The following is a 107,669-nucleotide window of genomic DNA, read 5'->3' on the forward strand; positions in this document are numbered from 1 at the left end:
GTCCCCAGTCTCTCTCCATTTTTCCTGTCAGCTCCTTCAGGCACCGGGAGGTCACAGTGAGGTCACCCCAGAGCCTTCTCCAGGCTGAACAATCCCAATTCTCTCAGCCTTTCCTCACAGCAGAGCTGCTCCATCCCTCTGATCACCTGGTGCCTCCTCTGGGCTCTCTCCAGCAGCTCCAGCTCCTGCTGCTGTTGGAATCCCCAGGGCTGGGGCAGCTCTGCAGGTGAGGTCTCACCTGAGCACAGGGGCACAATCCCCCCTTTCCTGCTGCCCACACTGGGGGATCAGCCCAGCGTAGGAGGGGTTTCAGGGACAGGGCATGTCCAGCCCCTCACCCATCAACACCCCAAGTCCTTCCCAGGGCCTCTCCCCCTGTGCTCATCCCGAGCCGGGATCGATCCCAGGGTTTGTTCCGACCCAAACGCAGCACTAGCACTTGGTCCCGTGAAACACCACGAGGTTCTCACTCCTGGAGCTTCTCCATCTCCGGACAGCCCCGGGCCGTGAACCAAAGCAAAAACCGCACGAAATGAACGAACTCCGGGGCCGCGCGGTGACGTCACTCTCGCACGCCCCGCCCCGATTGGTGACGTCACAACGGCGTGCGCGCGCGCCCCCGCCGGGCCTGCGCGGTGCGTGAGGCGGGGGAGGCGGCGCGCGCAGCCTCGGCAGCGCCTCGGAGGAGCCGCCGCGAGCCCCGGGGGAGAACCGGGAAGGGCCGGGAAGAACCGGGGCCCATCGAGCCGAGCGGAGCCGGCCGGATCGCGGGGTTATGAGGGCGGGCTCCGCCGCCTCCCCGTGAGGAGCCGCGGGCGCGGGGAGCGCGCGAGGCCGCCCCGCCACAGGAAGCCATTTTGTGGGCCCCCTCCTCCTCCTCGCTCTCGTCCTCTTCCTCCTCCTCCTCCTCGTCCTCCGCCGTCGCCGCCGCCCTCGGGAGCGGCCGGGCCCGGTGAAGGAGGCGGCGAGGAGGGGCGGCGGCGGCCGCCGCGCCCTCCCCCATGGCGAAGAAAACCTACGACCTGCTCTTCAAGCTGCTGCTCATCGGGGACTCGGGGGTCGGCAAGACCTGCGTCCTCTTCCGCTTCTCCGACGATGCCTTCAACACCACCTTCATCTCCACCATTGGTCAGTGCTTTTCCGCCCAGGGGGGTTCTGCGGACCCCCCGGTTCCCACCGCCGTACCCGCCAGCTCCGTCCCTGTGTCACCCCCGGGGATCCCCAGTGTTCACCCCAGCCCCGTTATTGTGTCACACCCGCCAGGGATCCCCTGTGTTATCTCCGACCCCCCAGGGACCCCCTGTGTCACCCATCAGCAATCCCCTATGACCTCCCCCCCCCCACCTTTCCCCACAGGGACCCCCAGCCCCATTTGTGTGTCACCCCCGAGCCCCGCTCCTATATCCCCCCTAGGGACACCCTCCAGGACCTTTCTTTATCACCCGCCAGCCCCATTCCTGTGTCACCCCCTTCTGTCCCCTGTCCCTGGTCGTGGATCCCCGGCAGAGCCGCCCCGGTGCCGCCCGACGCCGCCTCGCCCCCGCTGCAGGGCAGGGTGGGTTCGGTTCGGTTCCTCCCTCTCTCCGCTCTGGGTGACCCTGAGCGACCCTCGCTGGCAGCTCGCCCCCCACGCCCGGTGCCAGCCGCCAGAGCCCACCTGGCCCCTTCCATCAGCGTTAATCCCTGTCCCCGCGGGCAGCGGGGCGGTGGGACGCCCATCCCCACGTTCGCGCCGCTATTGATGTGGATCAGAAGCGGTCGCGCTCGTGGGTGGGGTCTGTTTTCTCGCCCAACAAAGCTGTCCTTCCCCCCCTTCGCCGTGCTCCTGGTAAAGCTGAGTTCGGCCCTTCCTCACAGAGCAGCTCCTGACCGAGGTAGAGCCGCTCTGACATCATGAAAGAGGGATGTGTCTTTGCTTTTTGTCATGGGACAGGCCTGGTACCCAAAATCCTTCCATCCCAGGTGTATCACAGGGTTTTGTATGCCTTCTCCTGAACGTCTTGTTTTGCAGATGAAAAATTCGGGTCAGCAGCTTCTCACCTTTTTGGTGACTGGCTCTGGAAATCAAGGGTAATTCCTGTCTCGGCTTTCTCGCAGCACCCACTGGTGTAATATGTTCAGAAACCCAAATCTGGATAAAAAAGAAAATGATTTTGAGGGCTTTGAACTGGATCTGACTTTTGTGTTAGCTGTAAATCCCTTAAATCGCTGGTCATGGAGCTGTTCACTGAGGGAATGTGTAGTGTCAGTGTAGCTCTTAGTGCTGGGTGTGAATTCACCCCTGCGCACTTCCTCATCTGTGTTGAAACATCACCTAGAAATTTCACCTCGGACTATAACACGTAAAAATAACTCTCTTGAGCAAAGCTTGGGAAATTTAAAGTTAAAAAATATATATTTGTGACAACTAAGTGTTGAGAAAGTTTGTGCCTAAAACCTCTTAGGGCCTCAACTCGGTGTTTTGCTGAATTTTGGGGGGGCTGTGTGACAGTTGTTGTCCCTTCCCGTGGCATACCCTGGCTCTGGGAGGCCAGATGGGTTTGCTGCTGTGGCCAGGGTGTATTTTGGCACTGCTTGGCAGATCCTTGCTGGGATCACATGACATTCCTTGCCTTTGGAGTTCGTTGGGAAGGTTTATTTCAATTCCCAAAGTTAAAAATAGTCAACGTCATAGTTAAGAAGTCAGCAGGCTCACAGTGGCTCCTGCTGCAGACAACCCGTGCTTTTAATAATTGGTGATTTAGTAATTAGTATTAGTTGTTGGTCTAACTCTGCAGTTTTAGGGCCTTCAAGAGGAATATCACCAAGCTGAGTAGGAAGTGTGCACATGTAGGTTTTGGAAGTGTTTCCCACCAGTCAGACCAGTGTCTCTTTGTTTCTGGAGTGCCTAAACTGGAAGGCAGAGGTGTTTTACTCCCTGAATTCTGACCTGAATGTCTGGTGATGGTAGCTGTGTACACCCTTTGGTTACTATTTGGTGTGTCAGGTTGTGTCTTCACAGTGGAATTTGGCAGATAGTGGGGTACAAATCTATTGTCTGTGTGCTGTTTAACTGCCCAAAGATGCCTCAAATGTGTTGTTTCCATAGTCCTTCCATAAGTTGGTGTGGAAACATGAAGGAAGTGCCCTGTGCAGACAATATCACTTGAAAGGGAGACAGACTCTCCATTAGCAGCTTGGGAAAACCAGCCCATCCATGAGGGAAGAATCCAAACACCTGAGTTATCCAGCTCCACTCAGTTATTATTCCCAAGCAATGCAGCAGTCTGGCTGAAAATGGGATTTCAAATTGCCACTGGTGACAGCAGCTCTCACACTTCCCCAGGTTGGCCCTGCAGCAGCAGTGGCAATCCAGGAGCCTGGAAGGGGGCTTTCCATGGGGAGGTCTCTGCTGTGGGAAATCCCAGCGCAGCCACCCTGCAGCTCTGGGTGGTTTTGCAGAATTTCGGGGAAAAGCTCTGCTGGAGTCTTTGACCTGTAGCAACAAGGAAATGTGGTTTCCAAAGCCCTTGTGTACACAGTGGGTGACGGGAGGTGACTGGATCCTTGGCTGAGGCTCTGCTGTGTTTGAGTAACCCCAGCAGCTCTGATCCCTGGCTCTGGGTTTGCTCAGAGCTCCACCAGCACCCTGGGATACATGTAAAATGTGCTGGAGTGTGTGGTAGGGGCTGGTTCATAGAATCCTGGAATGGTTTGGGTCGGAAAGGACTTTAAAACCAATCCAGTGCCACCCCTGCCACGGCAGGGACACCTCCCACTGTCCCAGGCTGCTCCAACCCCAATGTCCAGCCTGGCCTTGGGCACTGCCAGGGATGCAGGGGCAGCCACAGCTGCTCTGGGAATTCCACCCTGTGGAATTCCAGGGCCTGCCCACCCTGCCAGGGAACAATTCCTAATTCCCAGTATCCCATCCAGCCCTGCCCTGTGGCAATGGGAACCATTCCCTGTGTCCTGTTCCTCCATGCCTTGTCCCCAGTCCCTCTCCAGCTCTCCTGTAGGTTCTCTTTAGGCACTGGAAGGCTCAATCTTGAGAAGGATCTCAAGGAATGTTGGAACTGGCCTCTGTCTAAGGAGGTGCCTGGGGAAAAGCTTTTAATTCTCTAAAACCAGAAGCCTGTTTGTGTGGGTAAGGGAAGACACACTGATAGAGCATTTCGGCTTCATCTCAGTAACTTCTGTTCGCTTCACATTTCACCTTTGCACATGGACTGATCCTGGTCTGTGATGGCTGCTGGGATATAACTTACTGTCCTGTAGTTCAACATACTCTCACTTTGAGTCACTTCAATCTAATATTTCCTGCTAAAGCAGCAGTTAAGCTTCTGGATGTGCTGAGGTGCCAGCGTGAGTGATTTCATTGCCCCATCTCAGGCACTATAAATATTCCAGATGGCATTTCTGCAAGAAATCCCAGAGTCATTGTAACCTCCCTGGAGAGGGCAGGGGCTGGGCCTCCAGCACTGCCCTGCTGTCTGCAGCTACAAAAGGAACAAATCTTGGAAGGCTTACTCCATCACAAACCTTTTTAAGTTTAAACTGTTCTTCAGCGATTTTCCGGTGCAAAAGTCATTTTTGTGGTATTTGGTTTTGAGGACTGTGGTGGCTTCTCAGTTGTGCTCTAGGGATGTTCCTGGCTGGGTCAGTGGGTGGGTGCAGCTGCCCCTCTGGCACTGGTGGTGCTCTTCCTCATTTTAGGTGCTCCTCCTCATTTTAGTGGTGTCCCTGCTGCCACTCCTGCTACCAGCAGGTTGATTTTATTTTGCATGTTAAAAATGTTAGGATAAGTCACTTCCAGGCAGCGTATCCTTGAGATCTTAATTTTTAATATCTTTTTATTGGCTTTCAGTGTGTTGATGGTTTGAAGTGTGCTGTGGATAAAGGATCCATAGTGCACACTTTGTGGAGCTCCTCAGGGTCCGGCCTTGGCACCTGGGAACAGGTAGGGAGGGAGGCTCTTCTGGCCAGGATGGCTGCTGGAAAATTGGAATGCCAGGACTGAGCCTAAGCATGTAATCACTGTTGTCTGACTAAGTCCAATGTAAATGAAAATGAGTCACAAAAAATGTTTTCCCATGAAATCTTGAGTAACAGCTCCGGAGAACAAAGGGTGTGTGAGTATTGGGAGATTCCCTCCCAGTGCTCCTGATGGAGGTAAAACTTCCCTGGATCTTAATCACTCCTGAAGGTGCAGTTGTACTTTGTATTCCTGGGCTTTACTCACCTGGCTGCGAGTCTGCAAATCCAGAGATAAAAATCCAGTGATTTTTGAGGTTTGTTTTATTTTGAACACAACCAAAGCTGTTCTAGGAGCATGCAAAACTGTTATTTTAAATGTGAAAGTATAGGAAAATGCTTGGATAAAATTATTAATTTTTAATTAATTTTTTTGCCTTTATTAGAAGTGGGTTTGGATTGGAGCCACTTGCTTTGAAATTGCTTCGTATTGGCACATTGGAGCAGTGAAGTTTTTAAGAAGTAGTCCTAAAGTAACAAATCCAAGTTTGCTTGTGTATCCTGGGAGGATTTGTTCACTCAGGCCTGTGATGTATTAATGTCAGAGGGAAGGAAGGTAGATTCTCTCCAGGTAGAGAACGAGGCAAAACTTGTCGGATTTTAGGAAACCAATGACGGTTTGAATGTTGAAGATGCTGTTGCTGTGCAGGAGTTGCAGTGAAGTTTGAAGAACAAGTAATTTCAGGATTCAAATAAAAAAGGGGTGACTACAGCAGTTGGAAGTACTGGCTTAGCTGTTCCCTGGAAGTGTTCCAGGCCAGGTTGGGCAGGACTTGGAGCAGCGTGGTCGAGTGGAAGATCTCTCTGCCCATGGCAGGGGGTGAAATGGGTTGAGCTTTTAGGGGATAAGCTTTTCCAACCCAAACCATTCCATTATTATATCCCTTTTTTGTATCCTACCTGCTGCCTACAGGAGCAGCAGCAGCTGTGACTTGTGTTCATGCTGTGCCCAGGCTGTGGGCTCAGTCTGCTTCTGATTCCTGGTGTGGGACAGGTGAATTAGACAAGGAAAAATCCCAGTAACCCCTGGCCCAGCAAAGCCCCCCTGCTCCCAACTCCTGCTCAGTCGTTTCCATGACCTGAACCCATCAGGCAGCAGGAGAGGCCAAAGTCATTTCCACTTGGAGGTGGCTGTGCTACAGAGCTGAGTGCCAGGGGAATTTTGGAGGGGAAAAGATGGGTGGGTTCAGAATGAAAGTAGAAAATGGAAGTGGAGCCGTCAGTAGCTGTGCTCTGGATGCAGGCTGCAGATCAGGAATCCCCTCAGCTCTTGGCTGCTGGAGGCTGGACAAGTATTGTTTGACCTGGAGGGGAGTTGTCCTCTCTTCTGCCTGCTGGGACATGCAGAAAGGAGGGTTACAGAACGAGCTGCACTTGTGTGATACTGTACTAGAAGGCTGGTTTGGTTTTGGTTTCGTTTAGTAGGGCTTTTTGGGGGTTTTGTGTGTGAGTGGGGGTTTTTTCCTCATCTAGGGCAGTGAATAATGAGCAGCAGTTTTGCACACGCCTCACAGAGCTGATGAGAAACTGGGGATGGCTGTGGTGAAGAGCTGAGGAACTGAGCTGGCTGGAAACTTCTTTGTGTAATGTGGCTGTTTTTTCAGCTGAGCTGGATCAGTTCCCTGATGGGGCTCTTTACATTACCCTCCAAATCTCTGCTGGTGGAGTGATAGGGCAGCAGGGGACATGGAAACAGCAGAGTAGGTGGTGTTTGTACTCAGAATTCCAGGATCATTGAGGCTGGAAAAGCCCTCCAAGCCCATCCGGTCCCAGCTGTGCCTGATCCCCTCCTTGTCCCCAGCCCAGAGCACTCAGTGCCACATCCAGGAATTCCTTGCACACCTCCAGGGGTGGGCACTGCAAAGCTCCCTGGGCAGCCCCTGCCAAGGCCTGAGCACCCTTTCCATGGAGAAATTCCTGCTGCTGTCCAAGCTGAGCCTGCCCTGGCCCAGCCTGAGGCCATTTCCCCTTGTCCTGTCCCTGTTCCCTGGAGCAGAGCCCGACCCCCCCGGCTGTCCCCTCCTGTCAGGGAGTTGTGCAGAGCCACAAGATCCCCCCTGAGCCTCCTTTTCTCCATGCTCAGTCCCTTTCCCAGCTCCCTCAGCCTCTCCTGGGGCTCCAGCCCCTTCCCCAGCTCCGTTCCCTTCCCTGGACACGCTCCAGCCCCTCCAGGGCTCTCCTGTCAGGAGGGGCCCAGAGCTGCCCCCAGCACTGGAGGTGTCCCAGCAGTGCCAGCACAGGGGACAGGCACTGCCCTGGCCCTGAGAGGTTCCCCATAAGAGTTCTTCTGGTTGCAGTTCCACATTAACAAACATCTTGGCAGCAATTCCAGTGCCTGGCCTTCCCTCCTCCCTTCTCCCAGTATGAATCAAACCCCAAACTGGGCCTGCTCCTCTCCTGGTGCTGTTGCTGTCGGTGCCTCGGGCAAAGCAGTGGAGGACACGAACGCTGAACGCTGCTTTGCTGCTTCCTTGGGCACAGTCCTGTGCTGGCAGCCCTGCTGCTCCTCTGTCCTTGCACTGACACGCTGTGGATCTGCACCTGAAACTCGAGCAGCCACTCCCCAAATGTGCTGAGCCCCATCAGGAGCTGTGCAGGACCAGGGGAAGGAGAGTGCCCAGGTTGGCTGCTCCAGTTACGCCAGCGCTGTTTCCAGGAGGGGACTGAACTGTCACTTGAGCAGTGACAGAGATGAAGAGTTAGGAAGTCTCTGATATTTTCTAGGGTCAGGTGTGTTCAGATTTGGAGCACAGGCCTGTAGCTCCGTGTGACAGGCTGTACAAGTTTTGGGCTGCGTGTGAATTTTCAGAGGCCAAACAAAATGTCTGTTGGTGTAGGGAGAAACTTGTTCATGAGCTCCTAAACAGGAACACAGCCTTTGTTTTAAGTAGCCAATGATTAGTTTTTAGTGCCTTGTTGAGTGATAAACAAAACTGGGAGGTGCTGAGAAGTGATTTCCTCTTGTCTCCTTGGTTTATGTCTTTGGAAAGAAAATCTGTTACGCTGTTGCTGAAGATTTTCTTCCCTGGCAGGGTGGGCAGGCCCTGGAATTCCACAGGGTGGAATTCCCAGAGCAGCTGTGGCTGCCCCTGCATCCCTGGCAGTTGGGACTTGGATCCCAAGGACAGGTTGGACTTGGAGCAGCCTGGGACAGTGGAAGGTGACCCTGCACATAGCAGGATGTGAAATGGGATGAGCTTTAAGATCCCTTCCCACCCAAACCATCCTGTGACTCAGAAATTCTTTGTCCTGAGAAAACACTTGATCTTTCCCACTCTTCAAGTCAATACTGGTATTTAATTAAGAGATCGATTGAGAGCCTATTGATGAAAACCTCATGGGGGATAGGAAGAATCAACCTTAACTCGAAGGTTTTTAGGCAGATGTTGCTGCCTGCAGTCCAGCAGTGCTGCCTGTGAGAGGTTTTGCCTTGGCACGCCCCACTCCCTGTCCCTGCTCCTGCAGCCTGGAGCAGGGCGTGGGCTCTCCCTCCCCTCCCCGGGTACCCACAGCTTGCTCGCTGCTCCTCCCTGCAGCATGGAAAGCCAGCGTGTCCCTGCTTGTTAGTGAGCTGGAGAACCTCCAGAAGGATGGTACCTGGGAGAGGGCTGCTGTGCCAGGAAAATCCACCCCAGAAATGCCCAGACAGGACATGGGAGCAGAGCAGCCTGCGTGGATTCTCCAGCAGCAGCAGCCCGTGCCTGTTTTGCTCCGTGAATTTTTGAGAAGGATTTCAGCCTTGTTCTGTGTAACTGTTACGAGGGGGTAAGGTACTTCAGAAAAGCTTTGTGAAAAACCACCTTGTAAGTTCCTGGTGCTGAGGGAATTCCCTGTCTGGCCCTGGAGAACAGGGAAGAGACCAGAGCTGCTCTTGCAAATTGTCTTGAACGTCTGGTGTTTGTGTGTGGGTTTTCCTTTCTGCGTGGGTTTTGCTACAAGTCTTGTGTGGGTTTAACTAAAGTCTCTGCATGTTTTGGTTCTGTTCTGTAGCTAAAACAACTCCAGGCTTTCTCTCCCACTGGGATTATGACTGTTCTCTCTAACCTGGAGAAGCACTCACTTGTGTCTTGCATTCCCAAAATCTGACTTAATGCTCCTGGAGAGACGCCTGCTTGCTTGAGGTATGGAATTTCTACAGTGATACCCATACCTGTACAGCTTTTTCCTCAAGGATGCTTCTCATCCTGGTGTGCTCTCTCCCATGTTTGGATCCACTGAAACTGTTGTTAGACTAGGAGGAATGCTGGAAATGGTCTCTTCCCAAAACCATGGCTCTGGTGTGGTGTACTGTTGTGGGTACTGAAGGGCCTGGGATCAGCATCACGCTTGGGGAGGCTGTCTTGGCCCAGATCTGAGCTTCAGAACCTTTAAAAGCCATGGTTCCAAAGGTGGGTGGTGCTCTGCTAAGTTCAGGTGTCATCTCAGCATGTCCAGGTGTGTGGCTGGCCTGGGCTGGGTCAGGGTATGGCACCAGCACTGAATTTATGGAAGGTTCAGGAAAGCTGGGCTTTGTCATGGCTCATGTGCACCTTAAAGAGCAAAAGCAAACTCCTGCCTCTGTTTCCTGACAACATTCCCTGAATGGGTTGTTTGTGTTCCCAGATAAGTTACTCTGCCCCTGAGATGGCTGTGTCTCGAGTGGGTCTCACCAGCATTGTAATGTCCTACTGTAAAGGTGGTTTTACATTTCCCTTCAGGTGCTCAGTTACTGACTTTGGGCACCTGGACATAGGAACTCACCCCTTGGTGACGTGTTTATGTGCCAGCTGTCATCTCCTGCCCTTCTCACCACTGCCTGGTACCTGTCCTTCCTCACCACCAAATCTGCCAGGTGACTTCCCTGAGGGCACTGCTTTGAGTGCACTTTAATCACTGCAGATCTGTAATAAATGTCTGAACTGAGCTCGTTGCAATGCTGCTAGCAGTACCTGGAAGTTTCCAGTTCCTCAGGTAGCAACATTGATTTCACACCTTCCAAGGCTTGCTGCAGGCTGTGTCTCATCCATCCTCTCCTCTTCCTTCTCCAAGTGGGATTGTGAAAGTGGTTAGCTTTTTTCTTCTGCCTTTTCTTACAGTCAGGATTGAATGCCTGAGAGATGGATTACTTGTTTGTTTATTAAATCTTATCTAAAGTACTTTTTAGTACTTTAGTACTTTTTAGTATTCTAATAATAATTTTATTATTTATAAATTTTAATAATTTTTAGTATTATATCTTTTAGTATTATATTAGTATCTTTAGTATCTTTTTAGTGCTTCTAGTTATTAAGCTGAAAGTGAGAAAACGGAGGTGAATTTAGTTTTAATTAAGAGCTAACATTTATATTATTTATACTTTTGACTCAATAACCAAACACTTGTGACCCACACTGTAGGATATTTTATCCAATCTAAAAACTACTACTTAAAATTATGGAGAAGAAGGAACAAGAAGGAAGAAAGAGACAACACTCAAGAATATTTTGTCCCACACCTATGACTGTCTTTTAAAACCCTAAATTTAAAACTCTTTGCCATGTGAAATTACATACTTTTAACTACACAGCAGTGATTTTAACTTTATTACTCAAATTTGGAAGCTTTCTTTAAGGCCTCAAGTCAAAAGCAGTGTTCTCCTGGGGGTCAGTGTCAGAAAGTGGAGAACTCCCCAGCCCTGGGATGTGTCCCAGTGTGTTTGAGACACTGGACCAGTGTCTCTGTCTGGTTCTTGACCCAGCCAGAGAGCAGGAGATGGAGCTGCCTGGCTTTGGGTCCTGGAATGACAGAATGGGTTGGGTTGGAAGGAACATTGAAGCTCATCTTATTCCACCCCCTGGCATGGGCAGGGACACCTTCCACTATCCCAGGCTGATGTTTCAGGCCCCAGCCACAGAGAGCAAGATGAGGATTTACAGGACAAGAGCTGAGGTGCAGCAGAGCTCTGCTAGCAGCTGCAGCAGCAGCCCCACGAGCCCCAGGGTGACAAACCACAGCGCTGACAGTCACCTCTGTGTCACCTCTGGCAGCTGCTGCACTTGCTCAGAGCAGGACACCTCACCCCACCTCTGCCACCTCCTTGATCTGCTTCTCACCCACCTGCAGCCTTAGAAGCTCTTTCAAAGCTGGTGGCCGCTATCAGATGCCCTGAGGATCATAAGGAGAGCTCATCCAGCAGGAATCTCCCCTGACTGCAGGGCTTTTGGTGGGATCCAGAGCAGCTCTGACACACTGGGAAATGGGATCCTCACTTCAGGGGCTGTCCTGGCACCCAAGAGCAAGACTGAGGCAGCCTGTGGAGCACACTTCGTGTTGTCACCTCAGTTTGGGTTGTCTGGGGTCTCCCATTGCCCCGAGGAGCAGTGCCAGCACCTCTCTGCATTTCTGTTCAAGTCACACACCACCTGCAGCACAACTTTTCCCCAATATCCCGATCAGGTTTTCCCTGTTATGATGAGTGTTGACCTCCTTTTGTTCTCAGCAGCAGGTTCAGGCAGAACCCAGGGCCTGAAGGGGCTCCAGGAGAGCTGGAGAGGGACTGGGGACAAGGCATGGAGGGACAGGACACAGGGAATGGCTCCCACTGCCACAGGGCAGGGCTGGATGGGATACTGGGAATTAGGAATTGTTCCCTGGCAGGGTGGGCAGGCCCTGGAATTCCACAGGGTGGAATTCCCAGAGCGGCTGTGGCTGCCCCTGCATCCCTGGCAGTGCCCAAGGCCAGGCTGGACATTGGGGCTGGAGCAGCCTGGGACAGTGGGAGGTGTCCCTGCCATGGCAGGGCTGGCACTGGGTGGGATTTAAGGTCCCTTCCCACCCACACCGTTCCGGGGTTCTTTGAATCTTCTTGCAGAGTACAGCAAACTCAAAAATCCAAACAAGTCCCACAGCCCCCGGTGCTGCCTCAGGAGGTGCCGGTGTTTTGGATAGCAAGAAATGATTCTGGGTGTGTCGTGTGACATTCTTCCACTTGTTTCCACATTTTCAAAGGCACATTATTCCTGTTTCTCAGGCTTTTTCTGCGAGTTCAGTTAGACTGCTGTAGTATCAATAACGGCTAAAAAAGTTGATAAAACTTCATCATAAATGTGATGCTTCAGGGCAATGTCATAACAATGGGCCTTTATTTTAAGGTTCTTTCCCTGCTGATGAACTTGAGAGCTCTGCCACTCATCTTCTCTCTTGCTGGAGAGCTTAGAGCTTGGGTGGAAACGTCTGGTGTTCCAATATTTGACCTCCTCCAAGACCTGGGAGCTGGAGGATCTCTTATGGTCACACCGTGTCATGAGGCAGATTTGCACTTTATACCTTCCTTTCTCCACTTCCATTCCGGCATGTAAAGGCATTAAAATCTTTTGGCCTTGAGAAAATTACTGCAGGATCTTTGGTGACTGCTGCTTGTCAGGAGAGCATCCTGTATCTAAAGGGGATTTTTTAATTTTTTTTTTTTGCTATAAATCTCCAAAGATACGTAAGATTCGTGACTCTTCATCTTTGAAAGTCTACTGTAGAGTCCTGGAATATGAAATACATGCACAAATAGAGAGCTTTGCACACAGGAGGACTCACCTCCAGCTTGGAAATTGCTAAGATCTGCAACATTCATCCCAAAAACCTTGCTATAAATAAAGGCTGGGGTTACCTCTGCTGGGAGGTGGAGGGAGGGGGAGGCTGCAGCAGGGCACGGGGTGTAGGAATTGCCTTACACACTCCTAGAACTTGGTGTAAACCAAAGATCAGAACCTGCTGCCATGCTTTTTATTGATGCTGAGGGGTTAATAAATGAAAGGGGTTTTTTTTCTGATTTTTCTGATGTGTGAGCTGCTGTTCAGTAACTGGGAACACCCCCAGTGATGTGGCAGCTGCTCATTAACACCTTGTTGGGTTATTAACACCTTGTTGGGTTATTAACACCTTGTTGGGTGTATTGATTACTGGAGCCTCCAAGGGAGCATCCTGCAGGAGCACTGCACGCCGCGCTGTCCTGGGGTCAGGTGTGTCCTTGGTCAGCCATTCCCTGCTGGAAATGTCACCCTGCAAGGCTCACAGCCTGGCCCCAGCCCTTTGTGAGCAGCAGTGATGTGAGAGGTCACATGTGGGGTGGCAGTGCTTGGTGCCAGCAGTGACAGAACTCTCTGCTCTGGGCAGCTTGGCTTGGGATTCTCTCAGAAATAATGGGATTGTTTTGTGTTTGGAAGAACACAAACGGGTTTTCCAGCAGTAAATTGTCACGTGTGTCCTTTTAGAGCAAGCTGGTCCAGGGAAAAGTGTCCCTGCCCATGGAACAAGGTTGAGCTGTAAGATCCTTCCAACCCCAAACAGTTCTGGGATTCAGTGATTCCGTGAGTGGCTGAATCCTTTAATGACCTCCCCAACACAGCACCTCCTCTTTGGTAAAGCTGATGCTTTTCTGAATGAATTCACTTCCCTTCGTTTATGTATTATCTGTCTTGTCCATCTGCTGAGTATAAATTAGCCAGGAAAAGTGTTAACTTGAATTTTATTTTTATGTAATTTGAGTACAAAATTACCGTTGCAGCAAGTAGTGACAAATTCAGTGTCTCATAAATAGTAGTCTGTGTGAAAGCAGATTCGTGTACTGTATTTATTTTCTAGCTAGCAAATATAGCTTAAGTAGGGTGAGACATGCATGAAAACTGATTTAATTAGCTGTAATTGAACTTGAACATATTTAATTCATGGCCTTGGTGGTTTAGAGTAGAATTCCAATTGCAGACTGGGCTGTCTGGAGTCCAGACTTTTCCCTGCTGAGATTTTGGGTGGTGGGCTGGGCTCCTGACAATGGGATTCATGAGGACATGCAGCTGCTTCACGTGATGCCCTCCCTAAAAATAGGGGCTGGTAAAGGTGCCTGGACCAGAGTTAATTGAGTATACTGGAAAATGAAAGATGTAATGGCAGGGAATTAAATCAGCCCTCAAAGCTGGAATTAACTGACACTGAGCAGAGGTTACTGCTGCATGGGAACAGCTCTGATGGAAGTTCTGTTTCTTGCTAGAGCTTCATTTCCTTTTTTCCCCCCTTAGTACCTTTTGAATAAAAACCTTATTGTCTGTCTTGTCTCTTGGTATGCATAAAACATCACTAAAACAGTTCCTTTGTTCATTTTCTTTTGTTTTGTTTGTGGGAGCCTTGTATAAGGTTTAGCTGCTGGAATAACAAAATGATCAAATTTCTTTTTTCTGGAAGAAATAACTGCTTGTGTTGAAGCTGTGGTCTCGGGGACCTTAGTGACGGTGTAGGTGGTGTCAGCAGGAACCTGGAGCCTTCTTTCTGCCCAGAGATTGTTTTTTACCCTGAGATTTGAGCTGTACTTTCATGTGACTTCTGAAACTCCTTCCCTGGGGGGAGTGTGGGTAGGTCAGACCTCCCTGGACAAAAGTTGTGCAGATGTTTGTGAGCTGAGGGCAGCTGGGGAGGAGAGGATGAGGAGGTTCCATGAGGGGTTGTGGCCTCAGAAATGGCCTCAGTCCCTGTGTGTGACCAATTAGTGCCCCACAGTGATTGTGCACACAGGTATTTCCAAGGGGGGTGCCAGGGGATGGTGCCAGGATGAGCAGTGGCCATGAACTGGAGCACAAGGAGTTCCTCCTCCACGTGGGGAAGGAAAAACTTCTGTCCATGGAGGGTGACAGAGCCTGGAGCAGCTGCCCAGGGAGGATGTGGAGTCTCCTTCTCTGGAGATGTTCCAAACCCACCTGCTCCAGGTGACCCTGGTTGGACTGGAGGATCTCCAGAGGTCTCTGACAGTTCTGGAATTCTCTCTGAACCTCTCCTGTCTGGGATCCCAGTGTTTGTGTGCATGGCTGGGATGCCAGGTACGCTCACTGCTCCCAAAGCTTCAGCATCTGTGCCTTGAACACATCAGCTGAGGTTAAACACCTTGGATTGTGAGCTGGTGGAAGGGGCTGTTCCTTCCTGGCCAGCTCACAGTGCTTGGGGAGTGCTCCATTTTAGGGGAAATGCTCCATGTTATGGGGAATGCTCCATGTTATGGGGAATGCTCCATGTTATGGGGAATGCTCCATGTTATGGGAATGCTCCATGTTATGGGAATGCTCCATGCTATGGGAATGCTCCATGTTATGGGAATTGCTCCATGTTATGGGAATGCTCCATGTTATGGGAATGCTCCATGCTATGGGAATGCTCCATGTTATGGGAATGCTCCATGCTATGGGAATGCTCCATGTTATGGGAATTGCTCCATGTTATGGGAATTGCTCCATGCTATGGGATTGTTCCATGTTATGGGAATTGCTCCATGTTATGGGAATTGCTCCATGCTATGGGAATGCTCCATGCTATGGGAATGCTCCGTGCTAGGGGCACTGCTCCTCAGCCCCCTCCTCAGTTACCTGCTGAGCTTTGCCCAGGCAGGCTCTGATACTGTGAGCGCTGGCTCGGGAATCAAAGCCCCAGATGAAAACTGTGCCACGAAGCCTCGGCCCATGGCTGAGGCTCTGCTCCTGGCACTGCCTGGCACAGGTGCCTGCTGTGGGACGTGGCTGTGGGTGCTGCTCAGCGTTCCCTGCGGAGTTCTGGCATAGCTGCAGCAGCCAGGGCTCACCCAGGTCCCCTTGGGACCACATTGACTCTTGGTGCTCTAACCCAGCTGAAATCACCACGAGTGTGTTTGTCAGTCCCCCAAATTAGCATTGTCAGGGAGGTTCGGAGTGCCCATCCCTGGAGGTGTCCCAGGAATCCCTGGATGTGGCACTGAGTGCTCTGGGCTGGGGACAAACTGCAGGTTGGGCACAGCTTGGACTGGATGATCCTGGAGTGCTTTTCCAAGCCAAATGATTGTGTGATCACTGAGTTTCTCATTGTCCCTTCCTGTGAACCTGGAGGAGGAGGTGGTGCCTCTCAAGGTAGAAACAGTTTGGTTTGAGCTGTTTGGGATTTAACTTCAGTCCCTTGAGTCCCCTTTCCCTCCAGCCCCCCAGTCAGCCACCTCTAACTAACACACCCTAGATCCTCCTTTGGAGGAGCTGTCACCTTCACTTGACAGACATTTATTTACAAAGATTAGTACAAAATTCATGACTGGCAGTTTGTGTCCAGGTCAGTATTTAAAAACCTACAGCAGATGGAATGAAGGACCTGAAGTTGTGGGTGATGTGGAGCTCTTGGGAAGGCCTTGTGTGTCATCCCGGAATGAGGAAGAGACATTTGGAAATCCCTCCCAGGCAGGTCCATGGGATGGGCCCTCAGCTCCCCGTCTGCTGCCTGGTAACAGGGCCTTTCCCACCTCCTGATTATTTGGATTTTAACTCCAGGTGTGGCTTTGAGCAGCACTTCCCATTGTAATCCATCTGTCAGCCATGAACAGTGCTGCTTGAGGAGCAGCAGCTCCTGGGAATCCCTGAGGTGTGGATACTCTGCTTCCTTGCAGCCCTGTGGCTCCCCAGGCCTAAATGTGTGGATAGAATCTGTATTTTTTAGAAGAAAAAAGTCGCGTTCAGCTGATGAAAGGATTTACACCTGCAAATACCCAGTGTGTAATAGCAAGGTAATGGACTTCTCCCTGTTGGAGGGAGTAAGGTGGAACAAAGGAGGTGTCAAGGATTGTTCCTGGAAGTGATTAATATTTTAATTTAGGTGATGAGCAGTGCAGAAGTGGAAGGTCCCCAGTGCCATGGAGGTGCTGTGTGGAGAACAAGCATCTCCCACCACCTCTGTCTCCCTGGTCACTTCAAATTTTTAATTTTTTTTTTTTTTAATATTGCTACCAAGTGCTCTTGAAAGAATTCTTGGCAGCAGTATTGACTTTTGCAGTGCCTTAGCTCAGGTGTTTCTAATGCAAATCTCAAAAACAATCACGGAGAAGGTTTCAAGTGAGACAGTTTGGGTACTCTACATTTGCTGTGCGTCCCTGAAAGGCTCAGTGGCAGAGATCTCACCTGCTCACAGCCCTTTGCTGCTTTGCTGGAATTCCAGTGAAGGAATTCCCAGTTAGGGAGGTGTCCTTCACTCCTGGAGTTGTGAATCCTGCTGTCCATCTCTGTATTGGTTGATGCTGTAAAGGCAATCTGAGCCAGATTTGGGAAGCTCCTGTGGCAGGAGGCTCCCCAAATTCTTCCAGCACTGGAGATGTGGATGAATTTCAGCAAGGGGTTCCCAGACCCCAGGTCAGACTGGATAACAGCAAGCCTGGGATTTGGGGTGAATAGAAGCCAGGGTACTGGATAATTAGTTTTTTTGTCTTCTTTTTCTTTTTTAGTTAGAGTTGGGATTAAAAGTATAAGAGACAAAATGTTGTGTTCGGACACAGTTGTTTATTAATTTTTACTTATAGTACAGTGAGTGCTGCAGTACTTCCAGTTAACAAGTTAAAAATGAAGAAATGGCCATGTATCTCACTTGTTACAAGGTCTTTTAAAGCTAAATAGTCCAATTAAGAGCTAACACTTAGGTTATTTTTACCTTTGTCCTAATGACTAAACACCTGTGACCCACAGTGTGATGTTTTTTATTCAATTAAAAAATACTTCCTGAACTCAAGAAGAGGAAGAACAAGAAGGGAGAATAACCAACGCTCTAAAACCTCTACCTTGTCCTGTACCTGTTACTACATTCTAAAACCCTAAATTCCAAACCTTTCACCATGTGGTTTTACACACTTTATTTAAACTACACACCAGTGGTTCTAGTTCTAGCACTCAATTTTGGAAGCCTTCTGCAAGGCCTCAAGTTAAAAGCAGTGTTCTTTTGGTGATCAATGCCTGACAGCACAGAAAATTCAAAACTCCCAGGCTTTAGGGTTCCAGCACTGGATTTGTCACCAAAAATGAATATTCATGGAGTCCCTGATGGGCTGGGCAGGGCTGGTTTGCATCAGTGAGATCCTGTGCCCTGCTGGGGGTGTGTGACAGCGACTGAGGCTCCCAGATGAATCCAGGAGGGGAATGTAGGTCACCCCGAGGAGCTGCTGTCTCACAGGACTGTCATCTGCTTCGTTAAGAGCAGATTAATTGGGAGGAGACGATCTGGCACCAGTGCTGCTGCTGCTCCTGTCCCATGTCTGTGTCCTGCCTTAACATCACCAGCTTGGGAGTTTCTCGGGATTGCTGGGGGACTGGGGAAACTGGGCCTGGAAGGGCAGTTTCATAAAGTGCTGGGGAATGGGAAATTCGGGATAGAGCCAGGGGGTCACTAAGAGGGGCTGCTAGGGCTTGAGCAGCCTCTTGGAAAGGAAGTACACTTGGGTTTAAGAATCTCTCATTTAACAAATTTTGTGTTAAAAGCTGACGAGCTTCGCTTGGATTTTGGGAATCTACTGCATTCCTAAAAATAGATGCTGGAATTAAGTAAGTTTTTTGTGTTTTTTGGTTTTTTTTTTGAGATACACTCATGCAAGCAAATGTCACTGGATAAGAGTCTTTAACTTATCTTTACAGAGTGGGATCGAGTCATAATTCCTGTTCTTGTTAGCTGCTCTACAAAATACCAATTTTCAGGATTCTGCACGTCCTGTAGATCCCCAGCAGGTGGATCCAGCTATTCCCATGGGAGTTTCTCTGCTCTTGCTATGGATGTTCCCCAGAAAAGCAGTTTTGTGTAGCTGTTGTGTAATGGTGTGGATGGGTGGAGGCTGCTGACCTTGGGATAAAGCAGGGAATGTTTACCCCAGGTGATAGTTCAGGGGGAAAAGCAAAGGGTGCAAGGAACGGTTTGGTGAGAGGGTGATGAGAGAGCTTTTGGGGAAGGAGAGGCCTTTGGGTGATGGACTGAGGATGGGAGGGTTGGCACCAGGGACTGTATATATGGAAAAAAAACTTAACACTGATCATGTCAGCAGTTGTGGCTGGTGGAATTAAAGTCATTGAATCACTTGACTCTGTTCCCATGGTCCTGCCAAGCCCAGCTCGATCCAAACCAGGCTCCCAAGCCAGGCAGGACCTTCACCTCTGGGGGCATTTTTTCCTACCCAGTTGTGGAGTTTTCTTAGACCTCTGGCATGGTTGGCCTTGGTGTTCTTAGAGGTCTTTTCCAGCATGGACAATTCCACGATTCTGTTGTGTAAATGAGCTCAGTGAGCTCACATTTCCCAAGGTTTCAGCGGAGGTGTGTGTTCCTTTATTTCATGAGAAGTGTGTGCTAACTTTATTCAGATGAACTTCAGCTGCTCTGTCAGTGCTGAGCTGTCACGACTTGAAACCTTGCAGAGCAGGACGAGTGAGTTCCTGCTGTAGCTCTGGTTTGCACACTGCACTGGGAAAAACTTCCTGCAGGGGAGGTGAAACACCTGAATTCATTGAATTTCTGCTTTGCTAGCACATTAATCTGTGGTTTACTCATACCTTGAGTTCTTTGTTAGGCTCCAGGTCGTGGGATGTCAGAAATGATGGAACTGAAGGAGTGGAAGGGGAGAGCAAAGCCAGCCAGGAGGCCATTCCAGTGTCACTGTGATGGTCTCTGGGTTGCTGCTGGGGCTGCTCCTGCCTCTCCCCACGGCTGTGGGAGCCCAGGGTCTCTGAGATTCCTGCCCTGCCTCTGCTCATTTCCCCTTTTCTCCCTGTGGAGAAAGCTGAGCTCTGCTTCTGCTCGAGGCACTGGGCTCTGTGTCCCAACAAGTCAGGCAGGTTCTCCCCATCCTGAGTCACTGCAGCTGGGGAGGCTGGGAGGGAACTCCCCTGTCAGTGTGGACTCCTGGAGTCCTGGCTCTGAGCAGTGTGGGAGTAAACCTGTGGTAAAGAGGGCTGGAATGTGCAGCGTGGCCCAGCAGATCCACTGAGTGAGTGGTGGGGCCCTGCATTATTTATAACCTGTTTATAAAGCTCTTTGTGTGGGCTTGTCTCAGACCAGCCAGCAGCACTTGCCTCGTCTGATCCAGGTGTTCAGGGCTTGGAGATTCCTGTTGGGTGCTCTGCTCTCCGTGGCTGGCTGGGTTATGCAGGCACACAGTGCCAGGACACTGGGAATGCCTTCCTGTGGGCATTGGGAAGGAATCCCAGTATTCCCCTTGGCCAGGCCTTAGCACAGGTTTTCCAGAGAAGCTCTGGCTGCCCCTGGATGCCTGGAGTGGCAAGCCCAGCTTGGATGGGGCTTTTGATGCCTGGAAATAGAACACAAACTTTTCCACGTGGGACAGTGGAGTGTGTCCCTGCCCATGGCACACAGTGGGACAAGATGAGACTCGGTGTCCCTTCCACCAAAACCGCTCTGGGATTTGGTGAATGCTGTTTTTCCTCCAAGAATCCATGGCCTCATGTCAGTGTAGGAGGGATCCATGCAGGGGTGGGTGCTCTCCCAGGGATGTGTGCTGGGATCTGGGTACACACACACACCAGCAGGTGAGCTGCGTGTGCAGGGCTCTCCCCTGAAGGAGGAGGAGCAGCTGCTGGATTTACTGAGTTACTCTGCTGTTTACTCAGGGGATTAAGTGTATTTGAGCTCCCAGAGCAGGTTGTGTGCAGCCTGTGGAGTTGGGGCATCCTCCTGCAAAGGCACAAGCAGAATCCATGCTGCCTGCTGGGTTTAAACCAGGAGCATCTTGTCAGACCCAGGCTTCTTGTTTTGGTTTTTTTTTTTTTTTGTTGCAGATCAGGCTGCCTTTCCCTCTTCCCACTGTCTTTCCCAGGTACCTGACCATGCTACACATGATCAGGGGTGAACTAAAGGAAGAGTTCAAATGCAGTGCAGTCCCCCACTCCTGATGAGTTAAAGTTTTCTAAGGAACAGTAGCCATGGCCTGAAGTGTCAATTCCTAGCTGTATCTGGAAGTTGCTGGTACAGTTTAAAAGAAGCCAGGTGGTCCCAAGCTTTCAGCTTTCCTCTTTGCTGTCTCTCTGATAAATTCATTGTCAGGGTGTGAGTTTTGACTTTGCCTAGTGACCCCTCATGCTGTTTTATTGAAGCTTTCTCCTGAGAAAGAACTCCCAAAGCACTGATGGTCAGAGATCCTCCTGTTGGAGAAGTTGTTGGGATTGGGGGAAGAGGACACTGTGGATTACACTGTGGGTTCCAGCTCCCTTTGGAACCCTGTTCTGGCAGTTCCTCCCCTCTGCACTTGGGTGCTGTGCCAGCCGCCAGAGGTGGCAAAGCCTGATTGCAAGAGGAATTGCCGTGGGTCCCAAGGCTTGTCCCAGCCAGCCTAAAGCTTCCCACTCCCTCTCCTGTGAGCTGAGTTTGGCTCCCTGATAAAACTCAGGCTTTCATTCAGGCCTTTCTTTGGCCAAGGATGAGGCTGGGAGTGGCTCCAGTTTCTCTTTCCTGAATACCCATCTCAGAGAGCTGTGATTCTTACAAATGTTGATGGAGGCCTGTTCCTTTCTTATCTCCCATGGGTGAGGGAAAGGAGACACCCCAAGGAGCTGAGAGGGGCTGCAGGAATTGAAGCTGAGCAGCATAATCATAGAATGGATCATGGATTGGTTTGGGTTGGAAGCTCTGAGCTGAGCTTAGAGCTCAGCTCCATGCCGTGGGCAGGGTCATCTTCCACTATCCTAGGCTGCTCCAAGCCCTGTCCAGCCTGGCCTGGAACACCTCCCTACACCTACCCAACTCAAGCAGGTGCTTTAGCAGCCACAGGAAGGTATAAACCTTGTCTTAATTGCCTCACTTTTTGGAAATTCCTGCACTGAGTGAAGAAAGTGCCTGTGCAGGCAGGAGGAAACTGTTGCTGTCTTCACTGAATGAACAACGCTCCCATTGATCAAGTGTGAAGGAACGAGGCCTCAGCAGTCCCAGGAGCACGGGCTGTGCCATACCTGGAGTCAGTGTGGAGCTGGGATCCTCCAGGTGTGCTTAGAGCTTACAGAAGGCCCAGGATACAGCCCCAAAGTGCCTTTATTTAAATAACAAACACGCAATAAGAGAGAACTGGCAACAGCAGCAATAATTGAGCCCGGGAGCTTTTAAAAGAGAACTGACAACAGCAGCAATAATTAAGCCTGGGAGCTTTTAAAATTGCCAAATTAACCTGGGGGTGGAAAGCTTTGTCTGGTCTTTCTAAAGACAGCAATTTCATCCTGAGGTCTCCTGAGAGAGATGCATGAACCTTAGCGCAGAGTTCCAGAACCCCTGGGTTTAGGAAAGACCCCCAAGAGCTTGGAATCCAAGCTGTGCCCCATACCCACCTTGTCTCCAGCCCACATCCAGGCCTTCCCTGGACACCTCCAGGGATGGGGACTCCAGCATGGGCAGGTCCTTCCAAGGCCTGGCCACCCTTTCCATGGAGAAATTCCTGCTGCTGTCCTGCAAGCCCTCCCAGTAACAAATTTCCCAGATACGTGAGGTGCAGAACTCCAAACTTTCAGGACAATGCAGCTCTTGCACAGCAGCTTTAATGCTTCAGTGTCATTTACAGCAGGCAGCCGTTAGCCTAGGTTATCAGTTAAGATAATAATTAATTATTTCGTAAGAAAGCTTCAGCAGTAAATCCACTTTCTCTTTCCCAGCACAAGCGCATCAGTCAAGAGCTGAGAGTTCTACTTTTAATTAAGCTCTTAATGATCTCAGTTCCTACTTAAGTCTTTCAAAACATTTCTTCTGTGAGGGAATCAGAGCTGCACGGTGTGGATGAACCATCCCAAGTCATGCTCAACATCTTTAGTGCCAGCACTGCTTTCCAGAGGTTTTCTAGAAACTATTTCCTGGGAAATCCTTTTCCCGGAGCTATTCCCTCCATCCTTCACCCTTCAGCACAGAACAAGGTGTCAGTGTTAGTTTTTCCAGGTGTTGTCCCCAGCACTGGGACTTTGCTAGGATGATTTCACTTGGTGTGAGAGGTTTTGGAAGTACAGGCTCAGACAGGAGAGTTTATTTTGGAGGGGCAGTAGCAAATCCCAGGCCAGGGTCTCTTTGTGCCTGGGACACTGGCACTGGTGGATTCCAGCTCTGCGGATACCTGTGGAAGAACACATGGGTTACACAAACATACACACCTTGTAGGAAAAACCTTGACTCCTCACCTTATTAAAAAGTAAAACCCAAACAAAAACTGAATTTTCTGGTGGTAGAGTGGCTTCATGTATAGCTGACAAATTTACAGACAAGATAATCCAATAATAATCTCCGTGCCCATCCCTGGCAGTGCCCAAGGCCAGGTTGGATGGGACTTGGAGCAGCCTGGGATAGTGGAAGGTGCCCTTGCCCAATGCAGGGGGTGGCACTGGATGGGATTTACAGTTCCAAACCATTCCATGATTTCACAGTCTGGTGAGGTTCCTGGGGAAGGTGCTGTGGCTCTGGCTGAGAACTTCACCTCCCTCAGGGTGACCCAGCACTGGGAGGGGCACAGCTGGGCACTGCCACCCAGACACCTCCTGATGGGAATGTGCCCTGAGTTCTGCACGGGAACTCGGGTATTGAGCTGTTCTTGGAGCACACACTGACAATCCTGGCTCCTGCCAGAGCCTGGGGCACAAAACTGGGCAGCTTGAACACACAAGATTTGAACTAAAGTTGGCGAGGCTGGAAGAGGGGGCTCAGACCATCCCCAGCACTGCCCAGGCCATCACTGTCCCCTGTCCCCAAGTGCCACATCCAGAGGGCTTTGAAATCCCTCCAGGGATGGGGAACCCACCCCTGCCCTGGGCAGCTGTGCCCCTGGAGAGCCCTTTCCATGAAGGAATTATTCCCAATATCCAGCCTGAGGCCATTTCCCCTTGTCCTGTCCCTGTTCCCTGGAGCAGAGCCCGACCCCCCCTGGCTGTCCCCTCCTGTCAGGGAGTTGTGCAGAGCCACAAGGTCCCCCCTGAGCCTCCTTTTCCCCAGGCTCAGCCCCTTTCCCAGCTCCCTCAGCCTCTCCTGGGGCTCCAGCCCCTTCCCCAGCTCCATTCCCATATGGTGCTGCTGCAGCATGTGCACAGCAATTATTAATGAATTACAGACAAAATGCAGTTGTTTCTCTGCTGCTCTTGGCCTGTGTTGGGTGAGATGTGCTGAGCTGGGTGCTATAGGATGTGTCTGTGGGATGGGATGGGATGGGATGGGATGGGATGGGATGGGATGGGATGGGATGGGATGGGATGGGATGGGATGGGATGGGATGGGATGGGATGTCCCTGCAGGGTGGGATGTCCCTGCAGGATGGGATGGGATGTCCCTGCAGGGTGGGATGTCCCTGCAGGATGCCTGTCAAGCTCCAGCTCCGGGCCGTGCCCTCCTCCTGCCCTACATTCCGCTTCCTCCCGCCCAGCGTCCTCCCCGTGCTCAATGGGGGCTTTGTTTGGAAGGAATGCAAACAAAATTCGGGCTGTGTGAAAAGGGCCAGCTCATCATTTGTAGCTCTGCAATGGACTGGAAAATAATTTTTCTCCTTTTCTCCCTCCCTCCTACCGGTGGCCTTGGGTCTGTCATTTGTCAAGAACAGTCACTGTGTGATTTAGTGGCAGAGGAGATTTAGTGGCTCCTTGGCAGAGGCCTGAGAAGGTGTCAAGTGATATGGAAATGATTATGGGCTTAAAGCTGTTCTGCTGATGCAGCTCCTGGCTCTTCATTAACATCTTATATCTGAGAGGGCTGGAAACACAAATGCCTTGAGCCAACAGTTGTGTATCCACCAGGACATGCAAGGTTTAACCCTGCACAGGTACAGGTGGGGTTGTGGGCAGTGTGGGCAGTGGCTGCACGGGCCTGACTGCAGTGTCCAGTGTGAGCTGGCAGCCCCTGAGCTGCTCCTGGGCTGTGTTTGCCATGGCTGGGCAGAGCAGAATCTGTGTTTGTGTGAGGGCAGTGTTTGCACTGACCATGGCATCCACTGCTGCTGCTCTTTAGAGCCTTGGTACCTCCAGGCCAGCAACCCAGAAACTCCATAAATGTTTCTGTCCTTTCTAAAGCTGAGTTCAGGTTTGTCACACCTGAGCCTGTGGAATCATTGAATTCCAGACTGGGTTGGGTTGGGAGGGACCTCAGAGCCAGCTCTGCCACGGCAGGGACACCTCCCACTGTCCCAGGCTGCTCCAGCCCCAATGTCCAGCCTGGCCTTGGGCACTGCCAGGGATGCAGGGGCAGCCACGGCTGCTCTGGGAATTCCACCCTGTGGAATTCCAGGGCCTGCCCACCCTGCCAGGGAACAATTCCTAATTCCCAGTACCCCATCCAGCCCTGCCCTGTGGCAGTGGGAGCCATTCCCTGTGTCCTGTTCCTCCATGCCTTGTCCCCAGTCCCTCTCCAGCTCTCCTGGAGCCCCTTCAGGCCCTGCCAGGGGCTCGGAGCTCTCCCTGGATCCTTCTCCTCTCCAGGTGAGCACCCCCAGCTCTCCCAGCCTGGCTCCAGAGCAGAGGGGCTCCAGCCCTGCAGCAGCTCCGGGGCCTCCTCTGGGCTCTCTCCAGCAGCTCCTGCTGCTGCTGCTGTTGGAATCCCCAGGGCTGGGGCAGCTCTGCAGGTGAGGTCTCACCTGAGCACAGGGGCACAATCCCCCCTTTCCTGCTGCCCACACTGGGGGATCAGCCCAGGGCATGGCAGATTTGAGGCTCTCATCCTCCAGCACCCCCAGGCTGCTCCAAGGAACAGGTGGGAGGCTGGGGATGGGGAGGAAATGCAGAAGTGAGCTGGGACCTGTGAGGATCTCCCGTTGTGAGCTGTGCTGAAGGACAGTGAACATTTCCCTATCTTAATTGCAGCATCTGGAATTTATAAGATTTTTGTAAGCCTGACCATGTCCTTCCAGGTTTTCCCATGAATTCCAGCTTGTCCTGTTGGAGGTGATAAATATCTTATCGACACTTAATGAGGGAGTAATTTCATGCTCATCTTTAATTCATGAGCTCTTTCATTATCCTCCTGTGATGACGAGATGTCTGTTCTTCAGCCAGTCAGGTTTTATACCCCTTACCCTCTTCAGCTCTTTCCTGAACTGAATTTTCCTGGTAACCTCCCCATAGCTTTTTTCTGGGAAGCCTTTTGTGTTTCTGCTGTTTATTGTCACTGCACCCACACAGGAGTCTCCTTTTCCCAGGCTCTTGGAACTCCTTTGGAAGTATTTCCAGGGAAATCCATTGCTATTTATAACAACCTGTCTATTCTGAAGGCTGAACTGGTATTATACTGGGATGGGAGCTGAGTATAACATGGGATTAGAGATTTATTTTATCCTCAAATACTGGAGCTGGCTAAATCCCACACGGTGCAGAGAAGAGTTAATTTCCTTAGCTGGGTTAATAATTTACTTTATCTTAACACATAAAAAGTGGCTCTCAAGCATTCTGCTGCAGCTGGGCACAGCCCAGAAGTAACTGTCACCACATAAAACATTTCATTTCTCATGTTTGGTGTTCATTTGTTTGGTTGTGTTGCTGGGGACACCACATGGCAGCAAACAACTCCCTGAAATGCTGAAAAAAATATAGAGTTGGGTGGTTTGGGGCACTTTTGGCAATCAGTGATTCAGCAGGTTTATATTTCCAGTCACGTTGGTGTGATAGTTCATACATTGATTTATAAATGTTACCTCATGTGAGGGATGCAGCAGTGCTGGGGCTGTCTGGAGAACACAAGAGCACTGACCTGTGCTGGGTGTTGGCTGAAAGGAGTTCAAAGAACAGCTCCCATGAAAACTTCTTATATAACATTGCATTTCATAAATTCTGTTTCATCTTCCTTGGTATAAAGTGACCTTGTAGATTTGGGAGGGAAATTTGGGAAATTGCAGCTTCTGCCTTTTTGGAAGTCTAAATATAAACAGGTTTTTGGAAAGCATGAGGGATGATCAGTTGTGTTCTGTGATTGGAATTGAAAGTTGGAATGGTGGCATCTAATTAATGTCAGAGGAGTTTGGGGGGATGGTTTGGAGAGTTCCTGCTGCTCTGCTGTAGCCTCTGCTGTAATTCTTGCAGGCAGCTTTGGGAAGAAAAGGTTAAATCCTGGGGCAGCTCTGGGCCCCTCCTGTCCCTCCAACACCTCAATGTCCTCCTTACACAAACAGTGTCACTGGAAACTCTCTAACCCTACAACCTCTGGGGTTGTGGCCTCCGAAAGACACTGCAGAACGTGCAGTTAACTCTTCATTTATGATTTTCAAATTAATTCTCAGTTAATTCTCAATATACAGCTAATTCCCACCTTATTGCCTTACTGCTGGTATTGAAAGTAAAATCCTTTTTAGGGTCTGTGTTTGGCTGAGTTCTCAGAGTCTTGGTGACACTTGTGCCAAGGTTTTGGCTGTCCCATACCCCAGGCTGAAGCAGGGATGGGTCTGGACAAGGACACCAAGCTCTGATAATTCACTTTTTCTTGCTGGTTAAAGCTTGGAGTGACCTAAACCCTGTGCATCCCTGTGGAATCTCAGAGTGTCTGTTAACCCTGTGTGTGCTGGGAGAGGTGGGGCAGGGCAGCTCCCTGGGACAGCTCCCCAGGGAATGAGGCTGCCAGAGCTCCAGCAGCCTTTGGACAGCACTCTCAGGCACAGGGGGGATTGTTGGGGTGTCCTGGGCAGGGCCAGGAGCTGGATCAGTGATCCCTGTGGGTCCTTCCTGCTCAGGGTGTTCAGTGCAGAGCCCTGAGGCCATGCTGGTGTTCCAGCTCCTTTCCCATTTCAGTGTCCCTCGACATCCCTGGTTTACCTGGCACTTCAGAGAGAGAAGAAAACAGCTGCTGTTCTGTCTCAGCTCTTTAGAGTTTGTTTTTTTTTAAAATAAAAAAACACTAATTAATTATTTATGTTTGTCTATTTTAGGGATAGACTTCAAGATTAAAACTGTTGAATTGCAAGGAAAGAAGATCAAGCTACAGATCTGGTGAGTAACACACAGCTTCCTTCAGCAGCAAGTGTTCCTGGGGAGAGTTTGCTCCTGCTGAATTCCCTTCAGGGATGCAGCTTTGGAGCTGTGTGCTGTGTTTCCACAGTAGCAACACTCCATGTGTGTGTCTGGAGCAGGAGCAGTGTTTGTAACCACTGGGTTACAAACTGGCTGCTCCCTGGGCCAGGCTGCTGGCAAACCTCCTCCTGTGGGGGAGAGCACCCTCACAGGCTGTGATTTAGTGGGAAGTGGTTTGAAACTGGAATTCTGAAATTAGGAGTTGCCTGCAGTCTGTGACTATAAATTGACTGGTAGCCTTGCTTTGTGTCAGCAAGAAAATGCAATCCAGGGCTGCACTTGGGCTGGAATTTTCCATGTTCAGCTGGCTGGAGCACAGCTGCTCTGTGGGAATGTCTGACAAGAGGCAAAGCCTCAGCTCCTTCTTGTGAGCTTCTGTGTGCTTTTAACCAGAGCCTTTCCACCAGCTCAGGTCAGCAGAGCCTGTGGCTTTTCCTGGCCCTTGGGCTCCCTGCTCACATCTCCAGAGCTCTGAGCTGGGATTTGTCCCTTTTGTCCCACTCACAACAATCCCATGGTTTATAACTTTGGTGTCTGTAGATGCAGGAGGGTGGGTTCCAGCTTGGAGGGGCACTGGTCTTTCCAGTCATACCAGGAGAATTATGAGGGATTATCCTTCCTGACCAGGGCATCTGGAATCCTCTTGTCACCAGCACCCTGAGGAAGTGTTAGAACTGGCAGAGAGCAGGTTTGGATGGGGTATTGGGCAGGAATTGTTCCCTGGCAGGGTGGGGAGATCCAGCTGTGGCTGCCCCTGGATCCTGGCAGTGCCCAAGGCCAGGCTGGATGAGGCTTGGAGCAGCCTGGGTCAGTGGAAGGTGTCCCTGCCATGGTACTGGATGAGCTTTAAGGTCATTTCCCAAACCATTCCAGTATTTTATGATTAAAATTAAAATGAAAATCATCATGAAATGTAAAAAAACCCAGAAAAGGTGGAAAAATGAGGATATTTAATGCATGTATAAAGAGCAGGATGTAATGAAGCTGTACAGGGTTTAGTGCCTTAGGGAAGTGGAGTTGAGTGAGCTGAGATTTATACAGTGGCAACTTTTAAATGTCACAAAATTGGGAAGCTGTGGCCTGAGTCTACTGCTTGTTTCTACCAGGTTCAGATTGCATATTTGAAATGAAACTTGGAAAGCAGAAAATGAAGCTCCTACAGAAAAAAAAAAATCTAATAAGTTTCCAACCTTTTCTGTAGCAGAAGTTTTGCCCAGCAGTGGCTCAGTGTCTTGTGGAGGTGTTTTGTGCATCTCCATTTCCCCACTGCTTCCTGCCTTTGAACTCACTCCTCACTTGTAGGAGCTGTGCAACATTCCCAGAACAATCCAAGGCAGCAGCTGAGCGAGCAGTGGATGGATTTAGGGGAACATTTCCTGTGTAAACCTGAGGCTGCTCTGGGAGCTTTCCCTGCTCCAATCTGCAGTTTTTCTTATTAAAGCTCATGAGATTGCCATGGAGCACTTCTGGAGCTCTGGATGGCCCTGTCCTTGAGGTGTGCCAGCCACACCACAGCACACAGCAGCACAGCTCCTTTCCTTTCCTCTTCCTGAATATGGAGAAAAGGCCCTCGTGACAGTCTCACAGCCATGCCCTGACCTCTGAAATGTATATTTAGGACTGGAGCAGAAGCACAAAGGTCAGGCTGAATTAAACCTGCCTGGGGTGAGAAGCAACTCGATACTCAGCAGCTATTAGAGTTGGGGTGCTGCCCTGCAAGGAGCAGGCTGGGTTAGAGCCTTCTCCTGCTGCTCCAAGTGTCAGTGTGCCTGCCAGGAGCAGGATGGGACACAGCCCTGGACTGGCCTTCCAAAGGAAGGAGCTGATCCTGGGCACATCCATCAGGAGAACCACTGTGTGTCACATTCTGGGTGCAGTCACATCCAGGAACTCAGGATCTCCTCGGCTGGGTTATTGTCCAACCTCTCTTTGGAACTGGACAAATTCTTGGGAAGAGAATCCCAAGAATTCTCTCCTTTGGGAGAATTGCTGCTGGGACAGTCCTTAATGATGGGCCTGGTGCAGCATCTGGCAGAAAGGAATTGAAACACATTTGGGAGTGGAAACACAAAGGGGGGGACCTGAATGTCTGGAAGAATATTAACACTGTCATTGTGCAGAAAAAGAATGAAGGACCAGAGTGAGAGATCCAGGAAAAGATGGAGCTGGCTTTGGGAAAACACTGAAGCACTTCAAAGGGACAGGGCAGTAGAGCTAAAAATTCAGTGTGATATCACACATTCAGGAACTCAGGTAGAGCTGCACTGAAATGGAAACCAAGAGGCTTTGGCATTTCCCAGAACTCTTTAACATAATGCAGCATTGAGAAATGGAATGGGATTTTCCTGGTGGTGTGGGCAGTCCCACAGGACACAGGTTTGATCAGCACTTCCTCAGCTGGAAAGAGGAGGGTTCTCCAGGGTGTCAGAGCACATCTTGAAAATCCTGGATATCCTGAACAAGTGGGGAGGGTCTCACAGATCATGCTGCCTCTTTCCAACACCAGAACATCAGTTCTGCCCTTAGGCCTGAAAGTGGCACGTGGGAAACAGCAGGAAGTGAAGTTTTTCTGGGAAACTCCTCATGGGATGTAGTGGCAGCTGCAGGTGTCCATGGATGGGTTCACAAGGGATTTCACAAGAGCTCGGTCAGGTTTGGACTCTTCAATCTACAAAGGGGATCCCTGGTTCCAGAATTCCTCAACCACAGGGAAATGGATGCTGGAAAACCTCTGAGGTGCTTGTCAAAAAGGAGAACTGGGTTTGTGATCCAGGCAAAGCACAGGCTCAAAGGAATGTAACTGTCAACTAAAAATCTATTTTTTTCTTTTTTTTTCCTACTTAGCTGCTCCTCCAGCTCTCCTATCTTTAATGACATTTGTATGTCAGCCTGTTTTCCTACATTGTAAATTTTAGGAACAGCTTTATGTTTTTAGTGTGCAGCTCCTAGCTGTGTGGAGGACTATAAAATAACATTTTTCTCTCATTGCATCTCTGCTGGCAACACACTTCTCCTGACTGAGAAGTGTCCTCAGGATCTTGGTTAATTCAGCAATGAGCTCATGTCAGAAATAATCCCCTGGAGTGTCCTGGGATGACTGTGCAGGTGCAGCAGTGTGCTGTGGCCATCCTGGGCCATTCCAGGTGTGGAAATTCCCTGTGATGTGCAGGTTCTGGTGTGTAGTGAGCAGCCAGAGCTGCACACAGCTCCACTCCCCTGCAGCCTCATTAGTTTCTGCAATTACCCCAAGGATGTCTGCAAGTTAATTCTGTTTGCTGAGGGATTTTGAGACTCGAGGTGGAGGATGTTCCTCTGGCATGGTGGTTTGATGAAACAATTGGATAATTCTCTCATTACGGATTTTTTTTTTTTTCCTGGATGAGTATTATTCAGAAAATCTGAAATGTTCCAGTCATGACGTACCTGAGAGAGCACAGAATCCCAGAATCACTGAGGTTGGAAAATCCCTCCCAGCCCATCCAGTCCCAGCTGTGGCTGATCCCCTCCTTGTCCCCAGCCCAGAGCACTCAGTGCCACATGCAGGAATTCCTGGGACACCACCAGGGGTGGGCACTGCAAAGCTCCCTGGGCAGCCCCTGCCAAGGCCTGAGCACCCTTTCCATGGATCCAGCCTGTCCAGATGCCTCTGCAGAGCCATGCTGCCCTCCAGCACATCCTCACAAGCCGTGGGCTGACTGAGGATACCCTGAATGCCCAGAGCATCCCTGAAGGTGTTGGACAGGACCGAGCCAGCCCTGAGCCCACTGGAAGTGCCTCCATGCCTAGGTTTATCCCAGCCAGGAGTCCATGGGCTGGACAGGGACACTTTTCCCCTGGGGAAGTCCTCAGCTGCAGCTCCTGGTGTTCCCCAGTCTCTGCAGTACCACGTTGTTCTACAAATGTAACAACAGAAATAAAATTATTGGGATTATTTTGCTAGGAATTGCTTGGTTTAATATGTTGAAGACCTTCATTTTGAGCTGTGTGGGCTGGGAGGATGCTCACAAATCATCACATCTAATCTCTCCTTGCTGCAGCCATGTAAATATTTCATCAATAAATCATAATACATTTTAGTCTCTGCCAGGTCAGCTGGAAAGCTGTCCCAGAAATTCCTTTCTCTCCAGGTTAAACCTCTAATGTGATACAGCTTATGCATATTTTAATGTTGGCATGAGAATAATTCAAATAGATTTTTCACTTTCGTTGAGCATCTCCTTTCCCCAGTCCCACAGGACAACCTTCATTGTCTTCACAAAGCTGAACATCCAAGCTCCCTCCCTCTCCTCCTGTGTTTCATTTTCCGTGCCTGTTCCAATAATCCTTGCCCACATTCGTGTGAGCTGGGGTGTAATGGGTTAGTTCTACTATTTAATTAGTGGTTTGCTTTTATTTTTCTTTTTTTTTGTTTTTACCTAGAGTTAGGATTAAAACATGAAGGAGACGAATTTCTTGTTCTGACTTGGTTGTTTATTAAATTTTATTTTAGTACAGAGAGTTCTGCAGCACTTGTAGCTACTAGCTAAAGGGAGCAAAATGGAGGTGAATTTAGTTAGTTACAAAGTCTTTTAAAGCTAAACAGTCCAATAAAGAACTAATATTATTTATACTTTTGACCCAATAACCTAACTCCTGTGACCTGTAGTGCAGCACTAACCCTGCAACCAGAAATTGCTACCTGAAAGCATGAAGAAGAGGCAAGAAGAAAGAGGAAAGAGGAAACACCCAAGAACCTGCATTACTATATTCTAAAACCTCAAATTCCAAACCCTTCACCATGTGAAATCGCACATTTCTATTTAACTACACACCAGTGATTTTAACTCCATCATTCAAATTTAGAAGCCTTCTCCTCAGGTCAAAAGCAGTGTTCTCCTGGGGGTCAGTGTCAGAAAGCTCAGAAATCCCAGGTTTCAGGGTTCCAGCACTGGGAAGGTGAATTCCCAGCTTGCCCAGGTTTGTGCCCACACCCAGAGCTTTTGGAGCTGCTGCCATATCCCAGAGGTTTGAACAAAAGGCATGGGGAGGCAGGGCAGCAAACAGGAGCTGTCTCCTGCCGTTTGCCCAGGGTGGATCCAGCACTCCTGGGCAGAGCCATAACTCATTTCCTCTGTTTGCCTCAGCCACCTCTAATCTCCCATCCATTAGGAGTTATCTCTGAATAATGAATGGAGAATCCATTAACCAGGGGAAAGGGCAGCTATAGTATTTATTAAAAAAAAAAAAGGAAAACACTCCAGGTTCTTTGCTTCTATGCTTCTTCCCTCCCTAGCTTTCTTCTCTTCCATTAGCTGAGCTCCAGTTGCCAGAAAAAGCAGTGGAGGAGTTAACCAGGCAAGTTCAGCTGTAGGATGTGACAAGCAGTGAGTAGCAGCTCTGTGCTGCCAACACCAAGTTGTGTAAAACCACTCAGAATTGTTCCTGTGACAGCTGCTGGCCGTGGCAGGAGGGAGGAATCCCAGATCCCAAATGTCTGCTGGGGTTGGGAAGGCTTTTCCAGCACTGTCCTGCTTGGTAGGAGCCATTGTGGGGGAGTAACCTGGGGGAAGGTGCTGGCAAGTGGGTTCAGAACGTGGGGAGAGAGAAAATAATGAGATGTGAGTGGAGATCTGTGGAGATATTTTGCAGGAGTTTGTCCTGAGTGAAGGAAAGGATCCCTCTCTCTCTGGGATATTCTAGGGAAACAATCAATTAAAGGATAGAACTCCCACAAATCACATCATAGAATCCCAGAACGGTTTGGGTTGGGAAGGGACCTTAAATCCCACCCAGAGCCAGCCCTGCCATGGCAGGGACACCTCCCACTGTCCCAGGCTGCTCCAGCCCCAATGTCCAGCCTGGCCTTGGGCACTGCCAGGGATGCAGGGGCAGCCACAGCTGCTCTGGGAATTCCACCCTGTGGAATTCCAGGGCCTGCCCACCCTGCCAGGGAAGAGTTAACAGCTGGAATAAGGGGACAGACTGTGGCTCTTGTCTGGAAGATAAGCCAGAAAAGGTGAAGTTATAAAGTTTAAATCCAGTTGAGGAATGAGTTATAATTCCAGCTGCTCTTGGCCAGCTGGAGAAATGTCACTGGAAAAAAGTCCTGTGAATTTCAGTGCAGCCAAATGCCAAGTCCTGGAGTTCAGTGTGGGATGTCAGAGCAGTCTGCTCAGTGAGGCCAGGGAGTGGGATGAGTAACCCAGGAGTGCCTGGAAATATCCCAGTGTGGGGCTGCTGAGGCTGCAGCTGGAGTGCCCTGGGTTTTCTGAGCCATGGGCAACTGGGAGGAATCCATGGGCAGTGGGAGCTGAGGCTGTATCTGAGCCCTTTGGGCAGTCAGTGCAGGCTGGGGAAGGTTTCCAGCAGCACATCAGACATTTTCAGGAATTGTGTGGGGATCCCTGGGTGGTTTGTAGAGCTGGGAATGGAGTCGGGTGCATCCCAAGGCAGTCCAGCAGTCCAGGCCTGTCAGGTCCCCTTGGTGAGGGTGATGGGGTTTGGGACCTGCCTGCTTCCTCCTCTGCTCCTTGCCTTCATCCTGCTGTGTGTGCTGGATTGTGAGCCAGGAGCTGTGTGTCAGGGAGACACCAGGCCTTTCTGGGGGGGGTTGTGGAGAGTGGAACCTTGATTTAGACCAGGTTAAATTTGGAGACAACTTTGGTTCCATCTTGTCATAGAATCACTGAATCCCAGAAAGGTTTGGGTTGGAAGGGACCTTCAATCCCACCCAGAGCCACCCCTGCCACGGCAGGGACACCTCCCACTGTCCCAGGCTGCTCCAGCCCCAATGTCCAGCCTGGCCTTGGGCACTGCCAGGGATGCAGGGGCAGCCACAGCTGCTCTGGGAATTCCACCCTGTGGAATTCCAGGGCCTGCCCACCCTGCCAGGGAACAATTCCTAATTCCCAGTATCCCATCCAGCCCTGCCCTGTGGCAGTGGGAGCCATTCCCTGTGTCCTGTCCCTCCATGCCTTGTCCCCAGTCCCTCTCCAGCTCTCCTGGAGCCCCTTCAGGCCCTGCCAGGGGCTCGGAGCTCTCCCTGAATCCTTCTCCTCTCCAGGTGAGCACCCCCAGCTCTCCCAGCCTGGCTCCAGAGCTCCCAGAGCAGCTCCATGGTCTCCAATACCTCAATGTCCTCCTTACACAAACAGTGTCACTGAAAACTCTCTAACACAACAACCTCTGGGGTTGTGGCATCTGAAAGACACTGCAGAATGTGCATTTAATTCTTCATTTATGATTTTCAAATTAATTCTCAGTTAATTCACAATATACAGCTAATTCCCACCTTACTGCCATGCAGGTTTGTTTAAGCACATCTCACCTATCCCACCAAGGATCCCAGAAGGAGATGGGAGCATCCAGGCTGTCATTGAAGTTTTGTGATCAGTTCTCAGCATATTGCTTATAGACAGCAGCATTGATCAGAGCCCTGGAGGGGCTGGAGCGTGTCCAGGGAAGGGAACGGAGCTGGGGAAGGGGCTGGAGCCCCAGGAGAGGCTGAGGGAGCTGGGAAAGGGGCTGAGCCTGGGGAAAAGGAGGCTCAGGGGGGACCTTGTGGCTCTGCACAACTCCCTGACAGGAGGGGACAGCCAGGGGGGATTTGGGATCTGCTCCAGGGAACAGGGACAGGACAAGGGGAAATGGCCTCAGGCTGGGCCAGGAGGATTTAGATTGGATATAGGGAACAGTTCCTTCCTGGAAATGTTGTCCAGCTCTGGACATCTGATTGATGTCCCATAGACTTTAGATAAGAAATGTCAGGCATACACATTTACAGGATTAAGTTAAAGCTTTATAAGACCGATCTGAGAACAGAATCCCTCTTAGTATTTAGTGTGACATCCAGAGAACATGGAGTTACTGTCTGTGTGGCTGCTGGCACGGGAAGGGCCATCCATGGTAGTGGTTCCAGGCTCCTGGAGAAGCCAGGAGGGGTCAGGGAGCACAGGCAGGTCCTGCTGGGAGCTATGAGTGACGGGGCTGTGGTGTCTCCCCAGGGACACGGCGGGGCAGGAGCGCTTCCACACCATCACCACCTCCTACTACCGAGGGGCCATGGGCATCATGCTGGTGTACGACATCACCAACGCCAAGAGCTTCGAGAACATCAGCAAGTGGCTCAGGAACATCGACGAGGTGAGTGACACATCCAACCCCAGAGCGTCCCCAGAGCTCAGCTGTGCCAGGTGACACATCCCAAACCTGATCCAGAGCTCAGCTGTGCCAGGTAACACATCCCAAACCTGACCCAGAGCATCCCCAGAGCTCAGCTGTGCCAGGTGACACATCCCAAACCTGACCCAGAGCTCAGCTGTGCCAGGTAACGCATCCCAGACCTGACCCAGAGCATCCCCAGAGCTCAGCTGTGCCAGGTGACACATCCCAAACCTGACCCAGAGCTCAGCTGTGCCAGGTAACACATCCCAGACCTGACCCAGAGCATCCCCGGAGCTCAGCTGTGCCAGGTGACACATCCCAAACCTGATCCAGAGCTCAGCTGTGCCAGGTAACACATCCCAGACCTGACCCAGAGCATCCCTGGAGCTCAGCTGTGCCAGGTAACACATCCCAGACCTGACCCAGAGCATCCCTGGAGCTCAGCTGTGCCAGGTAACACATCCCAGACCTGACCCAGAGCTCAGCTGTGCCAGGTGACACATCCCAAACCTGACCCAGAGCATCCCCAGAGCTCAGCTGTGCCAGGTAACACATCCCAAACCTGACCCAGAGCTCAGCTGTGCCAGGTAACACATCCCAAACCTGATCCAGAGCTCAGCTGTGCCAGGTGACACATCCCAAACCTGACCCAGAGCTCAGCTGTGCCAGGTAACACATCCCAAACCTGATCCAGAGCTCAGCTGTGCCAGGTAACACATCCCAGACCTGACCCAGAGCTCAGCTGTGCCAGGTGACACATCCCAAACCTGACCCAGAGCATCCCCAGAGCTCAGCTGTGCCAGGTAACACATCCCAAACCTGACCCAGAGCTCAGCTGTGCCAGGTAACACATCCCAAACCTGATCCAGAGCTCAGCTGTGCCAGGTGACACATCCCAAACCTGACCCAGAGCTCAGCTGTGCCAGGTAACACATCCCAAACCTGATCCAGAGCTCAGCTGTGCCAGGTAACACATCCCAAACCTGATCCAGAGCATCCCCAGAGCTCAGCTGTGCCAGGTGACACATCCCAAACCTGACCCAGAGCTCAGCTGTGCCAGGTAACACATCCCAAACCTGACCCAGAGCATCCCTGGAGCTCAGCTGTGCCAGGTGACACATCCCAAACCTGACCCAGAGCTCAGCTGTGCCAGGTAACACATCCCAAACCTGACCCAGAGTTCAGCTGTGCCAGGTAACACATCCCAGACCTGACCCAGAGCATCCCTGGAGCTCAGCTGTGCCAGGTAACACATCCCAAACCTGATCCAGAGCATCCCCAGAGCTCAGCTGTGCCAGGTAACACATCCCAGACCTGACCCAGAGTTCAGCTGTGCCAGGTGACACGTCCCAAACCTGATCCAGAACATCCCCAGAGCTCAGCTGTGCCAGGTGACACGTCCCAAACACAAAGGATCCCCAGAACTCAGCTCTCCCTGGAGAGAGCTGCCAGGAGGGCTGGGATATGAAAGAGGAGCCTGTGAAATACCCACTGTGTACCTTGTGCCACTGCTGGAGGAGGATGGGAAGTGAGGAGCACACTGGGGACTGAGAAGGGCAGGTTTGGGGACAGCTCACACCACACAGTGAGGGCACAGGGAGCTGCAGAGTAGCTACACTGTGTGTTACTGCTCACAGCAGCTGTTTCCTCAGTGTGAGCATGGAAATCCTCAAAGGTCATTACACATCACCACCTCCACTCCCCAGCAGTCATGTCATGAAATATTTGGCGGTTTCTCGTGGCTGGTGCAGGTAGCATGGCTGCTGCTGCTGGGAGTGTTTGGGTAGCTGATCCTTCCCTTGGCAGAGGACAGCCAGGACAGGGAGGCTGGAAAATTTCAGGCAAGGTCAAGTGAAGCAGAAGAAAGTGATGTGGAAGCATTAAGTGCCTGGATCCCCACGAGTTCATCCTCCAGGAGTTTTGAGATGGCAGGAGAGCAGCACAACTGGTAGTTCTTGGTTTTGTTACGCTGTTGCCAACTGGAATAAATTTTTGGATTTTCCTAGAAAGTGCAGAGAAACTACAGAAACACTAGAGCTGAGCACAGGTGAGGGCTGTCAGGCACTGCTCAGTGGAGTCCTGAGGCTGGAGAAAGCAGCACAGCACGAATGGGATGTTGGGATTTGAATTTCCCAGCATGAGGAGTGGGACACGCTGGTGTTTGTGGAGAAGTTCCCTGTGTGGTGAGAACAGGACAGGGGATAAGGCAGCACAGGAAAAGACTCAGCACTGAGTTGGACTAAACTTGGAACTGAGGCCTTTGGATTCTGCAGCTGCTTTGTTAAAAAACTGAGGCGTCCCCAGGTGAGTGATGGATGTCATTGGTACCATCAGGGCTTTTGGTGCCCTCATGTTCTCAGTCTGGGCCACACAAACTGATTTCAGGTGCACTGTGGAGGCTGCTCAGGGGCTGTGGCTGTAAAAGGGACATTTGACACCTTAGGGAGCTGTTGTTATTGTGGGAGAAGTTCAGAAGTGGAGTGTCTTTGTAGAAATCACAGTCACTGAGGTTAGAAAATCCTTTGGAGCTCTTGGAGTCCAACAATCCCCAGCACTGCCAAGGCCACCACTGTCCCATGTCCCCAGGTGCCACATCCACAGGGCTTTGAAATCCCTCCAGGGATGGGAACTGCCCCCCTGTTGGGCAGCCTGTGGGGAATTAATTTTTCCCAGATCCTTTCCTGCCTGTCAGCATTCCAGCCCCTCTGGAATGGTCCATGGGGTTGATGTGACCCCAGTGCAGGACCCAGCTCTTGGCCTTTGTTGGTTCTCACCCAGTGGCCCCAGTCCACGGATCCATCCTCTCCCAGCACATCCCAGTCCACGGATCCATCCTGTCCCAGCACATCCCAGTCATGGATCCATCCTGCCCCAGCACATGCCAGTCATGGATCCATTCTGTCCCAGCACATGCCAGTCCACAGATCCATCCTGCCCCAGCACATCCCAGTCATGGATCCATCCTGTCCCAGCACATCCCAGTCATGGATCCATCCTGTCCCAGCACATCCCAGTCCACGGATCCATCCTGTCCCAGCACATGCCAGTCCCTGGATCCATCCTGTCCCAGCACATCCCAGTCATGGATCCATCCTGCCCCAGCACATCCCAGTCATGGATCCATCCTGCCCCAGCACATGCCAGTCCACGGATCCATCCTGTCCCAGCACATCCCAGTCCCTGGATCCATCCTGTCCCAGCACATCCCAGTCATGGATCCATCCTCTCCCAGCACATCCCAGTCCACGGATCCATCCTGTCCCAGCACATCCCAGTCCCTGGATCCATCCTGTCCCAGCACATCCCAGTCATGGATCCATCCTCTCCCAGCACATCCCAGTCCCTGGGGCTGCCCAGGAGCTCACCCAGGGTGGTGCCCTCGATGCCCAGAGCATCCCTGAAGGTGTTGGACAGGACTGAGCCAGCCCTGAGCCCACTGGTGCCTGTTCCCAGCTGGGTGTGCCTCCATCCCCAGCTCTCCCAGGTTTATCCCAGCAGGGTGCACCTATCCAAGCCAGGATCAGCCAGATCCTCCAGGAGAGTGCCGTGCCAAAGGTTTCATCAAAGCCCAGGCAGATGCATCCACAGCCTTTCCCTCACCCATTAAGGTCACGCTGTCATAGAAGCAGATCAGGTTGGTCCAGCAGGACCTGTCACAAACCTGTCACAGACTGGCTGGGCCTGACCTCCTGCTTGTCCTGTGTGATCACACCCCAGGTGATCTGCTCCAGCACCTTCTCCAGCTCTGAGGTCAGGCTGACAGGCCTGCAGTTCCTGGATCCTCCTTCAGTACTTCTTGGAGCCTGGCATCACACTGGCCAAGCTCCAGTGAGACAAGACCTTCCCAGTCAGCAGGGCTGATGAGAAATGATCCATATTGCCCCTCCGGAGAGGCCTGTGCTGCAGGGAATGGGCTGGATCTGGGATTCCTCATCCCTGGCCAGGCTGACACTGTGCAGGAAACTCTGACCCCTCCCCTCCCTGCTCCACCCTCTGGTTTCTGTTTCCCTTCTCTCCCTCATTTCTTTATTTTCCTCCCCATTTTTCTCCCCAGTCCCTCTTTGTCTCCTGGCTCATCTCTCACATTGTCAATGGCAAACTTAGGAGGAGAAAACCATTAACCAGTGTTAGGAAGTCATTAGGAGGCTGGGGTTAATTAACAGCTTGTTGCTGTGCCACTGCAGTGCATGGAGCTCCGTTGTGGGCAGCTGTAAATGTCCCCAGATTGCAGCTGTAGATGGTGGCCTGGCCACAAAGAAGTGAAGCAGATATTTTAGGTGTGCTGGGGGAGATGTGTGACCCTGTTCCTGTGTCCCTGTGTCCTTCCAGCACGCCAACGAGGATGTGGAGAGGATGCTGTTAGGAAACAAGTGTGACATGGAAGATAAAAGAGTTGTCCCTAAAGCAAAAGGTGAACAGGTGAGTATCAAACAAAAACTTCTTTATCCAAATCAGCAAATCACTGCCAAGGCTTCTGCCTGCTCCAGGGGGTTGGGATGGCCCAGTGGGATGTGCCAGGGAATGAATGCAGGAGCTGATGGGTGGGAATCTTGGGAATGTTTTCTCAGAAACTGCTGTGAACGGGATAAGTTCAGCTGCAGTTTCTGCTTCTTTTGATAACTCAAAATTCCCAGACATCCCTGACATTCCTCAATGTGTGACAGTGTGTGGTGCCTATCCTCTTAGGCCCAGACTCAGACTTGGGATCATTTAGTAGATTCTAATTGTTCTGGATTGTGAAGTTCTGAATTTTCTGAGCCACCTCACATGGCTGGTGCTGCTGGTACTGAGGGAGTCACAGAATCCCAGTATCCCTGAGGCTGGAGAAGCCCTCCCAGCCCATCCAGTCCCAGCTGTGCCTGATCCCCTCCTTGTCCCCAGCCCAGAGCACTCAGTGCCACATGCAGGAATTCCTGGGACACCTCCAGGGATGGGCACTGCAAAGCTCCCTGGGCAGCCCCTGCCAAGGCCTGAGCACCCTTTCCATGGAGAAATTCCTGCTGCTGTCCAAGCTGAGCCTGCCCTGGCCCAGCCTGAGGCCATTTCCCCTTGTCCTGTCCCTGTTCCCTGGAGCAGAGCCCGACCCCCCCTGGCTGTCCCCTCCTGTCAGGGAGTTGTGCAGAGCCACAAGGTCCCCCCTGAGCCTCCTTTTCCCCAGGCTCAGCCCCTTTCCCAGCTCCCTCAGCCTCTCCTGGGGCTCCAGCCCCTTCCCCAGCTCCGTTCCCTTCCCTGGACACGCTCCAGCCCCTCCAGGGCTCTCCTGTCAGGAGGGGCCCAGAGCTGCCCCCAGCACTGGAGGTGTCCCAGCAGTGCCAGCACAGGGGACAGGCACTGCCCTGGCCCTGCTGCCACCCCAGAGCTGGCACAGCCCAGGGGTCACTGGCCTCTTGCCCACCTGGGCACACCTGGGCTTGAGTCCAGCCAGTATTCCCTGCTTTATACGTGCTGCTGATCCCAAAGTGGTGGTGGCACCACTGCAATATCCCCAGGATCTCTAATCTCACTCTCTCTGTTTGCTGCAGATTGCCAGGGAGCACGGTATTAGGTTTTTTGAAACTAGTGCAAAAGCAAATATAAACATTGAGAAGGCATTCCTCACATTAGCAGAAGACATTCTTCGAAAGGTAGGTGCTCCCAGCATTCCTTTGGAACAAACATCCTGAAATCTCACCTCTCACTGTTGTGATGTTCTCCTGAGTTGTTGCAGTGTCTGACTTCGCTGTGCTAAGGCAAAGGAGTCCCTGAAGGAGCAGGGCTGAACTTGTGAAGCTTGTTTGGTGTTTTGTTGTTGTAGGGGGCCTGCCTGCTGGGAGTAACATCCCTCAGAGCCAAGGAACTGAAATCCTTGTTTGTTTGTCTCTTATACTCATGGCTCTTGTGCCTGTGCTGGAGTTAAACCATTCCCATTGGCATGGGGAGAATCCTCCTTTCCTGCCACCATCTCTCGATGCACTGGCAGCTCCTGAGGGGCTTTGGGAAGAGTTCAGGTGTGGAGGTGGGGCAGGAACCAGCCCTACCCCTCCCAGCACTGTCAGAGCCACCACTGTCCCATGTCCCCAAGTGCCACATCCAGAGGGCTTTGAAATGCCTCCAGGGATGGGCATCTGTGCCAGAGCTGGACATTTCCAGGAAGGAATTGTTCCCTATATCCAATCTAAACCCTCCTGGCCCAGCCTGAGGCCATTTCCCCTTGTCCTGTCCCTGTTCCCTGGAGCAGAGCCCGACCCCCCCTGGCTGTCCCCTCCTGTCAGGGAGTTGTGCAGAGCCACAAGGTCCCCCCTGAGCCTCCTTTTCCCCAGGCTCAGCCCCTTTCCCAGCTCCCTCAGCCTCTCCTGGGGCTCCAGCCCCTTCCCCAGCTCCGTTCCCTTCCCTGGACACGCTCCAGCCCCTCCAGGGCTCTCCTGTCAGGAGGGGCCCAGAGCTGCCCCCAGCACTGGAGGTGTCCCAGCAGTGCCAGCACAGGGGACAGGCACTGCCCTGGCTCTGCTGCCATCCCCCCTGGGTTGTCTCCATGACCTGTGGCAGATCCCTGTGTACCCAGAGCTGCTGTGCTGCTCTGTCTGTGGCCATGGCCTGTGTCCTGAGTAAAAAATACATCAGCAGGTGCCACTGAGGTTCCAGGACTGAGCTGGGCTGGATCTCTGCGTGGCTCTGGGGCTGTTCCTGTGGGATGTACTCCCAAGGCCAAGGGCTCAGTGTGCACAGATAGCCCTGTGCTGGATCATTCCTGCCTGGGAGCAGGTCATGGAAACTCCTTGGAGCTCCAGATACATGGGCTGTGTTCCTGTTCCTGTTCCTGCCCCAAGGAGCCCATCCCGAGCCTGTCTCATCCCTTCCATCCCGTGTGAATGCTGTGGGTAGTGTCACCCAGTTGTCACTGCAGTCCTCAGTCATTTCTTAATCAGTTTTTGACAAGCTTTGTGTGATAAACAGGGTTAAACCCCCTGGCCTTTGGTGAACAAGAGGTCAGGCTACAAACCATACCAACCTCTGGGCCTTAAATTTTCTTTTTTGGCCTCTGTCATTACCCCAGGGGTTCTTTTGCAAGGCTGTAACAGAGAGCTAAAAAAGGAATGTAGAGACTGAAGTGTGGTGAGGGTTTAGGTTCCTTTCCAAGCAGCTGGAAGTAGATGTTGGTGTTGGATCACACCCACTGGAGTGGGGTTTTGGCTTTAGTGTCACCAACTTCTGTCCTGTGTGTTCTCTTCCTGGGGAGCAGGGAGCAGAGGCTGGGAGCCAAGCCCAGCTTATCCATAAAAACTGGGTTTTGGAGGTCATGAGTTCACATAATGAGTTCAGCTTGTGTTGTTTGTAGGCTGGGATTTCCTTACTCCACCAAACCCAGCGCTGGCTCTGTGTGCAGCGCCTAAAATAATTCCAGTTGACTGTGGGGTGGTCCCAGTTCAAGCTTGGGGTTTTTTCCCAGCTTTCCAGTTGTTCATTTAAACCAAACCAAACAACAGCAACAAAAGAACCCCTTAAATTGGTTTTGCACATTGGTGCTGCAGTGGGGGGAGGATTCCCTGTGTTTCTGAGGAGCTCTTTGTGCAGTTGATTCCCAGTTTCAGTGGTGGTGTCAGTCCTTGCTGTGTCCCCAGCTCTGGGCGTTCTCCTGGGGATTTCCAGATCCATCTAACTGTGTTCACTTGTTTCCTTGCAGACCCCTGTAAAAGAGCCCAACAGTGAAAATGTAGATATCAGCAGTGGTGGTGGGGTGACGGGCTGGAAGAGCAAGTGCTGCTGAACCTTCTCCTGTCTCACCAATCGCCATCCACCCCTTTTTTTCTCGCTGCAAAACAAACCACTCTGCTCGTTTTTTAACCTGAAACCAATGTTTTTGTTCCTCATTTTAACGAGCTCCTGCCTCCCCTTGGTTTTCTGGCTAGGACAGCTTTGCCTACTCCAGTTTTCTCAACACATGTATAGGAAATTCATCTCTGTGACTTCATTTCCATGTCCCTGCTCAACTCACCACTACGTTTGGGTTGTATTATAGTCCCGTCCCTCCTGCCATTAAACCCCAGAGCAATCATACTCAACTCTCTTCTGCAAATTGTACAAGAATAAAGGTTAGAATTAACAATTGATTTTGTACAACAGTGGAATTTTCTGTCATGGATCATGTGCTTGAGTCGCCATATTTCTCTAGAAGCATCAGGCAAGAGCCAGGAAAAACTCATTTCGCCTTGAGTCCGTGAGTGGGGTTTCTTTGTCCTGTGCCTTATGTGGAAAAAGGAACTTTTATTTTCACTTTCTTTTCTCTTTTCTGGTGGAAGCATGTGCAGGAGACATCCCATCCCCCCGTGCCATTGAGTCCTGACCTCTGTAGTGGTTGCTTTTCTGTAACGTTGGTGTCATGCATCGAGGACAAAGGGTGGTGCAAAACAAAAGCAAACTCCCTGTAACCTGCTGTGTCTCCTCTTGGCAATTCCCGTTCCCAACTCTTCCTGCTGCCATTTTTTTTTTCTCACTTTGCTGCTCTTTCCTTTTTTTTTTCCTCTTTTTCTTCTTTTTTTCTTTCTTTTTTTTTTTTTTTTTGCCTGCATGCTGCTTTGATTTGCATTTCTCCATGGTGTGATGTGTTAATGGAAAGGATGGCAACGCGGTGTGTTTGCCAAAAAATTTAATACAAAGCACTGATTTAGCTTCCGAGGTAAAAAATGTTGAGATTCCTACTAACCCCCCTAGGCCTGTCCGTCACTAGTGATCCCCTCCTCCCTCCCTTTCCCATATGGAAGAGTTATTTGCATGCACTAGTTTCTATGGAGGGTGATGTGGTTGTCTTCTTTCTGTGTATGAATATAACCTGGATCCCCAAACTGACAGTTCAGCACTTCATTAACACAGAGCTCATTAAGAGAGCTCCCAGCTCCTGTCCCCGCCCGCCGCCCCCGGGGCTGCGGGGCTGAGCGAAACCGGATGGAAAGGGAAGGAAAGGAAACAAAAAAAAACCAACCAGGAGGCAGTTTAATTTATTACCTCCCTGGAAACCTTCCACTTTTGCAATGTCCACAGCCAGATCCCGGCGGGCAATGCCAGCCCGGGATAGATGGGTGGATGGATGGATGGATGGATGGATGATGGATGGATGGATGGATGGATGGATCATGGATGGATGATGGATGATGGATGATGGATGGATGGATGGATGGATGGATGATGGATGATGGATGGATGGATGATGGATGATGGATGATGGATGGATGGATGGATGGATGGATGGATGGATGGATGATGGATGGATGGATGGATGATGGATGGATGGATGATGGATGGATGATGGATGATGGATGGATGGATGATGGATGGATGATGGATGGATGGATGATGGATGGATGGATGGATGATGGATGGATGATGGATGGATGATGGATGGATGGATGGATGGATGGATGATGGATGATGGATGATGGATGGATGATGGATGGATGATGGATGGATGGATGGATGGATGGATGGATGGATGGATGGATGGATGATGGATGGATGATGGATGGATGATGGATGATGGATGATGGATGATGGATGGATGGATGGATGATGGATGGATGGATGGATGATGGATGGATGGATGGATGATGGATGGATGATGGATGATGGATGATGGATGGATGGATGATGGATGGATGATGGATGGATGGATGATGGATGGATGGATGGATGATGGATGGATGATGGATGGATGATGGATGGATGATGGATGGATGGATGGATGATGGATGGATGGATGGATGGATGGATGATGGATGATGGATGGATGGATGGATGGATGGATGGATGGATGATGGATGGATGTATGGATGATGGATGGATGATGGATGGATGGATGATGGATGATGGATGGATGATGGATGGATGGATGGATGGATGGATGGATGGATGGATGGATGATGGATGGATGGATGGATGATGGATGGATGGATGATGGATGGATGGATGGATGGATGGATGGATGGATGGATGATGGATGGATGGATGATGGATGATGGATGGATGGATGGATGGATGGATGATGGATGGATGGATGATGGATGGATGGATGGATGGATGATGGATGGATGGATGGATGGATGGATGGATGGATGATGGATGATGGATGGATGGGGATGGATGGATGGATGATGGATGGATGATGGATGGATGGATGGATGATGGATGGATGATGGATGGATGATGGATGGATGGATGATGGATGGATGGATGGATGATGGATGGATGGATGGATGGATGGATGATGGATGGATGATGGATGGATGGATGGATGATGGATGGATGATGGATGGATGATGGATGGATGGATGATGGATGGATGGATGGATGATGGATGGATGGATGGATGATGGATGGATGGATGGATGGATGGATGGATGATGGATGGATGGATGGATGGATGGATGGATGGATGGATGGATGATGGATGGATGATGGATGGATGGATGGATGGATGGATGATGGATGGATGGATGGATGGATGATGGATGGATGGATGGATGATGGATGGATGGATGGATGGAGCCATTGCTCCATCCCCGGTTCCAGCGCTCGCTGCCGCTCCTGCCGCTCTTCCCGGCCCTGTCCTGCCGCTGTCCCCGCCCTGCTGGCCCTGTCCCAGCCCCGGCGGTGAATCCCAGCCTGTGCCCCGCTCCAGCCCCGGGCTTGGCTCTGGCTCCGGCTCCGCTCCGCCCTCGCCGCGGTCGCTAACGCTGAGTGAATTTTAATGAAATGACGGTGTTTGTTTTAACATGGAACTCCTGCTCCGGAGCGGCTCCTTCCCGTTCGGGGACTCCCCGCGGTGTCTCCCTGTCCTTCTGTATTTGGCATTTTTGTCCCCTGTGTGTGTTAACCCTTCCCAGGCGAGTGGCTGGTGGGGTCGAGCTCAGCGTTCTACAGAGTCCGGCTGCTTTTGGCTAAAATCTGCACTTTCTAACGTGATCAAAAAGGGAAAAAAATGGCGAAATCTACATCAAGGGTGGTTTTTTTTTTGTTTTTTTTTTTTTTCTTGTTTGTTTGTTTTGGTTTTTTGTGTTTGTGGTTTTTTTTAATAACCTTGTTTTAAACGTGAGCTTTTTATTTTCTTGCAGGGGCTCGGCTCCCTGGGCGTGCCCCCTTTGTAGACGCCGTGCCCGTTTGCAGGCACAGGTAGAGCCCAGGCCACTCGCTGGTGCCACTCGCTGGTGCCACTCGCTGGTGCCACTCGCTGGTGCCACTCGTGCCCCTCGTCCCTCCCCGGTCAATAAAACTGAGCTGTTTCTCTCGGGTTTATTCCTGTTCCTGTCCAAACTCGAGCTGCACCCGCGGGCTCAGGCGGGGCAGGGAGGAAGGAGCAGCACGAGTCGGTGCCGGTGCTGAAACAGATAAAACCCCCCCTAAAAATAATAATGATAATTAATAATAATAATAATAACGATCATGTCGGAGGAGTTTGCAGTAACTTGATGTCTGCTGGTCTCTCAACTCCCTGCTTGTGGAACCTGTGCTTGGTCCCCCAGCCCAGCCCTGTGGAGTAGAGAAGGGCACTGGGAGGTGTCACAGCCCCTCCGTGCCCCGCGGGGGGAGCTCAGCGCTGCCCTTTTGCCACCAAAAACAAACCCAAACAAAACAAAAAAAGTGTTAAACGATGAAATTGGTCCTGCTAAGCCGAACCTGAGCTTGGCTCTGTGCCACGGCCGTGTCACTCGCCGGGGTCACTTCGTGCCCTCGGACTCGGACGGTGGAATAAAACAGCATCAAGGTCTTGGATTAATTCCCATGCCGACAATTTTTTACTTAATCTTTTAATATTTTTGCTACTCCACTCTGGCTTTTTATTTAAAACACATTCTTTTGTACCACTTACTGTATCAAATTGTATAAAAGATCACTGTCCCATTCTTGGTCGTACCAAGAGCGAATAAAAGCTTTTATAAACTTGCAGTGGTGACTTCCTGGGCCCCTTGAATTCCCTCTGGCTCCTGTAGGAGTGAGCCCAGCCCTGGAGGAGGTGGGATGAGTCCCCCCAAACCTTCAGGTCACCAGGATTGGTTTTTTGGGGGTGGAGCTGCTCCTGCCTTTTCCAAAGCTTTTTCCGAGGGCAAGATGGTGGGAAGAGCAGCGGAGGCTCCGAGGCTGCCCCATCCCCACGTGGAGCCCCTGTGGGCTCAGGTGGGATTTCAGGGCTGGTTTGGGGGTGCGAGATCTCCTTTGGGGGAGAGGGCCTTTGCCAGCGTTTTTTGGGAAGCAGCTGCTCCATGTTCTGCACCCCCAGGCCCTGCCTGGGGTGGGAAGCAGGGGAGGCTGTTCCAGCTGTCCCCACTGCTGTGCCTGCGTCCTTCCCCAGCCGTCCTGGCCAGTCCCCTCTGCCCCTCGGGTGTTCCCGGCTCTCCCGCAGCCTCTGGAGGGCGGGGACGTCCCCTCCAAGAAACCCAGTGAGGGACCGGTCACAGCAGAGGACACGTGGCTGCTGCTGCCCTCCCACTGCCACGGTGTCCCTGTTCCCTGAGTGTCCCTGATCCCACAGTGTCCCCACTGCCACGGTGTCCCTGTTCCCAGTGTCCCTGTTCCCATGGCACCAGTATTTGGGAGAGGCTGGTTTTTATGGTTTTTTCTGGGGTTTTTGTGCTCCTGGGAATGTGTTATGGCCGCAGTGCTTGGCAGTCCCTGGGAGGGAGCGATCCCAAATCCTCCTCATCCCGGGAGCTCCCGGTGTGGGAACCCCGCACTGCCATCCATGGGTGGGGGATTTTGGGGGGAACTCTCGGGGTCTCAGGGAGGGGGAGCCTGGCAGGGACCTTCCCCACATGGACACCATCCAGCAGCTCCCAGTGTCCTGCTGGTCCGTGCCACCCCTGGCAGCGAGGCTTGGGTTTTCTCCATCCTCCTGCTGCTGCTGCATCCCCCTTGCTGTCCCCATCCCGGCTCTTTTCCCATCCCAGCTCCGTCCCCAACCCACCTCCATCTCCATCTCCATCTCCATCCCAGCTCTATCCTATCTTATCCCTTCTCTGTTCCGTACGTGCTCCTTCCTTGTCCCTTCTCCTTTTCTACAGCTGTTTCCTCCCTTTTCCTGCTCCTTTTCCATCCCTGCTCCTTCCCTTCTCCTGCTCCATCCCTTTCCCTGTTCTACCTCTGCTCCATCCAATCCCCGCTCCGCCCTGCCCAGCAGCCTCCGCTTCTGCTTGTGGGGGACAGTGACGGGTGACGCGGGTGACAGCACGCGGTGACACGTCCCCAGGGCCGGGCACTGGCACTGCTGGCACTTGCTGCTTCCTCCACTCCTTCATCCTCCTCAGCCCAGTCTCCAGCGGGCCAGCGGCGGGGGATGCAGCACCGGGGAGGGGGGTCCGGACGAGACGCTGCAGAGCTGGGCCGGGGCTTCTCCACCGCGGGCTCTGAATGACCGAGGGGTGCGGGGACCCACCGGGACCCCAGCTCGGGGTGGCCGGGAGTCCCCAGGGTGCGGAGTCCCCGCTCGGGGTGAAGGTGATGTCCCTGCCGAGGGTCCCCCCCGGCTGTGGTGTCCCTGACCCCCTCTCCCGGCGCCGGTGCCATTTGTGCTCCGTGTCTGTGCGGCAGCGCCGGGCCGGGGGGTCCCGGCCGGGACATCGGGGTGTGGGGCGGCATCGGGGTCCCCCCCGTCCCCCACTGCTCCCTTGTGCCCCCGCTGCCCTCGCCTGGAAGCCCCCGGCAGCTCCCGGCTCTTCCAGCAGCGGGACGGGATGTGGGGAGGGTCCCCGGAGCGCCCCCGGCCCGTTCCCCCGGCGGCCGGAGAGAGCCGAGCCCCCGGAACCCCGGAGCGAGCCTGCCCTGAGCGACCCCGATCCCGAGGGCGCGGCCGGAGCCGCCCCCGCCCGGGGCAGCCCCGGAGCGGCCCCGCCGGGGAATGTCCGGTCCCGGGGGGGCGATGCCCGGTCCGGGGGGGGAATGCCCGGTCCCGGGGGGGCGATGCCCGGTCCGGGGGGGGAATGCCCGGTCCCGGGGGGGCGATGCCCGGTCCCGGGGGGGCGATGCCCGGACCCGGGGGGGATGCCCGGTCCCGGGGGGGAGTCCCGCACGGGGGTCCCCGCCCGCCGCCGCCTCCCCCGCCCCCGCCGGGGGGGGTTCCGCCTGCCGGGGCGGGCGGGCAGGAGGGGCCGGGGGCGGGCGGGGGGCGGCTCCTCCTGCCCCGCTCCCGCCGCCCCCCGGCCCCGGCCCCGGCCCGGCGGCGGCGGCGATGGAGCCCGGCCCGGGGCCGGCCTGAGCCGCGATGCGATGGAGAAGCTGGCGGCGGGGCTGGCCCGGCTCCGCTGGAGCCCCGCGGCGCTGCCCCTCGACGCCATCGTCAGCCAGTGCCGCCTGCCCACCCTCGTCTGCCTTGGGCAGGGTGAGCCCGGCGGGGGAGGACACGAGCGGGGGGTGAAGACTGGAGGGACGAGAAGGAGAAGGAGGAGGAGGAGGAGGAGGAGGAGGAGGGAGGGAGGTTGGAGTTATGGGGAGGAGGAGGAGGGTGGGAGGAAGGCCGGAGGGACCAGGGGAGGGAGGGAGGATGGAGGGACAGAGAGTGAGGCTGGAGTGATGAGGAGGAGGGAGAAAGGATGGAGTGATGAGGAGGAGGGAGGGGTGGAAGGCGGAGGGATGGGGAGGGAGGGAGGAAGGCTGGAGAGTGAGGACGAGGAAGGAGGGAGGTTGGAGCGCTGTGGGAAAGGGAGAGACGAAGGACGAAGGGATCAGAAAGAGGGAGGGAGGAAGTCTGGGGGGACGAAGAGGAGAGAGGGAGATTGGAGTGATGAGGAGCAGAAAGCGGTGGAGGGATGGGGAAGTGAGGAAGGCTTGAGAGTGAGGAGGAGGAAGAGGGGAAGGCTTGGAGGGAGGGATGGAGAGTGAAGGGATGAGGAGGAAGATGGAGAGGTGAGGGGAAGGAATGGTGACTGGAGAAGCGAGGAGGAGGAGGGAGAGAGAGAGGAAGGCTGGAGGGGTGAATAGGCTGGAAGAGGCTGAAGGGATGAGGGGAAGGAAGGAGTCTGGAGTGCTGAGGAGGAGGAGGGAGGGAAGGAGGCTGGGGCAGGTGAGACCAAGCTGCTGTCCCGACTCCAGGGCTGCTCTGGCCGGACCCTTCAGGGTGGGGGGTCTGGGGAGGGGGTGCCGGGGTTGCCCCTCAGGGGGGTCCCTGAGCTCCCGCCCTGTGGGGATGCGAGGGGGGAAGTTCTGGGGCGCAGGCTGCTCCCACTGCCCCCAGCACTTCTCCCCACTGTCACCCAGGGCCCATCCCGGCTGCAGGGGGGTGCCGGGGGGGGTCGGGGGGAGTCTAGGGGGGAGTCTCGGGGTGCCGCGGTTCTGGAGCGCTCCCGGGGGGAGCCTGCGCCGGCCCCGACTCAATAAACTTGTTGTTTGCGGCGGCTGCAGCTTTTCAGGGGGGACAAAGAAATTGTTTCCTGGGCAACTGGCGGCTCTTGGCAGCGGCACCTGCTCATCCCTCGCTCCGTCCGTCCGTCCGCCCAGCGGCGCCGGGGGGGCGGGGGGTGGCGGTGGTGACAGCCCTGTCCCCCCGCAGGTGAGCGCGTGGAGGGGGTGACAGCCCAGGACGTGCTCCTGGTCCACTCGTGCCGCCAGTGGACGACGGTGACAGCCCACAGCCTGGAGGAGGGACACTACGTCATCGGGCCCAAAATCGACATCCCGCTCCAGTACCCAGGTGGGGGGCTGGGCACAACGGGGACAACGGGGACAATGGGAATGGTGTCCCCGGGCCAGCAGAGCCGGGACCTGCCCAGTAAGGTCCAGTCTGGGGGGAAAAATGCTCTGGTTTGGGGGCTGCCCCCACCCCTGGAAGAGCTGCAGGGGCTGCAGAGGGAGCTGGAAAGGATGGGGATAGGGATGGGATGGGATGGGATGGGATGGGATGGGATGGGATGGGATGGGATGGGATGGGATGGGATGGGATGGGATAATGGGATGGGATAATGGGATGGGATAATGGGATGCAGACAAGGACAGGGATGAGGATGGGATAGAGCTGAGAATGGGAGAGAGATGAGGATGGGATGGGAAAAAGGAACAGGGATTATCAAGGAGAGTGATGAGGATGGGATGTGCTGGGGAGGAGCTGGGGCTGGGATGAGGATGAGGATGGTTGGGGCCGGCAGCGCAGACGAAGGTGCTGAGCTGCCTCTGCCGGCAGCCGCCAGAGCCTTAATGACCCCTCTAAGTGCTCCATGGCAGTAATGAGTCCTGCTAATAAATAAATAATGGGAAAGGGAGCGGGGGAGGGGTTAATCACCCGTCCCACGGGGATGCAGCGGGGCTGGGCAGTGTGTTAACAGCGTTCGGGGGCTCGGCCGTGCCCGGCGGTGCCTCGGCATGCGGGGCTGAGCCGGCTCCAGCCTCGGCTGCCCCCAGGGCCAAGCGAGCAGCTCTGCTGCCCCAGCTCTGCTGTCCCAGCTCTGCTGTCCCAGCTCTGCCGCCCGGGATTAATATTCCCCTCAGGTCCGGCCCCGGCTGCCGATGCCGGAGGAGGCGGCTTCGCTGCGGCTGCAGCTCCCCCGTTCCCATTCCTGCCTTTCCCCGTTCCCATTCCTGCCTTTCCCCGTTCCCATTCCTGCCTTTCCCCTCTCCTGTCCCTGCCTTTCCCCATCCCTGCATTTCCCCGCTTCCTGCCCGGTGTCTCTCCCACCCGAGCTGTGGGGTCACCGTGCCCTGGCAGGGCTAGGACGAGATTCTGGGGGATAATGGGCACCCCTTGCAATTTGGGCTGCTCTGGGCATGTTCTTCCATTCACATTACAGCTTTTGGGGGGTCCTGGCAGCTCTGGGGGTGCCGAGCGGCCTTGCTGAGACACCACCGTGTATCCTGTGCCTTGTCCCACCCAGAAACCCCCCAGTGCTGCTGTGGGGGGTGCCGGCCCGGGGATGCTCTCTGGGGTCCCCTTGCAGCACCTGGACACTGACAAAGCCCACAGGGGTGTCCCCAGAGATGCGGTGGGGACCCCAGGCTGCCTCAGGGGTGGCTGCCCCCGGGAAGGCGTCCCCATCAGGATTCTCTCACCTCGGTGGGCTCGGGGGTCCCCGCAGGGAAGTTCAAGCTGCTGGACCAGGACCGGGACCTCCGTGAGCCCGTGCAGTATTTCAACAGCGTGGAGGAGGTGGCCAGCATCTTCCCAGACCGCATCTTCGTCATGGAGGCCATCACCTTCAGCGTGAAGGTCCTGGGAGCAGCAGGGGACGGGTCTGGGGGACACTGCTGGGACAGCAGGGAGTGCTGGTGGGATGGCAGGGGACACCGAGGACAGGGGTGGGGCAGGAGGGGAATATTGGGGGAATACTCGGGAGTAGGGGTGAGGAAACAGAGACTTGGGGGGTGGTGGGACAGCAGGAGAGGACGGTGGGACAGCAAAGGTTGACGGTGGGACAGCAGGGCTGAGTGAGGGGATACTGGGGGGATTGGCAGGACACCACTGCAGGATGCTGGGAATGAAGGGGGGAATGTGGGAAAGCACGGGGTGGTGCTGGGACAGCAGGAGAGGACAGTGGGACAGCAGGGAGTGGTGGTGGAGCATCAGGGCAGGTGATGGGATGTCAGGGACAGTGGTGGGATGTCAGGAACGGTGATGGGATGTCAGGGATGGTGATGGGATGTCGGGGACGGTGGTGGGATGTCAGGGGATGATGATGGGATGTCAGGGATGGTGATGGGATGTCAGGAACGGTGATGGGATGTCAGGGATGGCGATGGGATGTCGGGGATGATGGTGGGATGTCAGGGATGGTGATGGGATGTCAGGGACGGTGGTGGGATGTCAGGGGATGATGATGGGATGTCAGGGATGGTGGTGGGATGTCAGGGACGGTGGTGGGATGTCAGGGATAGTGCTGGGATGTCAGGGATGGTGATGGGATGTCGGGGATGATGGTGGGATGTCAGGAACGGTGATGGGATATCAGGGATGGTGATGGGATGTCGGGGATGATGGTGGGATGTCAGGAACGGTGATGGGATGTCAGGGATGGTGGTGGGATGTCAGGGACGGTGGTGGGATGTCAGGGATGGTGATGGGATGTCGGGGATGATGGTGGGATGTCAGGAATGGTGATGGGATGTCAGGGATGGTGGTGGGATGTCAGGGACGGTGGTGGGATGTCAGGGGATGATGATGGGATGTCAGGGATGGTGATGGGATGTCAGGGATGGTGGTGGGATGTCAGGGATAGTGCTGGGGTGCCGGGTGCCTGGGGCAGGGCAGCGGGTGCCACGCTGGGGCTGTCACGGGCAGGTTGTGTCGGGGGAGTTCAGCGAGGACAGCGAGGTTTACAACTTCACGCTGAACGCGGGGGACGAGCTGACGCTGATGGGGCAAGCGGAGATCCTGTGCGCCAAGACGGTGAAGGAGAAGTCGCGCTTCAACACCCTCCTGCGCAAGCTGGGCAAGGCGGCTCCGGCGGCGGGGGCGAGGCAGGTGAAGGGCAAGATGCCGTGCCTGATCTGCATGAACCACCGCACCAACGAGAGCCTGAGCCTGCCCTTCCAGTGCAAGGGCCGCTTCAGCACTCGCAGCCCGCTGGAGCTGCGGCTGCAGGAGGGCGAGCACACCATCCGCAGCATCATCGAGAAGGTTCGGCTGCCCGTGAACGTGGCCGTGCCCAGCCGGCCCGCCCGCAACCCCTACGACCTGCACGCCATCCGCGAGGGCCACTGCTACAAGCTGGTCAGCATCATCTCCAAGACGGTGGTGCTGTGCTGCATCCTGCGCCGGGAGGAGCTGGTGCCTTTCCATTTCCTGCTGCTCACCGACATGCCGCGCTTCCAGCTGCCCGAGGGGCTGCTGGCCGGGGACCCGCAGCTGGAGAAGCTGCTGCGGGACAGCGCCGCGTATTGCCACGACCGCTTCAACCCCGACGAGTACTCGCGGGCCGTGCGCGAAGCCAAGCCGGACTTGCTGGAGGAATGCGCGAGCCCGCGGCGCTTGCGGCTCTGCCTGCCCGCCTGCGGCCGCGACGAGCTCAGCCGGCCCCTGCGGCGCCTCTCGCTCTGTGCCTGCGGCTCCGGGGGTCCCCGGGAGCCCCCCGCCCGCTGCCAGGCACCGCGGGGTCTCGGCGGGGGCACCCCCCGCCCGCCGCTGCCCGACTTCCCCGACCCCGACCGAGAGTACGTGACGCCCGACTGGGCCGAGCCCGAGTTCAGGACTCAGGAGCCGCTGGAGATTCCCTACGAGGAGCTGTGGAGCAATCCCAGCCCGGAGAGCTGCTGCGAGCTGGGCAGCAGCGGCGGCCGGCCGGACCTCGTCTCCTTCGGGGCTGTCACCCCGCTGGGCTCCCCGCACCGCCCCGGGGACGAGCCCCGAGGGGACACCCCGCCCCCGGTGCCACCCAAATCGGAGGCGGTAAGAGCCCGGTCCTGGCCCCAGGGATGGGGAAAGGCGTGGCTGGGATCCTGTCAGCCGCTCCGGCAGCCCCACGGCAGGACAGCCCTGTGCCCTGGCCTTGGGGTCCCTCCCCGGCTCTGCTTGGTCACCCGAGTCTTCAGACCGCAGCTCCCCAGGGCTGCCCATCACCAGATGCTCAGAGAAATCCTGAGGTACCCCCGGTTCTCCAGGGCTCTCTGCACCATCGAGTACCCGAAGCTCTTGGGCTGCCCAGAACCGTGGGGTACCCAGATCCTCTGGGCTTCCCTACACAACGGGGTATCCAACATTTCAGGCTCCCCTTCACCACGGGGTACCCCGATATTTCGGTCTTCTCTCACCATGGCGTAGGACAACCCCAAATCTCCCCACCTGCACGGGCTCGGCAGGACCGGCTGTCCCCGAGCCCCCATCACCCCTCCAGCCGCGGGGATCCCCAGCTCTCCCCGGGGCTCTGACAGCGCTTCCCCCGTTCCAGGTGAAGGAGGAGTGCCGGCTGCTGAACGCGCCCCCGGTGCCGCCCCGGGGCGGCCGCCCCCCGGCTCCCTGCAGCCCCCCGGCCCCTCTGCGCTGCCCGAAGCCGGCACCGGCGCCCTCGCCCAGCCCCAGCCTCTCCTACTACTCCTCGGGGCTCCACGACGGGTGAGTGGCTCCGGGGACACGGGGGTGGATGGGTGGGGGGGGTTATCTGGAGCCCGGGCACGGGGACACCGCGCCCGGGGGCGATGGTGACGCTGCTCTCGCCCCGGCAGGTCGGCCCCGCGGAGCGGCAGCGGCTCGCCCTCGCCCGACGCCTACTCGCTGTACTGCTACCCCTGCACCTGGGCCGACTGCAAGGCTGCCGAGCCCCCCGGGCGGGCGCTGCCCCCCGCCCAGCCCGCGCCCGGCTCCTGGTCCGACCCCTGGGCGTTCTCCGAGCCGGGCGCCGGGGCGGGCAGCGGCTGCTCCACGCCGCTTCTGGGGGCCGACCCCACCTTGAAACCCTTCCGCAGCTGCCCCCGCCTCAAACCCCCGCACCCCCAAAAGCGCTTTGCCCCTTTCGGGGCGCTCAACCCCTTCGCCGGCTCGGCCGAGTGGCCCGAGAGTCCCGAGTGGTCCAAAGCGCCTTCGGCCCCCGCCGCCCCTTCCTCCTCCTCCTCACCGGAGCCGTTCGCCCCCTCCGAGGAGCCGGCGGCTCCCCCTCGCCCCCCCAAGGGCTTGGACGGGGATGGCATCGTCTTCAGGGGGGCGGCCCCGCTGTCCCCCGCGGTCCTGCGCGGGGCCGAGGGCGTCACCCGGCTCTACCTGGCCCAGGGGGTCATCGAGGTGCCGCCTGCAGCACGGGGCGATGGGGGAGCCCCTCCGGCCTCGGGGCGGCCCGGAGGGGACAGCTCGGCCTGGCTGCCCCCCGCTGACCTGTCGGCCCTGTCGCTGGAGGAGGTGTCCAAGTGCCTGCGCTTCATCGGCCTCTCCGAGGACGTCGTGAGCTTCTTCGCCCGCGAGCGCATCGACGGCAGCATCTTCGTGCAGCTCAGCGAGGAGATCCTGGCCGACGATTTCCGCCTCACCAAGCTCCAGGTGAAGAAGATCATGCAGTTCATCAAGGGCTGGCGCCCCAAGATCTAGTGCCACGCCACCGGGGTCCCCAAGTCACCAGGATCACGGCTCTGGGTGGCCCCGCTCCCGTCCCTCTCTGATGCTGCAGGTTCTCCCTCATTGCCCAGCCCTCCCCTCCTTCCCCGTTTTAACACTGGACAGTAATTTTGGCCCCAACGGGCTGGAAAACACTGGATTTTGCGTCGACTGGTTTAACTTAATCCTTGTGGATTAGCGTAATAAACGTACGGGAGAGTAATGAGCCCCCAGAGAAGGCCCTTGATCAGGGAGGAGGGGAAGGGGGGAGGTTGGATGCTCCGAGGGGATCTCTGCCCTCCACCTCTCGAAGGGAAGGGATTCACGTCCCCCTCCAGGACTAGACGCTGCTGTCAGAGCTGGTCCTGAAGGATCCCCAGGCACATCTCTGCGTGCAGCAACACCCCAGGCCCTGCTCCCAGAGCAGGGGCAGGTCCTGGGAATGCTGAACTCCCTGGGAGGGCTGAAGGCTGGTTACCAGCCCTGTGCTTCCCCCAGCACTCAGCAGAGGCAGATGAGATGATGTCTTGGCCCAAGTTCGGTCTGGGAGTTTTGAAAGACAGGGAGAGGTGACAGCAGAGTTCAGCTCCTGGCCCAAGGCCTGCCAGGGAGCAGGAAAACGGCTGGAGGCTGGAAAGGAAGCCGGGGGTGGGGCGGGGGAAGCCAGTGACAGGTGCCCAGAGATTTAAAGCCTTTTAGTTTAACTTGATCTCTCCCCACGGGGAGCCCTTCTGGCCTTTGGCTCCTCCATCTGCAATTACAGGCGGGTCCATCTGCCAGGATCACCCTGCAGCAGAGGGAGCTGCAGGCTCCTCCCAGCCCCCGAGTGACGGCAGAGGTGACAGCGCTCTGTCCCGCACTGCTGCCATCCTGCCCCTCCATGGGCCCCAGCACATCATGGGCAGGACCCCAGGGCACTGACACAACCACTCAATCCCTACTTGAGCCGCTCCCTCAGGGAGATGGGAGGAGAAGCAGGAGCCCAAACCCAGGAGATGGGGCTTTATTTTGGTGAATGTTCACGGAAAGGCAAGGCCTCGGTTCCAGCCACAAGCTGGATGCTACTGGCCAGACTGGGAGCTCTGGAGGCCACAGCATGGAGGTGAAGGCAGCAGGAATTCCCTCCCTCAGCACGGAACCACCAGGCCCAGGCTGGCACAGGACGGATGTGCCCAACACGCAGTGGCTGATAAGGCACTTGAAATGACTACAAGCCATGAGGCAACCTGCTGCCCCTCTCCTTTCCTTCCTTTCTTCTTCCCTTCCTCCCCCGGGAGCTTTGGAGATTAACCTATGGAGAATGGGGTGTTGTGGGGAGCCGGGGCCCGGCTGGAGGAGCTGTTGGGGTGTCACCAGGCCACCTCACTGGTGGAACTTCTTGCTGGGGCTGTTGGCGTGGTCCAGCAGGAGCTGGCAGGGTGTGAACTGGCTGCCATACACGGCCTCGTACTTGCGCAGTTTGTCCACGAGCTGCCGGGCGCCGTAGGAGTCTGCAAACCTGAAAGGACCTGTGGGGACAGGGACACGGTGGTGACAGGGACATGGCAGGGACACAGACACAGCAGCACCAAGGTGCCTGGAAGGGTCCCAGCATCCAGACACAATGGCTTTGTCCCATTCATCCTTCTCCACAGGAGACCCTCCCCCAGTCTCTCAGGGTAATGCAAGACTCTGCCTGAGCTGGGTCTGCCCGAGTGCTGGGGACAAGCTGGGACATGGATAATCATGGAATCGTGAATGGTTTCAGTGGGAAGGGACCTCAAAGCCCACCCAGTCTCACCCCTGCCATGGGCCGGGACACCTCCCACTATCCCAGACTGCTCCAAGCCCCAATGTCCAACCTGGCCCTGGACACTTCCAGGGATCCAGAGGCAACCACAGCTTCTCTGGGGAACCTGTGCCACCCTGCCAGGGAACAATTCCTTCCCAATATCCTGTCTAACCGTGGGAAGCCATTCCCCATTGTCCTGTCCCTCCAGGCCTTTGTAAGGAGTCCCTTGGGGCTGCTCCTTCAGTCTGAACTTGGCTCAAAGAGGGAAAGCACCAGGTACGTGGCAGAAGCATCACCTTGGGTCCCATAGCCCTTGGTGAACTCCAGCAGCAGTGGCAAGAGACAGCACCAGAATCACAGAATTATTTAGGGTGGAAAAGCCCTTTGAGACTCTTGAGTCCAAACATCCCCCAGCAGTGCCAAGACTACTGCTAACCCATGTGCCCAGCGCGCACAGGGCTTTTAAATCCTCCAGGCACGGGGAGTCCAGCACTGCTCTGCACAGCTGTGCCACAGCTGGACAGCCCTTTCCACACAGGAATTATTCCCAATATCCAACACCCTCTCCCTGACTGGGAATCCATTTCCTGAGGCTGCAGCTCCAACCTGGCCTTCCCTCCTGCCTCGCCACACGGCTGCAGCCCATGGGGAGCCCTGGAGGCCAAAGCTCAGCTCAGAGCACTCACCTCCCAGGCAGGGTGGGAAGCCCAGGCCGAAGACAGCCCCGATGTCCCCCTCCAGGGGGTTGCTGAGGATCCCCTCCTGCAGGCACATGGCTGCCTCGTTGACAAACCTCGTCACCAGGCGCATCTGGATGTCCTCGTCCGAGCAGCTGCGGGACACAGGCTGTGAGGGCTGGGCAGGGACAGCACAGCTGGGACACAGAGCCAGGCCAGGGGTGGGAACGGCCTCCCTGGGAGTGTCCCAATGCCCATCAGAATCAGGGCTAAGCTCTGTGACCTGTCCTGAGGCAGGCATTCAGAACCAGGGAATGGCTGAGTTTGGAAGGGACCGCTGGGGCTCCTCTGGTCCAGCCTCCGTGCCCAAGCAGGGTTTCCTGGAGCATGGTACTCAGGATTGTGTCCAGATGGATTCGGAACAAAAGGAAGGGCTTGATCAGCCTCTGTGTTCAGCAATGTCATGGAATCCCAGAGTGGTTTGGGCTGGAAGGGACCTCAAAGCTCATCCAGTACCACCTCCTGCCATGGCAGGGACACCTCCCACTGTCCCAGGTGCTCCAACCCCAGTGTTCAGCCTGGCCTTGGGCACTGCCAGGGATGCAGGGGCAGCCACAGCTGCTCTGGGAATTCCACCCTGTGGAATTCCAGGGCCTGCCCACCCTGCCAGGGAACAATTCCTAATTCCCAGTATCCCATCCAGCCCTGCCCTGTGGCAGTGGAAGCCATTCCCTGTGTCCTGTTCCTCCATGCCTTGTCCTCAGTCCCTCTCCAGCTCTCCTGGAGCCCCTTCAGGCCCTGCCAGGGGCTCAGAGCTCTCCCTGGATCCTTCTCCTCTCCAGGTGAGCATCCCCAGCTCTTCCAGCCTGGCTCCAGCCCTTTGAAGCACCATGTCCCTCAATGCCACCTGATGTACCTCATGCTGCTGCTCAGAGCTCAAGGAGCTGGGCAGGACCCAGCCCCAGCCTTCCCTCACACACAGGTACTCACACATCAGGATTTGCTGGCACCCTGAACTTTTCCAAGATCTCATCCATGCCAGAATTCACGCTCCTGTTCTTCACTCCCTCCTGGTACACATAGAAGCCTTTCCCTGCCTTGCGACCTGCAGGGATCAAAGCAGACAAGTCAGCTCCTGCCACCTTGGATCTTTTTTTGTGACTGGTGTTCCTGCTCCTGGAGCACATCCTCCAGGCACTCTGCACCTCAGAGCATAGATTTGCTCTGCCTCATCAGGGCCAGAGGGAAGGGACCCAGCTTCACCTGACCCCTTGGCAAGATGCTGCCACACTGTGCCAACAGCACCACTGCTTTTGGGGGAGGGATTCCTGCCCCATGCTATTCTCCCACTGATGGATGCTGGTGCTTTCCCTGGAGCAGAGGGGACACCCTTTAGCTGAAACCACCTTGGCAGCTCACCTAAGAAGCCCTTCTGCACCATGAGCTTGAAGAGGTCAATGCTGCCCCCTCCGAAGCGCTGGCCAAAGGCTTTGCCCAGGTCCTCGGCCACGTGGGTGGCCACGTCCACGCCCACCTCGTCAATCAGCGTGGCCGCTCCCACCGGGAAGCCGAAGGCCGTGGAGATGGCATCCACTTTCTTTGGGTCAATGCCCTCCTGCAGGATAGGAGGGGAAGCAGTAGGATCTCGGCATGAGGTCCTGAAAAGCCAGTGTGGGGCAGAGAGCCCAGCTCCACTGACTGACTGCAAACACGAGCCAAGAGCAGGCTGGGGACAACCACAAGACCCAGGGTTGGTGACCAACATCCTCTCCTGTCCACGGCCAGCCTTGGCCAAAGCAGAAGCAATTTCCATGGCTGTTTGGGGGATGCTCAGCAGCTGACAGGACACTCACCTGGAGAACTCGGACCACCTCGGATAGCATCGGCCCCAGGCACCTGGTGGTGTAGAATCCAGGTCCATCCTGGGGAAAAGCAGTGCAGCAGGGAGGCAGGTGAGCTCTTGGCAGCACCAGACCTGTGCTTCACAGCCCAGGCTGCACTTCACACACCCCAAACCCCATTCTCCTACATTATGGTACTGCTAGAATAGGTTTGGGGGTTTTTTTTTAACCCTGTAGAGCTCAGCAGTGTCTGCAAGTTTCCATGAACTTACTCCCTGGAAGTTCCCATCCCAGTGTTTTTATTTGAACTAGTTATACTAGTTTTATTGAACCTGCAGGTCCAGAGCAGGCTGCTGCTCCACCAAGCCCCATCAGGCTGGTAAGGGAAAAGGTGCTCAGCATAAGCCAGTTGTTCCACCTCTGCTGCTCCCCACAGAGTCAGGAAACAACAGATGAGCTGCAAACTGCCCTTCAGGGAGGCAGCTGAGGTGGGGATGAGGCTCAGGGAAGCAGCACTGTGTCCCCACTGGTGTTTGGAGATGACCAGAGCACTTCCTGACAAGCCAGTTTTCCCAGCACTACAGGAGATATGTGCTCGGCATCACTGGCAACCTCAGGAATCAGGAAAAAGATAGGGACACCTTCCTCTGTCCCAGGCTGCTCCAAGCCCTGGCCAACCTGGCCTTGGACAATTCCAGGGATGGGGCAGCCACAGCTTCTCTGGGCAACCTGTGCCAGGGCCTGCCCACCCTCACAGGGAAGAATTTCACCCCAATATCCAATGTAGATCCACTTTTCCATGTATTCCTGCCCCTGTCCCTCAAGATTTAACCCAGCAGAGGAGGGTTCCTGCTCACTGACCCTCTGTCCTTGCAGCCTGCCAGGCAGCTGAGGTGGTGACAGTGCTGTGCAGAGTGCTGTGTCTGGGATGGAAGCTGTGTGGGGCAGGAGTGCCAGCTCCTCGTGCTGGCCCTGCACGTGTGCCTGCTGCCTTTCCATGGCTGCTCCGAGGGACATGTGAGGATCATCTGGGCACTTGGCCCTTCCTGATCTCCCTTTTCACTTCTCAGAGGAGTAGCCAATGCTACCAGTGTGTCCACAGACACGTTTCACCCTCCCCTCAGTGCACAAAAACCCCCTTTATTCATTACCCAGCCCCTGCTGTGTGCAGTGTTCCCTCACCTTCACCACGATGACCACTTTGCCCTGTTTGAGACCAACAGCAACAGCAGAGGCTGCCGTGTCCTGGGAGGTTTTGTCTGTGGTGATGATTTCCAGCAGCTGCATCTTGTCAACAGGGGAGAAGTAATGCATCCCAATCACCTGGCAGAGGGAAGAGCTGGGATCAGAGGGATTCTGGCTCCCAGAGCAATCAGCTGAGCAAGCCGAGTGCAGAGGGAAGGCCAGCACGGGCTGCAGGGCTCTGAGCACACTGTATCCCTCTGTGACAGGAGTGCTCTCCAGTTCCCTTCTCTCTTTGGTTTTCCCAAGGACACAGTATATGCCCAGGAGATCCTGCCTTTGAGGAATAAAGTACAATTTTTTACAGGATCACTTCATAGTCTGGCAGCTCCATCTGCCTGGGAATCCCTGAGCTCATCCCCAGGGAAATGATGGGCATGGTGTGACCTGGAGGGGCACCTGAGCTGGCAGGGCAGCCCCATGCAGCTGCTGGGCTCAGACTGGAACAGCACTCAGGGAGTCCCTGGATGCTGCCTGTGAATGTCTTTGGTGAGGAAGTGAATTTAAGGATGAGATTTAAGGCTTCTATCCAGAAACTCATTAGAGAGGGAAGTGCTGCCTTCAGGGAACAGCGCTGAAGTGGAGATTATCCTGCTGTGTGCCTCACTGTCTGAATGTGACCATGCCACCATTGTGTCACCTTCATCCCTCCTGGCAGCCACACTTGGCACCAAGCCCTGTGGAAGTCAGAGGCACCTTGCTGAGCTGCAGGCTGCAAAACTAATTAAGGAAAACGCACTAATTAGTTAACTGACTTCCTATGAGTTTCCCCTCTAAGAGCCACTGCACAGGCAATTTAAACAGCAAGAGGATGTTAATTGTAAGGATGAACAAATGAGGCTCAGTTGGCAATCTGGATGCAACAGAGGTCCCACAGCAAATGAGGAAGAGGCTCAGCAGGGTGACAGGAACCTCTAGCAGGTCACCTCGCACTCACAGGCACCACAGGTACCCTGGAAGGGCAGCCCACTGTAGGAATCAGTGCTCCTGCTCAGATGGACTGAGGCTGGAAAAGCCCTCCCAGCCCATCCAGTCCCAGCTGTGCTTGATCCCCTCCTTGTCCCCAGCCCAGAGCACTCAGTGCCACATCCAGGAATTCCTTGCACACCTCCAGGGATGGGCACTGCAAAGCTCCCTGGGCAATCCCTTCCAATGCCTCACTACTCTTCCCAGGAAGAAATTCCTGCTGATGTCAAACCTGAGCCTGCCCTGGAAGAGCCTGAGGCCATTTCTTCTCATCCTGTCCCTTTTCCCTGGGAGCAGGGCTTGAGCTCCACTTGGCTCCAAGCTTCCCCAGCTTTTCTGCCCCCACCAACACTTTCTGATGTGTGCTGACCTGCCCCCCCAACATCAATCACCCTTGGCGTGAATCCACCTTCCCCTCCTTCCCCCAGATCACAAGCTCTTTGCTCAAAGCTTGCCCTGGAAGCAGAGGTTGAGCTATGCCATGTCCTGAGGAGGGAGCAGAAGGTCTCTAAAGCAAAGCCACCTCACCAAGGACAGCTCTGTGGCTGTGGGGACTCACCTTCTCAGGCCTCTTGCTGGCAGCAGCAATCTGGCTGATAGGGAGGGCAGAGGTGTTACTGGCGAAGACACAGTGAGCAGGGATCACCTGGATAGAGGGGACAAGGGACATGACACAGTGAGCAGGGATCACCTGGATAGAGGGGACAAGGGACATGACACAGTGAGCAGGGATCACCTGGGAGGGGGACAAGGGACATGGGACAAAGAACAGTGTGCCCTTGAACAGAACAGAGGGACAGAACAGAGCAGGTGAAGGCCTGCAAGGTGTGGAGATACCAGAGGACATCACTGTCACATCAATCACACTGTCACTGTCACATCAGACAGATGGAAGCTTCTTTTGGAGCACTCCCAGGAATCAGGGAATGCCAGAACTGTCCCATTCAGCTACCAATTCCTAATTGAGCAGGGAATGTCCCCAGTGAACAGAAAGGCTGCCCTTGATGCTCACCCACGTCCTGTGTAAATGATTTGTACCAAGAACCCAGCTGCAGCACAAAGGGGAGGGGATAAACCCTGGGGACAGCCCAGGAGCCTCCAGCACCCAGGGGCTGCTCAGGACTGATACTCACAGCCTCCACCTCCTTCAGCACTTTGTGTTTGACATTGATGTCCTCGAACACGGCCTCGATGACCATGTCTGCCTTCTCAAAGCCCTTGTAGTCCACCTGGCCCATCAGGTTGCTGAGGATGGAGTCCCTCTCAAACGATGTCAGGCTCTTCTTCTTCACCTTGCTGTTCAGCCTAGGGAGGGACAGCTCTGTCACAGCTCCTGAGTGGAGCAGCCAGGCTGCTGGAGGTGCACCACAGGAACCCTTCCTGTCTCCCTCCCAGAGCTGGCACCCTAAACTCCATATCCAACCCTGCAGGATTGTCACTCTGTTCTGACCCCTCATTCCATGTGGAAGAAGGAGAGTCCCGCTCCCACAGCTCAGCTGAAGGTCAGTCACTGACATTCCTGACAACATACGGCTGAGAACTGTGACTGCAGAGCCAGGAGAACATCAGAAGAAACCCAGGAAGAAAACTCTGGAATGCTTCCCTTGACATGGCCCTTTAGGCAGCCAGAATCACTCTATCCTCAGCTCTAGAAGTTACTGCTGAATCTCAGGTCTCTGCCTATCTAATGCTGAGCCACTGGGCCTATCCCACAGCAGTATATCCCAGCACACTGCAGGGGACAAGGGACATGACACAGTGAGCAGGGATCACCTGGGAGGGGGACAAGGGACATGACACAGTGAGCAGGGATCACCTGGGAGGGGACCATGGACGTCACAGTGTCCTTGACACATGGGACACATTCAAATAAAGCTTTTCTGTGACATCCAGCAGAACAGCAGTGTCAGGAGCTCCTGATGTTGACAGCAGAGGAGAGCTGTGACTAAAGACACCAGTGCCCCCAGAGCAGATCCCCCTGAAGTCACATACCCCTTGTAGACCTGCTGCTGGCCTCTGTCCAGACCCTTCTGTGCTGTGTCCTTCAGGATGGTCTTGATGCCTTTATCCACAGAAACCTGGGCAATCCCAGCTCCCATGAGCCCTGCTCCCAGCACAGCCAGGGTCCTGCAGGGAAGGAAGGACCAAGGGGACACATTCAAAGCTGGACGTGGCTGAACTCCCCACGCTGCTGGCAGACTCACACAGCTCCTGGCAGACTCACACAGCTCCTGGCATCCACCCAGCCACCACCTGAGTGAGGTCTCCAAACTGCACTGGGTCAGCCAAAAGCAGCGTTTTGAATAAAAAAAATGTACTTCACAATATTCAGCTGAAAAAATATAGTAGATAGTTTTTGTTCCATTGGCCTTCAAAAAGTTAATCTGGCATGAACAAAAGTAAAGCAGTATAAATCCTAAGATACTGAAGAATGGAGCTTTTGTGGGCTTGTTATTAGTTTTTTTTTTAATAAACAAATGGTAAATATACATGATGCCAGCTGCCACAAGTAACAGTAAAGTTGAGGGGTTTTTGTGGATTTTTAAAAAGTACCAAATTTGGACCAAAGCAGTTTGTGTGGTATTAATTACTGCTTGATATACAGAGTAATTAATGCAAGACTAGTCCCTTCTTTTTCCTTACACAGTTTTGCTGTTTTCACGTATCTGTGAACTTCTTAAAAATTATTTTTAAGCAATGATTTATAGACTGCAAGCTAGAGGAGACAAATAACGTTATGAACTAGATTCTCTTCCTAGGCATAGAAAATCAGTTCCCAATTGTCCCAAATAAAGAACTGGAAACCTCTGCTCTGATGCACAGCTCAGTCAGTCCCAGGAGCCTTTCAGAGCTCCTCCAACTGCTCCTTCAGGCATCCCACACTGGCACTTACTTGACCTCTTTCTGAGGTGTCCCAAACTTGTTCTTCTTGCAGTGCACCTGCCCGTGGTAGAGCCCCATCAGTGCCTTGGATTCCTTGGTCACTGCAAGCTGGCCAAAGCTCTGGAAGGAAGGGAAAAGGGAAGTAGAGGTTTTCCCACTGTTTGTTGGCATTAAACAGCTGTGCCAGCACACCAAAAACATGGCAAGGGGGGAGACAGGCACTGTGTGACTGCACAGGTGAGAAAGCTGCATAGAAAAGGGACAAGGGACCAGGTGAACTCTGAGGAGAGGCACCTTCTGGGCTCAGCACCACCTCCTCCTCCTTCTCCCCAACAGCAGCAGGAGCTGGAGCTGCTGGAGAGAGCCCAGAGGAGGCTCTGGAGCCAGGCTGGGAAAGCTGGGGGTGCTCACCTGGAGAGGAGAAGGATCCAGGGAGAGCTCCGAGCCCCTGGCAGGGCCTGAAGGGGCTCCAGGAGAGCTGGAGAGGGACTGGGGACAAGGCATGGAGGGACAGGACACAGGGAATGGCTCCCACTGCCACAGGGCAGGGCTGGATGGGATACTGGGAATTAGGAATTGTTCCCTGGCAGGGTGGGCAGGCCCTGGAATTCCACAGGGTGGAATTCCCAGAGCAGCTGTGGCTGCCCCTGCATCCCTGGCAGTGCCCAAGGCCAGGCTGGACATTGGGGTTGGAGCAGCCTGGGACAGTGGGAGGTGTCCCTGCTGTGGAAGGGGTGGCACTGGGTAGGATTTGAGGTCCCTTCCCACTCAAACCACTCAGGGATTTGGTGATTCCAGTTCCTCAGTGACAGGACTGGACCTCCCTGACATGACAGCCTTCCTCCCCCACATGCATCCCACATTAACTAGGGCCAATGTTCCCACAGATCCAGGTGGAAGTACCCTGTCCTCAGGCTTTGACAAAAATCCTTACAAACAGTTCAGTTCTCTCTGACAGCAGCAGCCTGATCCTATTTTCAGAAGATCAGAGGCAACAAAATCTAAGGCCTGCATAACCTCCCAGCACTCAGCACAAATGTTCTGAGGAACACAAAGCAGAAGCACACACAGAACAAAGGCTGGCTGAGCCAAGTCTGCCAAGGAAAAGCAGGGAATGTATTTTGGAGCAGGCTGTACCTTCCTTCACCACTGCCCTGTGAGTTAAAATACCCAGAACAAAGCCTAGAAGAGATTCTGCAAACTCCTGTCCTGGGGGGAGAGAGGGAAGCAGTAAAAAAACCACAACACTGACACTTATTATTCTTCAGGGCTTCTGGGGGGAGAAAACCCATTCATTCTTTGCTGTAAGGAACAGAATATCCCAAGGCTTTTATTCAGCACCAGAGCAAACGTGGGTGAAATGCACAAGCAGCAGGGATGGGGCACAGCCAGGAGGGCACTGGTGAGGTGACAGCTTCAGCTCAGACCAGCCGTGGCACAGAAGGCAACAAAAGGAGTTACAAAACACACCAGGGAAGTGGGAAATGGATAGATTTCACCAGCATTTAAAGGGCTACAACACTGGGGATGACCCAAATACAGAGATCATCAGATGGAAATGTGGGGCTGCTGGAGACTCAGTCTTGCAGAGCTGGCAGTGCCCAGGTAACCTGTGACTCTGGCACCAGAAATAACAAATCTGAGCACAGCTGTGGCTGGTGAGGAAAAAAGAATTAGGGATAGGTCGTTTATTATGGCAGGGAAATGGAGGGATGAGGATGGTTGAGGAAAACAGACTGTGTGTGGAATAAAAGGGTCACACACAAGCTCCTGGGGAGGACACTTGCCTGCTCCAGCCCTGGATCTTCCCACCACAGTCTGTCCTACACCCTCAGTTAAAGTCTACTCCATTTTCCCATGTGTCCCTGTGAAGCTCAAGCAGGACTGGATGGTGTTTAGGACACGAGCCCATGTGCCAGCATGGTCAGATGAGCGAAGAGATGAAAAACCTACAGCCAGCTCCTAGAGGGGGACATGGAACCTCAAAATTCCAACATGGAACCTGAGCTCTGCTCCCTCATCCAGGAGGAGCAGCATCAATCACCCACAAACCTGGGAGTGTTTGTGTTGGGGCTCCCCATCCCTGCAAGTGCCCAAGGCCAAGCTGGATGGGGCTTGGAGCACCCTGGGGTAGGGGAAGGTTGGAACATTCCAACCTGCATGTTGGAACCCTGAAACCTGGGAGTTTTAAACTTTCTGTGCTCTCTGGCACTGACCACCAGGAGAACACTGCTTCTGACTTGAGGCCTTGGAGAAGGCTTCCAAAATTAAGTGATGGAGTTAGAATCACTGGTGTGTAGTTAGAATAAAAGTGTGTAATAACACACGACAAAGGGTTTGGAATTTGGAGGTTTTAGAATATAGTAATAGGTTTAGGACAAGAGGGAGGATTTTGGGTGTTGTCTTTTTTCTGTCTTCTTGTTCCTTCTTCTTCTTAAAGTAGTAGTTTTGAATTAGATAGAAAGTACCATACTGCGAGTCCCAGGTGTTTGGTCATCAGGTCAGAAGTGTAAATAATATAAATGTTATTTTTTAATTGAATAGTTAAGCTTTAAAAAGCTTTGTAACAAGCAAAATACGGCTTCATTTTGTAATTTTTAGTTTGTTATCTACCAGTGCTGTAGCACTCACTGTACTGTAGATAAAAATTAATAAATAACTAAGTCCAAACATGAAACTCAGTCTCTCGTACTTCAATCCCAATTCTGACTAAAGGCAAAGGAAAAAAGAAAATTAGGCACTAATAAATGGTGCCTCTTGTGAGGATCAAACTCAGGACCTTCAGATTATGAGAAAATGAAGCACTAATTTTGTGTTTAATCCCACCATGGCAGGGGTGGGCTGGGATAAGCAGCAGGCTGTGATGAACCCTTGGTGTGGGTAAACACAGATCCCCTGACCCCTGCCAGGATCTCCTCTCCTTACCTGGGCTTCAATGAGGTATCCAGCATCATTCCCCTGATCCAGACCAGTTTTTACAACCTAAAAAGCAGTAAAGACACACCACAGCTCACTCATGCTGCAAACACACACTTGAACAGGTTTTCCTGCTGTCTCCCCAACATTCAAGGCACATTTCAGACTCCCCGAGTCCTGTCCCTGCTGCTCCTAGCAGAGCTGTGTCACCCCTGTCCTTCTAGCACAGAAAGGTGAGGAGTTCCCACCAGGCTCATTTTTAGCCATTCCTTGTGGTTTTAGGAATTGTGCTCCTGTATTGTCACTGCTCTCTGAATCCTTCACAGGTTTTAGAGAAGTCTTGGCAACTTCAGTAGTGAAAAGTCATTTTACAATAAGGATTCATTCACAGAGTGTGTAACAGGATGTCTGTGTAACAGAGGGGACTTATGAAGTATTATGTATTTAGTGATATGAAAGTTATAGCAATTTCTATATTTATAGTGTCCAACAGGTCTCCTGAACTCTTCAGAGACTGTACAGACAACCTGGGAAAGCTGCAGCTGCAAGTCTCATGGACAAAACATTCCAGCTAAGCCTTCCCTCAGCTGGAATTCCTGCTCTCCCCCTCACTGGTACCAGTACCCACAAACTGGTGATCATATTTTGGGCAGTGGTTCTGAATTCTACCCCACAGCCAGCACTCCTCAGGACTGATCTCTGTGAGGATGAGGATGCTGGCTTGACTCAGAGGAAGGATCACCTTCCCCCTGCCTGTCCCACATCACCCCATAGCTCCACCTGCCCTGCAGGGGGGTTACCTCGATGATCTTCAGAGGAGCAGGGTACAGCCCTTTGGTTTGCTTTTGAACTTTGCTCTCCACTGTCTTGTAAATTTGCTGCCTCACGAAGGGAAGAGCCATGGCATAGTCTGTTAGCCCTGCAAGGTGGGACAGAAACAGAACAGGGGTGAGCACAGTGTGGAGCACAGCCAGCCTGCCAGGAGGCACTGCAGAGGTAGTGGAACACAAACGTGAATATCTGCACGTGAAACCCAGGCACAGGCTGCTCAGAGGGCTTCCATGGATTATTCCAAGTCTCACTGAGGGCTGAAGTGTCCTCCTAACACAACTGGTGACAGACTGAGCCCTGGGAAGCTGAATTCCCAGAGATGTCCCCATTTCTGGGCTGTGCTATCGAGGATCAGCATGGAGCACTTGAGTTCACCAGCTTGGTACAGAAGTTGCCACTAAAACTTAGCAGCTGGACAGTCCTGGAGGTACCTCTGCTCCCTGTCACTCCTTCAGGCCTGGCTCCCTGCCAGCAATCTCAGGAGCCACCACATCTAGATCTGCAGGGTAATGTTTTCCCTGCCACCTCACAATTCTCAAGAGACGATTTCCACATGAAATAACTTGGTTTTGAAATGGAATTAAGCAGGAGCACGAACGCATCCAGGAGAAGCCAAGCTGGATTACACTCACTGCTGTCCCTTGGCATTTGTCTGTGCTGACTTACTCTGCATGAGCCCTCTGGATCTCTTGGCAGACACAGTTTTGTTGGCCAGTCCCCTGGCAAAGCCAATGGCCACCTCCTCCAGGTACTCGATTGTTCTTGCTTCAGGAGTCTTCAGTCCTGGCCCTGGGGAGAGCAGAGAACACAGCACAAGTTATCCCTGAGGGATGGGGATGCAGGGAAACCAGGACCACACACAGCATGATGGGCTTTGAACTGCTCTACTCCTCTGATGTCAGATCCCAGAAACCTGGGAGCTCTGTGCTTTCTGACACTGACCCCCAGGAGAACACTGCTTTTGACCTGAGGCCTTGGAGAAGGCTTCCAAATTTGAGTGATGGAGTTAAAATCACTGGTGTGTAGTGAGAATAGAAATGTGTGATGTCAGATGGTGCAGGGCTTGGACTTGGAGGTTTTAGAATATAGTGATAGGTAAGGGACAAGATGGAGCATTTTGGGTGTTGTCTTTTTTCTTCCCTCTCCTTCATGATTTCAGGCAGTAGTTTCTGGTTGAACAGTCAGTGTTGCACTGGGGGTGACAAGAGTTTGATTTTTGGGTCAAAAGTATAAATAATAGAAGTGTTAATTCTCTATTGGACTGTTTAGCTTTCAAAGACCTTGTAACTAGCTAAATTCACTTCCATTTTGCTCACTTTTACTTGGTAACTAGAAGTGTTGCAGAGCTCCCTGTACTTGAGATAAGATTTAATAAACAACCAAATCCAAATGAGAAATTCGTCTCCTTTGTGTTTTGAATCCTAACTCTAAGTAAAGACAGAAGAAAATGAAGACAAGCCACTAAATAAGTGGTGCAGATACCACCTTTACACATTCCCTGCTCCTATTTGTCTTTTATTGGTTATGACCAGCAGTAGAAAGGCTCAGCAGGGACCTGAGAAGGCCCCAAGGAATTTCTATAGAGGGAATTTAATAGAGGGAATTTTAATTTAGTTTAATAGAAGGAGTTGTGCAGAAATGCTGGAATGCCAGCTCCTCATGGGAGCAGGGCCAAGTTACATCCAACTCTGCAATCAGATCAGGCTGCTCAGGGACCTTCTGGACACCTCCAAGGACACAGGTTCAATGACCTCTCTGGAGGTGTCCTCAGCTCCTGACCATCTTTTTGCCACTTGTGTCCTTTATTCCTCAAACCTTGCACTTGACACAACTGCAGGCACCTGGAATTCTGAGGGAACTGAGGTGTCCTGCCTCCCCTCCCTCTGGCTGCAGCTCTCCTCTGTGTGTGGCCCACCACACAGTGCCAACAGTGAGCTGTAAAATACACAGACAGCTTTTTGGGAGTGCTGAATCCCTGGAAATCCCTGTACTGGAGCCAATGTCCAACCAACCCCAACCTTTGAACTCAGTGCAGGAAACCTCTCACCTGCTTTAGCTACTTTAACACTTGGCCCAACTTAAAGCTGCCCCACAATGAAGCAAGCCACCACAAAACCAGTTTTAGCAGCCTCTGAGGGTGAGTTGCACAATTTCCAAGCACAGGGATCCTCATTTCCAGACAACTGAATCATCAGGACAGGAGGACACAGCACAGGGCTGATCTGGCAGCTGTGATGCTGCCAGAGGCAAAGTCTGAGTCATTAATGACAGAGCAGTGCCTGGTGAAGCTGCACAGGGCCACTGTTTGGACCCTGGAGCTAAATGTACAGCTTTGTGCTGAAGAAACCTGGTGAGATGACAACCCTGCAGCTGGGCAGGGCCATTCACCTTCACACAAACTGCTCCAAACACACCCAGACACTGCAGAGTCCTCAGAGGTAAGGGAACACCCCACACACCCCAAGAGAGGAGACAGGTTAAATCCAAAATCAGAAACTCCCTCCTGCTTCACCTCCCCCTATTCTCCTCCTCCACAAAAGGCTGAGGTCCTCAGCTGTAAGGTTTTAGTCACAGAAACTCCGAATTGTTTGGTTGGGAAAGGAATGTTAAAGGTCAGGCTATGGCAGGGACACCTGCCACTGTCCCAGGCTGCTCCAACCCCAGGGTCCAACCTGGAGGACACTTCCAGGAATCCAGGAATTCACTCCCAGGGATTCCTCTGGGTACCCTGTGCCAGGGCCTGCCCACCCTGCCAGGGAACAATTCCTAATTCCCAGTATCCCATCCAGCCCTGCCCTGTGGCAGTGGGAGCCATTCCCTGTGTCCTGTCCCTCCATGCCTTGTCCCCAGTCCCTCTCCAGCTCTCCTGGAGCCCCTTCAGGCCCTGCCAGGGGCTCGGAGCTCTCCCTGGATCCTTCTCCTCTCCAGGTGAGCACCCCCAGCTCTCCCAGCCTGGCTCCAGCCCTGGGAGCATCTCTGTGGCCCTTCTGTTTCACTTCTCTGTGTAACAACTCGAGGGATTTCACCCAGCAGACACCAGAAGCTGCTCCCTGCTGAGGGAGTCTCTCAGCAAGAAGGAGATAAAGCAGCACAAACACTGAACCTCCTGTGGAAATCTTCCTCCTCCCCTGGCAGAATGTCAGAACCAGTCCAAGGAAAAACAGGCCAAACAAAATAACATAGCTGATTTTACAGGCAGCAGGCAAAATATAGCTCAGAGCTTCTGCATAATTCAGCATTGCATTTCAGCAGTGCCCAGGGGGTTTTTAAAGAATTCAAGGAAACCCGAGAGCATTTGGGAGTTGAGAGCTCAGAGTTCACCAGCTTCCAAATTCTCTTCTCACCCTTCAAAGCTGACTGAGACCTTCAGCTTTATAGCTCCATATAAATTACAAGATGTCAGTCCCTTTCACATCTCCAGTAGCTGGGATACCTTGACAAGTGCTGGATTCTGATACTCCAGCTGAAGAAAATTGCTTTTGTTTCAAACTCTGAGCTGTGAGAACCATTCAGACCAAGTGGCTGACCCCACTTCACCTGCAGTAAATTCCCAGCATTTTGTGGTGCCCTAACCCAGGAGCTCTGAGCTGTCCACTCCCATCTGCTTTCCTTTATAAATAGCACATGCCAGAATTGGATCCAGGGGATGCTGCAGAGCTCCCTGCTGAAGGAGAACTGACTGCATGCCCTGAAATTGCCTCCTGACTGATGGTCTGTCTCCTACCAAGCTTTCTGCCATCAATTAAAGCATCACCCCAGCTAGAGCTGCTTTCCCCAGACACAGAGTGAACAGGAGCCCTCCTGGCACTGCCTGCTGTTTGGATAACAGGGAACACATCCAATGTTTGCCTGTAATTTGTATTTCTGTGTTCCTCCTACGTGCTTCTCTGGGCTGAGCCAGGATTGCCAGCAGCTCCTCAGAAAGTTCACGTTTCCTTTCAGCAGCTTGGGGTAAGTGTGGGTATAAACAGCCACATTTGTGAGCTCTTAAAAAACAATTCACTTCTAAACAAGTGTCAAGTGGGAAAGTTTACCCAGGCAATTTTAACTCCAGCCTGAGAACCACAGATCTGTTTTATAGGAATGAATCCAGCTGAAGATAAGCTAAGGATATCTGTGTATCCTGGGCTGATCCCCCAGTGTGGGCAGCAGGAAAGGGGGGATTGTGCCCCTGTGCTCAGGTGAGGCCTCACCTGCAGAGCTGCCCCAGCCCTGGGGATTCCAACAGCAGCAGCAGCAGGAGCTGCTGGAGAGAGCCCAGAGGAGGCACCAGGTGATCAGAGGGATGGAGCAGCTCTGCTGTGAGGAAAGGCTGAGAGAATTGGGGTTGTTCAGCCTGGAGAAGGCTCTGGGGTGACCTCACTGTGACCTCCCAGTGCCTGAAGGAGCTGACAGGAAAGATGGAGAGGGACTGGGGACAAGGCATGGAGGAACAGGACACAGGGAATGGCTCCCACTGCCACAGGGCAGGGCTGGATGGGATACTGGGAATTAGGAATTGTTCCCTGGCAGGGTGGGCAGGCCCTGGAATTCCACAGGGTGGAATTCCCAGAGCAGCTGTGGCTGCCCCTGCATCCCTGGCAGTGCCCAAGTCCAGGCTGGACATTGGGGTTGGAGCAGCCTGGGACAGTGGGAGGTGTCCCTGCCGTGGCAGGGGTGGCTCTGGGTAGGATTTGATGTCCCTCCCAACCCAAACCATTCCAGGATCCTGTGATCCAGCTGAGCCTGTGGGGCAGCACAGACACCAGGGCTTCCCTGGCACTGCTCTGGGTGGGCAGCAGCAGTTTTTAATTAATTTTATTTCTTTCAGCAGCACCAGTGTGCTCTGGTCATACTCTGCCTGGGGAAACCATGCCCACCAGCACCCTCCAGCTCCACAGCAGTGGCTTCCATTCTAACTCCTGAGAGGGGCTGATGACTCCTCTTAGGACAGTTTAGTCCTCAAACTCCTCCATTTAGTCACCTTCCAAGAAAGCTGCCCTAGTGAAAGAACTCTGAGAGCAAGACATGATTCAGCAGCCTGCTCAGCACTTGGAATTCTGCAGTTTGCAGGAAATTTCTCCACCCAGCTGAGAGCCAGCTGGCAATTCCAGGTGCCTGAGCCATGGGGGCTGCCTGCTCCAGCTCCTGTCAGGGATCACCATCTGCAGGCTGCACAAACACAGACATCAGTCATCTACTGTCCTTCCATTAGGGGCTGCAATCTGTCCTGTGACATGAAAAATGACCAGTGAGGGCTGTTATCTGGATAATTAGCTTAAGGAGGAGAGCCAGCAGGCCTGCCCTCCATGCTGACCTCTCCTCTTCCCTCAGCTTCTGCAGCAGCCTCACATTTCAAGGTCCCTGCGCTTGTAAGGTGGGAACAGGCATTTCCCACAAGATCTCTCCACACATTTTGGTGAGGGGAGAGGTTCCCTGACAGGCAGCAGCACATCAGGGAACTGAGGGACACTGTGTCTGACCTAGAGGTTCCACCAGCTGGTCAACCAGCCCCATCTTCTTGGCTCTGTCTGCACGGATGTTCCTCCCAGTCAGCATCATATCAAAGGCAGCAGGAAGTCCCACCTAGAAGGGCACAAAGAGGAGTTCAGAGTGGGAGCCTGCCAGGCAGAAGGGGCTATGGGGTCAAGTGTTTCTCTTACTCACCATCTTTGGTAGCCTTTGAGTACCCCCTGCTCCAGGCAGGAGACCCAGCAATACTTCAGGTGTTCCCAAGACTGTTTTTCTGTCCTTTGTTGCTACTCTGTAGTGACAGGCAATGGCAACCTTAAAATGGAAGAGACAAGGAAAGGTTTCCCTGTGAAAGAAAACAGGAGAACTGGGCACCCATCCCACAGCTCTCTCCCACACACTGCCTCAGCTTTCCTCAGGACCCTGCCCCAATTCCTTAATCCAACTGCCCGAATTTCCCCTGTGCTCACTGATGGCTTCTTCTCGGGGATGACAGCAGGCAGGTCTCAGATCAACATCAAACTCCCAAACTGACTTTAAATCTCACCTAGACCATCAAGGGCTTAATTAATGCACTACACCAAGAGCACAGTCCCACCTACAGATCAGCCATGACTCCTGGTTTATCCCTGGACTGCCAAGCCCAGGTGAGTCAACACAGTGGGTGTAAAAATCTTGAGAAATCTGAAAAGACTCCATTCCAAGATGACACTGTTTCAGTAACAACTCTGCTCCAGGAATTAGCAGAGCCTTGCAGTTTACAAAATCTTGGATGGAGATGACAAGGCAGAAGATCCAGCCAAGGTGCTGGAGTGGAGGTGCTGGCAAGGTCCCCACACTCACCCCTCTCACAGCAGCCCTACAAAGAATGGAAGTTGCTGGGATACAAGGCTCACTTCATCTGAAAAGCAGCAACTTCCAGGCTGAACTCTGCCAGCAGCATTGAAGCACATCCAATGCCTGCTGGAAACAGCCATTTTTCCCTTGGACACTCATCTAAATATTAGCCTGGCTCACACAGCTTCAGATTTGATTTGCCCTCTCTCCACAGCAGCAGCAGAACTCACGTGGCAGAGCCCTGAAGCACAACCAAGCCATTAACTTGCCACAAAATCATTTACATGATGTAATGAGCCCTCATCAGCTCCCAAACTCGTCCCACAGTACCAGTCCTGCTGGAATCATTTGGGTAAGCAAAGAACCAGCAGTGTCAGCTCCCACTCCTGCTGTGAGCCCCAGGATTGTCCAGTACCTCCAGCCCTCCTCCCAGGCAGCTGCCACTGATGGCAGCAACGACGGGCTTTGGAGAGTTCTCAATCTTTTCCAGCATCTTCTGTCCATCCTGAGAAAGCTGAGTCACTTCCTGAGCAGTTTTGCAGGCTTCAAGCATGCTGGGGGGAGGAGAGAGGTGGATCAGGATAGGAAAAGCACTGACAAAACAGCAGGAAAATGAGAGGTTTCGACGAGTTTGTTCCTGTTTTCCCACAATCTCCAGTGCCTGGCAGGCAGGCAAGAGCTGTTTAGGCCCCAGTTTTGGATCAGACAACACAGGGAGATTAAACCCAGCAGGGTCAGGCCCTGCCCATGGGCTGTGCCTGAGGCACTGAATGGGATCCCTTGTGCCTGGGATCTTTGGGAGAGGAGGAAGGGTCTTAGGAAGCCTCAAAGCACTTGCAGGAAGGGTGGAGGGAAGAGCCCAGAATCACTCCCCAGAGCAGATGGCCACTGCCCTGGTGCCACAGTGCCAATTACACTCCCTGTGCCAGTTACTCTCCTGAAGGCTCACAGCCTTTGCCCAGAAGGAATAATCTGGGATGCTGGAGGTGCTGAGGCCAGGACACAGCTCTTAACCACAGCCTGGCCTTTGCTCTGCCCACCTCCTTCCCTCCTGAACAGGGAGCGAGCCTCTGTCCCTGTACAAAGCCAGCCAAAAATGTCACATGGTTTTGGAGGGTCTATTTTTAATTTACCTTCTTTCCTCAGAGCTTTCTGGCTTTTAATGCCTTTAAGCAACTATTCTGTCCTGTCAGTGTAAGCACTAAGAGCCAATGGCATTCCAGGTCCCATTGGGCACCCACAGGATCATCCCACACCCTGGAAAAGTTACCCTGGGAGGTTGCTCAGCACAGGGCAGGGTGCCAAACCCTGCCCAAAAGAGGGGCCAGGCTGGAAGGCTGCCAGGAACTCCAACCCAGCTTAAACCGGTCCTGCATGTGAATTATCCATTCTTGCTCTACCCCAGCGGCCACCCCAGAGCCAGGATGGGTTTCCTTGGCTACAGGAAGGAGTGACCAAGTGTCACAGCCAGGAGGGCTTTAAGGACTCGCCACGTCCCTCTTTGCCGAGCTCCCCACTTCATTCCAGCACCTCTGAAACTGCCCAGCATGGGGATTTCACCCCGGGGAGATATCAGGGACAAACTGCTGGAATTCAGGGACAGCTCCACTATCTCCTGAAGCCCTGTGCTTACTTGAGATCAGCCCCAGCAATGAAGGAGCCTGGCTTGGAGGAGATGAGCACGGCGCTCCTCACAGCCTCGTTGGCCCAGATCTCGTTCATGACGTCGGTGAACTCGGCGCTCAGCTGCTTGGACAGGGTGTTCACCTGGGAGCAAAGCAGCACCAGGAATCAGCAGGAGTCACTTCAGCCTTGTGCCAGCACTGAACCCACTCCAGGATGCAGCCCTGCAGCAGGGCACCTTTCATTAGGAAGTTTAACCTTGCCCGCAGTGGGTTTGTAGCCCCAAACGAACTTGTAAACTGCTTCTTATTTTTTTTCACATAAGCACAAAAATCACAGAATGGTTTGGAATAGACCTTTCAAGGTCATCTCATCCAAACCCCTACAATGAGCTTTACTGAAAGGCTGCAACAAGCAGGACAAATCCAGCCTGGGTTCTTTAGGCAGCACCAAATCCTCACATAAAATAGAATATTTCAAGCCTGAGACTGCTGTTGCTCCTCAAAGGAAAGGAGTATATATATAAAAAAAAAAACAAACTTCTGGTCTGCTACAATTAATAGTAGACTTTTCACAGCAGTAGTAGTTCAATCTCTATATCTTGTATTATTTCAGAGCAGCTCAGCTGCTTTGCTTTAAAAAACAAGTTTTTATTGCAAGCCCTACCATTGCATTTCCACCTGTGAGGTGACATCTGAAATTCACTACTGCTTTTGAGACTCCAAAATACATTTTTAGATGTATTCCTTAGATGTCATTTACAGAGCTCCTGCCTCCTGATACCAGAACAACTGCAACTGTGCTGACCTAAAAAATGAGAATTAGGTTCTATTTATACTGCATTCATGACAAGAGAATCAAAAGCATTTATGGATTACGAATTACTGAAGGATGGACACATTCTTTTACTGACTTGAATACAAGAACTAAGCAAGATTTAATTTTTTAAAAACGTTTTTCTGAAGATTTGGAACTTAACGAGACCTTGTGCCTGGGAGAGAGACAAATCAGCTTAGCACACACAAAAGGCACCTCCAGATGTCTCATTAAAATCCCCAAATCTTCTTTTCCCACTTCTCCTTTGCCCCTAACTTTGTAAGGCTGCAGGTTAGGGAAGCTCTTAGCCTGAAATGGGAATTTTGAATACCTTGGAATTTGGTGTGTTGAAGCGCACGACAGCAACATCCCCTTTGATATCACAGCTGACGTGGGTTCTGTCTGCAAACAAACACAAAGCTGGGCTCAGCTCCTGCTCCAGGGGGTTTTAAGGAAAAAAAAAAAGGATTTCTAGAACAGCTTCACACTTACTCCGGAGGGCACTGGAGGTGGAGATGTTACGGCAGGCATAACCTAAGGAGAAGAGGTCACAGGTGTTAAAGGAATTCTCTGCAGTCTCAGCCTCACTCTCTCCCAGCTCACCTCACCCGCCAAGGACAGATTTTGGAAACCCTGGGCACGAGCCAGTCCCTCCCCTCACAGGTCTGTGCCCCCACCAGAGTCCAGCAGGTCGCAGAGCACTGCAGTGACCTTCCAGCACAGACCCCACACTCGGCAGTGCCCAACTGAGAGCAGGAAAATGAAATCCTTCTTCCCAACCAGCTGCCAAGGGATGCAGCAGGTGGCACGGGGAGCTCTGCCTTGATTATCCTCATTCCAACCTCTTCCCTCTAAACCAGGGACCTTCCTGCACTCTGGGCAGTTGTTCTACTTAATTACTGGTTTGTTTCTACTTTTTTTTTTGTCTTTACTTAGAGTTAAGATTAAGACAAAGGAGATGCATTTTTTTTGTGCTGGGGCTTGGTTGTTTATTAAATCTTATTTAAAGTACAGAGAGCTCTGCAACACTTCTAGCTACCAGCTAAAGGGAGCAAAATGGAGGTGAATTTAGCTAGCTATAAGGTCTTTGAAAGCTAAACAGCCTAATAGAAAATTAACACTTCTATTATTTATACTTTTGACCCAAAAAACAAACTCCTGTCACCCCCAGTGCAGCACTAACTGTTCAACCAGAAACTACTGCCTGAAATCATGAAGGAGAGGGAAGAAAAAGGACAACACCCAAAATGCTCCATCTTGTCCCTTACCTATCACTATATTCTAAAACCTCCAAGTCCAAGCCCTGCACCATCTGATATCACACATTTCTATTCTCACTACACACCAGTGATTTTAACCCCATCACTCAAATTTGGAAGCCTTCTCCAAGGCCTCAGTTCAAAAGCAGTGTTCTCCTGGGGGTCAGTGTCAGCACAAAAAGCCCAAAAATCCCAGGTTCCTGGGGTCCAACAGGGAGCTTCAAGGTGAATTCCCTGCAGAGCAAACACAACTGTCCAGGGTATTTCTGCAAAAACACACTCTGGTGCCAGCAAATGGGGACACAGATCTCAGGGAGCACAACTGGAGGGCTACAAAGGGCTCACAAAATATTTATTCTTGTTTCCATCTATCAAAATAGAATCACAGACTGGTTTGGGTGGGAAGGGATCCCAAAGTCCTTCCAGTGCCACCCCTGCCATGGGCAGGGACACCTCCCTCTGTCCCAGGTAGTTCCCAGCCCCATCCAATCTGGATTTGGGCACTGCCAGGGATGCAGGGGCAGCCACAGCTGCTCTGGGAATTCCACCCTGTGGAATTCCAGGGCCTGCCCACCCTGCAAGGGAACAATTCCTAATTCCCAGTATCCCATCTGGCAGTGGGAAGCCATTCCCTGTGTCCTGTCCCTCTCCCATCCCTTGTCCCCAGTTCCTCTCCAGCTCTTTGATCCACCTTTAATGACAAACAAAGCACAAACACATTTTCTTCCACAGCCCTCAGAAAACTCAGACCATGAGATGAACAAATCCTGCCCACAAGTTTTTGACTTGTAAATCTCCTTTTTCTGCTCAGAGATTGTGCTTGAGCCCACGATCTCTCAGCACATGAATGAACCCCAGCTCCATTCAAGCAACCTTGATCTTCACCCCGAGGATCCTCTAACTCAGATCCAGGCTGAATCCCTGCCAAAGCTGCTTTAAGGAGGTCTGAATTCCAGTAAAAGCCTGAATTCCACATGGATCTACACAGCCAACCAGCCAGGGGAGGGTTCTGTTCAACACTGATAAAACCTTCAGGAATGAAACATTCCCACTCCCAGCAGCAAGCAGGGAGAATAATCCAACAGCAGGAGAATAAACTGCAAACTGTGCCTCCCCAACAGGTGTCTCCCCCTGCCACGGGCTCAGGGCTGCACTTTGGCCTCCTTTCCTCCTTGTCCGGGCTGCTGGCAGTAGGGAGTGACCTTTGCTCCCATTCCTGAGCCTGGGATATGCAGTGTGATGCCCTGGGGATGGAAATTCAGTGTCAGGCTGGCCCAGCAAACAGGTCTGGAGTGTGAGTGTGTGTGTGTCATGTGCCCACAGCAGCATTTTACAAACAAACAGACAACTCGTTCCCACTCCTCAGCAATATTTAATGCCCACATGTTGCTCCATCTACAATAATTTCCCCAAAATCTGTGCGTGCTCTAGTCAGGCACTCCTGAAAATAAGCACCAACATTCAATTCCCACAGGCCAAGTGTGGGCTGATAACAATTCCATTCCTCTGGTGAGAGATGCTGCCCAGCAGAACACCATGCACCTTTAACAGCAGCATTTTAACCCAATAAAAGCCATGCAACCTCTTTAAAGAGAAGGCAAGGGCTGAACTGTCTCCCTGAATTCATTCATTCAATCCTTGCAGCAAAGCTGGGGTGGTGGAAGGTGTTCCTGCCCATGGCAGGGCTATGGAACAAGAGGAGCTTTAAGATCCCTCCCAGTCAAACCAGTCTGGGATTCCATGTTTTTTATTCTTTTACATGGCTTTCCTTTTCCATATCAGCTCCCAGATTCCTTCCATGAAAACCTTCAGCCTTCAATTCCACTCTACCTTTCTGTGCTCACAAAAAAAAAAAAAAAAAAAAAAAAAAAAAAAAAAAAAAAAAAAAAAAAAAAAAAAAAAGAGATGAAGTAGGAAAAAAGTAAATCAAGGGCACGACTGGACAAATCTCACTCGACTTGAATACAAAATATATCATTGGAATACAACATAACTTTTTTGAGAGGTGCTGTACCAGCTGGTTAACACTGGAGTGAGGTTTCTGCAGCCCGACAGTGGTTTAGTTTAAGTCCAGAGTATTTGTGGAAAATATCTTTTGCCAGGAAGCAAAATCAGCTCCTTGCTCCTGCACATCTGCTTTAGGTGTTGATCCCTCCAGCACTGGGAATGTGCCAAGACTGAAACCAGAAAAATCCCCCAAAATGCTGCAGGGAGCAGAAGCCCAGCTTCAGACTTCCACCATGTCTCACCATCCACTCCAGAGTTAAAGCCCTGAAAATCAGCTCCAGTCTCACTCCTCCACTCACCCCAGCTCAAAGACTGCCCAGCACCAGCACACCAACACTTGAGGTGCCCCCAGGACTTTGGATGCACCAGAGAATGGACAGCACCCACCCCACAGCCCAGCCTGCTCCTTCCCACTTTCTCTTTTCCCTCTTACTACCTCAGCTGCTTCCCTACCCAGCACTTTCCCTTCCTGCCCTTCCACTCACCAGGATGTGGCACACCACTCGAACTGGGAACAGCCTCCATGGGTGATGGCTCAGGAAAAAAAAAGCTTATTTTCCAGTCCTGGAGCACCCCAAGCCCCAGCAGGATGGATGGGATGAAGCTCAGGCCACCTGAGCACGGAGCTGTGACTCGTGAGATGGGAAGCTCCTGGCAGAGTGAGCTTCCCAAGCCACTCCAGGGACCTGGATGTGGCCCAGCAGGTACAGCCAGCCCTGGAGCTCACCTGGCTCCTGACTGCTCCCTGCCTTTGGGCTACCCCAGAGAGCTTTGCATCCACTTCCCAAACGCTTTGCAAGGCAGAACAAGGGTGTTAATTAATTATGAACAGTGACAGCGTCCTCAGAGCAGCTCCAGGGCTGCTTGTTGTGGAGAGCTTTACCAGGTAGAACAAGAATTCCAACCAGCACCAGCCTGAGAACTCCCTGGAGCTGCCACAAGGCTCCTGATCAGTGACTGCAGCACCCTGTCACGTACAAACCTGCTCCGAGGCTGCACGGAGCACGGATGTGATCACAGAATCATGGAATTGCTCACATTGGAAAAGAGCTCTCAGGGACCTGAGTCCAGCACTGCTGCGTTTGGGTTTAAATGAAACACAGCTGGATTTTGGGTCAGCAGCCACACCAGACTCTGAGGTCCTTTAAAATGCTCAAATATGAGGTCTCCAGAGCTTCCAGGGCTCCTGGGGACTCCCTGCCTTGGTAGCCAGGAAGCACCAAGCCAGCTGTGTGAACAGGCAGGGGAGATGCCTCACACAAAATCACGGAATCATTGAATCCTGGGATGGTTTAAGTGGGAACGGACCTCAAAGCTCACCCTAAATCCCAGCCCTGCCATGGCAGGGACACCTCCCACTGTCCCAGGCTGCTCCAACCCCAATGTCCAACCTGGCCTTGGGCACTGCCAGGGATGCAGGGGCAGCCACAGCTGCTCTGGGAATTCCACCCTGTGGAATTCCAGGGCCTGCCCACCCTGCCAGGGAACAATTCCTAATTCCCAGTATCCCATCCAGCCCTGCCCTGTGGCAGTGGGAGCCATTCCCTGTGTCCTGTCCCTCCATCCCTTGGAGCCCCTTTAAGCCCTGCAAGGAGCTCAAAGTTCTCCTCAGAGCTTCCTCTTCTTCAGGCCAAACATTCTCAATTCCCTCAGCTCCACGAGAGAGCACCTGGAGACCCAGCCAGGCCTGGCCACACCCTCCCCCCAAACCCAGTGGGACTAGAGGGACAGCCCTTTCCATGAATACACCTTCTGCCTGGAGGGCAGCCACAGGATCCCCAAGGACATGGGGACACCCTCTCCTTTCCAAGCAGGCGCTGGGGACAGGCACATGTGTCAGAGCACAAGGACACGCTCTCCCTGTGGCTCAGCTCACGTGCAGGGACCATCCTGACCAGGGGGTGTGCCCCCTCCCCCTCCATGCCAGCTCACAGGGACACCCCAGAACTGCACAGAGATTCCCACAGTGTGTCCCTGTGCAAGGACTGGCACGGCAGGATGTCCCCCATGGGGAAACATAACTCCGGGAGACCCCACAACACGGGGGGACAGACCTTGAGGACCTGCTCGGTGTCTCCCAGGCCATGGGGACAAAGCCCTCACACGGGGCACAGACACACGTGAGGACACCTCCCACCCCCCAGCTCCTCTGGGGATCTCCCAGTCCCGGCCCTCATAAACCCTTCCCTGGGGACGCCCCACTTCTCAGTGACCCCACGGTCACCCCACACGAAGAGCCCTTCGGGACACTCCCCAAACCCTGCCACAGCGCCAGGTAATCTTCTCTGCGACACCCTGCTCCTCATCCCACTCCAGTTCTCGGCCACTTCCCGTCCTGGCGATGTTTCCCGACCCCTCAGTACCCCCCCCCCCCCCCCTCACCTCTCACTACCTCCCCACCATCCCCGCAGAATTCACCCCACAGCGAGCCTCATCCTACGCCAGCCCTCGCTCCCTCGGTGCTCCCCCGACCCTCGATGTCCCCTTGTCTGTCAGTACTCCCCTCCCCTCAATGTCCCTCCGGTATCTCCGTCCCTCACCCCTCACTGCCCCCCATCCCTCAGCGCTCCCCTCACGCGGAGGGCACCGCACAGCAGCCTTCACCCGCTCCCCACCCTCCCCTCGCTCACCGCGGGGCGGGGTGTGCCGCGTCGGGCCGGCCCTGGCGGCGGCCGGGAGGCGGCCGAGGCTGCCGATAGCCCGCACCGCCGCCGCCATCTTCGCCGAGGTCGAATGAGGGAGAGGCCGCCGGGGGCCTCAGCGCGCCCGCCCCGCCCACTCCGCCCCGCCCGCGCTGCCCGCCGCGCTGCCTGCGCATCTCACCGCCGCCAGCACCGTCATGATGGCTGTGTCGCCTCTCTCCGCGGTGTCTCGGGTGTTTTCAATCCGCGCCGAGCGGGAGCGGATTGCGGGAGAGGCCGGGGAGGGGCTGCGGAGCCTCTGTAGATGGGGCGGGGTGGGTCAGGCATGCGGCGGGCAGCCCGGAGGGGGAGAGGGGCCGCGGGGCCCTTGGTGAGTGGCGGCGCTCGGGGCGGCAGAGCGGGGTGAGGGCCGAGGTGAGCGGTGGCGGCGGGCCGGGGCTGACGGGAGGGGACAGGGCGGATAAGCGCTCTGTCCTTCATGGACGGGCGTGCGGGAAGGGTGAGAAGAGTCGGGAGTCGGTCCCGGGGAAAGGGGTGGGGGTTAGGGGTAGGCGGGTCGGGGGTCGGTGCTCAGTGCTCGGGGGAGGATGGAGGGAATCCGGGGGTCGGTCCCAGATGGGCGGGGGAGCAGTGAGGGGAATCGGGGGATTCGTTCCAGGTGGTCGGGAGATGCTGGGAAGGGGTGAGGAAGGCCCGGGGGGTCAGTCCTGGGTGGATGTAAGGGATCGAGCAGTCGGTCCCGGATGGACGAGGGGATTTTGAGGGCGGCTCAGAGAAGCACGTCTGTGGTTGGGGTGTAGCGGTGGGCACCGCCAGTGCCGGGGTGGGGATGGCGGTGCTGCGGTGTGAAAGGTCAGGGGTGTGTGGAGACGGGAAGGGAATAGGGGCTGTTCATGAAATTGTGGATTATCCCGAGCTGGAAGAAATCCCTGAAGATCACGGAGTGCAGCTCAGTTGTGGAGTCCAAGCAAATCCTGCAGGCTCTGGGAGGAGCTTTGCTCTGGTGATTTGGGGTGCCAGGGGAGCCCTGGCTGCCGAAAGTGAAGGGGTTTGGGATGTTTTGGGGGAGCAAGAACGGGTGGAGGTTACACCTGGGAGAAACTTCTGTCAGTTGGGCAGGGAAAATTTGGGGAAAAGCCTCAATCGGGTGTGGAGAGAGAGAGGTCAGCACTGGTGGAGGAGGAGCAGGATGCCTTGGAAAGGTCTGGTTTTGGGATCTTTGTTGGCAGGAGGAGCCTGGCTCTATTTTGTGGGCTGGGAAGGGAGGAATGCTGCAGCTGGGAGATGTCAAAGGGGGTGACTGGCAGCTTGTGCTGGGTTTTGGGGAGCTGCAGAGGGCTGGGTTTGGGGCTGTGTGTGTTCCTGTGGCCCTCCATGGAAAAACTTTGTGCTCGGGAGAGAAAGTGCTAGGATTTGAACCCCCAAAGCGTGATGTGAATGTTGGCACTGCTCAACCAAAGACCTGGAGCTGTGAGGGCCATCCCGACCCCTGGGCAATAAAGTGTGCGGATGAGGGTTTGCTTATAGAGAAACCTGATTTTGGAGTGAGCTTTGGTGAAGCTGCAGAGGGATTTTTGGGGGTGGAGGACACGAACTGGCTGTGTTTGCCTCGGGGATGCACAGCAGGAGCTCCTCAGGCTGGCACCAGGGGTTAACGAGGGGCAGGGGTGCCAAGGACACCGCGTCAGGAGGTGCTGCTGGCAGCAGGGCTGCCTGGGCACTGGGACAATTTTCCAGTGGGAAGTGATGGAGCAGTTCCTGTGAGGGAATTGAGAAGCTCACTGGGCACTATTTATTCACAGACACATCTGCAAACTCAGGCTCCTCCTGGTCCGACGTGGTGGGAGGTGATTCCCTGTGCTGCTGCTGCCCTTGGGGTGTCTGCCCCTCAATTTCTGGCTCTGTGTGAGGCAGGCAGGTCACTTCCCTTGGGATTGCTCCAGACAGAGCAGCTTGGACTGAGCTCAGCCTTTCCCTAGATTCCAAAATGAGTTCCATGCTGAGCTCTGCCCTGCGGAACCTGCCGGTGTCCTCAGCCTGGGCTGCCGGGGCCTGTGAGTATCTTTAACTTTCACTGGTTGAAGTGCTGGGTTTGGAAGGGGTGCTGGGATCTGAATCTGTGCTGTTCTCACCTTCAAAAGGCTGACAATGTTGATTTTTTAATCCCTAATTACATTGTTGCCTTGTTTGTCCATTCCTGGTATCATATTGGGAGAAGTCTTGAGCTAATGGCAAGTTTCTGAACAGAATAAACCACCCAACACTCCACAGGTGTCTAACAGTGATGTTATTTGGTTTTTTTTAACCCTTCTTGCAGAGAACAGAACTGTTTCTGACATTTTTGGGGCATTTTCCCCCTTTCTTGTTTTCCAGTTGCTCGGTCGTTCAGCTGCTCCTCGCAGTTCCAAGCTGCAGGTAAGGGAAAAACCTCAGGAACCAGTGGGTCTGTGGTAAGGGGAAAACCTCAGGAGTCAGTGGGTCTGTGCTAGACAAGGCTGCTTTGGAAGCTGCCTCCCTTTCCCAGAGTCTTGTTCCACTTAAATCTTAGAAATGGTGCAGAGTGGTTCAGGTGTTCCTGAAAAGATGGAAGCAAGAAAAACTTCAGGCAGACCAGTGTTTGCAGCAGAGTTCTCTCATCCTCTGAGTGCCCTGGCTCCCAGCGGCCATTCCCAGTCTGCCTGTGGTTCCCAGCGGCCATTTCCAGTCTGTTTCTGGTTCCCAGCGGCCATTCCCAGTCTGTTTCTGGTTCCCAGCGGCCATTCCCAGTCTGTTTCTGGCTCCCAGCGGCCATTCCCAGTCTGTTTCTGGCTCCCAGCGGCCATTCCCAGTCTGTTTCTGGCTCCCAGCGGCCATTCCCAGTCTGTTTCTGGCTCCCAGCGGCCATTCCCAGTCTGTTTCTGGTTCCCAGCGGCCATTCCCAGTCTGTTTCTGGCTCCCAGCGGCCATTCCCAGTCTGCCTGTGGTTCCCAGCGGCCATTCCCAGTCTGTTTCTGGCTCCCAGCGGCCATTCCCAGTCTGTTTCTGGCTCCCAGCGGCCATTCCCAGTCTGTTTCTGGCTCCCAGCGGCCATTCCCAGTCTGCCTGTGGCTCCCAGCGGCCATTCCCAGTCTGTTTCTGGTTTCCAGCGGCCATTCCCAGTTTTCAGTCCCAGTCCACGATGAGTGGTTGGGGTGATCCTTGCTCTGGGTTCACTGTGGGGGTTGCTCAGGTGACTCATGCTTTGGGATTTTGGGAGCAGGCCTGGACAGCAGCTCCCCATCATCCCCTGGGCTTTGGGAAGAGCCTGAAGGAGGCTCCAGGCAGTGCTGGAGTTTCATGCTGGCAGTGGCCTGTGGAACGATGCTGGATCATGACATCCCTTGTCTTGAATTTCTCCCACTGAGGAATTTCTTCCCGTTAGGAAGAAGCTCCTGGCTGTGAATCACCCGGTGAGGTTACAGGCCCCATCCCTGGAAGTGTTCCAGGCCTGCTTGGAGCACCCTGGGACAGTGGGAGGGGTCCCTACCATGGCAGGGGGTGACACTTCCTACCCAAACCATTCCAAGATCCCAACTCTGGTGTCCTACCTCCCCTGCCTTTCACTTCAAAAGAGTACAATTGTCTTTATTTTTCTAGACATTTTTGCGGGGTTTGTATGAAAATTTCTGATATTCTTGTCACCATCACTTCTCTCTTCACAGCCCAGCCCAAGACTAAGAAGAGCTTGGGCAAAACTGGGGTGAAGAATGTGGTGGTGGTGGAGGGTGTCCGCATTCCCTTTCTGCAGTCTGGCACCTCGTGAGTATCCAAGAGAAGTCAAACACAGAAAGCACCTCCTGACTTGGGTAATACTCAACTCTTTCTGTGAAAAAATTCACTTGCTTATTTTAATGTGAAGTTATTCTTGGGCCTAAAGGCTCAGGAGGTGCCCTGAGTTGGGCTGCTGCAGTTATTTAGTGCAAAAATGTGTTTTGAAGAAGGTTGTGAAGGAATATTGGGAAGAGTAAGGATTTGTGGAGCGTGGCTGCAGGAAGCAGTTGGAGAATCTACAGCAGATGAAGCAACAAGGTTCACAAAACTGGCAGGACAGGGGCCAAGAATCTGCTGTGGGCTCTTCTTGTTGGACTTTTGTGCCACCAAGTGCACAGCTGAGCTAGAGCCACACCTGATGGAGAAAGGATTTCTTTACCTGATCCCTGCTGCTCTCCTCTGGGTTTAGTGCAGTGATTGAGCCAGGCTGGGAGAGCTGGGGGTGCTCACCTGGAGAGGAGAAGGATCCAGGGAGAGCTCCGAGCCCCTGGCAGGGCCTGAAGGGGCTCCAGGAGAGCTGGAGAGGGACTGGGGACAAGGCATGGAGGGACAGGACACAGGGAATGGCTCCCACTGCCACAGGGCAGGGCTGGATGGGATACTGGGAATTAGGAATTGTTCCCTGGCAGGGTGGGCAGGCCCTGGAATTCCACAGGGTGGAATTCCCAGAGCAGCTGTGGCTGCCCCTGCATCCCTAGCAGTGCCCAAGGCCAGGCTGGACATTGGGGCTGGAGCAGCCTGGGACAGTGGGAGGTGTCCCTGCCGTGGCAGGGCTGGCACTGGGTGGGATTTAAGGTCCTTCCCACCCAACCCAACCTGTGATTGCTTGAAATGTTTGCTGAGAAGCACGGTGGAGCATTTCTGATTCCATCCCCAGTTCTTGCTGCTGCTCTGTGCTCACAGGAGAGCTCTGTCCTGATTTCTGTACTGAGAATTCTGCACTGATTTCTCACACCTCTGAGTTTCCTCCTTTTCTTTTCTTCTTGCAGGTATGCTGATCTGATGCCACATGACTTAGCCAGAGCAGCACTGCAGTAAGTAAATGGAACAGTGAAAGGGCTCAGAATTCTTGTTAAGCAGCTGAGCTTTCAGGGTTGCAGAGCCAAGTCTGTGGTCTTGGCTCTGAGCAGCTCAGGTGCTTTATTTTTCCATTTCTCCACATTAGTGTGTGGCTTAAGCAGTAGGGTTTGTGTTGTTGGGGTTTTCAATAGATTTGTGTTGATGCAAAGAGATGGTGGTGGTGACGAATTGTAGTGAATTTAATTCCCAGCTGTAGTTTTCCAGACACACACAGATCAGAGCTGCTGTTGAGGTATGCTCACATCTGTTGGGGAAAGCAACCTGGGCAACGCATGGGAAATAAGATGACAGGAAGGATATTGTGCTAATTCTGTAACTCTTCTGAGGGTCATGAGCAGTGGATTTGTTTTGTTGAGAGGCAGAGCAAAGTGCTGTGGAGAAGAGAGAAGGCTTTGAGAAGCCAGGAGGTGACTGGCCCATCCCTGGAAGTGTCCAAGGGCCAGGCTGGATGGGGCTTGGGGCAATCTGGGACAGTGGAATTGTCCCTGCCATGTCAGGGGGTGGCACTGGATGAGCTCTGAGGTCCCTTCCCACCCAGACCATTCCAGGATTTGATGATTTTTTTTTTTTGAACCATTTTGTGAAAGGAGGGGTGTAAGGTAATGATTTGCAGTGAAATTATCACCATGATTGTTTGCAGCCCATAATCAGCTGCACTGGCCACATGCATATGAGATTTCTTCTGGGGTGGGGACAGAAGCTGTGGCTCTGTCGTTGCCTTGTTCTCCAGCCAAGCTGGCAGGAAGGAGACATTGGAGAGATTTTTTTATTAATGTGATGCATCCACATTCCCTTTGTTTTGATCCTCTCCTCAGGGGCCTGCTGACCCGGACCAGTGTCCCAAGGGATGTTGTTGATTACATTGTTTATGGCACAGTTATCCAGGAGGTGAAAACCAGTAATGTTGCCAGAGAGGTGGGTTCTGTGCAGCGTTTTCCTGGGGCTCTCATTTCTGCAGCTGCTCTGAAGATGCAAATCCTTGCTAAAAATGAACTCCCAGTATTACTGTTTGCTCATACATGATCTGAGAGTATGAAGTAGTTGTCTGTTAAATGAGTTCCTTGGACTCTAAGGAAAATGATTTTGTGTTTCTCTGCCTCCAGAAATATGCCACAGTTCTCATTTAGCATAGTTTTTTTTTTTTTAATCATATTTTCACATTTCAATGCTGTAAAGCCTCTGCTTGACCCTTCCCTACAAGGAAAGGTTTTGTTGAGGATTGCTGATCCCTCAGCTCCTAAATACCAGTTGGATTGATCACTGGCTTTCCCAATATCCTGGGAGGAGCAGAGTGTGCTGTGAGGATATGCTTTATTGTGGTATTTATGTATTTATTTGAGTTGGCTGCTCGGACACAGCATTCACAAGATTTGAAGCAGAGCAGCTTTGCTGCCCTTTGTTCCAGCAGTCAGAAAACACAATTCCTGAATTATCCCCAGAGATAATTCCTGAATTATCCTCTGGAGTCATGTGAGAGGCAATCTTTGCTGACCTGGAGCCTCTGCTGTGCTCTGCACCTGGATAAATCCATGACGTAACCCTGGGCTCCCTGTGCAGCCTCAGCCTCCTGCCTTTGGTCACCTGCCAGTCAGATGGGCCTGCAGGGTAATTTTAACTTGGGAACAATTGCTGAACTTTCAACTAGTTGGCCACATCCCAAGTAGGGAAGGTCCCTGGGAGCTGCTCTGGGCTGCTCACATGAGTCACTGCTCTGCAGTTTGCTGCTACCTGTGAAGCCACAGTGCCTTTGCTGAGTGGGCTAGTCACCCCTTTCACACGTTGCCTTTGCCAGTAGGGTGAAGCAAAGATGATGTTGAGTAGTTGGAGGTTCTTTTGATGTGTTTTTTTAAATGTGAGGGGTATGATGAGTTTGTTTTTTTATTAAACAACATGGAGGGGCAGTGACTGTTCTCAGGGCAGCCACGAGCAGCGACCTCAGCTCCTGAGTCTGGGGAGGGGAAGAACTGCTGCCATAATTAACTGGATGAGAACTCCATGTCTCTGCCTTCAGCTCCACCTGGCAAGCTGTGCTGGGCAGGGGCAGCTGGGAGCAGGAGCTGTAGGTTTAACAACCACTCTTGTTGTTGTAGGCTGCCTTGGGAGCAGGGTTCTCCGACAAAACTCCTGCCCACACTGTCACCATGGCCTGCATTTCCTCAAACCAGGCCATGACCACAGGTATGTGGGCTGGAAAAACAAGCTGTGGGGTCGAGAGGGAGCTTGGGAATTCTTTAACAGCCCTTATTCAACTTGCACTGCTTGTGAGTGTAAAAAAACAATTGAAGAGATGCTGGAATAGAAGGAAAAATTGAAATATTTAGCCTGTAGAAAAAGAGGCTCGGGGGGGACCTTGTGGCTCTGCACAACAGAGGGGACAGGAGGGGACAGCCAGGGGGGGTCGGGCTCTGCTCCAGGGAAGAGGGACAGGACAAGGGGAAATGGCCTCAGGCTGGGCCAGGGCAGGCTCAGCTTGGACAGCAGCAGGAATTTCTCCATGGAAAGGGTGCTCAGGCCTTGGCAGGGGCTGCCCAGGGAGCTTTGCAGTGCCCATCCCTGGAGGTGTCCCAGGAATTCCTGGATGTGGCACTAAGTGCTCTGGGCTGGGGACAAGGAGGGGATCAGGCACAGGTTTGATTTGATGGTCTGGGAGGTCTTCACCAACCTCAGTGATTCTGTGGAAGGTTTTTAGCCAACAAAATACAACAGGAACTGAGTGTCTGCTGTAGACCTGCAGCAGCATCTCTGCCCAGTGTCCGTGTTTATTTGGGAGGTAAAGACTGACCATGGAGATCAAGTTACTCCTTTTATCTTCACCTTAGCCTAAACAGAGCTAAAAAAAAATAGCAACACAGCTCAAATTGCCGGGGCTGTCCTCTGTAGGACAAGGACAAGCGGGAGCCAAGTGACAGCAGTTGTGTCACATGAGGGGCTGGAGGAGGGAATGCAGGAGCAGCCAGGGCTGTGTCAGGGCTCTGTGTCCCTGCTCTGGCAGTGTCCCTGTGCTCACAGGCGTGGGGATGATTGCTGCTGGCCAGTGTGACGTGGTGGTGGCCGGCGGCGTGGAGCTCATGTCCGACGTCCCCATCCGCCACAGCAGGAAGATGAGGAAGACCATGCTGACCCTGAACAGAGCCAAGACCCTGGGCCAGAAGCTCTCCCTCATTTCCAAAATTCGCCCTGACTACTTTACTCCAGAGGTATTTTTGTTATTTAGGTATTTTTTATTATTTGTTTTTAGAAGGTGTGAACAGGCAATTTTTTTGGCCTCGATGGAGAGGATTTGAGATGGGTGAGGTGGCTCCTGGGGTTCACCATGATCCATCTCTGTCTTCTGCTTTGGGATCAAACACTGATGAGTGCATCTCACAGCATATGGGTCTCTGCTTTTTCTTCCCACATGTAAACCCAACTTAGTTCAAAACCTCCTTCTGCAACTCCTGGACAAACTTCGCTACAGATGACAGAACTAGGATTTTTTTTTCCCCATAAATAAAAAGATTATTCTGAAGTGTCAGAAGAATTCTAGGGTCAGAGAAATTTTACCAGATAATAGAAGTAACCTCCATAGTATTAGGAATATCCTCAGTGTATGAATTTGATTAATGCATCTTAAATATGCTTTATGATTCATGTTCCAAATCCTGCCAGGGGCTGGATGTGTTCAGCTCCCCTGAAGAGCATCCACAGGGCCATGTCGGGAGCAGAGTGAGCCACTGCTCTGTCCTGGGGGTCACAGGGGGCTGAGTTGCAACGTGGTGAGGATGGAAAGGGGCCAGCACTTCCCTCCTTCCCACCCTAAACTCTTCATAAGGAAACTGCATCCACCTCATTGCCTTTAGTGTGAGTGCAGGTTAAGTGTGACAGGGCTGATATCCCAAATCCACATAAGATAGGAAAATTTCAGACTTGAATGCGTGCAGGGATTTCCTGTGTGCTGCTGGAAGAACTAGAACTAGGCCAAAATCACGTCTGGGCTCTCCTTTTGGATGAGGAGGTGTCTGACAGGAGTTTTGAGGTCCCAGGTCATGGTGTTTGAGCTGAACCCAAAAGGTCTGCTCACCCTTTGTCATGGATTCCCTGTTAAATGCACAGGCAGCTGCTCTCACAGCTCTGTGATGAAGAGAACACAGTTCTGGAACCCCTGGAGTAAGCAGCAGCCTGGCCCTCAGTTTTTTTCCAAAATCTTGGGAAGAGATGGTTTCTCTGACACCTTTGGCTGAGTGTGTTGTGCTCTGGTTGCTGTGTGTTAATTGTGTAGCTCTGAATTAACAAAGGGCCTTTCTCTGATGTGGGGCTCAGCTCTTTCTGCTCCCAGGAGGTTTTTTTTTTGAAACGTGCTGATTTTCCCTCCCTGTGTGCAGCTCCCAGCTCTCCACCAGTGAGACCATGGGACACTCTGTTGTGGGGCTCAGCTCTGTGTGCTCCTAGGAGGTTTTTCTCTTTAACCTGTGCTGATTTCCCTGTGTGCAGCTCCCAGCTGTGGCGGAGTTCTCTGCCAGTGAGACCATGGGGCACTCTGCACCCTCTGAGCGTGGGGCTCAGCTCTGCGTGCTCCCAGGAGGTTTTTTAACCTGTGCTGACTTTCCCTCCCTCTCTGCAGCTCCCAGCTGTGGCAGAATTCTCCACCAGTGAGACCATGGGGCACTCTGCTGACCGCCTGGCCGCTGCCTTCGGCGTGTCCCGCCTGGAGCAGGACGAGTACGCCCTGCGCTCCCACACGCTGGCCAAGAAAGCCCAAGATGAGGGGCTGCTGCAGGATGTGGTGCCCTTCAAAGTGCCAGGTGACAGTGCCAGTGTGCCACAGCCAGCAGTGCTCACTGCTGGGAGCAGTTCTGGGGGTCTGGCTGGGTTTTAGCAGGGTGTGTTTGTCCCTGGAATGCTGCTGGCGGAGGGATGTGTTTGCAAGTGGGATGTCTGAATGTGTAAACGCACAAGCGTGGAATGGTTTGGGTGGGAAGGGGTATTAAAGATCACCCAGTTCCAGCCCTGACACCTCCCACTGTCTCAGAGTGCTCCAAACCCCATCCAACCTGGCCTTGGACACTTCCAGGGGGAGCCACAGCTTCTCTGGGAATTCCATCCCAGCCCCTCCCCACCCTCCCAGGGAATAATTCCTTCCCAATATCCCACCTAACCCTGCCCTCTGTCCTCACTTGTCTAAATTGTTCCTTGCCCACCCCACATCTGTGCTAATGAGGTGACAGAGTGAGGAAAATCAGGACAGTTGGACATGGAATCCCCCTGCTCTTCCACCAGGCAGGAGAAACCACCTTTACACCCCAAAATATCAACAGCAAACACCAAGCCCAACAAAACCCCAGGCTGGAAACTCAGGTGCTGGAATGTGGCAGGTTCCAGCTCACCACACTCCTCACTGGGAGCTGAAACAGTTTGGGGAGAGCTTTTGATTCCATGGCCTGTCCTGATGTCCCCCCTCACCCCCAAGGAATCAGAATTTGCTGCAATACCTGTTCACTTGGGAGCTCTCATTGGCATCCTGGAGACATTTCCACTGTAGATCCACAGTTCCACGTGGTCTTTATTGGTATTTTTTCTTAACAGACTTAGTTAGCAGTTAACATAGTTGCAGATGGATATATTTGGGTTTTCCCAGTGCTCTTTATTCCTCAAACTCAGCCCATAAATGTAAACTGATTTAAGCAGAATTCTCCATTTAGGCTTTTTAACCTAAATTTAAATTCTTTTCTCAACTGGGTTTCCCACGTGGTAATTTTTCCTTCCAGTAAACAGATGGCAGCACTTTGTTTTTGCTGTCTTCTGAGGGAAAGTGAGCTAGCTTCAATTTCTAAGTACTATTTTAAACCATGTTAAACATCCTGATGCCACAGACAGATTTTCCTTATCCTGAACCCCACAGTTTTTTGATTTTTTTTTTTTCCCCCTGGAGTCCTGATGATGAAATCCTTGTGCATTGCTGATTTTTGTAGTTTAAATGTACTTTTTTTCCCCCATCAGGCAAAGACACAGTTACCAAGGATAACGGGATCCGGCCATCCTCCTTGGAGCAGATGGGAAAACTGAAGCCAGCATTTGTCAAACCCTATGGAACAGTCACAGCAGCCAATTCCTCCTTCCTGGTAATTCCTGTTCCCAGCATTGTCAGCCAGAGGGGAGAGCTGTCCCCCTGACCCTCTGCCTCCTTTAGCTGGTGTAATCTGGGAATTAACTTTTCAATATTGACTTTTTCTGGATTTTCCAGGTGTATCTTGGAATTCAGTTGTAATCTGGTGCATTTGGGTATTGGATTGTTTAATTTTAAAATACATAACAAAACCCCTGAAGTTTTGGGATGTCTGATCTGATTGTTTCTCTGGAGCTGCTTCACGAGGGTCAATCCTTCCAAGGGATTCAGTCCCAGGCTGGGATTGGTCACTTTGTACAGCTGAAATCAGTGGGTTTAGTCTGAACTTCTCACAATCCTGGAATGGTTTGGGTTGGAAGGGACCTTCAGTCTCATCCAGTCCCACCTCCCACTGCCCCAGGTTCCTCCAAACCCCATCCAACACTTGCAGGGATCCAGGGGCTGGGAGGGACAGGACACAGGGAATGGCTTCCCACTGCCAGATGGGATACTGGGAATTAGGAATTGTTCCCTGGCAGGGTGGGCAGGCCCTGGAATTCCACAGGGTGGAATTCCCAGAGCAGCTGTGGCTGCCCCTGCATCCCTGGCAGTGCCCAAGGCCAGGCTGGACATTGGGGGTTTTGATGCCTGGAAACAGAACACAAACTTCTGTTGGAATGACAGTATAAAAACAAACCTTTCCTTGAAAGCCTTCAGGTACAGAATGTGGCAAAAATCCACATCCTGAATTAGATTTGTACCATTTAATATGAATTATGCAGTTAGAGCATCTAGCCAATATTATCCAATTGGAAGAGCAGTTGATTAAGTAACTCCTCCCTGGTTTCTGCCCCATGGGAGCTCTTCTCCCCATCTCCTCTTCTCCCTGCCTTTATCATGTCTGTGATTACATGGTCCAAAATGAAAAGTCCTTGGAGAAGCAACAGGCAAGACTAAGCAATATTTTAGGGATGCATCAATAAGAGTTTGTTCACTGTGGGAAGGAAAGCTGGAGAAATACTGGAAGTTGTGCCTGAGCATTTAACAATCTACAAAGCTCCAAATCCATGAAGAATACATGAAATCTGAAACCTTGGAGCAGCCTGGGGTAGTGGGAGGTGTCCCTGCCCATGGCAGGGGGGTGGAACTGGATGTTGTTTAACCCAAACCACTCCACGATTTGATGTGCCAAACCCACGGTGCTCTTGTTTTTTTAAATGTGGTTTCTGGAATTATTCTCAGTTTTGGGATGGAACTGGAAGGACAGCTGAGTATTTGGGATAACCAACTTATCCCAGGCCTAGCAGGGCTTTTAGTCACCTGGGTGAAGCCAGGGGGAATTGTCCCTGCGGGCTGTAAGGAAGTGCTTCAGCGCTGTGTGTGCTGGTCCTCAGTGATCATCCATCCCTGCAGCCACTCAGTCCTTGGGCCCCTGTCACAGTGGGGTGTCCTGGAGGCTCTGGTGCTGTTCAGTGCCCCCTGCCTGAGGGCTCTGGGGCTCGTTGTGTGCAGGGTGTGCAGCTCCTTGTCCCCTCACCCAGCTGCTTTGTCCCTGCCCCCTGCAGACGGACGGAGCCTCGGCGATGCTGATCATGTCTGAGGAGAAGGCCCTGGCCATGGGATACAAACCAAAAGCCTACCTGAGGTAGGAGGAGCTGCTCCAGTGGCTTCTGCTCCCGTTTCCTTCTCCTCTCCCTGGTGCTGACAGCTCCTTTTCCTGCACAGGGATTTCGTGTACGTGTCCCAGGATCCCAAGGACCAGCTGCTGCTGGGGTAGGTGGAGATGGAGAGCATCCCCCCACAGCCCCTGCTCTCTCAACAGCCTTCTCTTGCCACGGGGTGTTTTTGGGAAGACGTGGCATCTCTTCAGGCCTTTAGGAGGTGTGAGTGAGCAGGAGGGGAGGTGGGAGAGCAGGAACACCCCAGCGTGGCTGGGGCACCTCAGCAATAGTTCTGGGGGCTGTGCTTCCCTTGGAGAGGGACGGGCAGAGATCATGGCCACGGGCCCAGAGAGAAGGATGTGACTGGAGAAAGGGGGATGGTGCTGGCAGGGAACGTGGATGCAGGATTTGTGTGTCTTCCCTCCTTCAGCCCCACCTATGCCACTCCCAAAGTGCTGGAGAAGGCCGGGCTCACCCTGGGTGACATCGATGTCTTTGAGTTCCACGAGGCTTTTGCTGTAAGTGCTCTAAATCTAGGCTGGCTCCCTGGAGCCATCTGCCTTGGGTTATTGCCAATGTCACCCTCTCGTCCCCTGCAGGGGCAGATCCTGGCTAACCTGAAAGCCATGGACTCGGATTGGTTTGCACAGAACTACATGGGCAGGAAGTCAAAGGTAAGGCACAGTCTGGATATTTTCCTCCTTGTCCTGCCCCTCCAGGTCTTTTTCCCCTCTCCAGCTCTCCTGGAGCCCCTTTAGGCACTGAGAGGGGCTCTGAGGTCTCCTTGGAGCCTTCTCCAGGTGAGCACCCCCAACTCTCCCAGCCTGGCTCCAGAGCTGAGGGGCTCAGCCCTGGAGCATCTCCATGACCACCTCTGGACCCACTTTTCTCTCCAGTTCAATTAAACTTTGGGGTTCCTGGGCTCCCTCCTGGCAGCAGCCGGGCTCTGGCTCTGCCCTGTGAGGAGCGGCGATGCTCCCTGAGCTTGGGTTAGCAAATCCCAATTTAAGCAGTTTCTTTGGGAAATGAGATTCCTTCAGGATGCTATTCCCGTTGTCGGTGGGAGGTGGAGATCCAGAGCCACAGTCCTGGTAGAGGAGGGAATTGGGAACAGTGTGAGGGCTCAGTCCTTGCACAGCTCAGGCCTTCCCTGAGGGGCTGCAGGTGAAGCAGGAACTCCTTTGGGGGGGTTTTATCCCCTCATCACCCACCCGGATGTGCCATCCTGTAGGTTTGGTGTTGGGCTCAGGTGGGGTGACCCCCTTCCAGCCAGGTGAGGATGGGGTGTGTCCCTCAGCATGTTCCCTCTCTGTCCCCGCAGGTTGGAGCCCCTCCCCTGGACAAGTTCAACACCTGGGGGGGCTCCCTGTCCCTGGGCCACCCCTTTGGGGCCACCGGCTGCCGCCTGGTGATCACTGCTGCCCACAGGCTGAAGAAGGAGGGGGGACAGTACGGCCTGGTGGCTGCCTGTGCTGCAGGAGGGCAGGTAATGGTGCTGGGACTCTGCAATCCTGTCTGGTTACCCCAGCTCTGGGTGTTCAGAGCTGCCTCGGGCACCTCTGTGTGCCCCCATCACCACTCAGTGCTGTCCCTGTTCCCTGGAGCAGAGCCCGACCCCCCCTGGCTGTCCCCTCCTGTCAGGGAGTTGTGCAGAGCCACAAGGTCCCCCCTGAGCCTCCTTTTCCCCAGGCTCAGCCCCTTTCCCAGCTCCCTCAGCCTCTCCTGGTGCTCCAGCCCCTTCCCCAGCTCCGTTCCCTTCCCTGGACACGCTCCAGCCCCTCCAGGGCTCTCCTGTCAGGAGGGGCCCAGAGCTGCCCCCAGCACTGGAGGTGTCCCAGCAGTGCCAGCACAGGGGACAGGCACTGCCCTGGCCCTGCTGCCACCCCAAAGCTGGCACAGCCCAGGGGTCACTGGCCTCTTGCCCACCTGGGCACACCTGGGCTCGAGTCCAGCTGCTGTGGCTCATATTGTTGATGCTGGGCCTGGGATCCTGTGTCTGCAATTAGTCTCATCTCTGCTCATGAGGCATTTCTGTGCTGTTTTGTCTCTCTCTGTTCCCAGGGACATGCAATGGTCGTGGAGCTCTACCCCCAGTAACAGCACTGGGACAGTTGTGCCTCATCTTGTGCCTGGTGATGCCATTTCAATGCACTAATAAATCCTACACCCAATCCTTCTTGGAGAGGGCATTTGTGGCCTTTATCAATCCCTTTTAGCTACTCAGCCAGTAATTTTTATCTAATGAGCACGCTCTATTCCACTTCCAGAAGAGGAACACTTAACCTGGCTCTGAGTCTCTGCAGGCTCCTTGTCACTGTCTGATCCCTCTGGTAACTCTTCAGGATTTCTCCCACGGGGGAGGAAAAATTATTCCAAAGCTCTCTATGGGCAATAAAGTTTGGAGATCAGGAGAAGGTGAAGCAGTGGAAGTGGATGGGCTGAGAGGGGGGGTAATGCTGTGGGGAGGAGCAGATTTTTGGGGCAGCAGGTTCAGTGCCAGGGGCTGAGCTGGGATCTGAGGGGGCAGTTTGCTCCATGCTGTCCAAACGCTGTTGGAATGAGCAAATTGCATCTGACAAATGAATGTCACTGATGGAACTGCAATAAATTCAGACAAAACCCAGTCTCGCTGTTTTATTTCCCTCTGTTCACCTGAAAAGCTTTGGGGACTCTGCTGTGAGCTGGTACCAGGTGTTGGCTCTCTGAAATCATGGAATGACAACTGCTGTGAGAGGGCAGGGGCTTTTAAAGGTCACCTAATCCAGCCCTGCCACGGCAGGGACACCTCCCACTGTCCCAGGCTGCTCCAACCCCAATGTCCAACCTGGCCTTGGGCACTGCCAGGGATGCAGGGGCAGCCACAGCTGCTCTGGGAATTCCACCCTGTGGAATTCCAGGGCCTGCCCACCCTGCCAGGGAACAATTCCTAATTCCCAGTATCCCATCCAGCCCTGCCCTGTGGCAATGGGAGCCATTCCCTGTGTCCTGTCCCTCCATGCCTTGTCCCCAGTCCCTCTCCAGCTCTCCTGGAGGGGAGGCCCAGCCTTGGTGTAGAATCACTGAATCCTTCAGGGTGGAAAAGAAAACTGGGATCATCATCCAGTTCAGCTCTAACTGCTGTTTGTTTGGGTTTTTTTTTTGTTGTTGTTTCTTATTTTTACTTAGAGTTTTAAAAATCCAGGAAAGAAATGGATTTTTTGGGTTTGGTTGTTTATTATTTTTTATTAAAAATACAGAATGTTTAGTAACACTTCTAGCCATCATCTAGAAGTGAGTAAAATGGAGACTGATCTAGTTGTTACAAGGTCTCTGAAACAGTTTAACAGAGAAACAATACTTGTATTTTTTACACTTTTAACTCAGTAACTAAATTTTTATGATTCTCAGTGTAGTACTAACTGTTCAACTAGAAATTACTATTTGAAACTACCAAGAAGAAGGAAGATGAGTACTGAAAGAGGCACTACTTCAAATTTTCTATTTTGTTTTATACTTATTACTATGTCATAAAAACTTCAAATTAAAAACCTTTCACTGTGTGACAGCACGGACTTTTTATTTAACAACACACTCGTGATTTTAACTTTATTACTCAAATTTGGAAGGGTTTTTTGTTTTGTTTTTTTTTTAAGGCTTCAGGTCAAAAGCAGTGTTCTCCAGGGAGTCAGAAAGGTCACCTTAAACCCCTCCTGGCAAGGGCAGGTGTAGTTTGGAGGGACTTTGTGATGCTTGTATCCCCAATTGTCTCTTCTGCTGGTGTTGAATATTGAGTTCTGCAGCTTTAAAATTGGTTCCAAAAGTGGAGGGGGAGGAAAAAAAAAAAAACCTGCAGAGTGTATTATCAGAAACTGTTTATTATCAGTTTATTTTATAAAAAGTTTATTATCAGATCCTTCACACAGACTGTGTTGTCTGCAGTAAACAGCAGGAAAATGTTTTCCTTTGCTTTTAGTTAGTTTTTCTGGCTAACTGAAGCAGAAGCTCCCTAAACTGTAGTTTTTTTCCCTTTTTCTTAAAATTGTTCAAACCTACTCTAAACTAAAAACCCCAGAAAACCACCAAAAACTCACACCTGTAATCCACCAAACTTAACCTGGGCCGTGGCATTTCCCAGCACCAAAAAAACCTAAAAACACACTGAATAAACCAAACTACAACCCCCCCCAAAAAACCAAAACAACAAACCAAAAAACAACAACAAATCAGAAATAACATCTCTTCTAAATTTATAATCTCTTCAAAACAACAAAAGTTTTACTGTATAATATTATTCATTTTTATACTAAAAAATGCTTTACCTATTAAACAGGTTATTCTTCCCTCACTTCTTTCAAAAAAAATTTCACCAGTTAAAAAAAAAATCTATTTCCCAAAAACAAAAAAACAAACAAACAAAAAAAAACCTCTCCCAAATTTACCTTAAAACAAAAAAGTGTTTAACCCCTTCCAGGCTGGGGGATGTGGGATGTGGGGTGTGGGATATTGGTGTAGGATGTGGGATGTGGGATGTGGGATATGGGATTGGGATGTGGGATATGGGATATGGGATGTGGGATATGGGGTGTGGGATATCGGTGTGGGATGTGGGATGGGGGATATGGGATGTGGGATGTGGGATATGGGATATGGGATGTGGGATATCAGTGTGGGATATGGGATATGGGATGGGGGATATGGGGTGTGGGATGTGGGATGTGGGATGGGGGATTGGGATGTGGGATATGGGGTGTGGGATATGGGATATGGGATATGGGATGTGGGATATGGGATGTGGGATTGGGATGTGGGATATCGGTGTGGGATGTGACTCCTCCTGGAGGCTCATCCCGCTCCTCCCCTGCTCCTCCGGTGCCTCCCCGGTGTCGCCGCCGCCCGTGGGACCCTCGCTGCCATCGGCTGGAGCCGCTCCGGTGCTTCCCGTGGGGCGTGGAAGGCGCTGGGGGGAACGGGGTGGGCTGGGGGAGCCGCCCCGAACCCCGCCCGGGCAGGTGCCTCGGTTCTCGGGGTGCCCGGGGGTCCCCGCGATCCCGGCAGGATCGTTCTTGCGGGACACGCCCGGGGCAAAGGTTCCTTGGGCACTCCCGGGGCTGGGCACGGAGCCGGAGCGAGGTAGGAGGAGGGGGGACAAGAACGGGGTGGGGTCCCCGGTCCCGGCCGGGTCGTGCCGGTGGCACCTGGGGGCTCAGGGCACGGGAGGGTGACACCGGGGCCGGTGGCACCTGGGGGCTCAGGGCACGGGAGGGTGACACCGGGGCCGGTGACACCTGGGGGCTCAGGGCACGGGAGGGTGACACCGGGGCCGGTGGCACCTGGGGGCTCAGGGCACGGGAGGGTGACACCGGGGCCGGTGGCACCTGCGTGTCACTGTCGCGACCCCCGGGAGCAGCCCCTTGTGCGGGCTGGGTGACATCGAGGAACGCGACCGTGTCCCTCCCCAGGAGGGACCGAGGGACGGAGGTTTGTTTGCCAGGGTGGGGGGCTGGGGGTTGTGTGGCAGCAGGACATGGGGGGCTGGTCCGGGGGAGCCCCCGATGACGGAGCCCCCGTTTGCAGGGAGCCTGAGCTGCCCCCGGCCCCACATGGAGCTGCCGGCGCAGGATGGGGCTGAGGCAGCCCCGGAGGGGAGCCCCGAGGCTGAGGTGAGAGTGGGCAGGGGCTGGGGACCCCTCCGGCCAACCGCGGGATTCCTGGGAACCCCGGTAATTGAGGAGGGGGGACATCCATGGATGGGGACCTGAGACACCGCAACTGGGGACCCCCAGGACTGAAGGATGTGGGATACCCACAAGTGGAGGATGGAAGAGCCCGTGGCTCGGTGATGGAGTGCCCAGACGGGTGGAGGATGTGAAACCCCACAGGAGGAGGCTCGGGGACTCCCGAGGGTGGGGATTTAAGGGACCCCCACGGGCAGGGAATGGGGGATCCCCACGCGTGAAGGATGGGGGATTCCTATGGATAGTTATTATAGTTAGGAATAGTTATCCCCCCGTGGATCCGTGGGGATGGAGGATGGGAGACCCGCACAGGCAGGGATTTGGGGACGAGGACGGGGATGCAGCCACCAGCATCACCGCAAGGACGCGACCCAGGGCAGTGCTCGGCACAGAGCTTGACCCCTGCAGCTTCCATGGGGCTCCTCTCCTCTCCTCTCCTCTCCTCTCCTCTCCTCTCCTCTCCTCTCCTCTCCTCTCCTCTCCTCTCCTCTCCTCTCCTCTCCTCTCCTCTCCTCTCCTCTCCTCTCCTCTCCTCTCCTCTCCTCTCCTCTCCTCTCCTCTCCTCTCCTCTCCTCTCCTCTCCTCTCCTCTCCTCTCCTCTCCTCTCCTCTCCTCTCCTCTCCTCTCCTCTCCTCTCCTCTCCTCTCCTCTCCTCTCCTCTCCTCTCCTCTCCTCTCCTCTCCTCTCCTCTCGTCCCGCACAGGTAGCGGGGCTCTGCTCGGGCTCCCAGGTGAGCTCCTGGCTGGAGCTGGTTCGTGCTCACGCCCTGACGGGCCGGGCTCTGCTGCTCCTGACCGAGGGGTCCCTGCGGCGCATGGGGGTCACCCCGCGGGGCCGGCGCCAGGAGCTGCTGCGGGAGCTGCTGCGGGAGCGGCTGCGGCAGGAGATGCAGGAGCTGCGGAGCATCGCTGGAGGTGAGCATCCCCCGCGGGCAGGGGGCGAACCGGCCTCGCTCTTGAACGTTTTTAAAAGTTTTGAGAAGGGATAAAGCAGAAGTCGCGGCGCTGGGTGCGCGGGTGTGGCCAGATGCGCACGGTTATTTATAATAATTCTTATTGATTTTTGCGTGGCGTTGGTCGAATGCGTATTCGTGGTGGTTATAGGCGCTCAAACATTCCTTTGGGTTCACACGTCCCCAGAATTCTTCAGCTTAGCTCGACCCCTGATCTCAGAGCGCGTGCCAAAGTGCAGAGGCGATTTGGAAAGTTTTGCATTTCATTTCTTCGCGAGGCCCCTTGGTCTGTGGTTTGACGATTATTGGTAGCTGAAGGGTCAGTTCAAAGTGCCTGGCTCTTTTCAAAGTTGTCATACAAATTTTTTGGCCATTTTTACAGGTGCTCTCACTCAATATTAGCTATTTCACTGTTGTCAGTTAGCTACAAAAATAAAGACGTCAGCTGTTACTTCACAACAACGATTACTTTTGCAAAAGTTAATGTTGTAATACACAGGACATAGCCTCTATTTTAATATTTTATGAGAGCCTGAAGTATTTATCACACTAAAATACACAATCTACACTGGGATTAGGGTATTAACCATAAAATGTCATATCATTAAAATATAAAAACCATAAAGCCATGTAATGACAAATTACACTATATCGAAGGTCGTTACAAACTGTACTATATCAAAATAATTTTCAAATGCCAATATAACAGTGAAAGCCAACAACTACAGTAATTTATAACAGTGTCACCTTCCCCCCTCTCTCCAGAGTGAAGATGTCCCTGTGGATGTCCCGGAGCGAGGACAAAGCAGCTGGGACTGAGCAAAAAATGCAGGAATTGTTCTGGAGGAGCTCTGAGATCACTGTGACCCCCCAAAAAAACTCCAGAGCCTGCCCTGTGCAGGAATTGATAGGGACAGCAGAAGCCTAAAAGCAGAATTTGATCCACTGAGGCTGAGCAGTTACCCCCAAAAAGTAAAAATACGGGCAAAAAGTAGTCCTAGAAGTGATCCTGTGTGAAACAGGGGATCACAAACTCAAAGGCGCTCACTGGAGCGCTGAAAAACTATCGAAACGCTCGCAAAAATCTGTAAATTGGGTCTCAAATTGTGCAATCAGGAGCCCAGCAAAGTCTTGTTTGTTAAGAAAACAGCCCTAGCAAGGTTAACAAAATAATGCTGGGAGCCGTAAAATCTGGAAATGTGCTGGGTGAGCGTTGGCAGATTGATTTTACTGAATTGTGCAGGGGGGTATAAATCCCTCCTAACGCTGGTGGATCCCTTTTCTGGGTGGCCAGAAGCCTTCCCTTGTCACAGCAACCAGGACTAAAGTACTGTTGAATCAAATTCCCAGATTAGTTGGGATTTAAGGGGTTACCTTTGGGAATGCCATCAGACAGAGATTCCCGCTGTGAGAAACACGGCTCACTATTTAAAATTTTTATAGAAGTTTATTAAGGGATAATATTATTTTTTTTTTAATAATACACTTTTAAAGAAGTTTATTAAAGGGACAAAATCCAGTGCTGGGGTGTTTTGGTGATTGGCCAAAAAACACAAAACCATACTGTGATCTTAAAACAATGTTCATTATACACTGTTCCATTTCAGGGGGTACATGCATGTTCATAAGAGTTTGCACATATTCAAATATTCCTGTGAATTTAGGTGTTTCATGAATCTCTGCTTGCTTTTAACCTTTGACTTGTCTGCATGCTACCTTTCAGATTAAATCGATATATTTTGTTTCATTTCATTTCATGGTTTTGTCCTGTTTTTACACTCTCTGGTAATGAGGAGTCAGTAAATTGGGTTCTGGTTTTTGTTACTGTTATCTTATCAGTCAGATGATATAGTCCACAAAATGTGAGGAACTACCTAATTATCTTACACCATTCTCTGAGTTAATTACATGAATAAAAGCATTTTAACATCAGATAGCCTTTATTTTAATATTAAATTACGGCTTAAGATTAAATATATTTATATTACACTTATATATTTATATAAATATTTATATAAGTTATATGGTAAATACATATATATTTATCTGTATAAACTATGTGGTGCACACATAAACTGACAGATTATACTATACCAAAAAGCAGTTAAAAGGAACTACAAATTGTACTCTACCAGAATCCTTGTGATCAATAATAATGTACAAAAACTAAAACATAAACGCAAAGGCCAATAACTGTATTTGTTTATAGCACCACGATATTGCAGAATTGATACGACAGCTCAGGAAAGCCTTGGGGATAGCTTGGGATCTTCACACTCCTTAAAGGCCCCAGTGGAGTGAGGGAATCACACAATCAAATTAAAATTGGGTAAAATAGGTCAGGAAACCTCCCTGACCTGGGTCCAAGCCTCAGCTGCTGCTCTGCTTCAAATTCAGAATTCAGCCGTGGGGGAAAAGATTGGGTCTGCTGGGATGTCTGGGGAGCTTCTCCACCCCAGCCAAGATGCAAGGGACCTTTTCCTATCGTGTTTTATCTTTTTTTTTTTTTTTTTTTTTTCTCCTGACAGAGTTGGGATTAAATGAGCAAGACGGATTTTCTTGTTCGGACTCGGATGTTTATTAATTCTTATCTTGTACTACAGTGAGTTCTACAGCACTTCACGCCAACAAGCTAAAAATGGACCCACATCTCTCTCTCTACGAGGCCTTTTAAGGGCAAACTGTCCAATTAAGAACAGACACCTAAATTATTTTTACTTTTAACCCAATAACTAATGACCCATGGCCCACAATGTGGATTTTTCTATCCAATCACAAAATAACACCCAGACCCATGAAGAAAAAGCTGAAAAAGAAGGACAAACCCTCCGCCCTAAAACCTCCACCTTGCCCTCCATATATTGCTATATTCCAAAACCCCAAACTCTAAATTTTTCACCATGTGATATTACACACTTCTATTCAAACTTCACACCAGTGATTCCAGTTCTATCCCAGTTTTGGATATCCAATTCTATCTCAGTTTTGGAAGCATTTAGCGTGGTTTTTTTTTAGGCGGGGGGGTCAGTGCCTGACAGCACAGAAAAGTTCAAAACTCCCAGTTCCCAGGGTTCCAACACCCCCCAGACGACCAGTGCTGCAATAAGGAATGGCTGCTTTGAGTATTAAAACTCAAAATTGTGTTAGAAAGTTTCTCTCCAGCCGATTTCAGTGGCTGATGTTCCTTGTGCTCATGGCAAACCACTCTCTCTCCAGGGCATGCACCAAAGAATCACCAAAAGAATCCCTCCCAGATGTTCACTTTCTTTCACTCAGTTCCAACGCCCACGTTAGAGCAACCAGCAATTTTTTTTTGGCATGGTTAAAAGTATGCAGGAGTTAACTACTATGCTATTGTATTGATTGCTCTAAAATTTTTTAATTTGAATGTCCCCTTCCTGAAACTTGATCACTGCACCCCATTTTTCCAGCGTGTTTCCTCCTAATAATGTGTTTGGAGAGTTAGGCAGGCACAAAAAGCTGTTTCTAATGTCTATCGTTTTTTGCAATTTGCAACTTTTACCTTCCTCCTGAACTTTCTTTTACATTTATTGCTTTTTTTATCTGTGGCTGCGGCTGCCCTTCTTTTTCCTCTATGCACTAGACTTGCAGCTAAACTTAAACCTCATTTCTCTTGGCAATCTAAATGCTTAGAGCAGACATTGAATAACAACATTTAATCCTTTTCTTCTTATTTTCCTCCTCTAAAGCCAAAACCAAAGGGTCTGAAGGTGCGGAATTAATTCTAGTATCCT

At 52.8% G+C, this 107,669-nt stretch overlaps 4 protein-coding genes across 11 annotated transcripts; 3 read left to right on the forward strand and 1 right to left on the reverse strand.

The window, feature by feature from the left end:
• The first annotated feature begins 901 nt into the window (after positions 1 to 901).
• Positions 902 to 44,995, forward strand: RAB10 (RAB10, member RAS oncogene family). Of its 3 annotated transcripts, none has more exons than XM_062489572.1 (6): positions 902 to 1,128; positions 27,632 to 27,692; positions 35,756 to 35,894; positions 40,245 to 40,334; positions 41,438 to 41,539; positions 44,016 to 44,995. In XM_062489572.1, the coding sequence occupies exons 1-6, from the start codon at positions 1,002 to 1,004 to the stop codon at positions 44,103 to 44,105; spliced, it is 609 nt and encodes a 202-aa protein (XP_062345556.1). In that variant the 5' UTR covers positions 902 to 1,001; the 3' UTR covers positions 44,106 to 44,995. The 3 variants fall into 3 exon arrangements, with proteins under 3 accessions (XP_062345556.1, XP_062345557.1, XP_062345558.1); XM_062489573.1 differs by lacking the exon at positions 44,016 to 44,995 and adding an exon at positions 43,576 to 44,000; XM_062489574.1 differs by lacking the exons at positions 41,438 to 41,539; positions 44,016 to 44,995 and adding an exon at positions 43,576 to 44,000.
• Positions 44,996 to 50,141: 5,146 nt separating this feature from the next.
• Positions 50,142 to 56,868, forward strand: GAREM2 (GRB2 associated regulator of MAPK1 subtype 2). The gene is made up of 6 exons (XM_062488353.1): positions 50,142 to 50,253; positions 51,421 to 51,561; positions 52,937 to 53,067; positions 54,136 to 55,242; positions 55,742 to 55,905; positions 56,016 to 56,868. Exons 1-6 carry the CDS (start codon positions 50,142 to 50,144, stop codon positions 56,866 to 56,868), a joined length of 2,508 nt encoding a protein of 835 aa, XP_062344337.1.
• Positions 56,869 to 57,861: 993 nt separating this feature from the next.
• On the reverse strand, positions 57,862 to 84,722 carry HADHA (hydroxyacyl-CoA dehydrogenase trifunctional multienzyme complex subunit alpha). 3 transcript variants are annotated; one of them, XM_062488354.1, is made up of 21 exons: positions 84,625 to 84,712; positions 82,480 to 82,680; positions 79,221 to 79,262; positions 79,060 to 79,130; positions 77,923 to 78,056; positions 76,705 to 76,843; positions 75,648 to 75,767; positions 75,464 to 75,566; positions 70,668 to 70,790; positions 69,971 to 70,089; positions 69,180 to 69,236; positions 66,265 to 66,374; positions 65,364 to 65,498; positions 64,505 to 64,676; positions 63,931 to 64,017; positions 62,346 to 62,486; positions 61,176 to 61,244; positions 60,742 to 60,937; positions 60,313 to 60,427; positions 59,332 to 59,477; positions 57,862 to 58,382 (listed from the first exon to the last, which is right to left on the reverse strand). In XM_062488354.1, the coding sequence occupies exons 1-21, from the start codon at positions 84,710 to 84,712 to the stop codon at positions 58,237 to 58,239; spliced, it is 2,514 nt and encodes an 837-aa protein (XP_062344338.1). In that variant the 3' UTR covers positions 57,862 to 58,236. The 3 variants fall into 3 exon arrangements, with proteins under 3 accessions (XP_062344338.1, XP_062344339.1, XP_062344340.1); XM_062488355.1 differs by lacking the exon at positions 82,480 to 82,680 and having other exon boundaries at positions 84,625 to 84,722; XM_062488356.1 differs by lacking the exon at positions 82,480 to 82,680 and having other exon boundaries at positions 84,610 to 84,712.
• A 276-nt stretch (positions 84,723 to 84,998) lies between these two features.
• Positions 84,999 to 99,979, forward strand: HADHB (hydroxyacyl-CoA dehydrogenase trifunctional multienzyme complex subunit beta). Of its 4 annotated transcripts, none has more exons than XM_062489575.1 (16): positions 84,999 to 85,050; positions 86,439 to 86,690; positions 87,010 to 87,051; positions 88,317 to 88,413; positions 89,415 to 89,459; positions 90,321 to 90,420; positions 91,596 to 91,683; positions 92,515 to 92,702; positions 94,106 to 94,286; positions 95,482 to 95,603; positions 97,153 to 97,232; positions 97,313 to 97,360; positions 97,679 to 97,766; positions 97,848 to 97,922; positions 98,570 to 98,734; positions 99,310 to 99,979. In XM_062489575.1, exons 2-16 carry the CDS (start codon positions 86,624 to 86,626, stop codon positions 99,343 to 99,345), a joined length of 1,422 nt encoding a protein of 473 aa, XP_062345559.1. In that variant the 5' UTR covers positions 84,999 to 85,050; positions 86,439 to 86,623; the 3' UTR covers positions 99,346 to 99,979. The 4 variants fall into 4 exon arrangements, with proteins under 4 accessions (XP_062345559.1, XP_062345560.1, XP_062345561.1 ...); XM_062489576.1 differs by lacking the exon at positions 84,999 to 85,050 and adding an exon at positions 85,520 to 85,639; XM_062489577.1 differs by lacking the exon at positions 84,999 to 85,050 and adding an exon at positions 88,070 to 88,091 and having other exon boundaries at positions 85,984 to 86,690; positions 87,010 to 87,037; positions 88,322 to 88,413.
• The last annotated feature ends 7,690 nt before the right edge of the window (positions 99,980 to 107,669 follow it).

This window comes from Cinclus cinclus, chromosome 3, assembly GCF_963662255.1.
Source record: "Cinclus cinclus chromosome 3, bCinCin1.1, whole genome shotgun sequence".
Lineage (NCBI taxonomy): Eukaryota > Metazoa > Chordata > Aves > Passeriformes > Cinclidae > Cinclus > Cinclus cinclus.

Bases quoted from the DNA above. Each gene is read 5' to 3' on its own strand.
- HADHB (XM_062489577.1), top strand. From the start codon at position 86,624: ATGAGTTCCATGCTGAGCTCTGCCCTGCGGAACCTGCCGGTGTCCTCA. The intron at 97,361-97,678 runs GTAGGTGGAGAT...TCCCTCCTTCAG, and splicing joins AAGGACCAGCTGCTGCTGGG to CCCCACCTATGCCACTCCCA. The intron at 97,923-98,569 runs GTAAGGCACAGT...CTGTCCCCGCAG, and splicing joins ACATGGGCAGGAAGTCAAAG to GTTGGAGCCCCTCCCCTGGA.
- HADHA (XM_062488354.1), bottom strand. From the start codon at position 84,712: ATGGCGGCGGCGGTGCGGGCTATCGGCAGCCTCGGCCGCCTCCCGGCC. The intron at 70,791-75,463 runs GTCAGACACAGT...TGCTCTCCCCAG, and splicing joins CCAGCTGGTGGAACCTCTAG to GGCCAGGACTGAAGACTCCT. The intron at 60,938-61,175 runs GTGAGTGTCCTG...CCTATCCTGCAG, and splicing joins AGGTGGTCCGAGTTCTCCAG to GAGGGCATTGACCCAAAGAA.
- RAB10 (XM_062489572.1), top strand. From the start codon at position 1,002: ATGGCGAAGAAAACCTACGACCTGCTCTTCAAGCTGCTGCTCATCGGG. The intron at 1,129-27,631 runs GTCAGTGCTTTT...TGTCTATTTTAG, and splicing joins CACCTTCATCTCCACCATTG to GGATAGACTTCAAGATTAAA. The intron at 41,540-44,015 runs GTAGGTGCTCCC...TTTGTACAACAG, and splicing joins CAGAAGACATTCTTCGAAAG to TGGAATTTTCTGTCATGGAT.
- GAREM2 (XM_062488353.1), top strand. From the start codon at position 50,142: ATGGAGAAGCTGGCGGCGGGGCTGGCCCGGCTCCGCTGGAGCCCCGCG. The intron at 51,562-52,936 runs GTGGGGGGCTGG...GGGTCCCCGCAG, and splicing joins CATCCCGCTCCAGTACCCAG to GGAAGTTCAAGCTGCTGGAC. The intron at 53,068-54,135 runs GTCCTGGGAGCA...TGTCACGGGCAG, and splicing joins CCATCACCTTCAGCGTGAAG to GTTGTGTCGGGGGAGTTCAG.